Source organism: Entelurus aequoreus, linkage group LG22, assembly GCF_033978785.1.
Source record: "Entelurus aequoreus isolate RoL-2023_Sb linkage group LG22, RoL_Eaeq_v1.1, whole genome shotgun sequence".
Taxonomy (NCBI): domain Eukaryota; kingdom Metazoa; phylum Chordata; class Actinopteri; order Syngnathiformes; family Syngnathidae; genus Entelurus; species Entelurus aequoreus.
In genome coordinates this window covers 30,025,681-30,154,789 of record NC_084752.1, presented here as the reverse complement: position 1 = coordinate 30,154,789, position 129,109 = coordinate 30,025,681, and the positions used below count along the sequence as shown (strand labels likewise).

The window sequence follows — 129,109 nt, the reverse complement described above, 5'->3', positions numbered from 1 at the left end:
GTATGGGGCTTTGGGGAAGGCGGGGCAAAGTATGGGGCGTTGGGGCTTTGGTCCAGGCCCTCGGCTTGCTTCAACGCCTCCTCGCTGCTTCGGCACTCCCGACACTTCTTTCCACAGCTGCTGGAGTCCCGGTGGACCCATTGGCTGGCAACGTTAGTTGTTCTCGTCATCGCTGGCAAGGTGTTGTCTCTCCTCTCGGTTCCTTCCAGTCAGGTATCGGGTGTTGGTCCTGGATCGGCTTTGACCGTGCCCCTCTTAGCGAGTGCAAGGGAATCTGGAGTGGCTGCTTTCATCCTCAAATCTGCACAGAGGAACTGGCACACAAATTCTACATTTTGCAAACTTACCATTTTGGTCTCATGGTCTTTCCACCTTCCTAGGAAGCTGCTGGTCCTGAGAAGTGCTGATCTTGTGACTGAAGAAGATTAACCTGTTTTCTTAAAATAGGTGCCGTTGTTTGACCTAATCTTTTTGGGGAAACCATGTCGGGATATTAGATCATTCACAAAACATTTAATTACTGAATTGGCACCCTCCTTTGAGGTTGGGGTTGCTTTCGCCAACCACTGCAATTGTCAATCTAAATCATTACGTTCCTTTATCCTTGTACCGGATTGATCATATTGATTAAATAAAACCTCAACACGCTCAAACTTGACCCAATCCAAACTCACCTCCCCCCTCTGTCCCTCTCACAGGGACAGTGTTAGTCGTAGTAATAGTAATAGTAGTAGTAGTAGTAGTATTAGTAGTTTCAGAAACATTCAAGAAAAAGAAAAGGCAGCTGATAGTCAAGTGCAGCAAGAACAGAGGCGGAGGACAGGTCATGTTTGAGGTCACTGTTCGCTTTTGCAATAGTACTTTGATATTTTACAACACCTAGTGAATTATTGTGGCCTCAATAATTCACTAAATAGTTGTATTTAATTTAGTCTATCTATGATGGGACAGTGCACAGAAACATTAAGTTCAGAAACAGATATGTTCTGTACTAGATTATATCTAAATAGCTACTTTCCATCTGCAGTCCCTGGCTACCTAAATTAAAGGGATCCAAAAATCACGCACTAAAATTATGACACTAATTAATCATAATAAATATATAAATTCATAATAATCAATAATTAATCAAAAATAATCATACTGTAGCATGTATTCAATTATAAGAAAAGTCACCAAATGCCCCTTCATGGACACATACTTACCATACAATACAACCACACCTTATTTACATCATCACACAAAGACCATACATGCTCTTGTTCACATCTATTCATCATTCATAAAAACAACCAAGATTTTAACAGCCATACCTCACAATTTACAACAAAAATGCTCTCATAGATAAATATAATACTCATTAAATTGATGTGTCAACATAATGCCCATCTTAGTGACCGTCTGAGCAGCCTTGATTGCTCCAAAGCCACCTTCTAACTTCAAATGTTCTATTCCTTTTGTTATAACGTGGAGAAGGCTAATTGGTCTGTACATGTTCTGGTCTTCTTTATTTCCTGCTTTATGGATTTAATCATAGTAGCAGTTTCTTGACGTGGTAGGGAAAGTGTTTTCCGTTATTGATTTATTTATCAATCGTTGTTATACGAGCAATAATACAATCCTTATATGTTTTTAGGAAGATAGTGTCCAACCCATATATATATATCTAGATCGTGAGTCTGATAATGCAGCGAAGATTTTGTTTAACTTTGTTTCATTTGTTTATTCTAAAATTAGTCCATCCTGAATAAATGACAATTATTTGCACTGATTTTGAGGGATTTTTTATTCAGGGTTTGTACAGACTGGATGAAATGTTCATCAAAATTACCACTTATGTCCAGACTGTCTGCGATAGTAGCGCCATTGATATTTAATGTTATAGTGTCGTTTCTTGTTTGCTCTCTTTCCGTAAGTTTGTATCTGGTTTTCCATAACTCTCTATTGTTCCTTTTTGCAGCTTTAATTAATTCTAAGTGAAAGTCAGCCTTAGACTTCCGCATAAACATTGTAACCTTTGTTCCTCCAAACTTTTAAATCATACGATCTGTATTTAGACCTGTTTTTTAATTGCTCTTATGAGAGCTGAGTCCTCATGTCTTTATTAGAATCCAATGGTATTTTTATTTTAGCACTCTTCTTTCTGGTTTTGTATTCGTGTATTTACAGATGTTCTCTTTAATTTTTGTCATCCAATTGTAATTCTAGTAGGGCTGCTTTCATTTGTATCATATAGAAGCCGTTTGTAATATCCTTAAGTTTCTTTCTACGCGTCTTATTTAACCAGTCCAGATTAACGTCCCCCATGACGTTACTTCTGTCATACTATGCTGTTTGAGGATGTCTGAAAATGAATCAAGAAAAATGTCTTTAGCTGTGGTCGGTCGGTATACTACAATTACCTTGAAATACATTTCTGAGGAAAATGTGATTTTAATTTCAACATACTCAAATTGATCTACTTTTAATGTTTTCCCTTTCATAAATCATAATTCCTCCCCCCTTTGTCACTCGATCTGTCTTTTCTGTAATCTTGTCCCCCGGGACATTAATTAGAACGTAAAGGTGTTGTGGGTTTTAACCATGTCTCTGATAGACACGGTAATCCGGATTAGAGTCTGACAGTAACTGCTGTATTTGTTCAGTATGTTTCCTGTGGTAGAAAGTTTATTAATGCGGACACGTTTGTTACTGAATACTTTCTACAGACTTGTGTCTCTCTGCGACTTTGTGTATGTAATAAACAACTATAAATATTTGATATGCTTAAATTTTGTTTTAGCTCAGCTGTTGTGTAGCTGCTAGCTCTTTGTAGCCTACAGCAGAAATGTCCAAATTGCAACCAATAGCTTTGTTTTTAACAGACAACCGAAATAATTGATTTGCGTATCGGTTCAATCAGCGGCAGCTACGCCCTGTTTTATCATTTGACCTAATTTTTTTTTGTTTCGTAGGCAGGACAGAGAGCAAAGGAACAATGTGGGTCATTAGTTGTCCATTTTATACCATTCTAATTGTTGTAAGGATAGTTCACATGAGCGGCCATACCTTGAGTCCCACCATATATAAGAGTCAAAAGGCTCCTATTATGAGTCGTCTAATTGGTGATCATACACTTTGGCGGTTTGGGTGGCAGGACACACGGACACACCTCAGTCAGCAAGTGCTAGGACAGTTGGAGCAGTCCCCGTCTTCCACTCATTCCTGGGAGGCGTCCCTAGTAGTTGTCAGCTGATGTCGTGCTGTCAGGCAACATCAGGAAGTTCCTTCTGTGCAGTATTGAATGTCAGGGCACAGTTCGTAAGCAGGTCATTACAAGGTGTGTGCAGGTTGACCACAAAGGAATGCTTCAAAGATTGTGTTGAACATTGTCCGTTGACACTTATGTCCAGCAGGGGTCTGTTTGTATCCTGCTGTTTGTCCTGCTGTCACACCTGTATTTTTTGTGAGCATGTTCTGGCTACAACTTTGGAGCTTGTCTTGTTCAGAGAAGTTGGCAGTCCCCCGGCTGCATATCCTTTCCACCCTCGCTTGACCTAGCACAACCGTGGCTACCACCCAAGTCCGTCTGAATGGTTTTACGTTTTGTTGAGGTTTTTTCCTCCAGAATTTGGAACTCAAAACATGTACACCCATCGTTTTCATATCCTCTCGGTTAGTTCAATTTTGCATATCACGTTTTTTTTTTTTTTTAAATTACAGTCTTAACTATCCCATTAATTGCTAATCAATAACCTTAATTCAAAGATTATACGTACTACTTCATGTGTATTTAAGTACCCTTTTAATTCACTTAAAGATTATGTATAAGTTAATTTAACCTATCATTTGTCTATCAGTAGGCGCGAGCAAGCTGTCATGCTTGCACTCTGACCTCCTGCTGTGCGTGATACTCTCCAAAACAAAGGAATGTTTTTATTCACGTTTCTCCTTATCTTTCAGCTAAATCTTTTAATCTTTTAACTTTTAACGTCCGTACTGTGTTTATTTTTATTGTCTGCATTTTAAAATATTTAAAATCTCAGGTACCCCTTGGCATACCTTCAAGTACCTCCCTTTTTTGTCCGGGCGGAAACACCATACCCTCATTTGAGAACTACTGGTTTAGCCTATGAAAAATCCTTTGTCTCATACATCATTACACTGTACAACTCCTCTTTGGGGGGCTAGGACGACAGGGAATGCAAAACAATAACAGTGCAATACTTTTTTTATATCATGGTCGTTAATGCCTAGTTTCTCTTTTAATAGAATCTATTTTGTTTCCATTTATACCCTTATTAGTTACTGTTTACTTTTTAGTTCTTCTTCCAAAGGGAACTCTCCTGAAGGAATCAATAACGTTTTATCTGTCTATCTATCTATCTATTACTAACCCGAGCACAATTCATGACGTCATGCTCATCTTGCAGACAGTTATTTCCATTTAGTTTTATTCTCTATTTGTAATTCTACATGCACCAATGTCACATAGAAATTTGCTTTCTTTGTTATTTATTTACATTATTATTTCTGGTTTACTTGCTGTCTGTTTACTTAAGTTCTCATATTTTGGTCTGTCTTCCTTCTGATTAGAATTTGTTTAATGCTTCTTTACGTTTTGTTTTGACAATGGTGCTGAGTGGCTCTTATCTGTACTTCTTCAGACTCTATGTTTCACAGATGCCCTTAGATGTATTAGAATATAAATTTAACTTTTATTTTATTGTGTGTTTATTCCTAAAAAAAAATAAAATGTCAATGTATGATCAATTTATCTTTATCAAATTTAAATTCAATATTATTAATTTATTTGTTGTATAACTATTAATTCAAAGTTACAATGTGTCCTAATCTATGATGTTCGTGCGTGTGCGTTTGTCTCAACTTCCACACAGAAACTGGATGGATCAGATAAGCAACAAGGCTGTACCCAAAAAAAGTATACTAGACATATAAATGAATGATGAATTAAACAATGTTTCAATGTCCCACAATCCGTATTTATTTATTGATATTTAAACGTGTAATTTTCCATATATCTATTATTTTACTGGACTTAGCAAGCACCTACTACTAGCACACTCTACAGACTGAGAATAACTGTTCAACCACACTTAGTAATGCCAAGCTAGATGCTAACCTAGCCTTACTATGCCTCAGTAAGCAAACTTTTGCTAACCTAGCCCAATGCTATGCTAACACAATGCTAACCTAGCTCAATGCTATGCTAATACAATGCTAACCCAGCTCAATGCTATGCTAACACAATGCTAACCTAGCTCAATGCTATGTGTCACTCCTCTTCGAACTAATGCCTCACGCAGCTGTCATTCACACAGCCTCGTCACACGCACACACTCTTATCTCAAAATGTCTCCCAGCTCTTTTTTTTTATATGCGTCACACAGTCACTCACACACAGAGAATTTACCAGCGAGCAAGAGCCTTTTTTCCCGTATTCAAAATCTCAGTGTGTAAAACAACTGTAATATCGCACAGTCACAATCACCAGTATAGTTAAAAACAAATTCAAATGACTGGAATTCGCTCGCAGCTCCCAAGAGGGGGAGCCTCCCTGCTTAGGCTGCTGCCTCCGCGATCCAACCTCTTGATAAGCGAAAGAAAATAATTATATGGATCGATCATTCACTCATGTGTTTTCTGTACATAACTTTGTCTATTTTCTCACACGCACACACATAACCAACAATTTCCCAGGTCTTGCAGATCAGCGTGGGTGCGAAAAAAGCGTGAGGGAACTCTCACAAAAGCATGTGGGAGATTTAAAACAGATAAGAAACCAGGTGCTACACAAAAGTTATTAAAATACGCAGATATATATATATATAAATTTAAAAACACACATTTTTATCCCACAAAACACTCCCCCCTGGTCCGGACCAATATAAACAACTAATGCACGCGTGCTTTTGTGGAATCGGCCGTCTCATAACACACACACGCAGGTCATTCTTACTCATATAATGGCGATTAACCCATTCAGCGGAGCAAATCCTGCTTTTCCTTCCTGACCAACACGGATAACAGCCTAAGGCGCTGTAGAATTACCAGGAATCACCCTTCAATTTCTACAGTACATCGTGTCTGGTCAGTCCATATAGTTTCACCAAGGCTCTACCATATGGAGCCCTTACTCTATCCATCTATACTGCAGCAAATTTCCAAATTCGTGACAACTTGGCTCAGTTGATCTCCTTTACCGGAGTCACTGAACGATCACCTTATATCAGGCTTTTTACCCGGCTGCAGCTTCCACATAGACAGATACGTAGGACCTTCATAGACGTCATAAATTTGTGTGGGCCAAATGTCACATCAGTTTAGCCAACCTTGCCTTAAATTTCGCTGTGTCCAACTCCGGCGAACCATGTACTTGCAGAAAAAAGCATCCTCTGCCAACAACGACAGAGGATGAAGAGGTTAAAAGAAATTTTTCGTCTCACATCGTCTATGCTTCTACACTCCAAACCACCAAAATTCTATCAACAATCCCCATTTGTTAAAAACAAGAGATTACAAGTTTTCAACAAACACACAGACAAATGATCACATATAAAACAACTCAAGCCAACCAACACATGCCCCAGTCTAGGTTGTTTTTGGAGAACTATCTTTTATGAAAAAAATTTAAGTTTTCATCTTACCGATCCCGTTTCTCTTCAGACAGACAACTTTTACACAATAAGCAAAATAGCTGACCTTTTATTAGATGCGCGCGTGCAAGCGTTGTCTGCCTGAGAGAGAAGCCGGATCGGATGTTGACTTGCAGAGTTCTGGACCATCCTAGTTCGTGACGCCAATTTTGTAGTGGAAAGTCCAGGTTGTCAATGAGAACCAAAGTAGATTTAACACAAGAATTTTATTTTACTCATAATCAAATGGTACAATGGTTGGGTTGAGTTGTCTAGCACACAGAAAGTTTCCCCCCCGGGCGCGCCCGTCACCATGAAAAAGATGGTGCCCAAAACACTCTCTTCGTTTGGCTTTATCCCTTTCTTATCTCTCTTGTTAGTGCGTCAATGTCTTATTTTGTTTTCCCTATCTGTTCCATAGCAACTCGAATCTTTTAGACAGTCAACACATTCACTAGACAGGTTGGCATGACTTAAAGTTCACTTTTGTCCCACAGAAGAGGAAGAGAAATCAAAATGAGCATACATTTTTGACAGACATGAACTATAGGTCAAAGGTCAGAAATTCTACTACAGCTGCAAACTCACTGCTAACGTTATAACCATAGACATCTTATAAGGGTACACAGCATCGAGCGCTACTGCCTACTGGCGCAGACGAGACGCGGGGCCGCCATCTTGGAGTGGTGATCCGCTCCACTCAGTGCAATTCATTTGGCTGGAGCAATGAACTGTCAACGCATTTAATTAATTTTACCTCACTGAATACCACTCATTTTCACGCGCTTTTTTGTCATACATGTAGCTATGATAACGGACACATGTTTTATTATTCATAGTTTGCTTAACAGTAATAGAATATTCTTATACGCTATAAGTGACCAGACGTCCGAGATTAAAACTGGGAATATAATCCCAGAGAAGGGGGAAAAAAACAGTCAGCTATTTTTAAATTGAAGAAACAATATGATGACGTTATATATACATGCTACATAAACAATGTATGAATACATTAGATATCTATATATCTTTTAGACCGTATCTCTGTTGTTGCTGCAGCAGCAGAGAGTTTATTCTGTCGTGACACTTTGTATTGATATTTTGTATTACATTCTTCCCTTAAATGATCATGTTTACAGTGATTGTTTTATATGTATTTTTTATGTATGTCGCTTTGGATAAAAGCGTCTGCCAAATACTTAAACATATATAAACACCTGAAAGTCTTTATATCAGCTAAAACCACCAATCTGTTTCACTGGATTCAGAATAAAACCAAATTCTGTTTTACCCATCAATGTTAGTATTTGAATATTGTTACTTGAAGACTTATTCCTGGTTACAATTATACTGTTAAGAAAGTATTGTCTTATAGTTTGCCTAAAATGAGAATGCATCATAATCAGTGGCGGCTGGTGAATTTTGTTTTAGGTGGGGCTGAAAGTTTGTAAACCAAACCCCTGTAGGGGCGTCATCCTCCCCCAGAAGATTTATTTGTGATTTTCACATACAAATATTGAAGATCTTTGCTCCTTCTCAACTCTGTGGTAATGTTATTTTCATAAAATACAACCAATAGTACATTAATGTTAAATCTTACTTGTGAGAAACGCTGAACACCAGCCCGGCATCTTTGTTTTCTACCTGTCAACTGTCAGTTTTGGCTGCTCGCCGGCTCCTCATCACCACTTCAAGATGCAAATTGCTCGCGTCACAGCAACCAATATTGCGTCTACTTATAAGATGTTTATGGTTATAACGTCATTTCAAACACGGCAATATGTTGCGTCCACTGCAGTTTGCTACCTTATTCATACTTTTTGTCAAGTGATTTTTTAAGCAGGGTTGCATGAGGTACCTATACATAACGTTACGTTAGTCAATGTATCACACACAGTAACGTAACGTTAGACGGCGGTCAGCAGCACCGCGTATTTTAACCACCTACAAAAAGACAAATATAGTCAAATAAAGGTCAGTTAAAATATATACTATATTAAGAATATGTGTACATATTGCATAGGGCCCTGACATCTAAAAAGTACAACTCTGTTCATTGTTATGTTCATGTATTTGTTATGTTTTTCATGTATGCACACATCAACACACATACAGTATGAGATGAGATCAATGAGATAAGGTAAGAACAGAATAGAAACTGCTGTGGAACTAGTTACAATGCAATATGCCATGGAAATACAATGTTAACACTTTTGTACAAATAAGTACAGTTGCACTTGTTTTTGCAAATGTGTTTATTCTGTAAAGGAATGAGTTAAATGTTTAAAATTGTTTAAACTATTAAAATGACTGGTTAATAGTGCTATTATGAATTGCAATGTCAGTACTATTTTCTTTCCTGCTATTTCAAATGCACTTGTTTTAATAAATAAATACAGCGGTTTAAAAGCATGCACAATCTGTGTAAAAATATTAGTCTGTGGTCAAAAGGACTTGAAAGGACTCGAAACTCAAAATGCAGGACTTGTGACTTGACTTGAGACTTTCCAGTCTTGACTTTGGACTTGAATCGGGACTTGCCTGTCTTGACTCGGGACTTGACTCGAGACTTGAGGGCAAAGACTTGAGACTTACTTGTGACTTGCAAAGCAATGACTTGGTCCCACCTCTGGTGGGTATGCATATGTATCAATATTGATATATATATAAGTTGATGTGAGACAATTCTACTACCATACATTTTTAGTAACGCCTACGTGAGAAATTCGGCCGCCATCTTGAAGTGGTGATGATGGTGCCGGCGAGCAGCCTAAACTGACAGTTGACAGGTAGAAAACAAAGATGCCGGGCTGGTGTTCAGCGTTTTCCTGCTGAAATGAGCGGACTGTTGAAAATAGGAATCGGAGAATTACTTTTCACAAGTAAGATTTAACATTAACGTGCTATTGGTTGTATTTTGTGAAAATAATATTACCACAGAGTTGAGAAGGAGCAAAGATCTTCAATAGTACTGAAGTCGTAGCTGCTAGCAAACAAGAGTATGACCATAATAGAATTGCTTGTCAATGAAATTATTTAAATTTAAAAATGTCATACTTGAATAACATAAAGTTGAAATAAATTATGAAGATAAAGATTGTAAAAGCCAACATGGTTAAAAGTTGGGACCACAGTCCAGATTGTGTAGGGGGGATATATGTTAGCTAACTAGACAATCAGATGGACAGTGGCTATACAGTATTATAAAAGTCTAAATTTAGTCTAGCTTTCCAACCCAATTTTGTGTAGCCCACCTTCGTGAAATGTTTGGGGCAAAGTATGTGATAAACATATAAAGACTTTCAGGTGTTTATATATGTTTATGTTTAAGTATTTGGCAGACACTTGTATCCAAAGTGACATATATAAAACATACATATAAAACAATCATTGTAAACATTATCATTTAAGGGAAGAATGTAATACAAAATATCAATACAAAGTGTCAAGACAGAATAAACTCTCTGCTGCTGCAGCAACAGAGACACGTCTATAGATATATAGCTATCTAATGTATTCATACATTGTTTTTGATTGATTGATTGACATTTTTATTAGTAGATTGCACAGTGCAGTACATATTCCGTACAATTGACCACTAAATGGTAACACCCGAATACATTTTTCAACTTTTTTAAGTCGGGGTCCACGTAAATCAATTCATGGTAAATGTTTATGTAGGATATACGCATGTATGTATAACCTAATCATATTGTTTCTTGAACTTAAAAATAGCTGACCGTTTTTTTCCTCCTTCTCTGGGATTATATTCCCAGTTTTGATCTCGGACGTCTGGTCATTTATAGCATATAATAATATTCTATCACTGTTAAGCAAACTATGAATAATAAAACACGCCAAAACATGTGTCCTTTATCATATCAACACGTAGACAAAAAACCGCGTGAAAATCAGTGGTATTCAGTGAGGTAAAATGAATGAAATGCGCTGACAGTTCATCGCTCCTGCCAAATGAATTGCACTGAGTGGAGCGGATCACCACTCCAAGATGGCGGCCCCGCGTCTCGTCAGCGCCAGTAGGCAGGAGCGCTCCATGCTGCGTCTACTTATACGATGTCTATGTCGCGCCCACCCTTCGTGTGCTTCGGATGTTCAACCTTGCTGCGAGGTTTTTTCTAGTCTCGCGAGATCTCCGTCGTCCCCTTCTCGTCCAGCATGGCGGCGCTGTATGAAGCATACACGTTGTGTGGACTCGTTTTGTCCCCCAGTCTGTCAAATTCCGGCATTCAGGGCATTGAAGAGGAAAGGGATAGCGACCATGTAATTGTCACCGACTCCAACAGATGTGTGACTCTTTACAAGGTACATTGTAACGTGTTGAGGGGGTTTTTAGCAACTACTAGCTCGCTAGTTAGCAACAACAGGGCAGTACGTCACGCTCAACTCACGTTGGCAACTTCGCTTCTTTTTTTTGCAAAAATACAAACAAACAACCAGGAAAAACCTAACTTATTTCAGCAGCTGTGATAATATGTTTTAAGTGAGGCAATAAAGGGTGTTTAGAGTGTAAGGTCACATTTGCCATGCTACAGAAACGGCAAGCTATTTTTTTTTTTTAGATTTTCAAAACCTTTACTTATAATTAGAGATGTCCGATAATGGCTTTTTTTGCCGATATTCCAATATTGTCCAACTCTTAATTACCGATTCCGATATCAACCGATACCGATATATACAGTCGTGGAATTAACACATTATTATGCCTAATTTTGTTGTGATGCCCCGCTGGATGCATTAAACAATGTAACAAGGTTTTCCAAAATAAATCAACTCAAGTTATGGTAAAAAATGCCAACATGGCACTGCCATATTTATTATTGAAGTCACAAAGTTCATTATTTGTTTTAACATGCCTCAAAACAGCAGCTTGGAATTTGGGACATGCTCTCCCTGAGAGAGCATGAGGAGGTTGAGGTGGGCGGGGTTGGGGGGGAGTAGCTGGGGGTGTATATTGTAGAGTTTCGGAAGAGTTAGTGCTGCAAGGGGTTCTGGGTATTTGTTCTGTTGTGTTTATGTTGTGTTCTCCCGAAATGTGTTTGTCATTCTTGTTTGGTGTAGGTTCACAGTGTGGCGCATATTTGTAACAGTGTTAAAGCTGTTTATACGTCCACCCTCTCAGTGTGACCTGTATGGCTGTTGACCAATTATGCCTTGTGTGTGTGAAAAGCCGTAGATATCATGTGATTGGGCCGGCACGCAAAGGCAGTGCCTTTAAGGTTTATTGGCGCTCTGTACTTCTCCCTACGTCCGTGTACCACTCCGTACAGCGGCGTTTTAAAAAGTCATAAATTTTACTTTTAGAAACCGATACCGATAATTTTGAAACCGATACTGATCATTTCCAATATTACATTTTAAAGCATTTATCGGCCGATAATTTCGGCAGTCCAATATTATCGGACATCCCTGCTTATAATATTCAACATTTACATGCAATTAAATAATAATAATCAAAACAAGTACAGGAACAGTACAAAACAGCGCCAGAGGGTTGTAAACTCAATAAAGCAACTAAAGAATAATTCAAAATATATATATGTGTAAAGCCATATATCCATAAATAATCTAAATATGGAGCATAGCATCATAGTTTTCACAGCTTTTTAGTTGTTGGAGGTAGAAAACGTTTTCAAGTACACATCTAATAATTTTTTAAAGGCATTAACAAGTGAATTATATTTATATAGCGCTTTTCTCTAGTGACTCAAAGCACTTTTACATAGTGAAACCCAATATCTAAGTTACATTTAAACCAGTGTGGGTGGCACTGGGAGCAGGCGGGTGAAGTGTCTTGCCCAAGGTCACGACGACAGTGACTAGGATGGCGGAAGCGGGGATCGAACTGGAACCCTCAAGTTGCTGGCACAGCCACTTTACCAACCGAGCTATACCGCCCCAACAACAGGTCGGGTATTGAGAAACTTACATTTATGAATATAAAACTTAGCCAATAGTATAATCAGGTTGCAAAGGTAAAATTCCTTTTCAAAATGTTTCTCATTCTGTGTAAATCCAAATGGCACATTTTCAAAACAAAGCACAAATTTGTCATGAATATTGTCCAGAATGAAACGACAGATGCCCTGTCATAGTGATGGAGTGCTTTCACAAGTCCACAACAGGTGGTAAATAGTCTCTGGATGCATGTTACATAAGGTGCAGGTAACGGCTAGCTATTATTACGTCTGCTACATCTTGTCACTTAATTATGCAAATGGGATTGTCCGTTTTAAAATTCGTCCACACTTGCCGTTTTTCTTTCCGGCTGATACGGTTCTTTTAGTCACAATCTAATTTCCCTTCGGGGATTAATAAAGTACTTCTGAATCTGAATTAGTGCGCTGGACCAAGAAAGGGGACTGAGACCACCTTAGGTATGGGTCTCAGGCTTGGGAAAATGTTGACCAATGTTTGGAATCTAAGCATAGTAATTGTGCAAATGTATCAATAAGTGCAGTGTTGGCGCTAGGGTCCAAGGGACCCCATCAAGTCATAAAAGTACACAGTAAATTTTTGGGGTCGCACTTTTTTGTAACCGTTTTGGAAAACAAATGATAAATGTATGCATTATCCTGTTATATCTCACATTCTATATTGTGTTCTGGAAAAAGGTTGTCATAAACGTTACTTCATTCATTAAAAAAATAATACAAAATAAAACAAATGTTTATGCATATGTGTGTTCAGTTATAAACATTCATTCACTTTCTTCTGTCCTTCATGGATCTAAACTTTACCGCTGCCGGTATTTTTTAATTTAATAAGTTGTAGGTAGGGCTGGGCGATATATCGATATACTCGATATATCGCAGGTTTGTCTCTGTGCGATATAGAAAATGACTATATTGTGATATTCGAGTATACGTTCTCACGCAGTTGCTTTTAGCTGCGGGCATTACACTTCAGGCTTTTCTCACTCTTTCTTGTCTCTCCTTCTCACAGACAGCAAGCGCACCTTCTTACATACGTCACATACGTATACGCCCTCGCAGAGCAGAGAGGTAGCGGCATGGGTAACGTTAGCTGTGGTGTGAGTGGTAATACGAGAGAAAGAAGGTGCGAATCTGGTAACAAATGAAGGAAGAATTAATTTCCAAGAATCCATCGTCTGGCGGTGGTTTGGCTTCAAGTGGGAATATGTCGAACTAGGGCTGGGCGATATGGCCTCTTATTAATATCTCAATATTTTTGGGCCATGTCACGATACACAATATATATCTGGATATTTTGCCTTAGCCTTGAATGAACACTTGATGCATATAATCACAGCAGTATGATGATTCTATGTGTCTACATTAAAACATTCTTGTTCATACTGCATTAATATATGCTCATTTTAAACTTTCACGCAGAGAGGGAAATCACAACTAAGTCAATTTACCAAAAGTGTATTTACTAAACAGTTATAAAGCAGTGGCACAAACATTCATGTCATTTCCAAAACAAAAAGTGCAAGATTGTCAGAGACATTTTAAAACAAGCTATTAGTGCACTTTTGTGCATGATGTCACCAAGATGACATATCAAAACAACACTATGGGACTCCATTTTGAAAATTCCTAACGCCAACACTGGTCCAGCCCAAATGTGAACCATGCTGTTTTGGGTGTGCAAAATCGTTGGACAAGACGCGGCTTTATGTATACGCTTAAATGTGAGCATTATTTAATCAGCTTACAAAAATACAAGGGGGAGTGCTAACCAGACCACACTAAAATGGTTTTTCTGGACCAGAGTATGGGATTACATATAATGTGAACGCACCTATATTGTTGTGCTTGTGTCAGGTTTCAGACCAGAAGCCACTGGGGAGCTGGACTGTGAAACAAGGCAACTGTTTGACCTGTCCAGCAGTCTACAACACACAAGCTAAAGAATATGTGACTGTCACAGACAATACGGTGAGCACAACTTACCTGTACCTTTCACACGTTACATGTATTTAGATCCATCTAGATGTGATATCTATTATTGTGTCTATTATTATATGCTTTTCAGGTGATCAGGATATGGAAGGAAGAAGATGTTGCCCTGGATAAGACATTCAAAGCAACTGTAAGCGTCAACTTGATTTGTGCCTTCCTCAAAAATCTGTCTGTTACTACATAGGAAAGTTATAGATTTAAGCATTTAGTTTGAATCCGTTGTGTCCAGGTGTCATCTAACATTTGGAGGGTCCACTGTGTTGTCGGAGTAGATCCAGTGGTCTTGTTCCAGAGAGGAGCTGTGAGACTTCTTGATTCTCTCCTCTCCGCTCCTCAGCAAACCATTGAGGAAGTTTTGGCTCCAGATGAAACCATCAGGTTACATAATCTTTACATACCCCCCTCTTACAAAGATGATGCTCACTTTTGATTGACATTGTTTGATAGGTACTGTTTCCTTTTCACCTGGCAGTTCAATCACTGCGGTCTCAGTGTATCACATAATTTAGTACATTGAAATTTGAGTGTCTATTTAAGTTTTCTAGTTAAAGTACGGCATACAAAGATTTTCAATCCGGCCCTCCGGTTGTTTCCGAAAAAAAATTGTTATACCTTTAACGTCGAAACTGTAGCTGCCATTATGATGTGCAGTTCTGTTTTCAATTTACCTTGAGCTATAGAAAGTATTTCAATGGTTGGAATTGCGCTTTTGGGTTGTATACAGTAAGGGTGGGCGATATGGACTTAGACATTAGACAAACTTTAATGATCCACAAGGGAAAAAGTACATTTCGATTAGGGCTGCAACAACTAATCGATTAAAATCGATTATAAAAATAGTTGGCGATTAATTTAGTCATCGATTCGTTGGATCTATGCGCATGCGCAGAGGCAATTTTTTTTATTTATTTTTAATAAACCTTTATTTATAAACTGCAACATGTACAAACAGCTGAGAAACAATAATCAAAATAAGTATGGTGCCAGAATGCTGTTTTTTTTTCAATAAAATACTGGAAAGGATAGAAATGTAGTTTGTCTCTTTTATCCGATTATTAATCGATTAATCAAAGTAATAATCGACAGATTAATCGATTATCAAATTAATCGTTAGTTGCAGCCCTAATCTCAATATATGTTTACTTTAACTCGATATTCGATATACAGGTAAAAGCCAGTAAATTAGAATATTTTGAAAAACTTGATTTATTTCAGTAATTGCATTCAAAAGGTGTAACTTGTACATTATATTTATTCATTGCACACAGACTGATGCATTCAAATGTTTATTTCATTTAATTTTGATGATTTGAAGTGGCAACAAATGAAAATCCAAAATTCTGTGTGTCACAAAATTAGAATATTACTTAAGGCTAATACAAAAAAGGGATTTTTAGAAATGTTGGCCAACTGAAAAGTATGAAAATGAAAAATATGAGCATGTACAATACTCAATACTTGGTTGGAGCTCCTTTTGCCTCAATTACTGCGTTAATGCGGCGTGGCATGGAGTCGATGAGTTTCTGGCACTGCTCAGGTGTTATGAGAGCCCAGGTTGCTCTGATAGTGGCCTTCAACTCTTCTGCGTTTTTGGGTCTGGCATTCTGCATCTTCCTTTTCACAATACCCCACAGATTTTCTATGGGGCTAAGGTCAGGGGAGTTGGCGGGCCAATTTAGAACAGAAATACCATGGTCCGTAAACCAGGCACGGGTAGATTTTGCGCTGTGTGCAGGCGCCAAGTCCTGTATATCTCGTTATATTTTCCGGTGAAAGTATACATATAAAGATATTAATTTTTGAGCGAGATACACTGAAATTGAAGTAAATGACAACTGTACTGTAAACAGTCAGTGGCACTTTAATTAACGCAGTTAGTCACGATGGGTATTAACAGCACAGAAAATAAACTGTTTAAGTAGCACAGAATTACGTAACATAAATAAAATGGAAAAATATTCTTACCACGTAAAATAAATAACATAGCTGTGCATATAATACATTTTTGGCAGCATTGCTCATGCGAAATATGCATATTGACAACCCGAGAACAGTTTTGATTTGGGTCTAAATGGTAAACAACTCAAATGAATGTTTTATTCAGACGCATACATTTGTCCAAATGTGGCCAAGTAGACGCATTGTGGGTTTCCTGGATGTCGTCTACATCGCTAAAAAAAAATCTAAAGAAGAAAATCCCTCTGCCATCTTCCACTAGTTTTTAATATATAAATTGCTCTTCTCTTTTACGACTCTCATCATCATTTGGGATGTCTGTTGTGATTTCCCTTCCTGGTTTGATGACCCGCCCTATCTTGCCTCTAATTGGCCTAATCTCAACCAATCGTGACTCATCATAGTAAACAACCAACCAATCATGGATGTTCTTATACATTCAAGCAGGTCTTGGAAGAAGGAAGGGGAGGGGTTTAGTAGCCTATGAGAGGGAGTGAGGAGTGGGGGAGAACAAGGAACACAACAAATAAGCGGCGTTTGGTCATTTTAAACGTGAAATAAATTATATCCATATTACGATATTTTTTAAATTCATATCTTGTTTAAAAATATATCAATATATCTTACAAACTCGATATATCGCCCAGCCCTAATTTACGGGTTATTACGGTAATCTATGTCACAACAGCTCCAGGCAGATGAGGCACCAAGCAGTATGGGCGGGGTTTGTTTCCAGAGCAGCCAGCCTAAAACGCGGGTGTTGAGAACAGACGCTAGAGCTGGTTTTTACAACATAGTTCTGCAGAAAACTGATATATCAGATTGTGGGTGTTTTTAAACCTTTGCGTTCATATTTCGCGGTGTTTCTTGCATTTTTGTCGCTTTTTGCTTGATTGTAAAATGTCATTCGAGGAGGTAGTGTGAGAAGTAAAAGAGGAGCGATGTTCATATTCTGAGTGTTTTATCTGTTGCTCAAGCTATATTTTTGTCTTCAGGTGGAGTACCAACATAGTGGCAGAAACGCAGCAGTTTGTCATCTTCACCACAGAACAGGTGCAGATTTATTTTTTGGGTTGTTTTTTTTTTTATGACAAACATGTATTATAACAAAGGCCACATGCACATGCGTAGAGCTGCACAATAAATTGAATTTTAATCACAATCATGATTTTGACTGCCACAATTAAATGAGTGATTGTCTGCAATAATAAAATAAAATAAAAAAGCAGGCCTTGCTGCATTTCAAATCAAGCACTTTCACAGTCACGGAGGCAGAAGAGGAAGAGTAAGAGTCTTGAAGCCCTGTGAAGTAAAAAACGCCCACGTCAGAGGCCATTGTGTGTGGGCACAGAGATCCGTGAACATGCCAACCTGACTGACATTTAATTTTCCCGGGCTTCTGCAGCCTGTTTCCGTGAAGTCCCCGGCATGCATCAAAGACTGCACCGCTGTTGTTAAATGACAGGTGTGGACGCTAGCACAACACGCTGCTCCGCTTGTCTCCTTGTCACACTAGTAAGACTAAAGGCTAACCGTCTTTCTAAATAGTCTGGCGACACTTTTCCGCCTTTACATCTGTGCATTGCCTATTGAATGCAGAAATGAAATTGTACATTGAAAGACTCCACGTGAGTACAATTGTTACACTAAATGGCGCTTTATTTTGTCACCTAATATTAAGGTCTGACACTACAGGCAAATGTATGACTAGGTCCAGCGGGTGATGTCCAATTGATGACCCGTACCTCTTTTTTAATTGCCCCGAAAAATACATCAGAAATGGATAAATACAGCTGAAAGCATTATGTAAAAAGGAGTATTAAATGTTAATACTAACAATTAGAGATGTCCGATAATATCGGCCTGCCGATATTATCGGCCGATATATGCGTTAAAATGTAATATCGGAAATTATCTGTATCAGTTTTTTTATTATCGGTATCGGTTTTTTAAATTTTTTTTGTATTTATTTTATTTATTTTTTTTTAAATTAAATCAACATAAAAAACACAAGATACACTTACAATTAGTGCACCAACCCAAAAAACCTCCCTCCCCCATTTACACTCATTCACACAAAAGGGTTGTTTCTTTCTGTTATTAATATTCTGGTTCCTACATTATATATCAATATATATCAATACAGTCTGCAAGGGATACAGTCCGTAAGCACACATGATTGTGCATGCTGCTGGTCCACTAATAGTACTAACCTTTAACAGTTAATTTTACTAATTTTCATTCATTACTAGTTTCTAAGTAACTGTTTTTATATTGTTGTACTTTGTTTTTTATTCAAGAAAATGTTTTTAATTTATCTTATTTTACTAATTTTTAAAAAAAGTACCTTATCTTCACCATACCTGGTTGTCCAAATTAGGCATAATAATGTGTTAATTCCACGACTGCATATATCGGTTGATATTGGTATCAGTTGATATCGGTATCGGTAATTAAAGAGCTGGACAATATCGGATATCGGCAAAAAGCCATTATCGGACATCCCTACTAACAATAAACAAAACACAAAAATGTCTTAAATTTATGGATAATGTTTATTTACATTACAAAAGACATGCACCTGGGGATAGGTTGATTGGCAACACTAAATTGGCCCTAGTGTGTGAATGTGAGTGTGAATGTTGTCTGTCTATCTGTGTTGGCCCTGCGATGAGGTGGCGACTTGTCCAGGGTGTACCCCGCTTTCCGCCCGATTGTAGCTGAGATGGGCTCCAGCGCCCCCCGCGACCCCGAAGGGAATAAGCGGTAGGAAATGGATGGATGGATGGATTAAACAACGTCACCTTTTACGCTGAAAATACTTGTTCACATCTTCGGCAGTTCCTCTTAAGTTAGAACTGAGCTTTGAGTGCTGAAAACTACTGGCGTAAATTGTTATGCAAAATGTTGTACGCCTCGACAGTCGGAGGTACACCATTAGCTGTGTTAGCGTTCACATATTTTGCACACAGCATATGGCTTGTACAGGTGAAATAAAACACATTTAATACTGTACGAAGGTTTGTTTATTACAGCAAATTAGATTTACAAGGTGTAACTAATATATGACACATGGTCATAAAATGCAACTGAAGATATCTCAAGCCTTACTTTTGATATAATTTGGATGACTGGTTTACAGATCTTAAAACCTTGAATTGAGAATCTCAGAATTTTTTATTTTTTTTTTAAACCTGTTAGCCGTGATCATCCAAATTATAACAAAGGCTGGATATATTTTTTCTATGCATGTAAGGAATTTGTATCAAATATTTAGTTTCACATTTGAAGTTGTATTGCTGACATGAATAGACTTTTGCAGAATATTCCATTTTTTTGAGTTTCACTTGTATATTTGCTTCAAAGCTTTTCGAAGCAATGAAAAATCCTTATTGCTACAAGAAAATAAACAGCAGTCTAAAAGGACCCCGACCACCATCTGAAATTTGGAAGTGCCTCTAGTTCACATGGTTGCAACCAAGCAGGAGAATCATTTCTCAAGGCAAAACTAGGTGACCTCTCACTGGGAATCTCACAGTGATAGGTAATCCCTGCTGTATTAATTACAACTGGGTGGACAGTATTATTTTATTTTTGAGAGCAAACGCTGCTCTGTGACAGAACGCTGTTGCTGTGAGTATTGCCACTGATTTATGTGACTTGCATGACATGTATTCTTTCTTATACGACACATAGTGATAGTGTTAAACTAATTTTTTTATGATTTTCTGTCAGTTTGCAAATTTGACCGGTGGTGACAATTAAAAGCCCTTTGCGTAACCTCAATATCTCTGTCCAGAAGGGGGACCATTTCCTCTACCTGCAGAAACTCAATCCAAATACGCTGCAGAAGTATCGACTGGAGCGAGAAGATTCCGGCCTCTCCCCTCTCAGCTTCTCTGCATCTTGCAGAGATAAACTCATCTACCTGCTTTACTTATGTAAGCCTCCATTTTCACATGTTAACACATTTTTTTTGTTTCATGGACTGTGATGTTAAAATACCAACATCCTTCCTCACTATCACTATATTGATGACTAAATGCATTATAATTCCACAAGTTTTTCAGCGGCACACGCATGTTTGTGCGCTTTAGGGGCTTAAACATTCAAGAGGTTGCCTCGGCTCCTTGTTAAGGTGCACTGGAAATAATGTACACTTCTGTGCACATGTAATATATCACCATGTTGCTGATTAAACATGTTATTATTCCACGAGTGTTGGGTTTCAACAGCACAGGCACATATACGCGCTTTAAATACTAAAAAAAGATTCATAATGTTCTCAGGGCTCTATGTAAGTGCAGGCTGCTTTTAAAGATAATGTACATGATGTTGTACATCTCGTATATCAAAATTAACTGAGGTGTAATGCCACCAAGTCAGCTGTGGCTGCTTCTCTAGGCTTCTGATTGGACCAAAGTGCCTAACAAATAACATCTATTATTTCTTATTTCTGGTGGGCTTTGTGTCGTCGTCCTCTTCAGCAGTCCTTCAACGCACCGTGAAGACACTTGCATCTTTTTTCCCTCTGATTATAGAACAATCTCTTAAGAGAGCACAGTCTGTAGATTCAATGTGCACCATTGAATATCTTAGTTGCTCAGACAGCAATGTGTTTATATCAGGTTAGATTAGGGTATGTCGTTCCTGAATAGAGAAAGACGTTAATGTCTGTTTTCTTTTGAGCATTTAAGCTAACGAGCTAGCGCAAGTCAATATGTGAGTTTATCAAAGTGCAGTTATCAATTTCGGTTTTTCGATAATTTTAATTTAAAACAGTAATACTGGGTGGCATGGCTCAGATGGTAGTGCAGCTGCACAGAAAACTTTAGGGTTCCTGATAAAAATCTAGCTTTTGCCATCCTCGTCTCTGCTGTTTTGTCCTTGGGCAAGACCCTTTACCCACATTGCTCCCAGTACCGCTTACACTGGTATAGGAATGTTTGGTGGTGGTCGGAAAGGGCAAATTGGCAGCCACATTTAAGTCGGTCTACCCCGGGTAATCTTTGGCTACAAATGTGGCTTATATCACCATCAAGGTGAGATTGTGGAGTGAATGAATGGTGGGTTCTCTCTCAGTTCTTACTGTAAATTACTATCACCATTTATTGTTACATCCCTAATCTGATCTAATTGATTTTTGTAATTTGCATTGCGTTTCTTGATTCTTCTTTATTAGGACACATTGAATTGATTTGTTTCCCCATGTAAAGTCTCTTTCTGTCTCTGTAATTCCAGACCCTAATGGACATGTCTACCAGAGTGTTATCTCTCTGCGAGGCCTAGGGGCTGATCAGGGCGCCCAGACCCTTCCACTTCCCCGTAACCTGCTGCTGGCGCTTTCTGTTGAGGGCCGGCTGGATGCAGCTTCCGCCCTCCACTTGGATGAAGCCCACATTGCTGTAGTCGGAGTTCCTCACCCCTCGGCCGGAGCTGATAAAGGTACCGTATTTTCCGCACCATAAGGCGCCCCGTGTTATTAGCCGCACGTTTAATGAACGGCATATTTCAAAACTTTGTTTACCTATTAGCCGCCCCGTGCTATTAGCCGCACCTACGCTACGCTAAAGGGAATGTCAACAAAACAGTCAGATAGGTCAGTCAAACTTTAATAATATATTACAAACCAGCGTTCTAACAACTCTGTTCACTCCCAAAATGTAATGTGCAAATGTGCAATCACAAAAATAGTAACACTCAAAATAGTGCAGAGCAATAGCAACATCAATAACTCAACGTTGCTCATACGTTAGTGTCACGCAACACACAAAATAAACATTTAAAGCTCACTTTCTGAAGTTATTACTCATCTACAAATCCCTCGAATTATTCTTCTTCGGTGTGCTTCACTTGTTTTTTGACACCATCTGTGATGTGGACGCGCATGCAGTCGTAGATCAACAGGAACGGCGCTGCGTGAAAAAAGTCACCCGGTGTCTTCGCGTAAACGTCTATCAACCACTCGCTCATCTTTTCTTCATCCATCCATCCCTTCGAGTTAGCTTTTATGATGACGCCGGCTGGAAAGTTCTCTTTTGGCAAGGTCTTCCTTTTGAATATCACCGTGGGCGGAAGTTTCTGGCCGTTAGCATGGCAAGCTAGAACCACAGTAGGACGACTTCTCATTCCCTGTGGTGCGAATATTCACCGTACGTGCTCCCGTTGTATCCACAGTGCGGTTCACATGAATATCAAAAGTCAGTGGAACCTTGTACGCGTGTCTCTTAGTAGGAGACATTTTGTTGTCTTTACAGAAAAACAAATGAAATTAAATATCCGCGAGCTTCTTCTTCTACGGGGGCGGGTGCTCACCTTGGCGGTTGCTTACAGTAGAAGAAGAAGCGCTTCCTCTTCTATGGGGGCGGTTGCTTACCGTAGAAGAAGAAGCGCTTCCTCTTTTACGGGGAAAAAAGATGGCGACTGTTTACCGTAGTTGCGAGACCTAAACCTTATGAAAATAAATATGAATATTAATCCATATATAAGGCGCACCGGGTTATTAGCCACACTGTCTGCTTTTGACAAAAATTTTGGTTTTTAGGTGCAGCTTATGGTACGGAAAATACGGTATATGACTTTGTTTTTTGTAAAAATGTAAATGTCTGTGTTTGGTGTGAACATGTAACTGGTTGAAGGTTTCAGTTGTACCAAAATGTTGAACAATTTCACTGAGATAAACCCAATTAAGGTTTAGCCTATGACCCCTTTATAGCTCCTATCTCTGTACGCCTAATTATATTCTAGCCTTGTGGGAACAGTTCCATAAAGGCATGTTTGGGATAATTTGGAGTGTATTTGGGATGAGCTAGTACAAAGATTACCCTCTGCTAAAGTCAGAGACCTCACTTCTTGATCAACGGACAAAGATTCCTACAGACTGGACCCCGACTTAAACAAGTTGAAAAACTTATTCGGGTGTTACCATTTAGTGGTCAATTGTACGGAATATGTACTTCACTGTGCAACCTACTAATAAAAGTCTCAATCGATCAATCAAAGACATCTGAAAAAAGTTTGTAGAAAAACAACCAACTCCATATTTTCTTCCATTTTTACACAAATGTTTTAATACTTTGTCCGTAGTGAATTGTTAGCTGGACAGATCTGTTCTGACAGCATTTTGTACTTCTGAAAGTACTGATGAATATGTTGGAGTAAAGTATCTGCATTGCGCTTCAATGACTGTCTTTGCTGTTTTAGACTACCTCTGCATCTGGAATATCAGTTTCCAGACACTTCAGGCAGGAAAAGAAATGGCCGGTAAAATCTTTGGACAGGTAGGATTAAAAGTATTTTCATAACCTGCCAAACTAAATGTTGGATTTTAATTATCAAAATGTGGAGGGACATGGGGCTAACAAGAATATGTGCTAGCTGAAGTTGGTCTACAACAACACCCGCCCTCGCTGTCATTGTGCCAATGTTCCCTCTCCTCCCAGCTGCTGGGTGCTGATGGAGGACTGTATGACTTTGGTAGAGCATTACATCTGCTCTCCACTGTGACAGGGCTCCCAGTCCCTCCTCACAACTTAATAGCAATTTACAAGCTAAAAATTCACGTGCACTGATTATTTGTTAAGTTTATTTTTTTATTCTTGTAGCTATGGAGTTACTCCAGCAAGTTATTCATTCCACATGGCAAAACCTTGTCTGTTATTCCATACGGGTGTGCCAAATCTTCACTCGCATCTGCCTTGGGCAAACTGAAGCATGCTAAGACTGAAGGTGAGCTACAACCCTTTATAAACTATGTCTACTACTAACGTGCTGGATTTATTTGTGACCCATTCTCAAACTTTTCTTTTCAACTCCACAGAATCCAGACCTCCTGTTTGTGTACCATCTTGGAGCAACATCTTACATGGAGAGAGAGCTCAGCCTTCAAGAACGATGGAGACTAGAAAACTGGTACGTATGATAAATTATGAAAGTTAATTACATGAAGATCTACAGGTTTCCTTTTAAGTTCCAATCGATCCCAAATAATGTTAAATACTTGGTTAAATGAGTAATTATATATAATATAATGAATGGTAGTAAGCAGGCACCTCATGGGGATTAACAAGGACTGTCCAGCGAGGAAACTGTAATTAAATTGAGAATGTATAACAGTTTAACCGTAGCCGATTGACCTCCACCTTGTGGACATCATTAGAACTGCAAATCAGTGAACAGATTGCACAGCATTTACTGTAGGACCCAATCCAAACAACCTTTCCCACTCAAAGTGCAAAAATTAAAAAAATCAACAAACATGGTGACACACAACTCAACATGCTCTCTGAACTTTGTGGGTATTATTTAAAAAAATGTTAAAGTAACTTCAAAATTACACCCATTTAAATCCACTAAAATGCAAAACACACTCCACACTTACCATGTTTTGCACATTTTAGATATTTCCGAGTGACTACAAAACTTTAAAGGGGAACTGCACTTTTTGGGGAATTTTGCCGATCGTTCACAATCGTTATGAAAGACATGAGGACGGATGAATTTTTTTTAATGCATTCTAACTTGTAAAAAAAAAGTCAGCTCACAGCGGAGTCAATGGCAGCTCCTCTATTTCGCCTATAAAACCCAGTAAATAACCATTCAAAAACCGCCCACAATACTCCATTTATAAATAAATGATAAATGGGTTATACTTGTATAGCGCTTTTCTACATTCAAGGTACTCAAAGCGCTTTGACAGTATTTCCACATTTACCCATTCACACACTGATGGCGGTAGCTGCCAGTTTGTGATTTGAATATTAACCAAGTAGTAGTGATGTTATTATAAGCGCTAACGCAGACAAACTATTTATAGCGGCGCTATGTTTACAACATCAAGTGGTCTACTGCTTTCTTGCGTCCTTGCTCCCTGCAAGTTTATTGTAGATCATAAATCATGCATCTCACCTGGACATGAGATGTCTAAGTAAGTAATCCGACAAGTTTGTACACTTTGACAACCATTTAGAACACGAAACTGGCGAGGACAATATGAAAAGACACTTGTTCCCCCGTTTTTTAAATTATTGTGCCACGTATGCTTAAAATGATCAAAATACGTAAAAATGAAATGTTATTATAAATGTGCCTGATACGTAAAAATGAAATGTTATTATAAATGTGCCTGTTACACACACACACAATATATATAATGTTGTGTGTGTGTGTGTGTGTGTGTGTGTGTGTGTGTGTGTGTGTGTGTGTGTGTGTGTGTGTGTGTGTGTGTGTGTGTGTGTGTGTGTGTGTGTGTGTGTGTGTGTGTGTGTGTGTGTGTGTGTGTGTGTGTGTGTGTGTGTGTGTGTGTGTGTGTGTGTGTGTAAAATATACGTAAATATGTACACACATATGTATAGGCTATATATAAAATACATGCAGTTGGCTTTTTGCCCTAGGCCAAATTTTGTAGCCCCCCAAGTCAAAAAGTTTGTACAACCTAAGTCGAGTATCTGTTCAAATCAGATGTTTACATTGAGATGAATATCTTTCCAGAGAACGACACGAAGGACCCAGTCAACCCCCAATTTAACAGTTGAACAAGTTCTGGAGCTCATCACGGTAAGAATTTTATTTAATTCCACTCAGATTGGACTTGTAGTGTCGTTTGTTTGGACGTTTACTGTTCTTAACAGTACCAAAACTTGTATCTCCATCAAGGTTTGATAAAATACATATACTTTATTTTAGTAAGGTTCCGACAGTTGATGAACTACATATATTCCATACTTACATATTGGAATGAATAAGAAAATCCAGATGTTCAATTGGGTACATTGTTGTCTCTTATCAGTGAGTGGTACCTGTGGGAAGTTGGTTCCCCTTATGATTGCGAATATCAAAATAACATGTTTGTGCTGTAAAATGTTCAGGTTTTGCAGTTATTTAAAAATAAAAAAATTCACTAGCCCCCCCAACTTGTCAAAATATCCCCAAACTTGTCTTTCGTTTTTGCTGCAAATGTTTTTGTGTAATCATTATTTTTATGTTGTTTTATAATTCATTATTAGCTCCTCCACCTTGACAACATTTTCCAAACTTGTCCCTTTCGCTTATGCTGCAAAATTGGTTATTTAACTATTATAGTTTTTATGTTAATGTTTTATTCTTCATGACCAGCCCCCCCACACCTGTCAAAATGTTCCCAAACTTGTCCCAAACGTTTGTACTACAAACATTTCTTGTCCATCATACTTTTTATAAAATAATTTGTCCAACTACTATAGTTTTTGTTATTAACTATTATAATTCTTATGTTAAACATGTTGTTATTCATAACCAGCCGCCCCCAATTGTTTGTACTACAAACAATTGTTCAGGAAAATAGTCATTAGTCCAGAAATAACAACATATTAGAACAATAAATGCAACAATCTCAAACAATAAAACAATCTCTGGCAGAGTAGGAAGGCCGATGTACAAAGTGTACCTAAGTGAGCAGGGGACCGAGAGAGAGGGAAGGAAGGGATTGATAGAGAGGGGAGGAGTGGGAGAGAAAACAGAGAAGGAGGTGCGCTGTTTGCACAGAAACATTTTACGTCCAAAAATGTACAATGTGTCCAAAAAGTTATTTGACGTATTATGTTGAGAAACGACAAAAGTTTCAATCACAATAACATATTCATATTGTGTCTAACAATGCTTGTTCCCTACTGATTTTTGACAACTATCACACAGCATCTCAGTTTAAACGAGTGTCTGCTGCGCTTGCGCATTACGCTCTCACCCAGCCGGAAGAAAAAGTAGTTTTCACCAACCACATATAATTTAGACATGCTCTCAATTTTAGTTTATTTATAATTACTCATTTATCAAAGTGTCCATGTTTTGATTTAAGAATGGATTTTCCAGAATAAAGGTCAATCTGGTATCGGAGATATTGATAGATACAGCACAGGCCAAAAGTTTGGACATACCTCCTCAATGCGTTTTATTAATTTTCATGTTTATTTACATTGTAGATTGTCACTGAAGGCATCAAAACTATGAATGAACACATGTGGAGTTATGTACTTAACATAAAAAGGTGAAATAACTGAAAACATGTTTTATATTCTAGTTTCTTCAAAATAGCTACCCTTTCCTCTGATTACTTTTTTGCGCACTCTTGTTTTCAGTTATTTCACCTTTTTTTGTTAAGTACATAACTCAACTTTTGGCCTGTACTGTCAATCTGCACATCACTATGGATGTGAATAATTACACGTTAATAACATAAAATCTTTAATAGACAAAAACATTTGCAGCACTAAAAAAGCAGAACCAAATGGGACAGGTTTGGAGTAATTTTGACGAGGTGCGAGGGTCGGATGACGTCCCTAGTCAGTAAATGTATTTAAGTATAAAATAAAAACCTTAACGGCACAAACATAAAAGTAGCACAAACAAATCGCGGTGGTATTTTAATATTTGCAATTATAAGGATGAGGTTTGTGGTGGCCATATGGGTACATTTTGCAAAACAGTTAATTATGACATTGAATAGTTCTGAGATGAAACAAGTAATAATTGGTGGATTTACTATTTTTAGACAACATCAGCAGATAAAGTCCAGAAAGAAGTGGAGGACCTCTTTTGCAGGACAGACACCCAAGACTTGCATCAGTGGGTAGGGCAGCTGGCATCCGCGCTGGTGTGCCGCAGCATGGCGGATACAGCCTTCTACACGCCGACCACGTTGGCACAACTCGTGCAAACTCGGCATCTCTGCCACAGGTAAGCGCTAGCCACAGAAGTGTTGGTGCTTTTCACCTGGAAAAAGGTCCTAATTTTTAGCGGGGTGCACAGATAGTTGTCCCTTGTTTTATTGCAATAAATTGGACAAGACATGACCACAAAATAAGGATTTCTGCTAAGTAGGTATACTATTATTATTATATAGAATATTTTCATAGTTGGAGCATATAAACAGTTTATTACCTTCTAAATACATTTTTAAAATATTTTAGAGCCCTCTAAACATGAAATAACACCCATATAGTCAGCTTTACACTCATTTCGCCCAATATAATAGTCTTGAGTTTGTTCTCCTGTAAGTTACCGGTAGCTTGGCGGATCTTCCCAGCGTCATTGCTATGGTCATCACCCAGCCACTACAACCCGTTAAAGTATTCCCCCAAGACGTGGGAATACTTTGTCACATCTTGAGTAATTCCTCAAATGTTAGAACTGGGTAGTTTATTGTAATAACATTTCTCGCCGACAATTATATTTGTCGGCAATAGTCGTGACGTCCTCACTCCTGTTTTTCCGGGCGGAAGCGAGTCCACGCCGCCACTCGCAAAAACATTGCCAGTGAAAACATTTTAAGTGTGAGAACATTTCCTCCTATTCTTGTTAAAAACATGAATACCTTGCTCATTTTGCAAAGCAGACCTTGTTTTTTATGGGAGTACATCTGTGATACGCGAGCATTTAAAGCGCAGGCATGATGTCGGACGTCTGGAGAAAGGATGCGGACTCAACCTTGCAAAGAGCATTAGCTTGTACCTTGCTAGCTAGCTAACAAGTGTGAGATGATGATGTGTGAAAAATGACTTATAATTTTAGCCAAAGTCAGGCAGCTAAACTTTGTCTACATCAATTCAATTATGTTTTAAAGCAGCTTCAATTTGCTTACACACAAAGAAAGACAGATACTAGGCACCAATGCTGAAGTATCATAAGATTAAACATACAATCTATTCAATAGCTAACATGTTAAGAATTAACCATTGATACAATTCTATACATTGCTATTTTAACTGTTATTTTTGTATATAAACAAGGTTGTGGTTTTTTTCAGCACTTTGTCTTTTTCTTTTTAATTGGATATTTTAAGTCATTTTCATTTTTGTAACAGCTAAATGAGCAGCTCAGTTACAGTACAAATTAATATTTATGAATGAATTAGTCATTTGTTATTTGTAAGCACACCTCTAAAATAACTTAAGTTGGATTTAAAAGTCGATGGAAGAATTACATTAAAGAGGTGTGTGTACGCTTTATAATCCAACTAATCGTTAAGACAGTCGTTGACTAATCGACTATCAAAAAAATCGTTAGTTGCAGAACTGAAGAAGTGGCTTTGAGCACGAACATAAATTGTTCTGCACAAAGTGGGTCCACTTGACGATTACCTGTGATGTTAACATTCCCTGTTAGCTTTGCGTGTCTGCGTTGTCGTTCCACATTGCTCACGTCCAAGCTGTGTTATTGATGTTGAAGATGAAGCGCATCATGAGTTCATCTCCAGTTTGTCCGGACAGTTGCTTATAGTTTGTTGCAAAGAAATAAAGAAACATAGCAACCACCAGAAAAACAGGCATTAGTGAAGAAGACGTACAAGAGGAGGTAATGATGGTCCGGACATTTTTGAAGGAAAAATCCCAAATTAAAAAAATGAAAAGATTGTGGAAAACATTTTTTGAGATGTGAACACAGACTTTATAATCTACTGAGCGATGCTTTCTTTATCTTTTTGATTGACTATTTTCAGTACCAGGTCACAATTGATGGAGCGATGACTCTGCTTCCCCTACAGACAGGGAGTGGTATGGTCGTTCAATATTAGGAATGTAACGACAAAACAGTATTAATAACCGCGGGAAAACTCCCAAATTAAAAATGATCGAAAAACCGAGATTTATAACTGCACTTTGTCAAACTCAGGGACCGACTGGCACCAGCTCACTAGCATGAATGCTACCAGAAAAACAAGGGGCATTAACATATTTCCCCATTAAGAAATGACAGACCCCAATCTTAACTTTGATAAACACATTGTTGTCCAAGCAACTAAGATATTCAGTTTTGCAGATTGAACCTACTAGCTGTACTGCTAGTTGTAAAATATAAAAATTGCTAATGCTAATCACTAGGGCTGCACGATAAATCAAAATCGAATCGACATCAATGTTTTAATTAGTGCAGTAAATAACCGCAGGAGGCTGAGGTACCGGTATTTATTTTTCTCCGCTGTCACCAGCATTTGAGTGACAGCCATGTTCGCCAATCAGAATTGTTGAGCCTTGCGCTTGTTTGTCTCTCGCTTCAAACAGGAGAAAGACGTATTACTTTGTGCATCGCTCTCAGCACCTGAGCGTGTTTATTTAACAGTGGAATTAACTGAACAGAGTGATTCTTCTTTTCAGTCATTAACAATCTTTGTCTAAGCGGAGACTAGAGGCGGGCACCGCCGCCAACACACACAGTACAGAGAGCCTCGCGACTCAAGTGAGACGTACCTACCGCAAGTAACACAAATTAGGAGGAAAAAAATTTGATAATAAAGGTAAAAGTCCTGTTATAGGAATATTTCTGCTTTAAATGGGATAGGCGATATGAACTAGAGATATCCGATAATGGCTTTTTTGCCGATATTCCGATATTGTCTAACTCTTAATTACCGATTCCGATATCAACCAATATAATATATATACAGTCGTGGAATTAACACATTATTATGCCTAATTTTGTTGTGATGCCCCGCTGGATGCATTAAACAATGTAACAAGGTTTTCCAAAATAAATCAACTCAAGTTATGGGAAAAAAATGCCAACATGGCACTGCCATATTTATTATTGAAGTCACAAAGTGCATTATTTTTTTAACATGCCTCAAAACAGCAGCTTGGAATTTGGGACATGCTCTCCCTGGGACCCACTACAACTATGGGAAGTACTATACTTTGACTTTCACAAAGTGCATTTTTTATTTTTATTTTTTAAACATGCCTCAAAACAACAGCTACAAAAACAATTAAGGCACACAGCTTCAGTCCAGAGTATAAAGTCATAAAGTAAACAATAACATAGTCCTCTTTTGGTGCCTGGCATACTGTATAACAGGAAATTATAAACTGGGCTCAATCTGCCCTGCTCTAACGTATTTCTATGAGTAACACAAATGTACTGCAAGCTAGTGGTGAGTGCTTTAAGTGACCTAGCAGTCAGTCAGAGCTTCTGAAATGCTTCGTTGAGACAGGGCAGCTCCGTTCACTGCAAGCTGCAAAGTGTGCGCCATGCAGGGCAGATTAGCCACACCAAACTCCACCGTAGCTTTTGCCATATTGCGTGCGTTGCCCCTGACCACAACGTGGGCTTTCGGCTTGGGGTGGTTTTTGTTGTATTTTTGTTTTTTCTCGGCGGAGTCTTTAAGCGACAACTGTGTGGTACTACTTTTTTTCGCTGTTTGCTTTTCATCCATCTTCCGCTTGTATTCATCGTGCATCTCCTTATGATTCTTGAAGAGGTGGGAGATCAAATTGCTCGTATTAAAGGAAGACGTCTTGGTTCCTTCTCGCATAACCAACTTTTTGCAGTCATTGCAAATTGACAGTTTTTTATCCGTCAGAGACACTTTAATATAATCCCAAACCATGCAGTTAGTCAGTCACCGAGCGAGCTGGCTTTTTAGCCAGGCTACAGCACCGGCAACAACACACTCTTGTTGTTATGCTCCGCTCGCGGCGGTTTGATCAGGTCATCAAGCGTCGCCAGTAAACCTCTCATGCTGCAGTCGTGCTGCAACTCCTGTGTTGTGTGTGGGAGAGGGGGTGGGGGAGGGCTGCTGACTGGGAGACGCAACTGCTCTGTACTTGTCCCAACGTCCGTGTACAGCGGTGTTTTAAAAAGTCATACATTTTACTTTTTGAATCCGATACCCATAATTTCCGATATTACATTTTAAAGCATTTATCGGCAGTCCGATAATATCGGCAGTCCGATATTATCAGACATCTCTAATATGAACCCATCGACGAACAATGACGAACGAGCGAAAATGCTGTCGTGATCACGTGATAACAATAAACAAAAAGACAATGTCCGAACTAATTCTTCCAACTCAGAAAATAATGCACTTTAAGATGTTTGGGTTAAAGTTTTGCTTAAATAAAATTAGTCCATTTTATTTTTTGTTGATGTATTTACGGTAACAAAGTTATTTACCTTCCAATTACAGTACAATTGTAAACAATTCTACTGTAATGAGATAAAAGTTTATATCCTTTTAAATGGTTACTTGCAATATTATTATTATATATTATGATACATGCACTTTTATTATTTCATCAGTGAAAGAACACGCTATGTAGACGAGCTCTTGAGTCTGTCTGCATTAAGCCAAATATTTGTTAAAGGTAATTATTGCATATTATTCTAATGCGTGGCACCTTGAGACAAAAATATGTTGATTGACTGTCTAAAAGTAATGCGTCTTCTTTCACTTGTTATTTTTGCAGTTTTATGCATTTTCATGTATAAAATATAAACACTGCAAAGCAAATTGCAATTTTGGAGAAAAAAATTGCAATCAGTTCTTCTTTTTTTTCTTAAATCGGCAGCCCTACTAATCAGCAGCATGACAATAGCAAAGCCAATGTATACTAGCATCAACCTAGCACATTTTTGGAAAAGTGAACCCTCAATTAACTTATGCTGGAGTGTTTTTTGAGTAAATTTCTTTGTTTGCATTGAAAATTGCAACATTACTTAAAAGTAATTTGGCTGAGTTCGCTCTCAGTGCTGCTGGAGTGATCGCCATATGCCGAAGTGCGAAGAGTGAACCGGGCGTGATGTAACACGCAACCCAGGTACCGTAACATGGCACTGTTGGATTTTACTTTTAGTTGGTGCCAAAAAGTACAAGATTTGGTACCCATCCCTGGTTGTCTGCAGTTGCACAAATTTCCACCTAATTTAAATCATTTTTTCTAGTCACCTGTAACTCATTACAAAATTAAAAATAAACATTTTTAATGACCTTATGGAATTCTTATCATTGTGGCATTGTGTCAAAATTACAACTGTTTCGCATGGAGCCTGGCCAACAGCAGCATTGTTGCTTTTTGGCCTTTTTTTAGCTATTGCATCTTTGTTGCAGTGTGTGCCCTGACCTGGTGCAGCTGGCCCTGGAAAAGAAGGATTACTTCCTATGTCAGCTCTGCTTGCAGTTTTTCCCTGACATCCCAGAAGCTGTCACCTGCACCTGCCTGAAGGCTTTCACCAGGTAGGTATCACCGCTAGCCACTCACAGCACTTTTAATGTGTCATATGGTTAACGATCTGTACTCTTGCATTCTCACGCAGTATACTAGATACAGATGCAGAGAAAGTCAACCTGGAGCCGGACAGCGTCTCCTTCATGGAAACATTGACCTCCAGGGTGCATGGTCAGGTTGGCTTGCGGAATGGTTTTAGCTCCACTTCCTCGAAGGAAGACCACTCAGATGCCTCAATGACGAGAGCAGACGAGACAAATTCAACACCACCAGAACTGACCTGTCCAGTCGACTTGCACAAGGCGGTTTTACTGTATCCTTTAATTGCAGCCACGCACACAACTTAACTATCAGACATGGATTTCTGAGCTTAGTGACTAATCATGAAAATTATACATGTTGTGACATCTTAACTGGAGCTGTTCAGAAATGAAATCCTGCAGACAGCTTATAGTGATGACCTCCTCCTTCCACATTTAAAAGATCTCTCATCCCAACATGTTATTGTGAGTTGTCTGTTTTAGTTCTTTGTCATGACTTTATATGATGGGCACACAAAGTGACTACCAGGCTGTAGCCCTCTGCTTGGGGATGAGATTTGTTAAAGGGAAACCGCATTTTTTGGGGAATTTTGTCTGTCATTCACAAAAACATACATCTGTTTTTTTTAGGATTTAGAACTCTTGCCAGATGCGGCTAATGGCAGTCACAATTGTAGCATTCAAAGCCCTCTAAAGACTTTGACTTAGATTTAGACTTCCTTTTTATTGTCATTCAAATTTGAACTTTACAGTACAGATAAGAATTACATTTTGTTGCATTAGCTCGTTGTAGTGCAGGATAAAAGAGCAATAAGGTGCAGATATAAATAAATAAATTACCGGTACTGTACAGATAAATATATTGCACTTTTGCATATGCATCCACGTTTATGGATGTATGTTATATTGTCTTTATATTCCAGCGAGTTAATCCATTTTTGGGGGTAATTGAGGGGATTATTATGATGCGTTCAAGAGTCTTACGGCCTGAGGGAAGAAGCTGTTACAGAACCTGGAGGTTCTTCTACGGAGGCTGCGGAACCTTTTTCTAGAGTCCAGCAGTGAAAACAGTCCTTGGTGGGGGTGGGAGGAGTCTCTGCAGATTTTCTGAGCCCTGGTCAGGCAGCGGCTTTTTGTCCTCATGATCTTTTCCGCCGTCCTCACCACTTTCTGCAGCGACTTACAGTCTGAGGCACTGCCGGCTCCAGTCCAGACAGATAACTTAAAACTAAATAACTTATGTATAGACATTCCTAAGCACATTTATTTCAGTGTCCATAGCAGCGCACTTCGAGTTCTGGCAACAAATGTGTGTTCCTACTTATGGAAACAAATGTGTGTTCCTACTTACGGAAACAAACGTGTGTTCCTACTTTCGGAAACAAACGTGTGTGTTCAAATAATGGCACACTTGGTAATATATGACTATTTTTGGACAAAGGAGGATTCACAACCTTCTCTTGTTGAAGCTGAATATACAGAGGATGAGCTGCTGCTTATAGAAGTGAGCATGAAATAAGGCTGAAACGTTGGAGCAGACAAAAGCCGAGACAGTCAGTACTGTAATGATTTGACGGTGTAAATGTGACATTTGGAGCCACGCTATGTTGACAGGACTAGAGTGCTTACCCAAGATTAACTGGGGAAAAAACATCAATGGCCAGCTTGACCTAACAACCGTCCATCGAGTATGTCACTATAATATTGATCATGGTACAGGCAGTACATCATCAGGATTCAGGATGCTTTATTATTGTCCATTCTTAACATGTACAAGACATATAAGAACTAAAATTAAGTTAAAGTTAAAAAGGACCCCCTCAGGAGGGGGTCCAGACTGAGTCTAAGGGAAAAAAACTAATTTGCCATAGCACACATAAACATGTTACATATAATCGCATAAGGGGGGGGGGGTGGTTGGGCCGGTTGGGCCGGCCTGCTGATATAAAGTGCTACTCAGCTGTCCATCGCCCCAAAGGGGAATCAGCGGTGGTGAAGGCGGGGGGTGGGGGAGGGGTGTGTGTTTGTGTATATGCCCAATGTTTTTGGTAGTATTTCCTTTCTTTGATGGACTCACCACTTTGCAAGTATTGCAAGTTCCCTGTTGCCATCCTTCCTGGTGAACAACTCCCCAGATTTTGTGCCGACAGGAATTGATAAGGGAACCTTAAAAAAAATGGCAAACGATTCCCAGGAATCGAAACACTATCCAAACAAGAACCGGTTTACGATTTGTATCCCTACCTCTGCTCTCCCTTTGACATTTGATCCAAACAATTCTGCATTTTAATTGACTTCATTTTTCTCACTTCATCAGCTTTTTCTCCAGTACTTGCAGTTTCTCTACCAAAAGTATAATCAAGCTGCATTTCCTCAGGAGCATGGCTGTAGATCACCAAGTCTGACCCAGGTGTGTAACAATATGCAACGGAATGAGAAGTTATGTTTTTTTGAGAATGTTTTTTCTTCTCCCATAGATTATGAATTGGATGTGTTTGTTGTTGGATGCTCATTTCACCGTTCTGGTCATGAGTACAGAAGCCAAAAACCTGGTCCTGAACCTGTACCGCTACATTAATGCTCAGGTATTTCCTCTTTCTTCCTGTTTCATGTCTGAAAAATGTCTCAAAATAATACATTTTCCCGTATAAAAAACAACAAAACCAACATTGAGAAACTCACAAGACGTTCTGCAGCAAGGGATCGGTTATCAAATCTGGTACTTTTTTTGGCATCGGCCGTATCCTACCGGGCACCAATTCACGTAAAATCCAACGATGTCATGTTGCACTACCTGGGTTGCCTGTGACGTCACGTTTAGTTGCAGACTCCATCGGCTTCAACTAAATATGTAGCTATAAACTGTATCAGTGATAACGATGTGTATTACTGTTTTAAATCAAAATGATTGATAACTTCACTTAGATACACTCATGGACTGAATGCTAACATAAAACCAAGAGACATTATTGGTTTTCTGCATTGTGGTTTATGGTTTGTTTATTGCAAAGATGCATAAAGTTGCAATATATTAAATGTTTTCAGTTTTCATTAAGAAAAGACATGCCACAATCTAAATGTATATAAACGCCGCTTTCTGAGCAACTACGACATCCAGTTGTGCACTTTGAATCTACAAGCTGTGCTCTCTTAGCACAGAAGGATCGATCTAAGAAAAACAATTTGGGTTTTTTTACGTTGCGTTCAAGGACTGCTGAAAAGAATAGGACAACTAAAGAGTAGAATGCCTTCTACGAAGAATAATTATAAATGTAATTTTGCAATGCACTTTTCATTTAAATAAAGTGCTACAGTACAAACCAATATTTAAAACAATAAAAGCTTAGCCATTAAAACATATAAAATACTAAGAGTAAAAAAAACTATCAGTGAAGCATAAGAAGCATAAAACATGCTAAGTGTTTTATAACATTTAAAAACTAAAATGATTTGTTTTAGGGTTTTTTTTAATCCAAAGATTCAGTGTGTGTATAAGCAGTTTCTGAGCACGTTCATCAATATTACCATTGTAATAACAGTGATAATTTGGGCCAAAATAACCCTGATATCAATTTTTCATATGGTTACATCCCTAACTGTTAACACTTGGCCATCACTCCAGCAGCACTGAGAGCAGATTCAGCCAAAATTATCTTTAGGTAATGTTGCAATTTTCAATGCTAACAAAGCAATTGACTCAGAAATGTACCGTGGACAATAGGGTGCACCAGATGAGCGGGTCTATTCAGTTTTATTTTCATACAAAAAGGGTTCATGTTATGATTTTTTTTCCTACATTTAAAACACTTCCTTGTGGTCTACATTACATGTAATGGTGGTTCTTTGGTCAAAATGATGCATAGATTATGTTTTACAGACCATCTTCAAGCCACTTTCTGACCATCTCTCAGTATGCACCGTTTTGTGGGCGGTCTTATTTACGTGTCTCCACTTTGACTGTCTTTTCCACGTCATCATTGTTGTACCGGTGGTTTTCAACGCTTCCATAGCGAGTATACTGACAGATATAAAGTTGAACTGTACGCTATTTTGTATTAGACATGGCATCAGTTGAGAATGAATGCTCCACTACAAGAGGATAGAGAAAAAGGAGCTTATTGACTACAGTGCAGACTACAAAGGCGGATGTGGACAGATTTCAGGACTTAAAGGGAAACTTCGGTTTTTTTCAACCTGGGCCCTGTTTTCATAATTTTTTCTGTATATGTGAGTGCTGGATAAAACATTTTTTGAGGTCGCGCCAGTATTGAGCAGGGCAGGCAGCCTCCAGCCCAGCTAACGCTCGTACACAGGGCAACTGGCTCTCGTCAAAATTCGGCCTATAAACATGCATTTTTTTCACACTGACAGGCTCAGATAGTTACAATGAGTGTCCGACAACATACTAGAAAGGAGAAATTAACGTATGTCTCTACCTTTAGCTGGAGATCGCTGTTTTTTGCGAGCTGTGTCCAAATCTCACCACGCTACAAATCTCGTTCCGAAATCTCGCGATAACTCGCGACAAAACACCGGTGGAAAAACAGTTACCTGACTGAGGTGAAGAGAGCCATGACAGACAAACAAACAAACTTTTCTATAAAACTAAAATAACAGTCTTCGGTAATCCAACAGAAAATCACTTCAGTCATCTCTCTTCACCTCAGTCAGGTAACTGTTTTTCCACCGGTGTTTTGTCGCGAGTTATCGCGAGATTTCGGAACGAGATTTGTAGCGTGGTGAGATTTGGACACAGCTCGCAAAAAACAGCGATCTCCAGCTAAAGGTAGAGACATACGTTAATTTCTCCTTTCTAGTATGTTGTCGGACACTCATTGTAACTATCTGAGCCTGTCAGTGTGAAAAAAATGCATGTTTATAGGCCGAATTTTGACGAGAGCCAGTTGCCCTGTGTACGAGCGTTAGCTGGGCTGGAGGCTGCCTGCCCTGCTCAATACTGGCGCGACCTCAAAAAATGTTTTATCCAGCACTCACATATACAGAAAAAATTATGAAAACAGGGCCCAGGTTGAAAAAAACCGAAGTTTCCCTTTAAGCAGATCCCAAATACACATCAGCAGGTACCAACATGTAAGAAAAGTTGGTTTTGCGTAATGGGTCAAAACAAAACTCCAGATAATGTCTTTTAACAGGTGTCATTTTGGGGTCCTTATACACACACCATAAAAATACCCGTATGTTGACGTACAGTACATCCGACTACGGTAGTCGTAATGCGCCGACAATCCATCAAGTGATGCTGCTTCGTAGGTTATCAAAGTCGTACTGAAACATTTTGACAGATTTTTAAGCGCCTTGTGCGGGGCTCGAATTTAAGTTCGGCACTTGCCATAATGCCCTAAAAAATTTACCAAAATCGCCTTGACCGCCCTTGACTTTTTACTTGTTAATAGACTAGGGATGTAACGGTTAACGGTATAATAATAATTTGCGACAAAATTCCCGACGGTTAGTGATACAGTCTATTTTTTTTAATTACCGAAAACCCGTCATTTATTAATGCATTTTTGGCAACATTAATTCAGGCGCATGCGCACTAGCGTCGTTTGGCTTGATAATCATGGCAGGCCAACTACACAGACTTTGCTCCGGAGATTTCCCCTCGGAGTAAACGGAGCCAAGCGCTTGATTTAACGTCATTTTCCCTCGCTTCCCGCCATGCGTTTAAGAGCGCACTGCTGTGTTTAGATGGCGACAAGTGTAGACAATATTGGAGACAGACGCACTTGTCCCCACACTAAAAGTTTACAGCGAAGGAGAAAATGATTTGATGTTGCTTTTATATTCTCAATGCAGCGTCCATCAGCTACTGTGACTGAGAGTTAGCGTGAGGAAACATGCTGCAGGCGATGTGTCGAGAACGTGATCACAACTTGTTTATAAAGTCTTTGCTTTGTTTACTGGGATGCTTACTCGTCCTTTATTTAACTGCAAAATGCACCAGTGTTCAAATAACATCAATACTAGCTCAAATGTTTTGTCATCTCATCGAATTGAACGCTGGCTGTGAAGATTGTGTATTCGATGTAAGAGGTGTCACTCTTTATTTTTGTTGGCCAAACTGTTGCACTCAACCACTAGGATGCGTTGGAGAAAAACAAAGCTTGTTTATTAGACTTCATCTTCGTTAGCCAAACTGCTTTGAGTTTTATATTGATATCAAAAAGTAAACACCATGTTTTTTTTTACATTACTTGTGTTTTCATGTCACAAAGGTAGTACTTCAAAAACCATTCATGTGACACAGCATTTTGTTAATGTTTTATTGTGTATAGTTAATTCTTATACGACATATTTTTTATCTCAAACTCTTAATTGATTGGTCTTGATACAGCATCTTAAAAAAAAAACTTCCTCTATCAAAATGTAAAAATAGAGATAAAGGCATCATGTAATGACAAAAATGTGTGGGTTTTTACATATATATATATATATATATATATATATATATATATATATATATATATATATATATATATATATATATATATATATATATATATATATATATATATATATACACTACCGTTCAAAAGTTTGGGGTCACATTGAAATGTCCTTATTTTCAATGAAGATAACTTTAAACTAGTCTTAACTTTAAAGAAATACACTCTATACATTGCTAATGTGGTAAATGACTATTCTAGCTGCAAATGTCTGGTTTTTGGTGCAATATCTACATAGGTGTATAGAGGCCCATTTCCAGCAACTATCACTCCAGTGTTCTAATGGTACAATGTGTTTGCTCATGGGCTCAGAAGGCTAATTGGTGATTAGAAAACCCTTGTGCAATCATGTTCACACATCTGAAAACAGTTTAGCTCGTTACAGAAGCTACAAAACTGACCTTCCTTTGAGTTGATTGAGTTTTGGAGCATCACATTTGTGGGGTCAATTAAACGCTCAAAATGGCCAGAAAAAAAGAACTTTCATCTGAAACTCGACAGTCTATTCTTGTTCTTAGAAATGAAGGCTATTCCACAAAATTGTTTGGGTGACCCCAAACTTTTGAACGGTAGTGTATATATATATATATATATGTATATGTATAGGTATATATATATATATATATATATATATATATATATATATATATATATATATATATATATATATATATCTCTCTGTGTGTGTGTGTGTGTGTGTGTGTGTGTGTGTGTGTGTGTGTGTGTGTGTGTGTGTGTGTGTGTGTGTGTGTGTGTGTGTGTGTGTGTATATACATTGTATATATATATATATCTTCTTATTTTATTTTTTTTTCATTACATGATGCCTTTATCTCTATTTTTACATGTTGATAGATACACGTGTAAATAGATAGTACTTTATTGATTCCTTCAGGAGAGTTCCCTCAGGAAAATTAATGTGTGTTTGTAAATGTAAATATACATACCGTATTTTCCGGAGTATAAGTCGCTCCGGGGTGTAAGACGCACCGGCCGAAAATGCATAATAAAAAAGAAAAAAAACATATATATGTCGCACTGGAGTATAAGTCGCATTTTTGGGGGAAATTTATTTGATAAAACCCAACACCAAGAATAGACATTTGAAAGGCAATTTAAAATAAACAAAGAATAGTGAACAACAGGCTGAATAAGTGTACGTTATATGACGCATAAATAACCAACTGAGAACGTGCCTGGTATGTTAACGTAACATATTATGGTAAGAGTCATTCAAATAACTATAACATATAGAACATGCTATACGTTTACCAAACAATCTGTCACTCCTGATCGCTAAATCCCATGAAATCTTATACTTCTAGTCTCTTACGTGAATGAGCTAAATAATATTATTTGATATTTTACGGTAATGTGTTAATAATTTCACACATAAGTCGCTCCTGAGTATAAGTCGCACCCCCGGCCAAACTATGAAAAATACTGCGACTTATAGTCCGAAAAATACGGTATGTATATATAATGTTTTGTTAACATGTTAAAGGTGTTGAAAAAAAAATACAATCATGTTTTACACAAAAATTCCCTTATTTCATGAAGACAAGAATACAAGTTTGTGTATTACCTTATTCAGATAACTTGCATTGATTTTAATCAGACAGGATTCAATAACTTTGAATTTACAGTTCGGAGGAAAAAAGTTCTCTTTGCAACAACACATGAACGTGATTAGGTTTTTAGCTTTTTAATCTGTCCAGCTTCCATACTCGTTTTTATACACTTTATAAGAAATACATTGGAGTTAACTCCGTAGCGCGCTATTTTGTATGCACTATTTTTCTGAGACTTCTATTTTGTAAGCGCAGGCAGGATGTAGCAGCACTTTTATTGTAAAGAGAGGAACTATGCTGCCGGTCTTCACATTTTTGATGGATGGTACTGAGAGAGTGAGAGAAATAAAAAGAGCCTCTCTCATTCCTGTCGGTGGTTTTTTCCCCCCTTCATACCAAGCTGGCAGCAGCCAGAGTCATCTCACAAGACCCTTGGGCGCCTTGAATGTCAATCAAGTGACGTCATAGTGAAGATCGATGATAGGTTATTTTTAGGTCTATTTTTTTTTAATGCCTCACGATCGACTTACACACCCTCTGCCACCGACCGGGAGCTCACGATTGACCTAATGGGAACCCTGTTCTATTTTTGGCTTGCTTGCTAGCGTCCTCCTGCAGTCTTATGTCTGGCTGCCATCTACTGGTCACACATTTCATTACACCATGTACCAAATAAAATTGCTTCGAGGTCCGTAAGCACAACCAGAATGAATCTGAACATTAGGCGCACCGGGTTATAAGGCGCAGTGTCATTTTTTTAGAAAAGGAAAGGTGATTTAAGTCCGAATTATGGGCCAAAAAAAACAGTAATAATAAAGTAAGATAATAAGACTGGACAGCAGTTATAGTAAGTTCATTCTTAAATGTTGCAATAAAAATTATATTTTTATTATTAAAAACAATGTTGACACAGAAGTACTGAAATTTGGTACTGGTGGCCTAGTGGTTAGAGTGTCCGCCCTGAGATTGGTAGGTTGTGAGTTCAAACCCCGGCCAAGTCATAACAAAGACTATAAAAATGGGAGCCATTACCTCCCTGCTTGGCACTCAGCATCAAGGGTTGGAATTGGGGGTTAAATCACCAAAAATGCCCACTGCTCCCCTCACCCCCCCAGGGGTGATCAAGGGTGATGGGTCAAATGCAGAGAATAATTTCGCCACACCTAGTGTGTGTGAGACAATCATTGGTACTTTAACTTTAATGAGTACCGGTATCGATTCCCAGGTACCAGTAATTGGTGCCGTATCAGTTCAAATGTGAAAGGTAGCGCAGCAATTAAAGCTTCTGGATCGTTGCCTCAGTCTTGCAAAGAGTTTACGAGGACTACCACATTGGCACTTTTTGTTTCACAGGAATATTTTGAGCCATGATCTTTGTGTTTGCAGGTAAAACTGTTTTCTGAGCTTGGAAAGATTGAGGGCACCCTGCAAGAACTCCAACATGTGACGATGAACAAAGACGTGGGAAAGTACTCCATTGAAGTCATAGAGCTTTTTTAGGTTTCAATTGAATGCTTTTAAATAAATAGCATCATATCGACTTTCTGATGTTTGCCCTGAATTGGATTTAATGATATTTGTCCACTTGATTACCATTCAAACGATGTGTTGTCCAGACATTTGATTACAAATGTCAAATTATGACGGTGCAATTGAAAAGTTTTCATGTGTAAGATTTTATCCATTCAGTTTGTATAGGTTGTGTGGCTTTTTTACTTGCTAATATTTTTAATGCCTGTAAAACTGTCTGCATAAATACCTGTAGTTTTAAAGTATTCCTTGTATAGCTCGTATTATATTTGCAAATCTTTTATCTGACTTGAAACCATGTTTCCTTTGGGAATTAAACACTTTTGAAATGAGATTGTACAATGGTAAGCGTTTCATCATTAAATTGTTCATTCAACTTTTTATTGCAGCAAACCTTGTTTGAGTTGCCTGGTTGGAACTTGGAGTTTTCTTCTGTGTTGCACTTTTGGGGAAATAGACCAATCAGCTTCGCTTCTTCCAACGTTCCCTAACTTTCTCAACCAATCAGCTCTTCTGCCTGGCTGCTTCTGGCATTTTTAACAATTAACCAATCGCAGACTGCCGTGTGGTGTACAATTGTCACTTTAAATACACATTTCATTTCTATTAACCTGACTAATTATCTACCGCAGAGCTGGGCAAATATTTTGACTTGGGGGGGGGGGGGCACATTGAGAGAAGGTGTATGTGTGTATAAATGATATATACACATTTAGCTGTACAAATCTGCTGTACAGTATGTGTGTTTGGGTCCCTTTTTTTCCAGGAACACTAATACCAAAAGTCACAATGTCTGATAGAACGTTATGACAGACCGCCTCAAAAAAACAGAATGGAATTTTACAGTTTTTTACTGAATGGGACACCCAAAATGTACATGAAAATAAAGAAAGTGGGATTTACAATATTAACTATGAACAATAAAACACTGAATATTAACAACATATGAACGTCGCTCCTCTTTTACTAATTAGACCAGCTCCTCCATAGTTGTGTATCTTTTACAATCAAGCAAAACACAACAAAAATATTGAATGCAAAGTGTAATAAACACCTGCAATGTGATATATTATCACGTAAAAATGTGCTTCAACATGTTTCTGACGCGTTTCGGGCCGGCTGCTCTGAAATCAAACTCCGCCCACTCTGCTTTGTTCCTCGTCTGAGCTGCTGTGACCTACACTACCATAATAGCTCCTATAACACTCAAAAGTGCAGATTTCACTTATGGTCATTTAAAAACAGCACTACACGTAATAATGGCGGCTATAGTTTTGATGTTAAAGGCCCAAAAAAATTTATGAACGTCCGGCGGGCCGGATTGAAAATCTTAACGAGCGGCATGTTGCCCGCTTGCCGTATTTTGGCCAGATCTGATCTACCTGGTATATTTGGAACGTAACACAGGTTTTTCATTTGCCAAAGGGCGGGACTAATGTCAGTTTAAGACTTGTGATTGGCCAAGCAAAGTGTGTTCCTGCAATGGCCTCACTGTGAACCACAGCTAAGTTGACTAGCCAGGTGCTTGCTGGCATTGTTTAGTTATTTAGGGTCAAAATGAGCTAGTATTGTCACTACCGAAACATGACATCACATGATGTAGTGATCATCTGTGTCGTTCCTGTTTTTGTTCTTCTTTTCCTCTGATTTAAAGCACTGCATATTGTATATTTTTCTTCAACAATTTAAATACATTTGTGTTTTGGTTGATTGATTGATTGAAACTTTTATTAGTAGATTTTACTACTTTTATTAGTACATATTCCGTACAATTGACCACTAAATGGTAACACCCGAATAAGTTTTTCAACTTGTTTAAGTCGGGGTCCACGTTAATCAATTCACGGTAGTGTGTTTATTTGTTACACACCTTTCAATGATGCATCAATCAATCAATCAATTGGACCCCGACTTAAACAAGTTGAAAAACGTATTCGGGTGTTACCATTTAGTGGTCAATTGTACGGAATATGTACTTCACTGTGCAACCTACTAATAAAAGAATCAATCAATCAATCAAAAAAAAGTTTTCTTCTCTGAACCCATATGTGGGTAATTATTTTCAACTGACATTAACAGTTTTCTCCCCAAAATAAAGGATTTTATCGACCACAAACCCTATGTGTTTGTGACATTACTAACAAGCGTGTTAAGAGGTATTAAGCAATAAGGTTGAGGGAATGTGACACAACCTTGGGTGTTTTATACTTGTTTTGGTAACTAAAATATTAGGATACTGATTGGTTAAAAGGTCCGTGAACCTTCCGTTCATTCTATTTCCAATTCTGGAAATCAAATCCAAAAACAAAATTAGGGCCGTTTTTTCGATTTTTATTGTATATGGCAGATTTTAAATCAAACAAAAGTTTTTATTTTCCTTTAAAATATTGACATAAAATCGGGATTTTGCGCCGTTTTCTTTTTGTGGATTTTTATTTTTCCAGATAAACACAAAAATCAAAAATATGCTTCATCCAAAATGCAAAAACGCGTGTTTATCTGTGTGATGACAAATTGAACCGGAAGCAGTATTTTAAGGTCCGTTTAACTTCCGTTCATTCTATTTCCAAATCTTCAAATGCAAATCAAAAAAACAAATTTCGGGTCATTTTTTTCCATTTTAATTTCTGAAACAAAAGTTGGACAACTATTCAATGACACTTTTTTCAAACGACAATAGGACTAGCGTTTATGCTAAAAACATGCTAAATGCAAAGGAAAGGCTAAAATACTGCTTCCGGTTCAAGTTGTCATCACACAGATAAACACGAATTTTTGCATCTGTGAAAATTGTAATCCATAAAATGAAAACAGCACAACATCCTATTTTAATTTAAATCAACCCTTTTTTGTTTGTTTTCAAATCTACCATATATAATAAAAATCGAAAAACGGCCGTAATTTTATTTTTTTATTTGCCATTGGAGTTAGCTGAGTTCCACACAAGGGTCTGGTAGATGACGGACAAGTGGTTTATCCAATCACATACAAGCTTTTTTATTTTTTTTACAAGGCCCCGCCTTCTGGTAATGAACCAATCAGGATCGCCGGGCGGGATTTCATAGATGTGACGTAGCGCCGAAGTCCTCGCCGCGTCGTGTCCTGACATTGATTCTGCTATTGCGACTGTTTTGTCGAATCTATCGAATATGAATTATTTTAAAGATGAACAGAGAAGGGTTTTGAAGGCATTTAGTGGAGGCAAGGATGTTTTGGCTCTTCTTCCGACCGGGTTTGGATTTCCCAGCGTCGCTCTCATCAGCGTCACGGGTTTATTTGGATGTGAGTGGTTGAAGTAGAACGTCATTCAAGATAACGGACAAGTGGTTTATCCAATCACATACAATCTTTTTTTTTTTTTTACAAGGCCCCGCCTTCTGGTAATTAACCAATCAGGATCGCCGAGCGGGATTTCATAGATGTGACGTAGCGCCGAAGCCCTCGCCGTTATTGCAACTGTTTTGTCGAATATATCGAATATAATTCTTTAAAAGATTCAGAGAGAGTCAGGTTAAACCAGGGGTGTCCATTTGCCATTTTTTTTAACGGCCCCACGACACATTTTAAAAATACGATAAAAAACTAAACGAAACATAAAAAGTGGTATGAAAGAGCAAACAGGTGAAATGTAACAAGAAAATGTTGCATTGTAGACTCTAATAACACAAAGCTGCCATGCAGGCTGTTTCTTTCTTTAAAAAATAATAATGAATCCAAATCTATGTCATTATGAATTATTGACCTATTCAAGGCTCCAATTACGTCACATTAAATATTCCACTTTGAGATATTTTTGGGGAAAATGTTGCATATTTTGTGTTTGCCATATAAAAAAAACTAAGCTGTTTTTTTTTGTTTTTTTTAAAAGAAGGGCCTAAAACGAACAAACAAAAAACATGAACAACAATACAACTATAATTGACGGATAGATCTGAAGGTGATCTCGAGATTATTGTGTTAACAGTAAAAAAATATATATATATATATTTTTTAACACTTTAATAAGTGGGACTTTTTTTTTAAGTGTCATTGCTCAAAAACTAATAATGAATTAAAATAAATGTTGTTATGAGTTATTGACCTTTTTAAGGCTCAATTATTATATAATCTCAAATATGCACTTAAAACCTTTATTGGGTGAAAATATTGTATATTTTGTGTTTTTTCCACAAAAAACAGGATTTTCTTTGACAAAAAGGGCATACAACTTAAATCTTTAACAACTTTATATTACCTAATGTTGATCTAGAGATTTAAACCTTGAATAATAATAATAATATTAATAATAATAATAATAATAAATAATGACAAATTTTTTATATTTTTTTGACCAAAACCCTTTGGGGTCCCCGGGATCAAGCCTGAGTGGAGGCCTAAATGTATATTTTTTATACATACATTGTATTGGTTTTTGAAAAAAAATATATCAAAATGGCCCCCGCTTGCTTTGATTTGTCAGTGTGCGGCCCTCAGTGGAAAAAGTTTGGACACCCCTGGGTTAAACGGAAGGTACGCGGACCAAAGATGTTAGCGTTACGCTAAAAACATGCCAAACGCAAAGGAAAAGCTAAAATGGTCCGTGTTACTTCTGTTCATTCTAGTTCCAATTCTGGAATTTTTAAATCCATAAAAGGAAAAGAGCACAAAATCCAATTTTATGGCAATATTTGATTGGAAATCAACACTTTAAAAAAAAATCTGCCATATATAATAAAAATAAAAAAAACTGCCCTAATTTAGTTTTTTTTTTGTTTGTATTTGTGTTTGATGTGCTTTGTGGACTTGGAGAAGGCATTCGACCGTGTCCCTCGGGAAGTCCTGTGGGGAGTGCTCAGAGAGTATGGGACTGGCAGTAAGTCGGACACGTTTCCAGTGAGGGTTGGACTCCGCCAAGGCTGCCCTTTGTCACCCATTCTGTTCATAACTTTTATGGACAGAATTTCTAGGCGCAGTCAAGGCGTTGAGGGGATCCGGTTTGGTGACTGCAGGATTAGGTCTCTGCTATTTGCAGATGATGTGGTCCTGATGGCTTCATCTGGCCAGGATCTTCAGCTCTCACTGGATCGGTTCGCAGCCGAGTGTGAAGCGACTGGGATGAGAATCAGCACCTCCAAGTCCGAGTCCGTGGTTCTCGCCTGGAAAAGGGTGGAGTGCCATCTCAGGGTTGGGGAGGAGATCTTGCCCAAGTGGAGGAGTTCAAGTACCTCGGAGTCTTGTTCACGAGTGAGGGAAGAGTGGATCGTGAGATCGACAGGCGGATCGGTGCGGCGTCTTCAGTAATGCGGACGCTGTATCGGTCCGTTGTGGTGAAGAAGGAGCTGAGCCGGAAGGCAAAGCTCTCAATTTACCGGTCGATCTACGTTCCCATCCTCACCTATGGTCATGAGCTTTGGGTTATGACCGAAAGGACAAGATCACGGGTACAAGCGGCCGAAATGAGTTTCCTCCGCCGGGTGGCGGGTCTCTCCCTTAGAGATAGGGTGAGAAGCTCTGTCATCAGGGGGGAGCTCAAAGTAAAGCCGCTGCTCCTCCACATCAAGAGGAGCCAGATGAGGTGGTTCGGGCATCTGGTCAGGATGCCACCCGAGCGCCTCCCTAGGGCACGTCTGACGGGGAAGACCCAGGACACGTTGGGAAGACTATGTCTCCCGGCTGGCCTGGGAACGCCTCGGGATCCCCCGGGAGGAGCTGGATGAAGTGGCTGGGGAGAGGGAAGTCTGGGCTTCCCTGCTTAGGCTGCTGCCCCCGCGACCCGACCTCGGATAAGCGGAAGAAAATGGATGGATGAACTTGACTGGCCTGCACAGAGTCCTGACCTGAACCCGATAGAACACCTTTGGGATGAATTAGAACGGAGACTGAGAGCCAGACCTTCTCCACCAACATCAGTGTGTGACCTCACCAATGCGCTTTTGGGAATAATGGTGGAAAATTCCTATAAACACACTCCGCAACCTTGTGGACAGCCTTCCCAGAAGAGTTGAGGCTGTAATAGCTGCAAAAGGTGGACAGACATCATATTGAACCCTATGGGTTAGGAATGGGGTGGCACTTGAAGTTCATATGTGAGTCAAGGTAGGTGGCCAAATACTTTTGGCCATATAGTGTATTTCCGACTGGGATTCAAACTCACTACTACTGCCTTTTAAGAGAAGAGGACTTTTTCCACCGCAGGAACCTTTAACAGGGGTGCTAATTAGGTCGATCGCCAGGAAGGCATTAAAAAAAAAGACCTAATAATTAGCGATCATAAATCTTCACTGAGGCGTCACTTTCGTCACTTGATTGACATTCACGGCACCTGAGGGTCTTGTGAGATGACGCTGGCTGCTGCCAGCTAAGTATTAAGAAAAAAAAAGGCCAGCAGGAATGCGAAAAACACTTTTTATTTCAGCAGACTCTCCCGCTGTACCTGCTGTCAAGAGCCCGAAGACCGACTGCACAGTTCCTGTCTTCACAATAAAAGCGCTCCGCCATCCTGCCTGCACTAACAAAATAAAAGTCTCAGAAAGCTGGCGAGCACAAGCTAGCGAGACACGGAGTTTGCCGTCAACGTATTTCTTGTAAAGTGTACACAACGAGTATGGAAGATGGACAAATAAGATGCCAAAAACCAACCACTTTCATGTGTTATTGGACAGAAAGGAGGACTTTTTTTTCTCCTTCATTCGAAAATGTGAATCGTGTCTTCCTCCAAGTCATCAGAATCAGGTAATACACCAACTTATATTCTTGTCTTCATGAAATAAGGGAATATATATATGTGCTAAACATGCTTGTATTATCATTAAACACCTTTAACATGTTCACCAAAAATGTATTTCACAAATAAACACATACAAATGGTAAATATAGAAGAGGTAGATCACATTGACTTTGTCATTTGAAAAGTAGCTTGCCTGTTAAAGTGTGCTGTACAAGAACTTTCCCATTTCCCTGGTAAATGAAGTACCCATAGACATCTTATAAGGGTACGCAGCATGGAGCGCTACTGCCTACTGGCGCTGACGAGACGCGGGGCCGCCATCTTGGAGTGGTGATCCGCTCCACTCAGTGCAATTCATTTGGCAGGAGCAATGAACTGTCAGCGCATTTCATTCATCTTACCTCACTGAATATTAGGGGTGTGGGGCAAAAATCGATTCGAATTCGAATCGCGATTCTTACGTTGTGCGATTCAGAATCGATTCTCATTTTTAAAAAATCGATTTTTTTTAATTTATTTTTTATTTTTTTAATTAATCAATCCAACAAAACAATACACAGCAATACCATAACAATGCAATCCAATTCCAAAACCAAAGCCGACCCAGCAACACTCAGAACTGCAATAAACAGAGCAATTGAGAGGAGACACAAACACGACACAGAACAAACCAAAAGTAGTCAAACAAAAATGAATATTATCAACAACAGTATCAATATTAGTTACAATTTCAACATAGCAGTGATTAAAAATCCCTCATTGACATTATCATTAGACATTTATAAAAAAATAAATAAATAAAAGAACAATAGTGTCACAGTGGCTTACACTTGCATCGCATCTCATAAGCTTGACAACACACTGTGTCCAATATTTTCACAAAGACAAAATAAGTCATATTTTTGGTTCATTTAATAGTTAAAACAAATGTACATTATTGCAATCAGTTGATAAAACATTGTCCTTTACAATTATAAAAGCTTTTTACAAAAATCTACTACTCTGCTTGTATGTCAGCAGACTGGGGTAGATCCTGCTGAAATCTATGTATTGAATGAATAGTGAATCGTTTTGAATCGGGAAAATATCGTTTTTGAATCGAGAATCACGTTCAATCGAAAAAAATCGATATTGAATCGAATCGTGGGACACCCAAAGATTCGCAGCCCTACTGAATACCACTAATTTTTACGCAGTTTTTTGTCATATGTGTAGCTATGATAAAGGACACATGTTTTATTATTCATAGTTTGCTTAACAGTAATAGAATATTCTTATATGCTATAAGTGACCAGACGTCCGAGATCAAAACTGGGAATATAATCCCAGAGAAGGGGGAAAAAACGGTCAGCTATTTTTAAATTGAAGAAACAATATGATTAGGTTATATATACATGCTACATAAACAATGTATGAATACATTAGATACTATATATCTTATAGACTGTATCTCTGTTGTTGCTGCAGCAGAGAGTTTATTCTGTCTTGACACTTTGTATTGATATTTTGTATTACATTCTTCCCTTAAATGATAATGTTTACTGTGATTGTTTTATATGTATTTTTTATGTATGTCGCTTTGGATAAAAGCGTCTGCCAAATACTTCAACATATATAAACACCTGAAAGTCTTTATATCAGCTAAAACCACCAATCTGTTTCACTGGATTCAGAATAAAACTAAATTCTGTATTACTCAACAATATTAGTATTTGAATATTGTTACTTGAAGACTTATTCCTGGTTACAATTATACTGTTAAAGTATTGTCTTATACTTTGTATCTTATTACCGTATTTTTCGAACTATAAGTCGCACCGGAGTATAAGTCGCACCCGCCGGAAATGCATAATAAAGAAGGAAAAAAACATATATAAGTCGCACTGGAGTATAGGTCGCATTTTTTGGGGAAATTTATTTGATAAAATCCAACACCAAGAATAGACATTTGAAAGGCAATTTAAAATAAATAAAGAATAGTGAACAACAGGCTGAATAAGTGTACGTTATATGAGGCATAAATAACCAACTGAGAACGTGCCTGGTATGTTAACGTAACATATTATGGTTAGAGCATACTTGTCAACCTTGAGACGTCCAATATCGGGAAGGGGGGGGGGCATTTTTTTATTGTAAAGAATAATAAATAAATTTTAATATAATTCTTCATTTTAGCTTCTATTTTTCCGACGAAGAATATTCGTGAAATATTTCTTCAAACTTATTATGATTAAAATTCAAAAAAATTATTCTGGCAAATCCAGAAAATCTGTAGAATCAAATTTAAATCTTATTTCAAAGTCTTTTGAATTTTTTTTTTTAAATTTTTGTTCTGGAAAATCTAGAAAAATAGACATTTGTCTTTGTTAGAAATATAGCTTGGTCCAATTTGCTATATACTCTAACAAAGTGTAGATTGGATTTTAACCTATTTAAAACATGTCATCAAAATTCTAAAATTAATCTTAATCAGGAAAAATTACTAATGTTCCATAAATTATTTTTTAAAGTTTTTCTCTTCTTTTTTTGGTTGAATTTTGAATTTTAAAGAGTCGAAATTGAAGACAAACTATGTTTCAAAATTTAATTGTAATTTTTTTCGTATTTTCTCCTCTTTTAAACCGTTCAATTAAGTGTAAATATCATTAATTATTAATAATAACATAGAGTTAAAGGTAAATTGAGCAAATTGGTTATTTCTGGCAATTTATTTAAGTGTGTATCAAACTGGTAGCCCTTCGCATTAATCAGTACCCAAGAAGTAGCTCTTGCTTTCAAAAAGGTTGGTGACCCCTGCTGTACAGTATACTTACTTTTGAAAGTTCCTGCGGACCCTTTTGAGGGGCGGGCTGTGCCGTCGAACGCTGACTGGTTGAAGTAAGTTGAAACAAATGTGTTTGAAATTTCAGCCGCCATTACAGTGTGAGGGACGACTTGTTTATCTCTCGTGTATTTCTATAACCACATGCTCGACAACGCAGAGAAAGAAGAACCAAATGCACTTCTGTGTGGACCACAGCTGTGCTGAAGGACGCTGATTAGTGTTAAAGTTAAAGTGCCACTGATAGTCACACACACACTAGGTGTGGTGAAATCACCCTCTACATTTGAGCCATCCCCTTGTTCCACCGCCTGGGAGGTGAGGGGAGCAGTGAGTAGCAGCATGCGCCGCATTCGGGAATCATTTTGGTGATTTAACCCCCAATTCCAACTCTTGATGATAAGTGCCAAGCAGGGAGGTAATGGGTCCCATTTTTATAGTCTTTGGTATGACTCAACCTACCAGTCTGAGCTGGGAGTGGAACTATCTTACAGTGTTTATAAACTAGTTTGAAGCGGTTTATTCATAATTGCTATCTTAAGCGGTTCTCAACAATTGGACAGACTCTTTTCAAAGTATTTAGCGAGTTATATTCGGTATTCTGCGGGACTTCGCTGCGGCGACTCGACTTACTCTGTGATTTTTGAGGATAAATATGAACGAGGAAGCGGTAAACGAGCGGAATGAAGATAAATCCCGTTACATTTTCACTATTTACTTTGTTATATAACAGTAGTCATCGGCACGCCATTAGATATTAGCCTCAACCCGGATGCTAATGCTATCCAATCCACTTTATTTATATAGCACATGTAAACAAGAAAAATGTTTCCAAAGTGCTGTACAAAAATATTAAAAACAAGATTCAAATATTATCCTTAGCTCCACCAATGACTGAATAAAAACAAAATAAATAAATTTAAAAACATTATAAAAATAAATATGATTAAAAACGATTTTAAAGGGTCAAACCAATTAAAACAATAAATAGAAATTAAAATTTAAAAACACAGAGGACCACACAACTCACTTAGTGTTAAAAGCCAGAAATAAAAGTGGGTCTTAAGACTAGACTTAAAACACTCTACCGTGGGAGCAGTTTGAACATGGAGGGGCAAAGTGTTCAATCAATCAATGAATCAATCAAAGTTTACTTATATAGCCCTAAATCACGAGTGTCTCAAAGGGCTGCACAAGCCACAACAACATCCTCGGCTCAGATCCCACATCAGGGCAAGGAAAAACTCAACCCAATGGGATGACAGTGAGAAACCTTGGAGGGGACCACAGATGTGGGGTGTCCAAAGTGCGGCCCGGGGGCCATTTGCGCCCCGCAGGTAATTTTTTAACGGCCCCATGGCACATTCTAAAAATACGATGGAAAAAAAATTAAAAACATAAAAAGTGGTATAAAAGAGTAAACAGGTGAAATGTAACAAGAAAATGTTGCATTATTTACTCTAATAACACAAAGCTGCCATGCAGGCTGTTTCTTTCTTTAAAAAAAAAAAAAGAATCAAAATCAATGTCATTATGAATTATTGACCTATTCATTTACTTCACATGAAATATTACAGTTTGAGATATTTTGGGGGGAAAATGTTGCATAATTTTTGGTTGCCATTTAAAAAACAAAGTTTTTTAAAGAAGGGCCTAAAAAGAACAAACAAAAAACATAAACAACAATAAAACTTATAAGTGACGGATAGATCTGAAGTTGATCTTGAGACTATTGTGGTAAAAGTTTAAAAAAATGTTGGATTAATTTTTTTAAACTTTACTGAGCAGTACCCTTTTGGATCCCCAATAATTTTAGTGGGACTTTTTTTTTTTTTAAGTGTCATTGCTCAAAAAAATGTTATGAGTTATTGACCTTTTTAAGACTCCAATTATCATATAATCTCAAATATTCCACTTTAAAATTTTATTGGGGGAAAATATTGCATATTTTGTCTTTTTTTCCATAAAAAACACGGTTTTCCTTGACAAAAATGGCATACAACTTAAATCTTTAAAAGCGTTATATTGACAGATAGACCTAATGTTGATCTAGAGATTTAAACCTTGAATAATAATAATAATAATGATAATACTAAATAATGACACATTTGTAATATTTTTTTTGACCATAACCTTTTGGGGTCCCCCGGGATCAAGTCTGAGTGGAGGCCTAAATGTATCTTTTTTATACATATATTGTATTGGTTTTTAAAATCAAAAATATCAAAATGGCCCCCGCTTGCTTTGATTTTTCAGTGTGCGGCCCTCAGTGGAAAAAGTTTGGACACCCCTGCCATAGTGGATCTAACATAATAGTGTGTTCTAGACCTTAAGGCCGACCACAGAGAAGGCCCTTACTCCCCTGGTTTTAAGTCTGGTCTTGGGCACCACGAGCAGGAGCTGGCTCTCGGACCTCAGGGCGTGCGCAGGAGTTTAAATTTGGAAGAGGTCCGAGATATAATGAGCTGCCAGTCCATGCAAAGCTTTAAAACCAAACAGCAACATTTTAAAATCAATTCTAAAATGAACAGGGAGCCAGTGCAAAGTCTGAAGAATTGGGGTTATATGCTGGCGTCTCCTGGCCCCTGTTAAAAGTCGTGCTGCCGCGTTCTGGACTAACTGCAACTGGGAGAGAGTTTTTTGGCTAATGCCAGCATAAAGAGCATTGCAGTAGTCCAGGCCACTTGAAATAAAAGCATGCACGATTTGAGATTAAAAGATAAAAACGGTTTTACTTTTGCTAAAAGACGAAGATAAAAACACGATTTTAAAACGCCATTGACTTGTCAACTTTAAAATCACCGTCTATAGTGATCTTAATAGTGATAGTGATAAAGCTAAATGCATTGTGTTCATGTTGTCGCCGTCAGATAAACACAGACATTGGGTATTTATGTGTTGTTTTTTTTTTACAGCTGAAATGAATCATAAAGACTCACCTGACCCTCATGAGTTGAATCTTACCAGTCCTTCAGAACACCGACTCGTGCCATGTTGCGGTACCTGGGTTCACCCCTTGGAGATCACTCCAGCAGCACCGACTGGTATGTACTCTCTCAACTATGTCAACATTTTTGTTGTTTTGATTTGGCAAATGTATTACAAATAAAATATACAACGTGTACATAAGTAATCACAGCAATTGCTCAATACTTTGTTGATGCACTTCTGGCAGCAATTACAGCCTCAAGTCTTTTTGAATACGATGCCACAAGCTTGGCACACCTATCTTTGCAGCACCTCCCAAGCTCCGTCAGGTTGGATGGGAATGCGTTGGTTTTCATCCAGGATGTCTCTGTACATTGCTGCATTCATCTTAGTCTAGTCAGGGAGGTGACCAAGAACCCGATGGTCACTCTGTCAGAGCTACAGCATTCCTCTGTGGAGAGGAGAGAACCTTCCAGAAGGATAACCATCTCTGCAGCAATCCACCAATCAGGCCTGTATGGTAGAGTGGCCAGACGGAAGCCATTTCTTCGTAAAAAGTTTGCCAAAATGCCATCCTGACAGTGATGGCATCCCCCAGCAGCAGGAACTAGGGGATTAGTCAGGATAGAGGGAAAGATGAATGCAGTAATGTACAGAGACACACAGTACAGGCCAAAAGTTTGGACACACCTTCTCATTCAATGCATTTTCTTTATTTTCATGACTATTTACATTGTAGATTGTCACTGAAGGCATCAAAACTATGAATGAACACGTGGAGTTATTTACTTAACAAAAAAAAGGTGAAATTATTTAAAACATGTTTTATATTTTAGTTTCTTCAAAATAAGCCACACTTTGCTCTTATTACTTTTTGCACACTCTAAGGCATTCTTTCAATGAGCTTCAAGAGGTAGTCACCTGAAATGGTTTTCACTTCACAGGTGTACTTGAAGCTCATCAAGAGAATGCCAAGAGTGTGCAAAGCAGTAATCAGAGCAATGGGTGGCTATTTTGAAGAAACTAGAATATAAAACATGTTTTCAGTTATTTCACCTTTTGTTGTCAAGTACATAACTCCACATGTTTTGATGCCTTCAGTGACAATCCTCCTCATTCAATACATTTTCTTTATTTTCCTGACTATTTACATTGTAGAGGTATGTCCAAACTTTAAGCCTGCACTGTATATAAATAAAATAGGGAAAGGCAGAAACTGCCCAAAGATAGGTGTGCTTAAGCTTGTGACTTTGTATTCAAAAAGACTTGAGGCTGTTAATGCTGCCAAAGGTGCATCAACAAAGTATTGAGCAAAGGATATGAATAGTTTATATGATTTTTCATTTGCAACAAATTAGCAAAAAAAATAAAACATTTAATATTCTCTAAAGGGGTATTGTGTGTAGCATTTTGAGGACAAAAATGTATTCCATTTGGAATAAGGCTGTAACATAACAAAATGTGGAACAAGTGCTGTGAATATATACATATGCACTGTAAGTCACATTTACACTTTTAATCCAACATATTAATGCTGCCTGAGACCGAGCCAATCCGTGGTCTCCTCTGGTAGCTAAAACTATTGTAGTATTGATATTGTTCGTTTAGTAATTTCATATTTAAAATTGCTTAATTTTGCGACCCAAAAAATTGTGGAATATGCTTTAAAAAAATATTCCAGAAAAATCCCCAATGTGGTGTAGCTGCAATGTAGTGATAATGGTGAGGGATGACCGTATTCCAAACCGTGGTGCAAAGTAGCTTTGTCATGGTGTGCAACTTGAGGAAAAAGCAGCTGCAAAACATTTCAAAAGTTCCAAACTTTTATTTGTGTGCTTGAATCATCTTACTTTTGTATTAAAAGTATTATATGTATAAATAACATTTGAACAAATCACAATGAAGGATGCTATTTACAAGGCGACAAGAAAAGTAACTGCTATTTCATCAACAATAAATAATTCAAAGTCTAAGTTGATCTAGTTATGGAAACACAACTAATTAGGGTGCACCATTTGAAATTTCATCAAATTAAAAACAACAACACAACTTATCAACTGTTACACAATGCAAATAATGCAAACACAACAAAACACTGGGAGGGGAACGGGCTAATGTGCACTCCCAAACAGATAAATATTTGTATATAAAGGTGCCGAAATTGCACTGTGCAAAAGAGGTGCCTACTGTGTGTAGCCACCCACTGACTGGAAAAAAAGAGCTGCCATGACAAAAATGTCCAGCGTCATGCATGCAAGTTGAGCTACAGCGAACAAAAACAAACCTTTTACACAGCAATGAATTCAAGTCACCAGGTTTGAACGACGCAAACAAACATATGAGGTTAAAGTTAGCACACAAAAGGAGCCAGCAGACACTAAGAGTGAATGTGAGCAAACACCAGGTGGACCATGTCTGGCTCGCGTGACGCTCGGGCCACGTCTATCGCCGTCTGACCGCTGGCGTTGGCGTGCTTTAGGTCGGAGCGCGGCGCCAGGAATTCCACCACGTTTCGGTGGCCCTCTCGGATGGCGATGTGGATGGGCAGGGCGCCGCTCTGGTCTGCCACGTTGACGGAGGCACCGTGCTCCACCAAAACCTGAACAGTGTCCAGAAATCCCGTGCGAGCGGCGTCGTGGATCGGTGCGATCCCTTGCTTGTCCTGGACGTTGGGATCTGCTCCTTTTTCCAGGAGCACGTCGGCAACCTTGGAATTTCCCATCATCATTACCTGCAGGAGAGCAAACGCTTTGAGCATTTATATTATTAATAACTCTCCGATACATCACGTTATGACAGGGGTCACCAACGCGGCGCCCGCGGGCACCAGGTCGCCCGTAAGGACCCGATGAGTCGCCCGCTGGCCTGTTCTAAAAATAGCTCAAATAGCAGCACTCTCGTCAGGTGATGCGCGAGCGCGTAACTGCGGCTGCTTGGCAACCAGCCAAACCTCACTTAATAAAATTATATTTTATTTTAGAGCACATCCACATCCCTATTCACCTAGGCAACCCCAGGAAATGTATATAATTCGGCATTATTATCAGTTGACGTTCACGCGCAGGTATAACGCGGCACGCTCCCGTCTCGTCTGCTGGTGCGCTAGCCCGGTAATTAGACAGCTGTGTCAAATCAAGCAGTACAAAAGACGCCAGCGCAGAGTGGAGAAAGGTTTGGTTCATTACAGATAACACAGAGTTGTGCCAAAAGTGTACCTAAACCAAAAGCTGAACGGACAGCCGGTAAGATTGCACTTTATTTCTCTTTGTGGGTGTGGCGCACCTGTTGCGCTGGTGAGATGGGGGTCGGGGGGTGCGGGGAGTTGTGTACATGTAGCGTGCTTAGTCTGGAGGCTAAATACACACGGTGTTTTGTGTAACTGTTGTTTAGTAAGGAAGTGTTGTGATTCTTTGCTTAGTTTGATAAATGTTGGAGCAGTTTGCTTCATCAGGAGGGTGAAGTCGCTCAACTTAAAGTGTTGGATCATTGGCTGCTAGTGAGGGCATAGAAAAGGGGTATTTTTCTACCAGTAGACAGCGTTTAAGATTGAGTGTTTCACTGCTAAATTAATAATATATTTATATTGGATATGGATTTTAAATATGTATCTAAAATAGGTGGTTAATTGGTTAGGTATTTATGTGTTTGCATATTGGGTTTTCTGCTGCATTTATCTATTGTGTTTCTGGTGTTAAATGTATTTTATATGTATCTTGGTGCATTTATGTTGAGACAATTTATTTAAAATCTTAATTAACTTAAAGGGAAAATATGAATCCATTTTCTTGCACTTATTTGTTAAGTGTTTGATAGCCTAATTAATAATTGTAAATTATGGGATTGATAATTGATTGATTTTTTACAGCATGTTAATCTTGTGGTGTTTTGTCCTTAAAGGTTTTTCACCTACTAAAGAAGCTAAAGGCTACTAAAGACAGCTAAAGAAACTAAAGTCTACTAACACTGCTAAAGACTGCTAAAAAGACTAAAGAAGAAAAAAGAAGCTGTTTCTTCGTTGGAAAAACTGTTGCAAACTAAAGGAAAATAAAAGGAAAAAAATAACTACGGTCTGGTCTTTTGAGTGAAATCCAGAAGCCACATTCAGCATTGGTACATCCCTTCAAGTGTGGGATAAGCACAGTGAAAAAAGCAAAACACTTGACAAGCACTTACCAGTGAGCTGCCTCTATTTTTTAAATGTTATTTATTTACTCGCCAGCTGGTCTCGCTTTGCTCAACATTTTTAATTCTAAGAGAGACAAAACTCAAAAAAAATTTAAAAATCCAAGAAAGTATTTTAAAGACTTGGTCTTCACTAACTGACAACGAAACAGATAACAGATTTGGTGTCCAGTTCAAAGTGTGACATGATTTATTTAAAAATTTGAGAGTTGACTTTTGTATTTTACATGAGTTATTATTTGTACAAACATGGTGCAAAGTAATTCATGATTTGTTCAAAAATGTTAGTGGCTAGCTAGTTAAAATGGGATATTGTGATTTCACAAGACTGTCTTAGAAGTGATCATTTGAAAATGTTCAATTTGAAAAATGTGCACTCAGAGAAAATATAAAAATAAAGTGTTGCATATTGATATTTATCTGTTTCTATATATATTTATTGTGAGAAATCATTAAGATGATCAGTGTTTCCACAAAGATAAATATCATTAATTATTAATAATAACATAGAGTTAAAGGTAAATTGGCTATTTCTGGCAATTTATATAAGTGTGTATCAAACTGGTAGCCCTTCGCATTAATCGGTACCCAAGAAGTAGCTCTTGGTTTCAAAAAGGTTGGTGACCCCTGCGTTATGATATACTACTCACAAAATGTACTCGGTTTCTGGGTGAAATTTCAGGATGAGCCTGAAGATCAATCAATCAATCAGTTTACTTATATAGCCTTAAATCACAAGTGTCTCAAAGGGCTGCACAAGCCACAACGACATCCTTGGCTCAGATCCCACATCAGGGCAAGAAAAAACTCAACCCAATGGGATGACAATGAGAAACCTAAGATCCTTATCATTACAGGTGATCTGAAGTTGACCTGCTCTAAACTTTTGAATGCACCTGTCTGACTGTTCGCTGTTTTGCATAACTTGCTGTTCTCTAACAAGAAGCTGAACAGCCAAATTCACAACAGGTGTGTGATGCATGCAATGACAAATTAATGACCTGCTTCAATTTCCATCATTTTGCCATCACGAGACCAAGACTATGGAACAATTGGTCAACTGTACCTTGTCATTGCCAGGCTTCAACCAGGATGCTCCCGAAGAGGAAGTGGCCACTGAGTTTAGAGTGTCACCAGCAGGTTGCAGCAGAAATACGAGATTGGTGGCATACCGTATGCTTTTTCTGACCACCTGTTGTGAATTTTGCCATTCAGGTTCATCATTAAGAACAGCAAGTTGCAAACAAAAATACTTAAGCATTGACCAGATCAAGATGTGCCTTCAGTTTACATGGAAGTTTGTCATGTCAGGTTAATCTTGAAATTTCCCCCGAAAGCCAAACATCACTAACTTTTTGTGAGTAGTAGTTTATATTACCATTAGGTTTTTATATATCAGAGCAATGCTTCTCAAACCAAGTACCACCTTAAAAGGGCTCATATGTTGTTTGTTTACATTTAAAAACACTTCTCCTGTGGTCTACATAAGATGTAAGGGTGGTTCTCTGGTCAACATTTTGCATTGTTTATGTTTTACAATCTTCAAGCCTCTTTCTGACCGTCTCTTTAGGTTGTGCCCCTTTGTGGGTTTATTTATTATTATTATAGGTCTTATTTACATGCCTTCACTTCGACTGTCTTCTACCCGTCAGCCATCTTTTGTAGTTTTTAGCGCCTCTACTGTATTTTTCGAAGTATAAGTCGCTCCGCAGTATAAGTCGCACCGGCCGAAAATGCATAATAAAGAAGGAAAAAAACATATATAAGTCGCACTGGAGTATAAGTCGCATTTTTGGGAGGAATTTATTTGATAAAATCCAACACCAAGAATAGACATTTGAAAGGCAATTTAAAATAAATAAATAATAGTGAACAACAGGCTGAATAAGTGTACGTTATATGAGGCATAAATAACCAACTGAGAACGTGCCTGGTATGTTAACGTAACATATTATGGTAAGAGTCATTCAAATAACTATAACATATAGAACATGCTATACGTTTACCAAACAATATGTCACTCCTGATCGCTAAATCCCATGAAATCTTATACGTCTAGTCTCTTACGTGAATGAGCTAAATATTATTTGATATTTTACGGTAATGTGTTAATAATTTCACACATAAGTCGCTCATGAGTATAAGTCGCACCCCCGGCCAAACTATGAAAAAAACTGCGACTTATAGTCCGAAAAATACGGTATATGGCGTCTACTGAAAGATACATGTTTGAACTACACACTACTTTGAATTAGAAATGGCAACAGCGGAGGGTGCATGTGTGAGCCAGTCTGCCCCACAACAAGAGGACAGAGAAAAAGAAGGAGCTTATTGACTACAGCGTCAGACTACAATAGCGGACTCGTGCGTTACCATAAATGGATAATTCGCTGACGTCACCCTTGGAACAAAACTTTACAGATTGGGAGGAAGCATGAAGGAAGGCAAGATTGTTTTATAAATAGCTCAACCACGTATTAATGGTTTGATTTAAAATTTAAGTACTCAGCGCGTGTGCGTTGCCGAACATGCTCCTCTGGTCTTAAAACAAAAAATGTCATGACGTGACGATGGCGCGCCGTCTTGCCCTTAAAAAAACAGGGAACTGGTATTTTTCAGAAGCAGTATAGTACCGTTCTTAATTTATTAGTACCACAGTACTTTAATAGTACCGGTCGTAACTCACGCATTTAATGGTACCAGTTGTAACGCGCACGCACGCACGCACGCACGCACGCACGCACGCACGCACGCACACACACACACACACACACACACACACACACACACACACACACACACACACACACACACACACACACACACACACACACACACACAGAGAGAGAGAGAGAGAGAGAGAGAATGTACGTATAATATATAGTCGTGGTCAAAAGTTTACATACACTTGTGAAGGACATAATGTCATGGCTGTCTTGCGTTTCCAATAATTTCTACAACTCTTATTTTTTTGTCACAAAAAACATTCATGAAGTTTGGTTCTTTTCTGAATTTATTATGGGTCTACTGAAAATGTGACCAAATCTGCTGGGTCAAAAGTATACATACAGCAACATACATTATCAATTGGTGATGTAGAAAAGTTACAATCAAATTAGCTTCATGGCATGGCCTCTTAACTTCATGTGAGTGATTATGATAGACAACACCTGTTGACTTCTCTGAGTCCATTTAAATAGGGCTCATGTGATGCAGTCATTAGACTCGGTTACAAACGCGACAATGGGAAAGTCAAAAGAGCTCAGCACAGATCTGAAAAAACAAATCATTGACTTGAATGAGTCAGGAAAGTCACTTGGAGCCATTTCAAAGCAGCTTAAGGTACCAAGAGCAATTGTGCAGACAATTGTTCGTAGGTATAAAGTGCACGGCACAGTTTTGTCACTGCCACGATCAGGAAGAAAACGCAAGCTATCACCTGCTGCTGAGAGAATATTGGTCAGGATGATCAAGAGTCAACGGAGAACCACCAAAAAGCAGGTCTGCAATGAATTGGAAGCTGCTGGAACACAGGTGCTGCCAATGGAACTGGTGCTTTACAGAGAGTAAATGGGACAATGCAAAAGGAGGATTACCTCCAAATTCTTCAGGACAACCTAAAATCATCAGCCCGAAGGTTGGATCTTTGGCGCAGTTCGGTGTTCCAACAGGACAATGACCCCAAACACACGTCAAAAGTGGTAAAGGAATGGCTACATCAGGCTAGAATGAAGATTTTAGAATGGCCTTCCCAAAGTCCTGACTTAAACGTGTGGACAATGCTGAAGAAACAAGTCCATGTCAGAAAACCAACATATTTAGCTGAACTGCACCAATTTTGTCAAGAGGAGTGGTCAAAAATTCAACCAGAAGCTTGTGGATGGCTACCAAAAGCGCCTTATTGCAGTGAAACTTGCCAAGGGACATGTAAGCAAATATTAACATTGCTGTATGTATACTTTTGACCCAGCAGATTTGCTCAAATTTTCAGTAGACCCATAATAAATTCATAAAAGAAGCAAACTTCATGAATGTTTTTTGTGACCAACAAGTATGTGCTCCAATCACTCTATCACAAAAAGTAACAATTGTAGACATAATTGGAAACTCCATGACAGCCATGACACATGGGGACGGCGTGGCGCTGTAGGAAGAGTGGCTGTGCCAGCAACCTGAGGGTTCCTGGTTCGATCCCCAGCTTCTACCAACCTAGTCACATTTGTTAGGTTAGCGCCTTGCATGGCAGATCCCGCTATCAGTGTGTGAAGGTGTGTGTGAATGGGTCATCAGTAGCAAGTGAACTGCAGTCAAGTTCCCCTTTAGTGTTCGCATTAATCGCCCTTTAAAAAAAATGAGTGCCGTTATTGAAATTTATAGTTAACGTGTTATTATCGCGTTAACTTTGACAGCCCTAATTATATATATGTGTGTATATATATATATATATATATATATATATATATATATATATATATATATATATATATATATATATATATATATATATATATATATATACACAGTATGTATATATATATATATATATACACAGTATGTATATATATATATATATATACACAGTATATATATATATATATATATATATATATATATATATATATATATATATATATATATATATATATATAAATAATAGGGCTGGGCGATATATAGAGTTTGTAAGATATACCAATATATTTTTAAACAAGATATGAATTAAGAAAATATCGTTATCGGTATAATTGGCGACTTGTCCAGGGTGTACCCCGCCTTCCGCCCGAACGCAGCTGAGATAGGCTCCAGCACCCCCCGCGACCCCAAAAGGGACAAGCGGTAGAAGATGGATGGATGGATATAATTTATTTCACGTTAAAATTACCAAACGCCGCTTATTTGTTGTGTTCTTTGTTCTCCCCCTCCATGGGCTACTAAACCCCTCCCCTACCTCCTTCCAAGATGTGCTTGCATGTATAAGAACATCCATGATTGGTTAGGGACAGGCCAATCAGATGCAAGATAGGGCGGGTCATTGAACCAGGAAGGGAAATCACAAAGTGCCTGCCTGCAAATGTATTTTTTTATCTGAGTTTGATACATTTTGTATTATTTGCACAGCTATGTTATTTATTTTACATAGAAATAATATTTTTCCATGTTATTTGTTATGTAATTCTGTACTACTTAAACAGTTTATTTTCTGTGCTGTTAATACCCATCTTGAATAAGTGGGTTAATAAAAGTGCCACTGACCGTTTACAGCACAGTTGTCATTCCCTTCAATTTCAGTGAATATCGCTCAAAAATGAGTATCTTTATATGTATATTTTCGCCGAAAAATATAGAGATATACATCGAATATCGCGTTTAAGCAAAGATATATTGAGATATACTTTTTCGTCCATATTACCCAGCACTACCTCACATTTTCTTCGCCGCTGTAGTGGCTGCTGTTGGCAGGAGCTCTGAGCTCTTGTGTCATCCTTTTGTGTTTCCCTCTTGTTTTCATGTGTTATTATATATATCTTTTTTTGGCCTTTTGGTTCGGGACCCTTTGGGACTGTGTGACAAGGGGTGGCACTTTCATAACTTCTGCAGTACTTTTTTGTGGACTTCTGGATCTGCCTCCCGGGAGCCTTTTGGCCACGGAGACCGGCTGTTGGGTCTCTGCCACACCAGAGTCTGTTTGGAGAGACTGGAGGAGATTTGGATGAAGAGACAGGGCTGCGGAGCTAGCACTGAGCGCCAGGACGAACAGGCTTCACAGTGTCTTGGCTGAATGAGCAGGTATCAGACGCCTCGGTCTCCTTAGACGCATCCTTGCTCATCCATGCGGACTGGACACTGGCTGAGAGTTAGTGGGCGGCCGAGAGTGGAGTGGTTGCTTTGTTGGGTCTGCTCCTGTCTCTGGCCATGCTCCCCCCACCCCAGCAGACGATGGCGTGGAACACCGCAGAGGCCACCACAGTGTATATGTTTCTTTAACTTTTTATTCATAGTTTTATGTAGAAGTGGCTGTTTGCATCAGCTCTGCTCTTTTAATGTCCTTTGATGTTTCCCTATTCCCTCTGGCTATGAGTTGCTTTTTCCCTTGGCCTCAGTCTGGACCCCCTCTCCAGGGGCCCAGGCTTAGACCGATTTTTTTTTTCTCAACCCCCCCATTGTTTACCTGTATCTCACCTTTTTTGTTTTTAGTTGGCAGACCCGTCAGCGATCCTGTTCTGTCTCCCTGTAATGTTTGTCTGATCTTGAATGGGATTGTGCTGAAAAATTTTAATTTCCCCTCGGGGATTAATAAAGTATTTCTGATTCTGATTACCGTATTTTTCGGATTATAAATCGCTCCGGAGTATAAATCGCACCGGCCGAAAATGCATAATAAAGAAGGAAAAAAACATAAGTCGCACTAGAGTATAAGTCGCATTTTTTGAGGACATTTTTCGCAAGTCCCTTACAAGTTTCTCGCTTACTCCAAACTTTTTTCTGCTGCTCGATTGCCATTTTCTGCTGCATATGTCACTATTTTCAGCTTGTAACCTGCAGTATATGATTTCCTTTTCTGTGCCATCTTTGTTCAGCCCTTCTCAGTTTTTATAAGTAAATACATTTTCATAGGTACGGAAGTAGCAGGTAGCATCTTTTTTTTCACAATGCACTTCTGCCATGACCCATCCCCGCCCAATTTTTATTGGTTGACGTGTGTGTGTGACGATTGCTGATATACGCCTAGTCTCCTATGTGAATGAGATAAATAATATTTGATATTTTACGGTAATGTGTTAATTTCACACATAAGTCGCTCCAGAGTATAAATCACTCCCCCGGCCAAACTATGAAAAAAACTGCGATTTATGATCCGAAAAATACGGTAAGCTTTATGATAGCATAGCATGTTTTTCCTGTGCTACTAAAACATTTAGGGCACTGGTGCTCATAGTGAAAAAGCTATAAGCGCAAAACTGACATTTAGAATCATAAATAGTTTATTAATCCTGGAGGGCAAATTAAAATTTTCAGCACAATCCCATTCAAGATCAGACAAACATTACAGGGAGACAGAACAGGATCGCTGACGGGTCTGCCAACTTGCGGCGCCCCTTACAACAACAAAAAAAAAAAAAAGGGGGGGGGGGGGGTTTTGGGGGGTGAAAGAAAAAAAAAATCAGTTTAAGCCTGGGCCAAGGGAAAAAACAACTCATAGCTAGCGATGGGCCCGGCAACACCGATGCATCGGCGCATGCGTCGAGCTCAGAGAGCAAAACCCTGTCGGTGCGCGTACCGCTTTTAGAAAGTCACGTGACCGATCATGAGCTGTTTCGGTCACGTGACCGATACGCGAACTGTGTCGAACGGACGCCGGCGCGCCAAACTGTGTTCATAAGGAAGCACATCTGTCAACGAGATGCTGCTGCCAACAGAATCGCTGCACTTCTGTCGTTGGTCATTTGTAATTTATCGTCGTCGGAGATCATGGAGCAGCCTCAGGCAAAAAGAAAGATTTCCGCCGTGTGGGAATATTTTGATCATATATCGGAAAAAAAGGTATTTGTGTTCATTTCCTTGTCGTTTCATCCTGTTCTCTCAAAGTTTCCACTTGATCTATTAGAATTCAAAATCTCTTCAAAATGATTCTTAGTTTACTATTCATATTTTCTGCAGGTTAAATGTCGCATTTGTCTGACAGAATTGTCGTACATTAACAAATCCACCTCCTCAATGCTGTGAGCGGGTCTTTTCTACAGCCGGAGAAATAATAACTAAGAAGAGAAATTGTCTACAATTTAATACATTGGAAAAACTGGTTTTTAAAAAAAAATAAATGTGTAAAAAAATAAATAAAAATTCCCAGTCCACAAGCATCCTCATTCACAACACGTTCTCTTAGATTTGCATGTTATGATACATGTTCACATTATTTATTGACTGTATCTAAAAAAGATACAAATATATTTTTATTTAAATGAAGATATGAAATAATCCTAAATGAAATACATTGACTTGGTTTATATTATTGTATATACTAGGTCATAAAATCAGTGTCAGTTGATTCGGTCCATAGGTTGCCTGTAGGGATTTTTAATGTCCAGCAAATGTCAGTATTTAGTGTATCAATACAGTTTTGCAATGTGTCGAAACGCTTCATGACACCTCATCAACCCATCACTACTCATAGCCATAGCACACATCCCTCTTACATGTGTGTAAGAGGGACACATCAAAGAAAACAAAGGACATTAAAGGCCTACTGAAACCCACTACTACCGACCACGCAGCAACTTATAAAGTGCAATTTCAAATTTCCCGGGGAACTTCCGGTTGAAAACGTCTATGTATGATGACGTTTGTGCGTGACGTCAATGGTTGAAACGAAAGTATTCGGACACATTGTATCACAATACAAACAGCTGTTTTCATCGCAAAATTCCACAGTATTCTGGACATCTGTGTTGGTGAATCTTTTGCAATTTGTTTAATGAACAATGGAGACTGCAAAGAAGAAAGCTGTAGGTGGGATCGATGTATTAGCGACTGGTTGCAGCAACACAACCAGGAGGACTTTAGTCGGATAGCAGACGCGCTATACGACGCTAGCCGCCGCCGCATCGATGATCGGGTGAAGTCCTTCGTCGCGCCGTCGATTGCTGGAACGCAGGTGAGCACGGGTGTTGATGAGCAGATGAGGGCTGGCGTAGGTGGAGCGCTAATGTTTTTTTCATAGCTCTGACGAGGTCCCGTAGCTAAGTTAGCTTCAATGGCGTCATTAGCAACAGCATTGCTAGGCTTCGACAGGCGGCACAGCATTAACCGTGTAGATACAGGTCCAGTGTTTGGTTCGGTATCTCCTGATAGTAATATTGTTGATCTTATAAATAATGATAAATGGGTTATACTTGTATAGCGCTTTTCTACCTTCAAGGTACTCAAAGCGCTTTGACAGTATTTCCACATTCACCCATTCACACACACATTCACACACTGATGGAGGGAGCTGCCATGCAAGGCGCTACCAGCACCCATCAGGAGCAAGGGTGAAGTGTCTTGCCCAAGGACACAACGGACGTGACTAGGATGGTAGAAGGTGGGGATTGAAGCCCAGTAACCAGCAACCCTCCGATTGCTGGCACGGCCACTCTACCAACTTCGCCACGCCGTTTTCTGTCTATCCTTCCAGTCAGGGGCTTATTCATTTTATTTCTATCTGCATTTAAGCACGATGCTATCACGTTAGCTCCGTAGCTAAAGTGCTTCACCGATGTATTGTCGTGGAGATAAAAGTCACTGTGAATGTCCATTTTGCGTTCTCGACTCTCATTTTCAAGAGGATATAGTATCCGAGGTGGTTTAAAATACAAATCCGTGATCCACAATAGAAAAAGGAGAAAGTGTGGAATCCAATGAGCCCTTGTACCTAAGTTACGGTCAGAGCGAAAAAAATACGTCCTGCACTGCACTCTAGTCCTTCACTCTCACGTTCCTCATCCACAAATCTTTAATCTTCGCTCAAATTAATGGGGTAATCGTCGCTTTCTCGGTCCGAATCGCTCTCGCTGCTGGTGTAAACAATGGGGAAATGTGAGGAGCCTTTCAACCTGCGACGTCACGCTACTTCCGGTACAGGCAAGGCTTTTTTTATCAGTGACCAAAAGTTGCGAACTTTATCGTCAATGTTCTCTACTAAATCCTTTCAGCAAAAATATGGCAATATCGCGAAATGATCAAGTATGACACATAGAATGGATCTGCTATCCCCGTTTAAATAAGAAAATGTCATTTCAGTAGGCCTTTAAAAGAGCAGAGCTGATGCAACCAGCCACTTCTACATACAGCTATGAATAAAAAGTATTATACATTTCTTCAGTTCCTCGTTAAAAGTTTGAAAAGGAGTAGGAAGAAAAGGAGCGTATTTAATCCTACCCCTTTTCCATGTAATTACATTTCAATGCATATGAAGTCAGTGTGAAAAGTGCGTCGTGTTTACCTGCAGCGCGGTCCTGCCAAACTCATTGACAGTATCGGGATGCAGCCTGCATTCCTCCAGGATCCTCTGCACCTCGCCGAGGCTCCCTTTGGCCGCCGCAAACGTCAACGCTTTAGCGGCATCCATCTGACTGAAAACCATGTCAGACTGCGGTAATGTTCACCTTTCTTCTCTGGAGGGGAGAGGCGGACATTCAGACATACACTGGAGGCGCACGGCGGCGATCATCGGCGGAGAATTCAATTCTATCGCAGCTAGCTCTGTTTCCACGGTAACACCACAGCCTCTAACCGACTTGAACGACATTATTGGGCTACAATTGTCCGCCTCAGGCGGAGCGACGACATGTCAACTGAATCCTGACGGCGATTAGCATCAGTGCTAACGGCTAACATGAAAGAGTGAACCGTTAAAAAGGGGTTTAAACCTACCTCGGTCGCTTATTTTGGGGGGGGCGCTCCTGCCTTTCTCTGCTCTATTTCTTCAACGAGCGGTAATATTTAAAGAAAGATACGAACAAGGAATGTTTATCAACATTGGAAAAATACATTTGCGCGCAGAGCTCCGGTCCACTCAGCTGCGTCTCCAGTCTACAATTTACAAACTCCGAGAGGAACCCGCGTTGACCAATCACAGCTCGTCTAGAGGGTGGGGCTTTGCCATATTTGGCAAAAAGGCGGAGCTACAGCTCGGCTACTACACTATCACCGTGGCAACAGCAACGACCAGCCAATCAGAGCACGTAACGGAGAAAGCGGGCGATTCGTATACGTTGATGTTTGTGGAGGACCTTCATTCATGTATGTTGTGGATTCATACTGGCTCTTTTGTCGCAACGGGAACGATTTGTGCATGTTTTGCAACCATAAAAACATTACTCATAACAAATGGGTTAATTACAACAAACGTGCTTTATTTTCAGAAGCCTTGACAATGACAATAGGCAAGGCAAGGCAACTTTATTTGTATAGCACTTTTCATACAGAAGGCAGACTCAAAGTGCTTCACAGACAACAAAATAAAATGAAAGAAAATAAAAGCAAAATTAAAATGCAGACAATAAAAATAAAAACAGTGCAGACATTAAAAGTTAAAAGATCGAAAGATTTAGCTGAAAGCTAAGGTGAACATAAAAATGTTCAGTCTAGTTTTAAAAGTAGTCAGAGTTGGGGAAAGTCTGACATCTTTAGGAAGTTTATTCCAGCTATTTGTTGCATAGTGACTGAATGATGCTCTCCCTTGATTTGAGTTTACTCTGGGATTGGTCTCAGAAGATCTTAGTGATCTAGAGGGCTTATATAGTAGGAGCATATCGGTGATATACTTCGGCCCTAGACCATGTAGTGATTTATATGTGAGCAGGAGGATTTTGAAATCAATTCTCTGATGTACAAGGAGCCAATGTAAGGATTTAAGAATTGGTGTTATGTGCTCACAATTTTTGGTCTTTAGAACTCTAGCAGCAGCGTTCTGAACAAGCTGTAGCTGCCTGACAGTTTTTTTTGGGAAGACCTGCAAGGAGACCATTACAATAGTCTAGCCTACTGGTAAAAAAGGCATGTACAAGTTTTTCTAAGTCTTGAGCTGACATGAGCCCTCTAAGTCTTGTTACATTTTTGAGGTGATAGTAGGCCGATTTTGTTACTGATTTGATGTGACTGTCGACATGTAAATCAGAATCTAAAATAACCCCAAGATTTCTGGCTTTATTTGAGGTTTTCAGGGACAGTGATTGAAGGTGTTAGATGACTTTAAACCTTTCTTTTTTAGCACCAAAAACAATTATCTCAGTTTTTATCTACAGAAATAAAAACAACCTACAAACACCACAATCAACTAATCAGAGGCATTAAAAAGTTGAGGTGAAATTCAAAGACAATCTCTCAAGTCAGGTAGGTCAAAAGAACATTTCATTCTCTCCTGGAAGTCCTGGAAGAAAGGGATACAAAGCTTCCCCTCAAGCTTTACATATTGGTCCGCAATTGGTAATCTAAAAAAAAAAAAAGAATACATGTTTTAAATAAATAATATCTCACTTGCCTCATATCTCGACTCTTCTTATACTACTCAATTATTACAAATAATACTATTGATTACACCATGTAACACATAAAACAACAGGGTGATAATGGAAGTTAGTTTGTGTCTTTATTACGAAATATTGTTTGGGGCACTGAATTTTTTTTCACATCAAATTATCCGGACAATTTCATTGAATAAAAATGTGTGCGTTTTAAAATTCATCCCTCCATTTTCTACCGGTTGTCCCTGTCGGGGTCGAGAGGGGACTGGAGTTTAGCCCAGCTGTACTCGGGCAGAAGGCATGGTACCCTGGACCTATCATCGCCTCATCGCAGGGCCAACACAGATAGACAGACAACCATTCAGGGTGTAAAAATTCAGTGTAAAAATTTAAAAAAAAAATCAGTGTTTAAAAATGGAGTGTCAAGAAATTCAGTGCAGAAAAATTTACCTGCAAACTTGACACCTCATTGGCTTGTTCTGTGTAACTGCTCCTGTTTTTTGTTGTTGTTTTATATACATATATATGCATGTGTGTGCATGTGTGTATATATATATATATATATATATATATATATATATATATATATATATATATATATATATATATATATATATATATATATATATATATATATATATATGTGTATATATATATAGGTTTATTTACATAATAGATTGTTGAAAATATTTAGAATTGGGATAAATAAGAATCACGATTAACATTTTTTAGCACCTCTAATAGATAGGAGTCCCATCATTTCAATGCCTTTCTGTATTTTTATCGGAATTTGCACCAAATGACCCCGACTCAAAGAAAACTGAACTACAACGTTGCTTACAAAAGTTTGTAAATTTTTCACACTTCTTTGAACAAATGGAGCAGAGAGAACGTAGCCAGTCAAACATGTTGCATTTATATAATTTTGTCTACATAAGGTCACCCCTGCTTGAACAAAATACAAACAAAACAAAATAAATGATTTTTGAAAATCATGAATCGATTTAGAATCGGGATGAATAAGAATCGCGATTTGGATGTGAATCGATTTTTTGCAGCACCCCTAATATCTGTATTACGTTCATGCTAGCATGTCTTCATATATATATATATATATATATATATATATATATATATATATATATATATATATATATATATATATATATATATATATAAAACATAAAAAAAATCAACACCACTGCGTCCTACTTTTTTCACCTGACTGTATCTTATAAACAAATTAAATGCAAAACAATTGAAGTACCTCCACTTTGTGTAATGTAGCGCACCCACGGCAATGCTTGGTACCCACTTTTTTCAATGATCTTCATATATCGCACCTGGAAAAAGAATGCGAAAAACATTATACAATTGCACATGGACCTGGTCTACAGTAGTTAATATAATTCAAAGCATCTACAAGTTAACAACCTGTATTCCTGAGACTGTGAAGTATGGGATTTCAAATTTGACAGTAATGGGAGGCTTGCCCTCAAGTTCATTATTCTCCACACTGGGCAGACCAAAGTGAGCCCTCATTAGAAACTCTTTACCTCCCTGTAATGATAGAGGGGGTATTCTTTAGATCAGTTACTAAGAACATTGTTGATATATATTTTTTAAATGTGTAATGACTTTCTTACCGGGAAAGATTTGATGGTCCACACCACTACGTTCTTTTCTGGTACGTATTTGGCATGGCCTGTGCTGGTTTTGAACTTGGGTGAGTCGGCATCGCTGGGGACAGGGACACTCACTTCTACATTGTTTGCAACAGACTGTTTTTTAAACTGTCCCTTGGCCTTGAGGATTTAAAAAACACACACGTATAGGGCATGTGCATTTCATTTAAGACAGTTTTAGTAAACATTTCATGTTTGTGGAGCTGCTTACCTTTACCATGATTTCAACTCTGCTGTGAGAGAACTTTTCAATGATTGATTCAATCCATATCAGTGGTTTAACCTGTGAAACATGTTGGATAATAATTGTATACGTGTTCACTCTTCAAAGACTGTCACCATTGTTTTGCCTGGTTGTCACTTGTTATCAAAGCTGGAGCATTATGTTGTTTTACTAGTAAAAGTGATTAACTTGAGTAATGCTGTGACAGGTCAGGTTAAGGCTAATATCTTAAAAAAAAAAAAAGGTGAACAAATGTCGGATATTCTGTTATGGCTCTGAGGTAACAATTTTGCGCAATCTCTTTGTATCATGTGTCCAGTCCCGCACTATGCCTGGACTTCGAACACAGGTCCACAAATCTCCAATGGACGAGATTTAAGTCGAGCAGTGCTAGTCAATGACTAAAAGGGAAACTGGACTTTTTGGGGAATTTTGCTTATCGTTCTCAATCCTTAAGAGAGACAAGAGGACAAAAGGTTTTTGGGCTTTTTGAATTCTAATTTGTAAGAAAAACCTCTCGTTCTAGGTGGCTAGCAATGCAGCTAATAGGAGCAATCCATTTTACCTCTAAATCACTTTAAAATGCATCCAATACACTGTTGGACAAATGTAAATCGGACTTGTCCAGGTGGACTGCCCTCCCCCTATACCTGGTTGGCCGCATTAACCTCATAAAAATGATTTTACTTCCGAAATTTTTATATCTCTTTCAGCACATCCCTATATGTCTCAACAAATCATTTTTTGTTGGCCTCGATCAACAACTTCTTGCTTTCATTTGGCAAAACAGGCCAGCCCGCCTTAGGAAAGCCATTCCACAGCTCCCTAGGGCGGAGGGTGGTCTAGCACTTCCAAACTTTAGAAATTATTTCTGGGCCTGCAATATTAATACACTTCTGTACTGGGTCCGCTGCGACTCCCCAGCCGACTGTCCACCTTGGGCTCACATAGAGGTGGCATCATCTAATGGTTCCCTGCACGCGGTGATTTGCTCAAAGCTACCCTTATGTTCATTGGGGACCTCCCTAAACCCAATTGTTAAAAATACCATTAAAATTTGGACTCAATTTAGGAAACATCACGGCTTGCACAGGGCTTCCAGCGGTGCTCCGATTTTGAACAATCCCGCCTTTCTCCCTGCCTGCTCTGATTCTGCGTTTCACGTTTGGTCAACTAACGGCCTTAAAATTCTCAATGACCTGTACCACGATGGAGTGTTTTCTTCCTTCGCTTCTCTGTCAACAAGATACAATCTGCCTAATACTCATTTCTTTCGATACCTCCAAACAAGGCATTTTATTAAAAAACAATTTTCTCATTTTCCCAACCGCCCCCCAGAAGCAGAAATCGATCGGTTTCTCTCCTTTGACTCTGACCAACGACGTTTGATATCTGTCATATATAATGAAATCGGCCTTCTGAATCCACTTAACACTTCACCTGTCAGAGAATCCTGGGAGCATGACCTTGGGGCACCTATACCTGGCGGGAGGTGGAGAGAAGCTTTGAGGCTGGTACATTCATCATCTATATGCGCTAGGCATGGCCTAATACAATGTAAGGTACTACATAAAGCACATTTCACTAATGCTAGACTGGCTAAAATATACCCCAAACATAGTGACGCTTGTAACCGCTGTAGACAATCCCCAGCTGACCATTTGCATATGTTCTGGACGTGCCCAAAACTCTCAAGTTTTTGGTCGGCTATTATTGATACTGTCGGGCAGGCCCTTGATAGGACAATAACACCCAGCCCGCTGACTGCCCTTTTTGGCGTTCCGCAGGTGGACGATTTACCTGCAACCGCTCGTCATGTTATTGCGTTAACGACTCTGCTGGCTAGGCGTACAATTCTTTTTAAATGGAAGCTTGCGTCTCCGCCGAGCCATAACAGTTGGATACAAGATGTCTTGCGGTGTCTGTAATTAGAGAAGCTTCGGTTCTCGCAGAAAGGATCTGTGTCATCTTTCCATAAAACTTGGGGCCCCCTCCTAGACCTTATTAGGGACAAGCTCGACATCACCCCAAGCGATTCGAGTAACACAACTTAGACAGAGCTGACCGCTGAAGCCCCCCCCCCCCCCCCTCCGCGACCCTCATTCCCTGTGTTTATTTACTTTTACGTTATATTTTATTGTATATCTTATGTAGTATTTATTTATTTATTTATTTTATTTATCTTTAACATATTTTGTTAGTTTGAATCTAAGTTTGCATATATTCATGTGTGTCTATATTTGTTGTGGGCACCAGGTGACAATTACCTTGGAGTTAAGTGGGTGGGCATTGTAAGGGGTGGGGTTAGCTAACTACGGCAAGAGGTAAGCTAGCTTCTATGTCAGCACCCAATTTTTCTCAATGTTTGTAATGCACCACACAATGCGATTGGACACCAATCTGTACGTACTGAAAAACATGAACAATCATTTTACAGTATCTGCAAAGTATTAGCTCACATTTCATGTTTTGTTTGTACACAGTTTGCTCGACATCGTATGTATTGTAGTTGTAATAACAAGCATGACGTGCTGTGTGCATCGTGATCAATATCATAGTAACTCAATCGATGGACAGTTGTCCGTTTGGTCCAGCTGGCCGGGGTAGGCACTCGATTTATGTCAAAATAGCTTGGCTTCAAGTTCCACATCTACACCGTGACCAAGTCACGCCGACCTCACTCTCTCGGTTTCCGTCTGCTCCGTTTGACCCTTCCTTCGTGCTCACTCTTATATACATAGCAGTTCATTCTCTGTATTTTCAGCTTCAAAAATATAAGGGTGTGAATCCTCATTTTCCCAAAGATAGTCGTCTTCGTCTTCTATTACCAAGTCTGCCATGTTTAGAACACACACACGCATTTGTTTCCTGTGTAGCAGCACACTTGGATTAATGACACAAGATCCAGAGAGCTTCAACTGGTGCAACTTTAATTCTCTCCTCACAATTTTGACACCTCTTTCAACTTGAGAAGACCATTTATCCATTCCTCCCACCGTGGCTTAATATCGTCTGAGAGTGGGTCATCCCATCCGATGACTTGTGACAAAGCTTTTGAAGGATACGTTTTCTACTTAGTCTGAATGGCGCCATGAATCCAAGTGGATCATATAGAGAGGCGACGACAGAAAGACAACCATGACGGGTTGAAGGCTGATCCTTCAAGCTGATTTTAAAGCTGAAAGTGTCATTCTTTATCGACCATTGAATGCTGAGAGCATGTTCTGATGGGGTTGGATTAAAGCCTAGAGGCTCAATGTTTGTTGCTTTTTCAGAGGGGTCTAAGCAAGCGAGCGCTGCTTCTTCATTTGAGTTGAATTTGTGAAGGCGCAAGCCTCCACTTTTGCACAACTCTTTCGAAGCTCTCTGCATCTTGTGTCATTAATCCAAGTGTGCCGCTACAACCTGTAGCATGAAGTGCGCTGCTATGGGAACGGAAATAAAAAGCTCTTAAAGTAGCAGGCGAGTGGAAAAACAAGTTGACTTTATATGTGTTTCATTGTATCCATGTAAACCACATCCAATTGTATTTACAATCTGCAAAGTGTGTGAAAATACCATCTAAAAAGTCACAAAAGTCCGCTCCGAACGTGTTAAGTAATTTCCGGAGGCTGACGTCACTGGAGTAACGCTTCTGCACTCTGACCATAGTATCAGATCATACTGGAAATACGCAAATAATAGAAAGCGATGTGCTGTCTGTCATTTACAATCCCTTTTTTCAGACATGAACATATGTTTTTCTTTATTTTTATGCATTCTAAGTCGTAAATAAATACATACAGAAATAGTCCGTCAATTTCGCCCACAAACCCTCTAAATAACCATCCAAAACCCGCCAACAATACTCTATGTACATACCATGACCTGTATACCAAAATATTAGGGATGTTGTTATTATAAGCGCTAACGCAGACAGAGTATTTTTTAGCGGCGGATTGATACTCATAACATACTCATAACAAATTTGTCCTCTGCATTCGACCCATCCCCTTGTTCACCCCCTAGGAGGTGAGGGGAGCAGTGGGCAGCAGCGGTGCCATTCCCGGGTATCATTTTTGGTGATTTAACCCCCAATTCCAACCTTTGATGCTGAGTGCCAAGCAGGGAGGTAATGGGTCCCATTTTTATAGTCTTTGGTATGACTCTGGCGGGGTCTGAACTCACAACCTCCCGATCTCAGGGTGGACACTCTAACCACTAGGCCACTGAGTATCAATGTTATCATAACAAGTAGTAAGTAGCCCTCTGCTCCTTTACTGCTAGCTGGCCGCAATGTCCTGTTGCTCCCATATCATCGTGTCTCGGCTCGTCAAAGTTATTCTACATACGTCTCATCTGGATATTCAAAGGATTCAGCCATAAATTTAGAAGTTGTTCATCTGTGACATTTAATTTATACCCAGAGATGGAGACAAACACACACAACCAAAGACAGTGTCTGCAGGAAGACATTTCCTTTTTAACCCTTTGTGTGCATCATGATTAATTCTTCATATAAACGAGAAGAAATGGACATCCTATTGGTCGTCATCACAGTAAGAGCAGACATTGTACTGTAAGCTATCGTTCTATTATGTTGGTAGCTTGTCGTTCTTGTTCAGCACTTAGCAGTAATGCTACATGTTGCTTAGTGTTTCACTAAAGCGGGATCTGTTTCGCAGAGCTTCTAAAACTTGTAGCTCATCTTTTATATTCAGGATCAACAATATAAGGTCCTGGATCATAATTTTCCCGAAAGTAGTCTCTGTTGTCTCTCACAAAGTCTGCATGATTTGCATTGTTGTCGGTGATGAAGGGATCTGCGGTTCCTATTTTGACGTCACGCGATGATGTGATTTGCTTCCTCATTATCTCTCAAAATGGCTCGGGAATCTCAGTGAGATTGATACTATTTTGATCATATCTATTTACTCGCAAGTCTTTTGGTGTCATACATCAGATATACACTATATCACTTGGCCCGGTGTATAAAATCAAGCACTTAGGCATGGATACTGTTTCTACAAACGTGTGAAAGAATGGGCCGCTCTCAGTGATTTCCAGCGTGGAACTGTCATAGACTGCCACCTGTGCAACAAATCCAGTTGTGAAATGTCCTCGCTCCTAAATATTCCAAAGTCAACTTTATTATAGGAAAAGTGAAAAGTTTGGGAACAACAGCAACTCAGCCACCAAGTGGTAGGCCACATAAACTGACACAGAGGGGTCAGCGGATGCTGAAGCGCATAGTGCAAAGACTTTCTGCACAGTCAGGTGCTACAGAGCTCCAAACTTCATGTGACCTTCCAATTAGCCCACGTACAGTACGCAGAGAGCTTCATGGAATGGGTTTCCATGGCCGAGCAGCTGCATCTAAGCCATACATCACCAAGTCCAATGCAAAGCGTGGGTTGCAGTGGTGTAAAGCACGTCACCTATGGACTCTAGAGCAGTGGAAACGCCTTCTCTGGAGTGATGAATCACGCTTTTACATCTGGCAATCTGATGGACGAGTCTGGGTTTGGAGGTTGCCAGGAGAACGCTACATTTCGGACTGCATTTAGCCAAGTGTGAAATTTGGTGGAGGAGGAATTATGGTGTGGGGTTGTGTTTCAGGAGTTGGGCTTGGCCCCTTAGTTCCAGTGAAAGGAACTTTGAATGCTCCAGGATACCAAAACATTTGACAATTCCATGGGATGGCACTTCAAGTTCATATGTGACTCAAGGCAGGTGGCCAAATACTTTTGGAAATTTTGTGTATATGATAATAGCTTCAATATAGAGGCAACATGTTATTCCACTCTACTGGTACTTTAAGGCATTGGGAATTGAGGTTTTTGCAAAGTACTGTTGCTGACATCCGTCACATCTGTATAAAAGAAGCTTGAGTGTTCAGTTGTTTTTACATGTTAATATTGTATATAACATTTGTAACCATAGGGCCAGGGGCAATTGTTGGGCCTCTAGCGCCCCCTAGAGGGCCGCCAAAAAATATCTGCTTCTCAGCTGTGGTCCGTACGGACCGCTGTGTTACTCAGTTGTAATACACCTCTTCACCACTCGTGGCAGTAATGACTACATAAAACCGAAAAAGTCTCGAGCTAAAGTCATAGAGAAGTTTCTAAGTGCAAAAATTATGACTCAAGTAATAAAGCTGTATTTTCCATTTCCACTTTAATTATATTGACAGTTTTTTTTTACAAATATATTATTATTTGGATTTAATTTAGCTATAATGTATTTATTTTAGCACCGCATAGTTGTTTGTAGATTTATTGTCCATCAGTTTTTATGAGTCCCTTCTTTTGTAGTATATTTGATTAGTATTTACATTTGTAATCAGCCTGACTTAAGCCTTGATAATTTGTGATTAACACATGGTTTCATATCATTTGACAAGGTTAAACTGTAACTGGATTAGAGAGACACTTGTGATTTAGGGCTATATAAATAAACATTGATTGATTGATTGATTGATATCATTAAGGATTATTAAAGTATTTCTGATTCTGATTCTGATTCGGAATATGATTAAATCAAGAGTAAGATTACTAATTCAATGTTAATATTTGAGAGGCCCCCCGGCCCCTCAATACTGGAAAAGGTGGGCCCTCAGGTCAAAAGTGTTAAGAACCCCTGGTCTATTTTATACCATTTATATTATCATTTAAATCTTAAAATACTTTGACTATGTTTACGTGGTTGTTCAAAACTTTGCCTATAAAGTTTTACAATGGTGGCAGTTTGATCTTCTAACGGATTTAGATTATTTTTAATGGAAAACATTGTTTCTGAACCAGAATAAATCTAAGTTTGACCAGTCTGAAAGGTATTGTGTTGGACGATACAGTACATGTATTGTGTAGTACATGAAAGGTACTAACGTGAGTATTGATGCGGTATGACATGAGCTCAGACTCCCCGTCTGGAGGAATAAAGGAGATAGTGCGGTCGTTTTCAAAGCGTGACAGGCGCACACACTGGTGGAACTTCACATCCTCCATCACCACTGTCTTGCCCTTGTCACCTTAAAAAAATTAAAAATAAACACCGGGATCGAACTTCATCAAGATGGTAACAGCGTACATACGTCCAGAAAGAGCAAAGAGCACTCGATCGTTGAGGCCGAGTCGCAGTTCAGGCATTCCTGACAGCATGGTCTTTAGTTTGATACTGCCCACAATGTCGCTGCTCATCACACTGCCATTAGCGTTCACCTGAATAAATGAGTAAAACATGATTAAAAATGTACAGGAATGTTTAAATGCTGTCTAACTGATTATAGAAACTTGTCACCCTTCCATCAGTTTTCTATACAGTTCGTCTTTATTAGGGCCGCGATGTTGTTAAACAGAACTGCAACTAATGCAAAGGACAGGTTGACTCAATAAATGTTTAGCACAGAAAAAACATAATTTAATCCGTGAGGTAATTAAGAGCAAACACCCGCAGAGCACAACAACCACGGTGATGTTTAGCTCCTGAAGTGACCGACAAACAGCTCAATTTTTGTTTCATCTGACCATTGAACTTTCCTCCAGAAGGTCTTATCTTTGTCCATGTGATGTCAGATTAAACAAAAATTGAGCTGTTTGGCCACAATACCCAGCACCCAGCAATATGTTTGGAAGAGAAAAGGTGAGGCCTTTAATCCCAGGAGCACCATTCCTACTGTCAAGCATGGTGGTGGTAGTATTGTGCTCTGGGCCTGTTTTGCTGCCAATGGAAGTGGTGCTTTACAGAGAGTAAATGGGACGATGAAAAAGGAGGATTACCTCCAAATTCTTCAGGACAACCTAAAATCCTCAGCCCGGAGGTTGGATCTTGGGCGCAGTTTGGTGTTCCAACAGGACAATAACTCCAAACACACATCAAAAGTGGTAAAGGAATGGCTAAATCAGACTAGGATAAAGGTTTTAGAATGGCCCTCCCAAAGTCCTGACTTAAATGTGTGGACAATGCTGAAGAAACAAATCCATGTCAGAAAACCAACAAATTTAGCTGAACTGCACCGATTTTGTGAAGAGTGGTCAAAAATTCAAGCAGAAGCTTGTGGATGGCTACCAAAAGCGCCTTCTTGCAAACTTCATGAATATTTTTTGGGACCAACAAGTATGTGCTCCAATCACTCTATCACAAAAAAATAAGAGTTGTAGAAATTATTGGAACTCTGTATATATGGTCACATTTTCAGTAGACCCATAATAAATTCATAAAAGAACCAAACTTTATGAATACATATATACAACGTATATAATGGTATTATAAATGCCACAGTATTTCGGTTTCAAAGTATTCTCAATAATACCATGACGTGTGACGGTACCAAACGAAAACTTGGTAAGTGTAGTTTTTCCCCCAGTGAATAAACTACATCTCCCAGAATCCTCTGCGCAGGGCGAGACCGGCAAAGGTGGAGACAATGAACGCCGCAAGCAGGAAGTGAAGTGTGTTCGTAGTCATTTGAGAGGAATTGTTTTTTGGACATTAAATCTGTCCATAACTGGTTGAGTTATGCTGCTAACAAACAGATCAACAAACCCAGGCCAATACATAACCTCTTTGGCGGAGGTAAAAAAAAAAAATCTGCGTTCTGCAAAGCGAAGCACGCCACTTTAGTTTCGACTCGAGCGTTTCCAAGGCGACACAGACATAGCCAGCAGGTCTCCAACTGCACGGCAGGAAATTACAACCTTGATTTTTCTACTGCTTGTCTCTCGATGTCGTGGAGGGGCTGGAGCCTATTCCATATATATATATATATATATATATAGATATATATATCTATCTATATATATATATATATATCTATATATACAGGACTGTCTCAGAAAATTAGAATATTGTGATAAAGTCCTTTATTTTCTGTAATGCAACTAAAAACATGAACATGTCATACATTCTGGATGTACCAAGAGATTTTAGAGCACTACATGCTTCCATCTGTTGAAAAGCTCTATGGAGATGATGATTTCATTTTCCAGCATGATCTGGCACCTGCCCACAGTGCCAAAACCACCAGTAACTGGTGTACTGACCATGGCATTACTGTCCTCGATTGGCCTGCCACGCCCCTGACCTGAACCCCATAGAGAATTGGTGGGGTATTGTGAAGAAGAAGCTGAAAGACACCAGACCCAATAATGCAAATGAGCTAAAGGCAGCTATTGAAGCATCCTGGGCATCCATAACACCTCAGCAATGCCACAGGCTGATTGCCTCCATGCCACGCCGCATTGATGCAGTAATCCGTGCAGAAGGATTCCCAACCAAGTACTGAGTGCATTAATTGACATTTTCAAATGTTTGATTCTGTTTTGCTGTTATACATTTTTTTTTTTACTTGGTCTGAGGAAATATTCTAATTTTTTGAGATAGGAATTTAGAGTTTTCTTAAAGTGTATGCCATAATCAGCAATATTAAAATAATAAAAGGCTTGCAATATTTCAGTTGATGTGTAATGAATCCAGAATGTATGACATGTTCATGTATTTAGTTGCATTACAGAAAATAAAGGACTTTATCACAATATTGTAATTTTCTGAGACAGACCTGTGTGTGTATATATACACTACCGTTCAAAAGTTTGGGGTCACCCAAACAATTTTGTGGAATAGCCTTCATTTCTAAGAACAAGAATAGACTGTCGAGTTTCAGATGAAAGTTCTCTTTTTCTGGCCATTTTGAGCCTTTAATTTACCCCACAAATGTGATGCTCCAGAAACTCAATCTGCTCAAAGGAAGGTCAGTTTTGTAGCTTCTGTGACGAGCTACACTGTTTTCAGATGTGTGAACATGATTGCACAAGGGTTTTCTAATCATCAATTAGCCTTCTGAGCCAATGAGCAAACACGTTGTACCATTAGAACACTGGAGTGATAATTGCTGGAAATGGGCCTCTATACACCTATGCAGATATTGCACCAAAAACCAGACATTTGCAGCTAGAATAGTCATTTACCACATTAGCAATGTATAGAGTGTATTTCTTTAAAGTTAAGACTAGTTTAAAGTTATCTTCATTAAAAAGTACAGTGCTTTTCCTTCAAAAATAAGGACATTTCAATGTGACCCCAAACTTTTGAACGGTAGTGTATATATATATATATATATATATATATATATATATATATATATATATATATATATATATATATATATATATATATATATATACATATGTATATATATATATATATATACATATGTATATATAAGTTTATGCAATTTCACGCTTGCGCAAGACAGCTTTACAGCACAACACGTCACACTGTCGCGACTCCACAGCCCTACGTGCTTCGGCGCTGTCTTACGTGTTCTGGAAAACTGGTAAATTACACTTCACAACACTAGGTGGAGCCCTAATGCAACAGAGGAACACTGACTTGTTGAAAGAGAAACTTACCAGTACGTTGATTGACTCGATGACATCAATAAAGACTTCGTTCTTTTTGTACTTGATGCCCTCCGACCTCCAGGAGACGGCGTTGGTCACGGTGGTGGGCACTTTTGACTTGGCCACCTCCAGCTTGGCGCCCTCCTGAGTAATGTACCTGTAAGAAACAACAAACAACGCTTCAAGCTACTATGTCCCATAGACACGTCATTTGGATATCTGGGGCCGTATTTATCAAGCTTCTTAGAATTACTCCTAATAGTGCAGCTGGTAACCAGAACGATCGTGCATTTTGTGATAAAAGCATGAAATTTGGTACACTTATAGCCAAAGGCATTCTCAAAAGATTTGGATGTGGAGCCATCATGAATTTTCAAAATGGCGCCCATGGCAGCCATCTTTCAAAATGGCTGTCAGTAACAACTGTTCGCTTATGAATGATGGATATAATATGATGTTTCAGACTTATTTACCATACATAGTACTTGGTAAATGTCTTTTGGATAATCTAAATGTGTCATTAAATATTCAAGATGGCTGACCTATTCAAGATTGCAGCCATCACTTTTATGACTGTCTGATATGGGTGATCTCGGTGTCAAACCAGTATTATTTTTTATTTCCTTTTCTTTGTGCAGAATTCAAATTTGGAACTTTACAATTGGCCAGAAGCTTCCTTCTAACTCAGAAATGGTTAAAAATCTGACCAGAAAGTTTGAAACTGTGTCCAGGCTTGATCTGGTGTGGGACCACTACTTGTCTGTCTCTCTGAAAGCTGCGACGAGAGCAAAGCGTGGCACTGGAATTCAGAGACGTGTGGTAGGTGATGCAGCCATTCCCAGGAACTGGCAAAACTTTCTTGGAGTTGACAGCAATAAGACTGAGTTGTTTGCCTTTCTCTCGGAGGCTCTGCTCAGATGGTTTGTGCAGGAGGATAAACAGCTTGTCATCACAAGTGACATGGAAGTCCTTAGCAAACCACCTCTCCCAGATAGGACATCGATTGCTCCTTGCACGCATGAGGAAGCGGATAGTCGCATGTTATTGCACGTAGCCCATGCAGCAAGAAACGGCCACCACAAAATTATGATTCAAATAGTTGATACTGATGTTGTGGTGCTGGCTGTGGCAGTGGCTCAGACTCTACAACCAGAGGATGAGCTTTGGTTGGCTTTCGGTACTGGTAAGAATTTTCGATATTTGGCAGCCCATGAAATTGCAGCAGGGCTCGGGCCCGAGAAAGCATGTGCACTACCAGTGTTCCATGCATTGACGGGTTGTTACACTGTGTCAAGCTTTGTTGGCCATGGGAAAAAGACTGCATGGGCTGTATGGTCTGTGCTTCCAGAACTTACACATGCCCAGTTGAAAGTGTCTTCAGCCCCAGATGACATACCACAGGAGGTAATGGCCACAATTGAGAGGTTTGTTATCTTGGTCTATGACCGAACCAGCACATGTACAGAAATCAATACGGCAAGGAGGAAGTTATTTGCAAAGAGGCACAATGTGCAAACAATCCCCCCTACCAAGGCTGACCTAGAAGAGCATGTTAAGAGAGCTGTATACCAAGGAGGGCACGTGTGGGGTACAGTCCTGGTGTCAACACCAGAACTACCTTCACCGTGCGAATGGGGCTGGTCAAAGTCACCTGAGGGGGACTATGAACCCTTCTGGACATGCCTACCAGATGCAGGCCAGTCAAGTTATGAACTTGTCTCATGCAAATGCAAGAAGGGTTGTGTTGGGCAGTGTAAGTGCAAAAAATCCCGCTTACAGTGCACAGCCCTTTGTGTCTGTGAAGGCGACTGTGACTAGTCTTCCCTGGCATAGACCCTAGGTTTCCCTTGCTTAACATGAGTATTTTGAGATAGAGAGAAGATTCTTAGAAATTCCAAAGTTCCCAATTCAAATTCTGCATCAAGATAAAAATTTAATTAAACATAGAGATCATCCATATCTAACCAGTTGGCGGCCATTTTGAATTTTCAATGAACATGTTCCACTACCCAAAAGACATTTACCAAGTAGTATGAATGGTAAATAAGTCTGAAATATCATATTAAATCCATCATTCATAAGAAAACAGTTGTTGCTGGCGGACATTTTGAAAAATGGCTGCCATGGGCGCCATGTTGAAAATTCATGATGGCTCCACATCCAAATCTTTTGAGAATGCCTTTTGCTATAAGTGTACCAAATTTCATGCTTTTATCACAAAATGCACAATTCCTTTATATTTTGGAACTAACCTCTTATACTATAAGAAGTCTGCTAAGAGTTGACTTAAGTGTAAATAAATTCTTCGCTGAAAGCTGCACTTAAAAGTTAGTTATCAAGCGTCTTACTCACACTTTCAGCGAAGTGTAGGACTGAATCTTAAGTGTCACACTCAGAGCTGAATTACGACATTACTATGTGCCGTAAACGGAATTTTAGGTGACGTCATTTCTGTGTCCATAGAAATGACCAATCACGGAAGGGAATCCCTTGTCTAAGAATAAAGAAATATCTTAGAAATATTTAAGTGGACAATGGGAGTGTATATTTTGACAATAATCTACAAAATAATACAAAACAAACTAGTCCCTGCCCGCACTCACGCTACCGCTCCCTCTCTTCTCTCGCCCACACACTCACTGACATCACTCACCTCACATGCTGTCACCTATTAAAGGGCCACACACACACATACGCTACTCTCATAACATTTTCTTTCCAATTCATTAATTAGGCAACTAATTTGAAACTGGTGTGGGTGGCTCTATATATACTGGCCCACTGCAGCCACATGCAGAAATCAACAAGGAATAGAAAATTATTAAATATGTGACAAAAATAATACCCGCTCTGTCTAAACGATACCGTTTGCTCAGCTGCTCGTCATCAAACAAAGCCAGGACATCCTTCCGCTCCCTGAATGTTCGCGCACGTCTCTCTCGCCTCAGTGCCATCCCCTGCTGGCAACTCCTAACCACTTAAGACACCTCTGAAGGTCTCTTAAATATCGTGGAGAGTAGGAGTGATTCTTTGACATAAAAAAGTTGATAAATAGCTTTTATTCTTAAGTTTGAGAGTAGGAGTAAATTTCGCAAATTCTCAGGACTTAAGTGTAAAATGGCACTCTGAGACGCTTGATAAATACGGCCCCTGGCCTCTAGCCTTACTCCTGCAGGATCTTGCTGTCAGTCGTCTGAGGGAATCCAAAGTCCATCAACTCGTCGAGCAGCTCATAGACGACCACAAAGTTGTCCTGAATGCTCTCCTCCTCCAGTTCTTTGAAATACTCCGTGAACACCTACTCGACACCACAAAAATGTTTCTTCACAACTGTGCCGGATGCCTATTTTTAATTGGTTTTTAATAGGTTGTATGTCCAAAGAGAGTGGACGCTTACCTCAACAAGTTTGTAGAGGAATGAGTAGACAAGGGAGGCATTGCAGTTCTTGTTAGTAGTGGCCACCACTGTAGAGGTATCAGGTTAAAGACATTTTGTCCAAGGCTTTTTAGTTTGTAGCACAGCTGCTATACTGTCCCTAGAAAGGGGGTAAGGTGTCTGTTTAGGCATTGACTTGAATACATTTTTCAATGGCTGGGTCGATCATCTTTGGCTTGGGGGCATTTCATCGTGTTGTCTCCAAGTAGAGGGTGTTTGCATAACACGCTAAACGCGATTTTGGAGAGAGTCAGGCATGGTTTCGTTTGCAATCTGAGAATGATTTCACAAACAAACATCATACGGACTCAAAAAACGGGTTACAAAAGTGACTGTGCAGCAAAATTTAGGGCTGGGCGATAAAATGATGGGGTGCACACACTTTTTCTGCAGGCGAGCAACTTTTCAATTGATCAAGTCGAGGGGGATCTACCTCATTCATATATACCGTATTTTTCGGATTATAAATCGCTCCGGAGTATAAATCGCACCGGCCGAAAATGCATAATAAAGAAGGAAAAAAGCATATATAAGTCGCACTTTGGGGAAATTTATTTGATAAAATCCAACACCAAGAATAGACATTTGAAAGGCAATTTAAAATAAATAAAGAATAGTGAACAACAGGCTGAATAAGTGTACGTTATATGAGGCATAAATAACCAACTGAGAACGTGCCTGGTATGTTAACGTAACATATTATGGTAAGAGTCATTCAAATAACTATAACATATAGAACATGCTATACGTTTACCAAACAATCTGTCACTCCTGATCGCTAAATCCGATGCGATCTTCTTCCTCTGTGTCGCTTCTGAACAACTCTGCCAACTCCAAAGGTAGACAATGCACTTCTACCATGACCCGCCACCGCCAAATTTTTATTGGTTGACGTGTGGGTGTGACGATTGCTGATATACGCCTAGTCTCTTACGTGAATGAGATAAATAATATTATTTGATATTTTACGGGAATGTGTTAATAATTTCACACATAAATCACTCCAGAGTATAAATCGCACCAAACTATGAAAAAAAACTGCAATTTAAATCAGAAAAATACGGTATAATTTGTATTTATTTACGAAAGATACGTTTTTGTTAACAAGTTAAAGGTGTTTAATGATAATAGAAGCATGTTTAACACATAAAGGTTCCTTTCTTTCATGAAGACAAAAATATGAGTTGGTGTATTACCTGATTCTGATGACTTGCACTGATTGGAATCAGACAATACTGCTGATAACGTCCACATTTTCAAATGGAGGAGAAAAAAGTCCTTATTTCTGTCCAATACCACATGAAAGTGGTTGCTTTTAGCTTCCGTACATGTTTTATACACTTTACAAGAAATACATTGGCGGTAAACTCCGTAGCTTGCTAGCTTGTGCACGCCAGCTTTCTGAGACAGGCAGGATGAAGCAAGTCTTTTATTGTGAAGACAGGAACTGTGCAGTCGATCTTTGGAGTTTTGACGGCAGGTATGGCGCAAGAGTCTGTTGAAATAAAATGTGTTTCTTGCCTTCCTGTCGGTCATTTTTTCTTAATACTGAGCTCACAGCAGCCAGCGCCATCTCACAAGAGCCTTGGGTGCCATGAATGTCAATCAAGTGAAGAAAGTGACGTCATAGTGAAGATTGATGATCATTATTTTTTAGGGCTATTTGTTTAATGCCTGGCTGGCGATCAACTGACACACCCTCCGCCATCGACCGGTATCTCGCGATCGACGTAATGTGCACCCCTGTTATACATCATAATAGACACGTAATTGATATAAATAAAATATGCATTTGCTAAAACAATAAATAGATTGGTTGCATGAACAAAGGTACTCGTTTTCTGGTAACCGAGCAACGTAGGGAGTGATCACTGATCAGTGGGAGTGACACGCTAACAGCCAATCAGGTAACAGTATCAACTATCAAGATCATGGAGTGAGAAAAGACCTAACAAATTGTCGATAAAACCGGAAAAGTCACCTCGACAGTATGGTAGTTTTTTGTATTTTTAGTTAAAAAGACCGTAGTCAGACCAATGTGGACCACCTTAGCTGCACTCACACAGAGCACAGCTGTAGCTTCCTGGCACTAAACCTGCAAAAAATATTTATTCTCAGGTTTCTCTGGAGCCCTTTTCCACCTCAGGAAAATCAAGTCCACCCCTGTGTTTCCACCAAAAACTACCCGGGGTAGATTTAGTTCTTATGGACATTTTCGGAGTTCCTGCCAGCTAGGTGGAATTTTGGAAGGTTCTCGGAACCTTATCGGGGCGGGCTGTGCTGTCGAACGCTGATTGGTTGAACACTGATGAGTGCGATCTTAAAACTTATTGTGTATTATTTTTTTACAATCTTCATTTTGATAACCAAAGCTACGAGAAGTGGACGGACTCTTTTAAACGTATTTACAGAGGAGTATGAAGCCGCAACGACCTCAGCTGCTTACTACTCTGAGACTTCATTGGATACATGTGAAATAAAGGAGGCAGTACATGAGTAAATAAGGTAAATAACATCAAATAATAACTATTTACTTTATTACATGTTGTAAAAGTAGTCAGTGACACTCCATTTGTGTAGTTATTAGCCTCAACCCGATGGAACAGAATGCTAATGCTAACCAGCTAACTCCAAAGTAATAAATAAATAAAATCTGACATTTATTATTTATATATTGTTATTTACAGCTGAAATTGACCATAATGAATCACCTGACCATCATGAATTAATAATTTACTGAGAGCATGACTTTCTGACTGTTTGACATTGCGGACAAACGCCCGACTTTTTCTGAACAATTCAGTACACTTTATTTTATAAATCGTATCATTTTGTAGAATGTTGCTTTGTATTTAATTGACCTGCTCTTTGGTGAAGGAAATATGACCTATATTATTGTCCGTGTATTTACATGGTATCAGTGTAGAAATATACTAAACCACTCCTCCATACGTCATCAGCCTTATTTGTATAAACTACCCTGAACTGTGAAATGTGATGGAAACACAAACCACACACGTCTACAGCAGTGTTTTTCAAAAATTTTTGCGTTGAAAAAATCCGGAGGCACACCACCAGCAGAAATCATTAAAAAAAAACGAAACTCAGTTGACAGTAAAAAGTTGTCGCAATTGTTGGATATGACTTTAAACCATAACCAAGCATGCCTCACTAGCTTTTGTCTCAAAGTAGGTGTACTGTCACCACCTGTCACATCACGCCCTGACTTATTTGGAGTTTTTTGCTGTTTTCCTGTGTGTAGTGTTTTACTTCTTGTCTTGCGCTACTATTTTGGTGGGGTTTTTCTCTTTTTTTGGTATTTTCCTGTAGCAGTTTCATGTTTTCCTTAGAGCGATATTTCCCGCATCTACTTTGTTTTAGCGATCAAGAATATTTCAGTGGTTTTTATCCTTCTTTGTGTGGACATTGTTGATTGACATGTCATGTTCGGATATACATTGTGGACGCCCTCTTTGGTCCACAGTAAGTCTTTGCTGTCGTCCAGCATTCAGTTTTTGTTTACTTTGTAGCCGGTTTCGTTCTGCATAGCCTTCCCTAAGTTTCAATGCCTTTTCTTAGGGGCACTCACCTTTTGTTTACTTTTGGTTTAAGCATTAGACACCGTTTTACCTGCACGCTGCTTCCTGCTGTTTCCGACATCTACAAAGCAATTAGCTACCGGCTGATATGGAAGAGTATTACATGGTTACTCTGCCGAGCTCTAGACAGCACCGACACTCAACAACAACACATCATTTGCAGACTATAATTACTGGTTTGCAAAAAATATTTTTAACCCAAATAGGTGAAATTAGATAATCTCCCACGGCACACCAGACTGTATCTCACGGCACACTAGTGTCCCGCGGCACAATGGTTGAAAAACACTGATCTACATGAACCAAAATAGCCTTGTGTTTACATTTTCACACTTTGCACTATTTTATTACACTCTATGAAGAATTTCTTACATATTCTTTAGTTTTGCACCTTCAATTTAAGAGGTTATTGTTAAGTGCTCAATGTGATTTTAGAATGTTGTTGACATTGAGTGTTGTTCATGGTTGTGTTGACTGATCTGCATTTATTAAAAAAACAAATGAAGTTAAGCAATAAAAAAAAAACGTTTTCTTTAAACTATTTTCCCTAAAATACTCATTGAGGCTAGAAAATCTGTTTTATTTGAAGAATCGAACAAACTACTCAATAAAGTACTTGTATACTAAAACAACCAATAGCTGCAGCCCTAACTATATTAATGCTTAGTCTAGATTGATACAGATATTATTAATTATTTATCATGCTGCTTGCAGTATGCTGTGGTGTAGAAAAGCACTGCATCATAATAAGAGGCATGTACCTCCAAAAGCCAGTGAAGGATACAGTAGAGGTTGCTGTGTTTGATCCACATGAAGTGAACACGGCCGTGTGACATCACAGGACACAATTGTCCTTCCTCGTCGTGTTGCATAATCAAAGGCATGAAGTGGTCAATCTCCGCCATGTCCACGTCGCCTTTGTAGTTCCGACATATCAGCACCTAAACAGGGACAAAAAAAAGAGGATTGTGGGTGACAAATTCATAGATTACAGTGAGTCCCAAACTGCAAGCTTCCTCTAGTGCAGGGGTCGGCAACCCAAAATGTTGAAAGAGCCATATTGGACCAAAAAAACAAATCTGTCTGGAGCCGCAAAAAATGAAAAGCCGTATATAAGTCTTAAAATGAGTTAAAGGAAACGGCAGGCTGTCTTCTTTTAATAGATTTATTACAATCTTTGGCAAGCTAGGTAACGTTTGCTGTGGTCTGGGACAACGTGACACACAAACAACTATCTGAAATGCAGCCAATATTACATACAGACATGTCATGAGACATGCAAAACTAAATTATATACAAAGAGGATAAAAGTAAAGGAAATGAAATGAGCTCAAATATACCTACATCCATCCATTTTCTACTGCTTGTCTACAAATGAGGCATAATGATGCAATATGTACATGCAGCTAGCCTAAATAGCCTGGCTTGCACTCCAACAAGTCAATAACATCAACAAAGTGCGCCTTTGTGCATTCACACACAGCATAAAACGTTTGGTGGACAAAATGAGACAAAGAAGGAGTGGAAGATTTTACATGTAAACAAACTATGGTGAGTTCACGAACCGCCGAAATTAGTAGGACAAAACGATGTCCACCAAATACTCATATTAAACAGTGGGCTTTCTATTAATTGGGAAGGTTTGTGTCATGTTTGTCCTCAAACAACAACCATACTAAAACCAAAAAGATATTTTCCCCCCATCTTTTTGCACTTTCAATCATTTTTTAAAAATGCTCCAGGGAGCCACTAGGTCGGCACTTAAGAATAGAATAGTATAGAATAGAATAGAATGGACTTTATTGTCATTATATTTGCATATAACGAGATTAAAGACTCCAATTTAAGGTGCGGTAATGGGAACAAATATGGGATACAAATAAATTACACAAGAGGTAATAAAGATAAAACTAAGAATTGAAATAAACAAGACTACTATCCAATAAAATAATAAGCAATCCTGTACAATATACAAAACACTATACAAAATACTGTACAATATACAGAACAAGACAAGAGTACTGGAGTAATAAATAACAATCAGTGTTGGATGTATTGCACTCGAAGGGTAATATTGCACAGTAGGGTGTTAGGGTAGGATATTGTTTTGGGGTGAATTATTCATTATAAGTTATTATAAGAGCCGCATGGGGCTCGAGAGCCACGGGTTGCTGACCCCTGATCTAGTGGTACGCCAAAGAATCATTTGATTAAAATTACTGTGTTTTCTTTTCCTAACACAGTGTTACTGTTCAAACTTTGTGTAATGTTACCGTGGCCAAAAATATTAAATAAACTTGATAAATAAAAACCTCTGCCTTGTTTTTAAAGGATACTTAGGCCTACAGTATTTTAGTGTTGGTCATTATGATGGAACTTGGAGAATCACGTGTTTTCTGAAGTGGTACTTGGTAAAAAAAAAAAAAAAGTTTGAGAACCACTGGCTGAGCACATATTGGTCAACATTTACCTGTTCACTGTAACCCGGGTAACCAACCATGGTTAAGGTAAATGAGAATGTAAAGTAAAAAAAAAAAAAATTTTGTGAATAACCGGTGTGTGTATCAGGGTCTCTGCAGGTTTCAAAAAGCCAAATTTAAGACTTTTTTTAGGACCATAATGAATACAATTTAGGACCCATTTCACATCGATACAGTAAAAAAAAAACTACAAAAGACTAGAAGGAAAATTGGAGGCTTGGAATTACTTGCAAAGTATATGAATTTATTCACAGCTCTTTCACAATGGAATACAAAACGCTTAACCTAACTAAAAACACCACAAACCTCTCTGTTGTGAACCAAGATTTGTTCGGAAGTCAGAATTTTAAAAAAAATGGCAAACGTTATAGCGTCCTCAAAAATGGAAACATTTCAAAGCAAGACTGAAGTTTATCCATCCATTTTCTACCGCTTGTCCCTTTTGGGGTGGCGGGGGGTGCTGGAGCCTATCTCAGCTGCATTCGGGCGGAAGGCAGGGTACACCCTGGACAAGTCTCCACCTCATCACAGGGCCAACAGAGATAGACAGACAACATTCACACTCACATTCACACACTAGGGACCATTTAGTGTTGCCAATCAACCTATCCCCAGGTGCAAGTCTTTGGAGGTGGGAGGAAGCCGGATTACCCGGAGGGAACCCACGCAGTCACGGGGAGGACATGCAAACTCCACACAGAAAGATCCCGAGGCCGGGATTGAACTCACGACCTTCGTATTGTGAGGCACATGCACTAACCCCTGTTCCACCGTGCTGCAGACTGAAGTTTATGCATGTTTTAAATAAAAAGTTAAAGTACCACTGATAGTCTCACACACACTAAGTGTGGTGCTGCATTTGACATCAATAGTTTTAAGACCTTTCAAAATCATATTTAAGACCTTTTATGAGATTTTAGGAGCAATTTAGACACTTTAAAGCCTTAAATTCTAATTATTGGATTTAAGAGGAGGAGTTCAAGTACCTCGGAGTCTTGTTCACAAGTGAGGGAAGAGTGTATCGTGAGATCGACAGGCGGATCGGAGCGGCGTCTTCAGTAATGCGGACGCTGTATCGATCTGTGTGGTGAAGAAGGAGTTGAGCCGGAAGGCAAAGCTCTCAATTTACTGGTCCATTTCCGTTCCCATCCTCACCTATGGTCATGAACTTTGGGTTATGACCAAAAGGACAAGATCACGAGTACAAGCGGCCGAAGTGAGTTTCCTCCGCCGGGTGGCGGGGCTCTCCCTTAGAGATAGGGTGAGAAGCTCTGTCATCCGGGGGGAGCTCAAAGTAAAGCCGCTGCTCCTCCACATGGAGAGGAGCCAGATGAGGTGGTTCGGGCATCTGGTCAGGATGCCACCCGAACGCCTCCCTAGGGAGGGGTTTAGGGCACGTCCGACCGGTAGGAGGCCACGGGTAAGACTCAGGACACGTTGGGAAGACTATGTCTCCCGGCTGGCCTGGGAATGCTTTGGGATCCCCCGGGAGGAGCTGGACGAAGTGGCTGGGGAGAGGGAAGTCTGGGCTTCACTGCTTAGGCTGCTGCCCCCGCGACCCAACCTCGGATAAGCGGAAGAAGATGGATGGATGGATTTAAGACTTTTTAAGACCCCGGATACCCTGGTGTATATTATTCAATAATTATTTTTTGGTAAATCACATGAGTTGACTTGTTATTTTTGACAGCCCTAGTATATTTATATATACACTGCAAAAAGTCAGTGTTCAAAAACAAGAAAAGAAAATACAAAAATTAGGGGTATTTTATTTGAACTAAGCAAAATTATCTGCCAATAGAACAAGAAAATTTGGCTTGTCAAGACTTTCCAAAACAAGTAAAATTAGCTAACCTCAATGAACCCAAAAATACCTTAAGATAAGTATATTCTCACTAATAACAAGTGTACTACTATATGAGTACATATTTTCTATTGTTTCATTGAAAATAAAACAGCAAAAGTCCATTAGGCTGTTATCTGTTTTAATATGAGACACAATTGTGTCAACGTCAGGATTTTTTTTTTTTACATGCTTGAAATAAGAAATTGTTACTTTAAAAAAGTAGTTTTATACTTGTGAGTTTTGATGACACAGCTTTGCAACACTTGATATTCTAGTTTCAAGCATGTTTTACTCAATATAAAATCTCAGCAACAAGCTGCAATAACCTACTGAGAGGATTTAGGACCAAAACCCTTAAAACAAGTAAAACACTAACATAAAATCTGCTTAGTGAGAAGAATTATCTTATCAGACAGAAAATAAGCAAATATCACCCTTATTTGAGATATTTATTCTTACTTAGATTTCAGTTTTTGCAGTGTACTAGGGCTCGGGGAAAGGAGGCCTTAATGGGGGGGAAAAGCCTCAGGAATTGAACAAGAGGCAATAGTATTTTTTTTTTGCATTTCTTTACTTATTTTATTTTGCTCAAACATAATCATTGGATAAGGAAAGAATAAGGCAAACAATGTATTGTTTTACTTTTATTGTTGTATTCAACAAGGATTATTTTGAATTTCTTTGTAATAAATTGTTAACAGATAAGTGTTTTGATGAACATATCTTTTTTGTCCCGTGTTTAATTTTGATTATAATCATACTTGACAATTTAAGAATCAATGATGAAAAAGTCAAATATTTTACTTGGTATCAGGTCGACGCTCAAGTGTGCAGTATCGCTTCTTCCATGAACCCGGAAGCACACAAATGCACGCCCAACAGTGCAGCCAGCACGTCATTAATTTTTAACTATGCGACCGCCATTACAGTATTTTTGTAACACTTACCGCGTACATTTTAGAATGTTGTGTTTTTGTTGCGTCGTGTAAAACAGTCACGTAGAGGTAGATAAGTGTTCAATCACAACATGAAACTACTGGAACTTTACTGTCCTTCCGGCTTACCTTTCCCTTCAAGTCCAGCACAAACACCGCGGAAAGAGACATCTCGCATTTAAAACGCGCGTTATAAAACTTTGGAGTTGACAACTGCCGTTAAAATTGACACAAAACAAACATCCGCACCGAGGCGACTCATCAGCGGGGATCTTGGGCCTGTCCTCCGTGAACGCGTCGTGACGTCATCGTCTCCAGGTGAAACATTCACCAAAGCGGCTCACCTGGGCAAAAGAGGAAAGGGTGCACTGCAGGGTTTATCCACCAGAGGGCACTGTGTGCACACGCATAGACAAAACATGACTAATGCAGTCAGGGCTTTTCTATTCTAGTGGATGTTCTAAAAAGGTGTGTGAATGTTTGCTTTGTGAGGAGACAGATGGCCATTTTACCTTGCCCACTATCGCACTCCTTGTGTCCACACGAGTTGGGCTCTTCCTCATAAAACATGTCACAATCATCACAGGACCAAAGCACTGCGTCTTTAATAGCGTCCATGATGCAACAGTTGGACATTGTTGATAGCATTTTAAAAGTCCCATGGAGGACAAAGTGGTGTTGGGAAGAATTGCATTAGAAAGGGTCTTCAGCATGTAAACAAGTGTGGAAACAGCAAAATAAAATACTTTATTTTAATGTACTTCAGAAATTGTTCACTTTCATTTTACTTTATTTTTTTTATGCTTCTAATCCACTTCCATTTCCTCAAAAAAAAAAGAATGGAGCAGTTAAATAATGAATGCAGATTTAAAGATATTGAAATAGTGTATTTTAAAGTATTTTTTAGGCAAAAATGTAATTATTATAAATGTATCTTATTTTATTGTATTACTTTGTTTATTTCTAAATGTAATTACCGTATTTTTCGGAGTATAAGTCGCTCCGGAGTATAAGTCGCACCGGCCGAAAATGCATAATAAAGAAGGAAACAAACATATATAAGTCGCACTGGAGTATAAGTCGCATTTTTTGGGGAAATGTATTTGATAAAACCCAACACCAAGAATAGACATTTGAAAGGCAATTTGAAATAAATAAAAGAATAGTGAACAACAGGCTGAATAAGTGTACGTTATATGAGGCATAAATAACCAACTGAGAACGTGCCTGGTATGTTAACGTAACATATTATGGTAAGAGTCATTCAAATAACTATAACTTATAGAACATGCTATACGTTTACCAAACAATCTGTCACTCCTAATCGCTAAATTCCATGAAATCTTATACGTCTAGTCTCTTACGTGAATGAGCTAAATAATATTATTTGATATTTTACTGTAATGTGTTAGTAATTTCACACATAAGTCGCTCCTGAGTATAAGTCGCACCCCCGGCCAAACTATGAAAAAAACTGTGACTTATAGTCCGAAAAATATGGTATTTATTTTGTAAAGTGGTGTTGGGAGGAATTGTATTAGAAAGGGTCTTTAGCATATAATTAAGTATGGAAACACCTTCGTGGAAAAAGCCAAAGCCAAAACCAAAATAAAATACTTTATTTTAATGTACTTCAGAAATTGTTCACTTTCATTTTACTTTTTTTTTTTTTTTTGCTTCTGATCCACTTCCATTTCCTCAAAAATAAGAATGGAGCAGTTAAATAATGAATGCCGATTTAAGGGTAGTGATAAGTATTTTTTAGGCAAAAATGTAATTATTATACGTTTTTCTTATTTTATTGTATTACTTTATCTATTTTTAATTGTAATTATTTATTTTGTAAAGTGGTGTTGGGAGGAATTGCATTAAAAAGAGTCTTCAGCATATAAATATGTGTGGAAACACCTTAGTGGAAAAAGCCAAAACCAAAATAAAATACTTTATTTTAATGTACTTCAGAAATTGTTCACTTTCATTTTACTTTTTTTTTTTTTTTTGCTTCTGATCCACTTCCATTTCCTCAAAAAAAATAAAAATAAGAATGGAGCAGTTAAATAATGAATGCAGATTTAAGGATATTGAAATACTGATAAGTATTTTTTAGGCAAACATGTAATTATTTATAAATGTACCTTATTTTATTGTATTACTTTATTTATTTTTAATTGTAATTATTTATTTTGTAAAGTGGTGTTGGGAGGAATTGTATTAGAAAGGGTCTTCAGCATATAAATAAGTGTGGAAACACCTTAGTGGAAAAAGCCAAAACCATAATAAAATACTTTATTTGAATGTACTTCAGAAATTGTTTACTTTCATTTTACTTGATTTTCTTTATGGTGCTGATCCACTTCCATTTCCTCAAATAAGAAAAAAGAAAAAAAAATGGATCAGTTAAATAATGAATTCAGATTTAAGGATATTGAAATAGTGATATTTGTGTGTGTGGCAAAAATGTAATTATTATTCATTTATATTATTTTATTGTATTTTACATGTAATTATTTATTTTGTAAAGTGGTGTTGGGAGGAATTGCATTAGAAAGGGTCTTCAGCATATAAATAAGAGTGGAAACTACTTAGTTGAAAAAGCAAAAACCCAAAAATATTTTAATGTACTTCCAAAATTGTTTACCTCCTTTATTTTTTTTAATGCTTCTGATCCACTTCCATTTCCTCAAAAAAAAAAAGAAAAAAGAATGGACCAGTTAAATAATGAATGCAGATTTAAGGATATTGAAATAGTGATTTTTTTTTAAGGCAAAAATTGTATTATTATTAATTGATCTTATTTTATTTTAATTACTTTATTTATTTTTAAATGAAATTATTAATTTTTTAATCTATCCATTTATTCTTTATTTAATATTATTTATTTGAATTAAATTGTATTTAATTTTATTTATTTAATTTTATTTGTTTTTGTTATTATTTATCAAATGCATTTTTTATTCAATTTACTTTAATTAAATCACATTTGATTTATGTCTATGAATGTTCTCAGTCATCCAGGTCATTGTCATCTCAGGGCATTCAATCGTTGGCAACTGGACTGTTTGGTTTGTCTTGGAAATCGTTTCGCCGCTCATTCGAGGAGGCGGTCTGCGACACCACCTGTCTCCCACATACAACACTGTCCTTTCAACCATTCCTAAAAGACTCTGCAACTTAGCCTCCAACAAATAACAGGAGTTAGAAACATGCTGGTCACAGAAGGTGACCCGAATGCCATTTTTGCCATTTGTTTACAACTGAACGGACTATTTTGCTAATGCTAATGAGGGGAAATTACACTTCAATGCCTGTTTTTGGCTCTGACAGTAGGATTGCTCGTTGGCATTAGAACAGTTGTTTTTGTCACTACAATAGGGCGAAACCATCCTTGCATAGGCACACCCTCCTGGTTTTGGCACCTGCCACTAGACTAGATCTGATCAATCTAAGTCTAAGACTAGATCTGACCAATCTAAGACTAGATCTGACCAATCTAAGTCTATGAGCACGAGTTGTTGAAGTCTACTCTGATGAGCGGCAACACGTCTTCTAAGACAAACCAAACAGTCCATTTGTGATTAATTATATGCCCTGAGATTACATTTAATAACATTCAATTTGATTTAAATGGTCTGTATTTATATCGCATTTTACTCTACCTGGAATGGTACCCGAAGCGCTTTACGTGATACATCAAATTCACGCATTCACACACTGAAGGCGCTAACCATGACCCATCAGGAGCAAGGGTTAAGTGTCTTGCTCAGGGCCGTGACAAGGATGGCGGAAGCCGGAATCGAACTTGGAACCGTCAAGTTGCTCATTTAACTTAATTTTACTGTATTTATTTAATTTTTTTCGCTTATTTTAATTGAATTGTATTAATTCGACCCCGAAAGGGACTAGCGGTAGAAAATGGATGGATGGATGGAATTTGATTGATTTTTTTTTTTAGTTAATTAATTAATTTTTCATTTAGTTATGTTGTAAAAGTACCATCAGGAGCAATGGTGAAGTGTCTTGCTGAAGGCCGTGACTAGGATGGCGCAAGCCGGAATAGAACTTGTAACCGTCAAGTTGCTAATTTAATTCTACTGTATTTATTCAATTTTTTTTGCTTATTTTAATTGAATTGTGTTAATTGGATTAATTTTTTTTTAGTTAATTTATTTATTTTTCATTTATTTACTTATTTTGTGAAAGTGCCATCAGGAGCATGGGGTGAAGTGTCTTGCTCAAGGCTGTGACTAGGATGGCGGAAGCTGGAATCGAACCTGGAACTGTCAAGTTGCTAATTTGATTTAATTAAATTTTACTATATTTATTTTATAATTTTTCGCATATTTTAATTTAATTGTATTAATTTGATTGATTTTTTTTATTTATTTCATTTATTTTTCATTTATTTATTTATTTTGTGAAAGTGCCATCAGGAGCAATGGTGAAGTGTCTTGCTCAAGGCCGTGACTAGGATGGCGGAAGCTGGAATCGAACCTGGAACCGTCAAGTTGCTAATTTGATTTAATTAAATTTTACTATATTTATTTTATTATTTTTTGCATATTTTAATTTAATTGTATTAATTTGATTGATTTTTTTAGTTATTTCATTTATTTTTCATTTATTTAGTTATTTTGTGAAAGTGCCATCAGGAGCAATGGTGAAGTGTCTTGCTCAAGGCCGTGACTAGGATGGCGGAAGCCGGAGTCGAACCTGGAACCGTCAAGTTGCTATTTTAATTGAACTTAATTTTACTGTATTTTTTATTTATTTTTTCATTTCTTTCAATTGAATTGTATTCATTTGATTGATCTTTTTAGTTAATTCATTTAGTTAAAGTTAAAGTTAAAGTACCAATGATTGTCACACACACACTAGGTGTGGTGAATTTTGTCCTCTGCGTTTGACCCACCCCTTGTTCACCCCCTGGGAGGTGAGGGGAGCAGTGGGCAGCAGCGGTGGCCGCGCCTGGGAATCATTTTTGGTGATTTAACCCCCAATTCCAACCCTTGATGCTGAGTGCCAAGCAGGGAGGTAATGGGTCCCATTTTTATAGTCTTTGGTATGACTCGGCCGGGGTTTGAACTCACGACCTACCGATCTCAGGGCGAACACTCTAACCACTAGGCCACTGAGTAGGTCATTTCTTTTTAATGTATTTACTTATTTTGTGAAAGTGCCATCAGGAGCAAGGGGTGAAGTGTCTCGCTCAAGGCCGTGACTAGGATGGCGGAAGCCGGAATTGAACCTGGAACCGTCAAGTTGCTAATTTAATTTAATTAAATTTTGCTGTATTTTATTTTTTTCCGCTTATTTTAATTGAATATTATTAATTGGATTGCTTTTTTTAGTTAATTCATTTATTTTTCATTTATTTAGTTATTTTGTGAAAGTGCCATCAGGAGCGAGGGGTGAAGTGTCTCGCTCAAGGCCGTGACTAGGATGGCGGAAGCCGGAATTGAACCTGGAACCGTCAAGTTGCTCATTTAATTTCATTAAATTTTGCTGTATTTTATTTTTTTCCGCTTATTTTAATTGAATATTATTAATTGGATTGCTTTTTTTAGTTAATTCATTTATTTTTCATTTATTTACTTATTTTGTGAAAGTGCCATCAGGAGCAAGGGGTGAAGTGTCTCGCTCAAGGCCGTGACTAGGATGGCGGAAGCCGGAATTGAACCTGGAACCGTCAAGTTGCTAATTTAATTTCATTAAATTTTGCTGTATTTTATTTTTTTCCGCTTATTTTAATTGAATATTATTAATTGGATTGCTTTTTTTTAGTTAATTCATTTATTTTTCATTTATTTAGTTATTTTGTGAAAGTGCCATCAGGAGCGAGGGGTGAAGTGTCTCGCTCAAGGCCGTGACTAGGATGGCGGAAGCCGGAATTGAACCTGGAACCGTCAAGTTGCTAATTTAATTTCATTAAATTTTGCTGTATTTTATTTTTTTCCGCTTATTTTAATTGAATATTATTAATCGGATTGCTTTTTTTTAGTTAATTCATTTATTTTTCATTTATTTAGTTATTTTGTGAAAGTGCCATCAGGAGCGAGGGGTGAAGTGTCTCGCTCAAGGCCGTGACTAGGATGGCGGAAGCCGGAATTGAACCTGGAACCGTCAAGTTGCTAATTTAATTTCATTAAATTTTGCTGTATTTTATTTTTTTTCGCTTATTTTAATTGAATATTATTCATTGGATTGCTTTTTTTTAGTTAATTCATTTATTTTTCATTTATTTAGTTATTTTGTGAAAGTGCCATCAGGAGCGAGGGGTGAAGTGTCTCGCTCAAGGCCGTGACTAGGATGTCGGAGGCCGGAATCGAACCTGGAATCGTCAAGTTGCTAATTTAATTTCATTAAATTTTGCTGTATTTTATTTTTTTCCGCTTATTTTAATTGAATTGTATTCATTTGATAGATTTTTTGTTTAGTTATTTCATTTATTTACTTATTTTGTCCATCCATCCATCCATTTTCTACCGCTTGTCCCTTTTTTGTGGTCGTGGGGGCGGGGGGGTGCTTGTATTTAATTCCATTTAATTTAGCTTAGTTTAGTTGTGTTTAATTTTATGTTATTTTAACCGGTTGACTCGGCGGCTGAAAAAAAAGTCCGTGCAGAAGTTGATTCAGGCGACGAGACGGTGGATCATTGTGAAAGCGATACAGGTGCCTCAAAGGGCCCTTTGGGAATCGATACATCAACGTGAAAAAGCTCCTTTGTTTGCATATCTTCCAACAATGACGTGCTTTCTGTTTATTCCAAAATATAAGTCCCTGACCCTCCTGTGGCCTGAGCTTGGTTGGTTGCCAGGCGTTCGCCAAACACGCATCAAAGGAACACTTGGTGCCATTGTGAGTAACCTGGTACACCCCCGCCCGCCGCTTGCAATCTTTGCGGCTTCTCCGCCTAGTGGCGTGAGCTGTGGCTCCGCCCTTTTTTTGCAGCCGGCCCGCCAATGGGGACGCTGCGGTTCGATGCAAATGATGAGGCGAGGAGGCGGGCGTGTGTGACAGGTGTTTGTTGTCACCTGAAACTAAGGCGAATCTGCCTCTTGTCTCATGGGAACATGACTATGTGGCGCACAGGCAAAACACGGGCGTTCTGTCAAATGCAAACATGTTATTGAAGTAGTTATTCCAGTGATTAGAAGGAACGTAAAGCAGATGCATGCAAAGTGAATCTGATCTTGGAGACAAGCGATCTACTACGGAATGTGGTGGATCTACATTCCTGACAGACTGCATGCCAAGCATGCATCAGATTGTAGTTTCAACACGGGTGTTGTCTGCAGAGTGTGCTCAAACCAAGGTTCAGTAAAAGTACCGTAATTTCCGGACTATAAGCCGCTACTTTTTCCCCTCGTTCTGGTCCCTGCGGCTTATACAAGGGTGCGGCTTATATACGGCCTGTACTTCTCCGACACCGACGTAGAGGATTTCGGTGGTTTTAGTACGCAGGAGGAAGACGATGACACAATGATTAAAGACTGACTTTTCATATACCGGTAGGCTGGTTATTTTGATAACGTACAGGCGAGCACTTTGTATTACTTTGCAGCGTTGTATTATTTGTACTCTGCACGAATGCTGTTCGCCATGTCAAAGATGTGAAAGTTTGATTGAATGATTGAAAGATTTATAGTTAATAAATGGGACGCTTTGCCTTCCCAAACAGTCATCTCTGTCCCGACAATCCCCTCCGTGGTAGCAGGAACCCCTATATACTACGCTAATTACACATCAAAACCCTGCGGCTTATAGTCGGGTGCGGCTTATATATGGAGCAATCTGTATTTTCCCCTAAATTTAGCTGGTGCGGCTTATAGTCAGGTGCGGCTTATAGTCCGGAAATTACGGTAAACTATTTGATTTGAACTTCCAGCATTGCCGTGGCTACTGGTTGATCCACCGGTGACCTTTTTCTTAAGGATCCGCTCGTAAAAAAAGTCTTCTTGCCAAAGCCGTCCGTTCGTTTCTCTTTCTCTTTGTAAGGAACACGCGAGGATTTGTGTTGAGTTGGTGTAAATTGTCGCTCCATTGCAAGTCGGGGCCTTAACCTCTAAAGCAGGGGTGTCAAACGTACGGCCCGAGGGCCGGATCAGGCCCGCGAACAGGTTTTATCCGGCCCGCGGGATGAGTTTGCTAAGTACAAAAATATACCTGAAATTTTTGAATGAGAGAAACAGCTGTTCTAAATGTGTCCACTAGATGTCGCAATAGCAATTCTCTGTATCTTTGTAGATGATGCTACATATGTACAAAATAAACCACTTATGTTAGTACATCAGTCAAAGACAATGATCAAACTACATATATAACATACTGTCATTTGATTTTGATATAAGTTTTGTATCTTGATAGATTGAAAATTAACACCAATGAGTTGACTGATGGACATTATCACAATTTATTCAGAAAATAAAAATAACGACAAATAAAGTATATATACTATTAACCGCAATAGGTAATTGAAAAAAACAAAAAAAACAACATTATGATTTGTACAATATCAGAATGTGTTTGTACTATTTTCAAACAAAGAAAATAATCTGAAGTTGTCTTTATTTTTAAGTTATCGTGCCATGATTTTACCAGTCCGGCCCACTTGGGAGTACTTTTTTCTCCATGTGGCCCCCGATCTAAAATGAGTTTGACACCCCTGCTCTAAAGGCTTAGTGGCCACATGCGTGGACAGCACCTTTTAGCTCTTATTTCCAAAATTGTGTACACCAGTGGTCCCCAACCACCGGTCCGTAGATCGATTGGTACCGGGCCGCACAAGAAATAAAAAAATAAAAAAATAAAATATTTTTTTTTTATTTTTTAGAAAATTAAATCAACATAAAAAACACAAGATACACTTGCAATTAGTGCACCAACCCAAAAAACCTCCCTCCCCCATTCACACTCATTCACACAAAAGGGTTGTTTCTTTCTGTTATTAATATTCTGGTTCCTACATTATATATCAATATATATTAATACAGTCTGCAGGGATACAGTCCGTAAGCACACATGATTGTATTTTTTATGACAAAAAAAAAAAAAAAAAATAATAATAATACCATAAACCCCCCCCCCCCCCCCCCCCCCCCACCCACCCCCCCGGTCCGTGGGACACATTTTCAAGCGTTGACCGGTCCGTAGTTAAAAAAACGTTGGGGACCACTGGTGTACACTACTGAATTGGGGTCTTATGGCCACTTATGTGGACACTTATACTGCCATCTGGTGGTGTCAGAAGAGTATAAAATACAATGGAATTTGGAAAAAAAAGTAGTGTAAAAATAAAAATTAGCATGTCACTACACACGAAGTACACGTTTGTGTACTTATGGACTAAGTACATCATATCAAAAGATGATTTTTAGTTTTTATTCTAATTAGGGTCCAATAAGCCCAAATAGCAAAGAGAAATACAAAACAAAGCACTTTGAGACACTTGTGATTTAGGGCTATATAAATAAACATTGATTGATTGATTGATGTAAACAAACAGTTTGGGCCTTAAGAGGTTAAAGAGGAAGTGCACTCTTTGGGGGAATTTTGCCTATCGTTATGAAAGCCAAAAAGCCAAAAGGTTTACATTTTTTTGCATTCTAGCATGTGAAATCAGTTCGTTGTAGGTGGCTAGCAATGCAGCTCATTCTACCACTAAATGCATTCAAAAACCGCCAATAATACTTCATGTATGTTCTGTAACCTGTATAATAACTATATAGTTAGGACACCAATCTGTACTGAGTGAAAAAGATGAACAATAATATTACAGTATCTGTAAAGTATTAGCCCACATTTCATGTTTTGTTTGTACACATCTAGCTCAACTGCGTATATATCGTAGTTGTAATAACACGCATGATGTGCTGCAGGTATCATAATCGATATTAAAGTGACTCGCTCGATAGACAGTTGTCTGTTTGGTCCAGCTGGCTCGGTATGTTTTTTTGCGGTTTATTTGGGTAAGCGCTCCATTTATGTCAAAATAGCTTGGCTCCAAATTCCACATTGCCAGCTTTGAGTCTCACCGACCTCACTCTTTCGGCTTCCGTCTGCTCCAACGTCTCGCCCTTCCTCCGTGCTGGCTTCTATAAGCAGTAGTTCATCCTCCGTATATTCAGCTTCAAAAAGATAAGGTTGTGAATCCTCATTTGTCCAAAAATAGTTGTCTTTGTTGTTTGTTACCAAGTCTGCCATGATTAGAAGTGCACTTTTTGGGGGGGAATTTTGCCTATCGTTCACAATCGTTATGAAAGCCAAATAGCCAAAAGGTTTTTTATTTTTTTGCATTCTAGCATCAGTTCGTTGTAGGTGGCTAGCAATGCAGCTAATGGAAGCAACTAATTCTACCACTAAATGCTTTCAAAAACCGCCAATAATACTTCATGTATGTTCTGTAACCTGTATAATAATAGTAGCAACATTGTTATTGTAAGCGCGAACACTGAGGAACTATTTCTCTAGCGTATAGTAACACATCGGCGCCCTTCAAATTAGCCGTAAAAGCTAACTACGGAAAGAGATAAGCTAGCTTTTGCATCCGCTTGAAACGCATTTGAGTTTGTAATGCACAACACAATGCGATCGGACACCAATCTGTACTGAGTGAAAAACATGAACAATTATATTACAGTATCTGTAAAATATTAGCCCACATTTTATTGTTTCATTCCTAATCTTTAAGGTTAAGGAGTTCTGTGATGTCAAACTGAGGGCACCACAGGGCTAGTGACAGTGTGTGTGCGTGTCGGCAGGGTGGCTACATAGGAGGAGAGTTCAGCTCGTTGTTTTGACTTTATTAAATATAAAGTTGACCTATCACTGTTTGATATGCCATACTGCATATCACTTTATATTGTGTTCAAAGTATACAAACTTTTCACTAAAATATGGATCCATTATTCAGATATAATTTTTGTTATCGGGAAATTTGCTTCATTATACAAACTTTTCTTTTCGCGAACCCTGTTAAAAAAAACATTTAAGTGTGTAAATCGAGGTTCCACTTAATCAAGCCTCGTTTTTCCAGTGATATACATTCACAACTTTAACAAAAAAACACACATTTTGGGGACTTTTTTTTTTTTTATTATTCCAAAAAAACTAGCAAAGCAACCTGCTGTGCATCGAGTACACACATATTCTTCAACAACACTCCATTTTTATGTGCATTTTATTTCACAGTGGAAACAAAGTGATACTCAAGTAACAAACAAGATGCAGAATAAATTATGTGATTGTCATCACAAAAAAAAAAGACACGTAACAAACAAAACATCATGTACAATTATGACAAACAAAAATAAACATCAGCTGCACAGTGTGAAAGTTGGACTGAATTAACACCAGTATACGATTTATAATTATATCATTATTTCAAGTCTTTTGCGTTTAAGCCGTCTTGTCACTCGAAAAACATATATTTCATTATTTTTATATATTTGATTTTTTTTTAAATTCTGTATTATTCCTAGCCTTCCTCAATACAATTCAAAATGTTTACCTGTTTAGCGTGTTCTATATTGTGCTATTTCCCATTCTGGATACCCTTTAAAATGGAGCAGTGGCAATAAAAAGAAAAAGACTTTTAAAATGAAAAAAAAACAAAAAACAAAAACAATATTAATGTAGCTCAGATACAAATCACATTGGGTTTATTTAACTGCTTATATATTTTGAGCCACACCACAACAAATCAATAACTTCTCCGATATCCACTTCATGAATAAATAATAGCAAGATATACACAATATTTCCCGATTCACAACACATAGAGAAAAGGCAACAAAGTGAATGTTTACAAAACATTGACAGTCTATTTACAAAGACATCTTCATTTCAAACACGTTCTTCATATTTGTTGATAACAAGAAATTCAGCAGCTTTAACCGTTTGCAATAAAAACCACCTATTTGGTTTGTCTCACGGAAGCCAGCACACAACGGGCCTGATCTACTAAGTTCTTGGCAGAGGATTGCGTCTCTTAAGTGAGCAGAGTCTGTCTTCGTGAGTATGCAGAATATATGCTGCTCATCAGAAAGCCCACAAAAGTAGGATAACATGCAAATATAATTATTAAGTACGTGCAAAGTGATTTATCAAATCTAAAACCGTTCTGCGTGCGGCAGTTTGCATCTTTATTTAGTGTGTCTGATATCTAAAATAAATAGAAAATAAATGGCTGTGGAAAAGAAGAGGATCACGCTGCAAAGACACAGAACCTTTTGTGGGTCAACTGAAATTAAACAACATATCGTCTATTCAGCAATATTATTTTATCATTTTAAAGCTCCTGGATGACTTAAGGGGCTAATTAAAAATAGTTGGGATTCTATATTGCAGAGAAGTTGGTCCATATTATAGACATGTGCTTGTTGAAGAGCATGATAACATGACTGTGGGGGAAATGAGTGTTTCTATGGACACATAAAGCCAGTAGTACACATTTAAATAGGGCGGTCTGCACCAGTTATCAATTGTACATGCAGTCTTAGCAGATCACACCAAACACGCCCACTAATTGTACACACCATTTTATAGCGTGCACACGCTGTTTAGCATGTTATTTCGACTTTAGTAGATCGGCCCAGTGTGTGCGAGATACACTTGCAGTACTTGCAACCTTAACATTCATTAAAGCCATCAGTGCAGGGGTAAAGAGCTGGGGAATGGCTATTCAACAGGCGGCCCACGGGCCAGAGTGACACCAGACAAGTTTAGTTTAAAAAGCTTGGAATAGACTATAACATTTTTGCAGCCAAATCATAGAAAAAAAGTACAGCGCTTCTGTTATATGAGGAGGGTTATTCTTTGGAAATGTGGCCGCTAAAACAATTCAGCGGAATAGCCCTGAGCTAAGGGGGTGCCAACTACCACAGTTACTAGTCTGAGAGCACTACAAGAATGAATGAATGAATCTGGCTTTTTCAGTTGCTTTTGTGCAACACATCGGCTTCTTAAGTCACGTTTCATACAATCATTGGACGGTCTTAAGGCTTGTACACACATTTTCTAAATCTGAGATACTAATAATAATAATAATAATAATAATAAGATAATAACAAAACCACATACATAAGCATTCTGTCTCACCACCATCACTAGTCCTCCATGATCAGGGTTTCTGCAGGTATAAGCAAATCTAATTGAACACTTTTTAATGCCACTTCAAACCAATTGAATGTTGTCCTAATGCAGGTAGTTATTATACATGGTCAAAAGCTTACAATTGTCAGTAAAGATAAAATTGTTAGCATTTTGACGATGATAATCTTGAACAGTTGAAAAGTTCATATTAACTGTCACTCTCTGACGGATTAGAATTGGCTCACAAGACTGTTTATTCTGAAAATGTATTTGTATTTATTTATTTTCCTGCATTGGTAGCAGCAGTTACCAGTTGTGGTGGCGACAGCAGAAGTTGCTTTGTTGGTCACGCCAAAGAAATCTGTCACCGTTTTGCCTGCCTTTACTCGTCCACTTGTTTCATTTCACCACATTACATTTTTTTTAATGCCTCTGAACATCGAACTTATTGCTTTTTAATGCCATTCAAGGCCTTCATTTTTAATGACCCGCGGAAACCCTGATAACATACTGAGTGAGATAGAGGTGAGAACTTTCTCAAAGTATCCCTGATGCTTTTTTAGATTCCCGACAGGCTACTTTCTTACCACATCAGAATTTACGGAGTGATGACTCAAGTTTTGACTTTCCCTACAGACATGAAAAGTTATGGTCGTAAATATTAAACTTGTGCAACATTTTTGTTACAGATATTTTTGGCCCTACCCGTTTTGGAGCCAATTATTAGGACACTCTTAACAGACCTCAGACCATAGAACAATCTTAGAAGACGTAAGGTGTTTGCGGTCTTTGATTGAAACAGGAAAAATCGAGACAACAACGGCCTAATTTCCTTTACGCGTGTACCCCACTTCATGTGTCAGCACCACTAAGTTACATGTGGGCGCTAGATAATAATAAATACGTATGTAGCAAACGGTTTTGGTACATTCAGACAATATCAGTGCAAGTAAAAGCATCATCTTCTGAACCTTTTGATTCCGAAGACATGTTGAGGTTTGACATCATGGCATCCTGCAGGCATGCCCGACCCCTTCATTCATGTAAACTATGGCTTCTTTGGAAGATTGAATTAGAAAAAGAAAAATAGCCTTAGTTTTGTGTGTCACTTGTTCAGGGTCCATTAAGCCACATCAACGTCCTCCATTCTAAGGATTTGTCTCTGCAAAAAAAGGAAAAATGAATGGAATATTTTAGCTATGACATTCAGTATTGGCAGGGTGGATAGGCGTTAAGATTTACCTGAGGATACACGTAGCCTTCCGAGTCGTTTCTGCCAATGTGCTCCTCGTCCTCTATGGTCTTCTGATAAACAGGATTGAGAAAGTGGATGGTGTTGGTGTTCCTCCGTCGCCAGTGTCTCCATAGCAACGCTGCGCCAAACACCAGCAAGATCATGACCACTAGAAGGAAGATGGGACAAGAGGTTTGAATGCAAAGTCAGGATAAACAGTGTAGAATTGAGTGAGTTGTAGGATGTTGAAAATTACCGATTGGAATGGCAATGTAGAGGGCTGAAGGGTGAGACGACTCTACCTTCGCAGGCACGTTGGCATGTCTGTTGGCTGGAAAAGTATGCAGAACATGTTTTGTTATAATCTGAAGAGTTGGTCATAAAACATATACATGTACAGTGGAACCTCGATTTATGAACACCTCGAGTTGCGTTTTCTTTTCGGTTTACAAACCTTTACATACACTCGGTGGCCTAGTGGTTAGAGTGTCCGCCCTGAGATCGGTAGGTTGTAAGTTCAAACCCCGGCCGAGTCATACCAAAGACTATAAAAATGGGACCCATTACCTCCCTGCTTGGCACTCAGCATCAAGGGTTGGAATTGGGGGTTAAATCACCAAAAATGATTCCCGGGCGCGGCACTGCTGCTGCTCACTGCTCCCCTCACCTCCCAGGGGGTGAACAAGGTGATGGGTCAAATGCAGAGGACAAATTTCACCACACCTAGTGTGTGTGTGACAATCATTGGTACTTTAACTTTAACTTTAACATAGCGCCAAATATGCCTCTGTAGGCGGACTACGTCTCGCCTCTTTCATTCATCTTTTTCGCCCATCGCTTGAAGCCATCGGGGGCGGCCATTCCAAAGAGCTTCAACGGCGAGCGGCACTTCTGACTTGTTTATTTCCTTAATTGTTGTACCTTGCGCTGTGTCAGCCTGTCTTAGAAATCACTTTGTGTGATCAGAAACGCTTTAAAATGTGTACAAACTCTCACAGCCTCGCTGTACGGCTTCGGGTTCCTTGGCAACTACTCTGACGTAGCATTTTGGCCAGTTAGCTTCAGCTCGCAGCTTTTTCACGTCACTTCAAGTCACTTCAAGTCCACACTTGCAACTGTTATAATTACAGAAGGACGGCTATATGGTTGCAGACTTTGCGTAAGCAGTTAAAGGCCTACTGAAACCCACTACTACCGACCACGCAGTCTGATAGTTTATATATCAATGATGAAATCTTAACATTATAACACATGCCAATACGGCCGGGTTAACTTATAAAGTGACATTTTAAATTTGCCGCTAAACTTCCGGTTCGAAACGCCTCTGAGGATGACGTATGCGCGTGACGTAGACCGGCGAACACGGGTATGCCTTCCACATTGAAGCCAATACGAAAAAGCTCTGTTTTCATTTCATAATTCCACAGTATTCTGGACATCTGTGTTCGTGAATCTGTTTCAATCATGTTCATTGCATTATGGAGAAGGAAGCTGAGCAAGCAAAGAAGAAAGTTGTCGGTGCGAAATGAACGTATTTTTCGAACGTAGTCAGCCACAACAGTACACAGCCGGCGCTTCTTTGTTTACATTCCCGAAAGATGCAGTCAAGATGGAAGAACTCGGATAACAGAGACTCTAGCCAGGAGGACTTTTGACTTCGATACACAGATGCCTGTAGAGAACTGGGACAACACAAACTCTTACCAGGATTACTTTGATTTGGATGACAAAGACGCAGACGTGCTACTGTGAGTATGCAGCTTTGGCTTCTAAACATTTGATCGCTTGACCGTATGTGCGCAACTTTTTTTTGCGTATTTACGTAACTTTTTAAAAATATATAAGCTTTATGAACCTTGGGTTAGGTGAACGGTCTTTTGGGCTGAGTGATTGTGTGTGTTGATCAGGTGTTTGAATTGTATTGGCGTGTTCTATGGAGCTAGGAGCTAGCAGAGGAGCTAGGAGCTAGCATAACAAACACGCAGGTGTTTTTATGCAGGATTAATTTGTGGCATATTAAATATAAGCCTGGTTGTGTTGTGGCTAATAGAGTATATATATGTCTTGTGTTTATTTACTGTTGTAGTCATTCCCAGCTGAATATCAGGTCACCCCCGGCTCTCACAGCATCTTCCCTATCTGAATAGCTTCAACTCCCCACTAGTCCTTCACTTGCACTTTACTCATCCACAAATCTTTCATCCTCGCTCAAATTAATGGGGAAATTGTCGCTTTCTCGGTCCGAATCTCTCTCACTTCATGCGGCCATCATTGTAAACAATAGGGAACTTTGCGTATATGTTCAACTGACTACGTCACGCTACTTCCGGTAGGGGCAAGCCTTTTTTTTATCAGATACCAAAAGTTGCAATCTTTATCGTCGTTGTTCTATACTAAATCCTTTCAGCAAAAATATGGCAATATCGCGAAATGATCAAGTATGACACATAGAATAGATCTGCTATCCCCGTTTAAATAAAAAAAAATCATTTCAGTAGGCCTTTAAATACATACTTGAAAACCTTGAGACCTCCGAACTCGGGAGATGGATGGGTGTGTATATATATATATATATATATATATATATATATATATATATATATATCCCCCGATAATTTTTATTTAATACGGTAATACTAACCATCAAGAGATTTACAGCGGTTATCATTAATACCGTTTATCGTTACATCCCTACTTACATGAAGGTAAAAGTGATTTTCAAATGTTCATTTATCCATTTCATTCATCATTTATATGTATTTTACATTGTTTTCTGCACATAAAACTAAAAATATTTTTTAGAAAATGTGTTTTGTGTTAATATTTTAGGGTGTTTGGACAAAAAGAAATGGATTTGCATTATTCTTTTGAGAAAAATTGCTAACGTTTTTGTATGATTCTGTTTATGCCAAACCTTTAGGAAGGGATTACAAACCAACCGAGCTACTGTACCACTCTATTAATAGTACAATAATTAAAAGGCCAAAACTCAGCTGTCTACCTGCACCTCAAGGAGAAACAGCACTCTTTTGAGAACACACATATACCGATTCTGGAAAGGGAGGATGGATAATACGAAAAGGGAGTGAGGGAAGCCATCCACATCAAGGTTGAAAAACCATCCCTGAACAGAGGAGATGGTCTGCGACACCATCTTTCTCCGACTTACAACACTGTCCTTTCAACTAGGGCTGGGTGATTGTATTATCGTGATTAATGATCGCGATTCATTTCAGTTTAATCACGGTAATCAGCTGTAATTACCTCGATCAAACAGGGTGGAAATGTCTATCTGCAGTAGTAAACAGTAGGGCAGCAACAGTGCTTGGTACAACCCTGCACGGAACAATCTGCCTTTATTGACCGTTGTCCTATGCGTGTCTGTGAATGTGTGTGTTCGTGGAAATTCCACTTCAACAACTGTCGTTGGCTTTCACAGTAGGATTGCTTCATCCCAACAGTTGTTTTTGGCACTACGATAGGGCGGAACCATCCTCGCCCAGGCACACCTTCCTGGTGTTGGGAGCATAAATATTTGGGGTTTTGGCATGAGCCGCTAGACTAGATCTGACCAATCTAAGTCTAAGACTAGATCTGACCAATCTAAGTCTAAGACTAGATCTGACCAATCTAAGTCTGAGACTAGATCTGATCAATCTAAGTCTAAGACTAGATCTGACCAATCTAAGTCTGAGACTAGATCGGACCAATCTAAGTCTGAGACTAGATCGGACCAATCTAAGTCTAAGACTAGATCTGAACAATCTAAGTCTAAGACTAGATCTGACCAGTCTAAGACTAGATCTGACCAATCTAAGTCTAAGACTAGATCTGACCAATCTAAGTCTGAGACTAGATCTGACCAATCTGAGTCTAAGACTAGATCTGACCAATCTAAGTGTAAGACTAGATCTGACCAGTCTAAGACTAGATCTGACCAATCTAAGTCTAAGACTAGATCTGACCAATCTAAGTCTGAGACTAGATCTGACCAATCTAAGTCTGAGACTAGATCTGACCAATCTAAGTCTGAGACTAGATCTGACCAATCTAAGTCTAAGACTAGATCTGACCAATCTAAGTCTAAGACTAGATCTGACCAATCTAAGTCTGAGACTAGGTCGGACCAATCTAAGTCTGAGACTAGATCGGACCAATCTAAGTCTGAGACTAGATCGGACCAATCTAAGTCTAAGACTAGATCTGACCAATCTAAGTCTAAGACTAGATCTGACCAATCTAAGTGTAAGACTAGATCTGACCAGTCTAAGACTAGATCTGACCAATCTAAGTCTAAGACTAGATCTGACCAATCTAAGTCTGAGACTAGATCTGACCAATCTAAGTCTAAGACTAGATCTGACCAAGCTAAGTCTAAGACTAGATCTGACCAATCTAAGTCTGAGACTAGATCTGACCAATCTAAGTCTGAGACTAGATCTGACCAATCTAAGTCTGAGACTAGATCTGACCAGTCTAAGACTAGATCTGACCAATCTAAGTCTAAGACTAGATCTGACCAATCTAAGTCTGAGACTAGATCTGACCAATCTAAGTCTGAGACTAGATCTGACCAATCTAAGTCTGAGACTAGATCTGACCAATCTAAGTCTAAGACTAGATCTGACCAATCTAAGTCTAAGACTAGATCTGACCAATCTAAGTCTGAGACTAGGTCGGACCAATCTAAGTCTGAGACTAGATCGGACCAATCTAAGTCTGAGACTAGATCGGACCAATCTAAGTCTAAGACTAGATCTGACCAATCTAAGTCTAAGACTAGATCTGACCAATCTAAGTGTAAGACTAGATCTGACCAGTCTAAGACTAGATCTGACCAATCTAAGTCTAAGACTAGATCTGACCAATCTAAGTCTGAGACTAGATCTGACCAATATAAGTCTAAGACTAGATCTGACCAAGCTAAGTCTAAGACTAGATCTGACCAATCTAAGTCTGAGACTAGATCTGACCAATCTAAGTCTGAGACTAGATCGGACCAATCTAAGTCTGAGACTAGATCGGACCAATCTAAGTCTAAGACTAGATCTGACCAATCTAAGTTTAAGACTAGATCTGACCAATCTAAGTCTAAGACTAGATCTGACCAATCTAAGTCTAAGACTAGATCTGACCAATCTACACTACCGTTCAAAAGTTTGGGGTCACCCAAACAATTTTGTGGAATAGCCTTCATTTCTAAGAACAAGAATAGACTGTCGAGTTTCAGATGAAAGTTCTCTTTTTCTGGCCATTTTGAGCGTTTAATTGACCCCACAAATGTGATGCTCCAGAAACTCAATCTGCTCAAAGGAAGGTCAGTTTTGTAGCTTCTGTAACGAGCTAAACTGTTTTCAGATGTGTGAACATGATTGCACAAGGGTTTTCTAATCATCAATTAGCCTTCTGAGCCAATGAGCAAACACATTGTACCATTAGAACACTTGAGTGATAGTTGCTGGAAATGGGCCTCTATACACCTATGTAGATATTGCACCAAAAACCAGACATTTGCAGCTAGAATAGTCATTTACCACATTAGCAATGTATAGAGTGTATTTCTTTAAAGTTAAGACTAGTTTAAAGTTATCTTCATTGAAAAGTACAGTGCTTTTCCTTCAAAAATAAGGACATTTCAATGTGACCCCAAACTTTTGAATGGTAGTGTAAGTCTAAGACTAGATCTGACCAATCTAAGTCTAAGACCTAGATCTGACCAATCTAAGTCAATGAGCATGAACTGATTGATGAAGCCTACTTGGATGAGAGGCGAAACGTCTTCTAAGTCAAACCAAAATGTCCACTTGCAATGGATCAAATGCCCTGAGAATACAATGACTTGGATGAATGAGAACATGCATCGGCATATATTGACCTGATATAACGTGATTCACGTGTTGCTTGATTTGAGCTGTACCTGAAGGCTGTAGCGAGGAGGAGATGTTGGGCTTCTGAGGCTGCATGATTGAGGTAGTCGTGATTGCGGCTCTTGTCACAGCCTGGTTGTCTGGATCACTGTTGTCACTTACAGCAGGAGGCGCAACTGAACCGGAAAAATAAGAGTTAGTAGCTGTTTATCTTCAGCGGCACGTGCTGTGGGACTCTACCTGCCACACATTTCCTCATGTCAGGCGCCATGGTCATGTGGTCAGGGCAGGCACAGGTGTATTTAGGAGAGTTTTGGGTAATGACCGGGGCAGGAAGGCAGAAGAACTCACAGCCTCCGTTAATATTGTTGCTCTCTGTGCACCAGTTGCGACCTAAGACAGGGAACGGTAGAACAAATGTGATGCCTGTTGGCTAGAATCCAAATTGTGCCGACGTTCTTGTACCGCTCGGTTGCTTGAGGTTGTGGTAGAGCACAATGTCCTCTGGCTGCTCCAGGTCTCTTGCCAGCTCCGTAATGTCCCCTCCTGTCTTACGGCTAGCACTGAAAACAGCACTGTTGCTTGTGTCCGTCCAAAAGACTTTGTCCTGTTTCAAATAAAAACACATCTTCATCACCAGTTGCTTCTTTTAAAGCCAAAACAGGATCAAGACATGGGAGGAATTTACATCATTACATCAAACCGCTGTGTACTCTGAGCCTGTAACAACCTTAGTCATGCTAAACCAGATTAGCTCACAATGTCAAGGTTCAAGGTTTCTTTATTGGTACTCGTCGGGTAAAATAATTATGCCAACGGGAATTCAACTTCCAGGTAAAAGTGAGACACCACACACAAATACAGACGTCCGTCGCCACATCATACTTCACATATTGCGGTTTCACCACATCGCAGAGTTTTTAAATGCTTTTTTTAAGCATATTCGACAATATTTTGTCCTAAATTAAAGCATTTATAACAGGGGTGTCCAAAGTGCGGCACGGGGGCCATTTGCGGCCCGCAGCTAATTGTTTACCGGCCCGCCACACATTCTGGAAATGCTATTGCAAAAATAAAAGAAAACATTAAAAAAAGTAGAATGAGGTGAAATCTGACTACAAAAAGTTGCAATGTTGACACAAAGCTGCCATGCAGGCTGTTTTTTTTCTTTTGTCTATCTTTATTTTTCTTTTTTTGCCATTGCTCAAAAAAAAAAGAAAAAAAGTCAGTGTTATAATGAATTATTGACCTATTCAAGGCTCTAATTATTTCAAATATGTCACTTTAAAATGTTTTATGTGGAAAATATTGCATATATTGTGTGGTTGCCATACAAAAACATCAACGTTTTTGACAAAAGAGCATAAAACAAACAAAACAATAGTTCAAACGTAAAATTGACAGATATATCTGAAGTTGATCTCGTAACTTAAGTGTTGAAAGTAAAAAAAACCTAAAACAAATGTATCACTTTATGAGTGGGGCAACTTTTTTTATCCTAAATATATTTAACGGGATTTTATTTATCTTTTCACTGTGATTACTCAAAAATAACAATGAATTGATATCAATGGTGTCTTGCATTATTGATGTTTTTAAGGCTCTAATTACTTCACATCAAACATTGCTTTCTGAAGGTTTTGGGCAGTGGGGGAAATACTGCATATTTCAGTTTTATTATAAAAAACAAAGTTGTCTTGACAGAAAAGGCATAAAATCTTTTTGTTTTTTTAAATTTTGTATCAACCTGAAGTTGATATACAAAATGGCCCCCGCAGGCTTTAATTTTTCCGTGTGCGGCCCTCAGTGGAAAAAGTTTGGACACCCCTGATTTATAAGCATATAACCCACCATACCACTGCAAAAACTGAAATCTAAATAAGATTAAATATCTCAAATAAGGGTGATATTTGCTTATTTTCTGTCTGATAAGATAATTCTCCTCACTAAGCAGATTTTATGTTAGAGTGTTTTACTTGTTTTAAGTGTTTTGGTCCTAAATGATAAGATATATAGTAAGATATTACAGCTTGTTGCTGAGATTTGAGTAAAACATGCTTGAAACTAGAATATCAAGTGTTTCAAAGCTGTGTCATCAACACTCACAAGTATAAAACTGCTTTTTCAAAGTAAACATGTCTTATTTCAAGCATGAAATAAAAAAATCATGACTTTGACACAATTGTGTCTCATACAGTAATTAAAACAGATGACAGCCATGCACCTGGGGATAGGTTGATTGGCAAGTGTGTGAATGTGAGTGTGAATGTTGTCTGTCTATCTGTGTTGGCCCTGCGATGAGGTGGCGACTTGTCCAGGGTGTACCCTGCCTTCCGCCCGATTGTAGCTGAGATAGGCTCCAGTGCCCCCCGCGACCCCGAAGGGAATAAGCGGTAGAAAATGGATGGATGGACAGCCAAATGGACTTTGCTGTTTTATTTTCAATGAAACAATTGAAAATACGTACTCATATAGTAGTAGTACAGTTGGCACAGTACAGTAAACTGACAGTTAATATTTAAACATTTAACATGTGACATTTTTAACAATTTTGAACAGAAATAGTTCATGCACAAATATATATATACACACACACCGGTGTGTGTATGTATATATATATATATATATATATATATATATATATATATATATATATATATTCCTTGCGCACTAATGACTGAAAGAACACGCACTTGGCGCGATGATGTCATGTTATCGATGGGAAAATGCATTTTTAGACCATATGATTTGCCTGAGCGGCTAAGAGACCCCGAGAGTAACAAGCGGTTGCCTTGTTGCCTTCCATTAAGAACAATAAACTAGTTTTTAGTGTAAGTTTGCTGGTTTCAAGAAATGTAATGCCGAGCGCATATCATTATGTCAAGATAATGGCACTACCATTTACTTCATTTAAGAACATTTTTCAACATATTGAGAAAAAAGGTCTCATATTTGTTTTTTGTATCAAGAAAAGTGCACTTGTTATTAGTGAGAATATACTTATTTTAAGGTATTTTGGGGTTCATTGAGGTTAGCTAATTTTACTTGTTTTGGAAAGTCTTGACAAGCCAAATTTTCTTGTTCTATTGGCAGATAATTTTGCTTAGTTCAAGTAAAATACCCCTCATTTTTGTATTTATTTTTCTTGTTTTTGAACACCGACTTTTTGCAGTGCAGGCACAAGACATTGATACAACGTTGATTATACATATATGTCCTTTAAAAAGTACTTTGAAACAGTGTTGCAAAATAGTTATATTTGTAAATTGAGACAACGTTGATGTCTAACATTGGCTTCATGTCGTTGGTTGGGAAATGACCATATTTCAATTAACATTTTAACGTCATCTGACACTGAATAACTGTCATCAAAAAGCATGTGGTCAAATCAACGTCAGAAACCGACGTTGATTAAACGTCATCAAAAAGCATGTTGTTCCAACGTTAAATTTGAGTTGCCCAACGCCAAGGCCTAATTTAGCAACTTGTCAACGTTGTTTTAATGTCTTGTGCCTGCTGGGAAATGGCCAAAATGAACTAAACATATCATTAATACAGTAGTATTGGCCACCGGATGAGGCCAAGCCAATCAGATCACGCTGTTCAGTATTGTGGCCACTGATTGGTTCAGCCTCAGGAAACATAACTATTTTGGATTAAAAGGTGACTAAAGGGTGTTATTTCATGTATAGAAATGTTGAAAACATTTTTTTTTATGCTCTAACTAAAAATATAACATTTATAATTGATTCCTACTTTGCGGAAATTCATTTATTGAGGTAATTTCTGGAACCAATTAACAGTGATACATGAGTTATGACTGTATATAGGACTTCATAACCATAAAAATGTGGAGCCGCTCCACTAAACTAATAATAATCACCTTCATTACAGCAGATAAACGGCATTTCTTATTATCTTAAGTATTATTATTAAGTAACATTATCATTGGAATACAAGGTTAAACATGTTACACACCAAGAGCAAGCCAGGAGTAGCAATGCTAATAGCTGAGCTAACCGTTAAGCTACCTTGAAACAACACGAAGAAAAAAGTGCTTAGTTAAGTTTAAGAAGTGTAGATACTGTAACACCACCTTGCAGCAGCATCGGTATTGGTATGGGCCGATCTCACTCATGGGTAATCGGTAAAATTGGAACATTCCCAATTGAAATAGTTCATTGCGCACACAGGAACACCCATGTGGGATGTGTGGCTTTCTTTTGAAGCTGCCTCAAATTAAAACTAATTACATCAAACAAATAAAAGTCTACACTGTGCGGTCTATTAAATAGCCTCATTCACACTGACTACTATAACATTCTTTTAAACAAATTATTTTGTTGGCAAGAAGATAAGAAAATGAAAGTTAGTCATGAACACCACATTTGAATACAAAGGTAACAAAACCAAAAGTACTTTCAATCTACACACAAAATCAAAATGTTTCTATAAAGTTGGACACATAATTTGAGATTTAGCTCCCAGACACAAGAAGGGATCTCCCTCTGCATGTTAAGGATGAGTACATCATTTGTTGTTTTTCCATTTGACTTAATCATGTTTAACTTCTTTTTACACACTGCAAAAACTAAAATCAAAGTAAGATTAAATATCTCAAATAAGGGTGATATTTGCTTATTTTGTGTCTGATAAGATCATTCTTCTCACAAAGCAGATTCTATGTTAGAGTGTTTTACTTGTTTTAAGGGTTTTGGACCTAAATGATCCCAGTAAATATTACAGCTTGTTGCTGAGATGTTATGACCTATATTGAGTTAAACATGCCTGAAACTAGAATATCAACTGTTGCAAAGCTGTGTCATCAACACTCACAAGTATAAAACTACCTTTTTAAAGTAATAATTTCTTACTTCAAGCATGAAAAAAAAAATCATGATGCAGAGTGCATATCATTATGTCAAGATAATGGCACTAGCATTTACTTAATTTAAGAATATTTTTCAACATATTGAGCAAAAAGGTCTCTTTTTTTTTCTACCAAGAAAAGTGCACTTGTTTTTAGTGAGAATATACTTATTTTAAGGTATTTTTGGGTTCATTTAGGTTAGCTAATTTTACTTGTTTTGGAAAGTCTTGACAAGCCGAATTTTCTTGTTCTATTGGCAGATCATTTTGCTTAGTTCAAGTAAAATACCCCTAATTTTTGTATTTTTTTTTCTTGTTTTTGAACACTGACTTTTTGCAGTGCACTGTATGACCTTTAAGATATGGAATGTTTCCTGTTAGACCTTAGATCAGGGGTGCCGACACTTTTTCAGCAGGCGAGCTACTTTTCAAATGAACAAGTCGAGGTGATCTACCTCATCTTATACCAGTGGCGTGCAGTCACTAGAGGCAGGGGAGGCGGGGCCTCACCTGCCATCATGGAAAGAAAAAAAATGTAAAAAGAAAAAAAAATAAATTAAATTGTTATATGTATCCAGTGATTATACTAAAGTTATTTTCCATTTAACTTCACCAGTTTTAGATTATTTTTATTTTCACATTTGCCGTTCAAATACTGAGAAGAGACGGTGCGGTGATCAGCAGCCAGTTGAGGCACGTCACTGATTTGTGCCTCAACATGGATTGTGCACAATGACTCGCTAACTGCTGAGCTGCTGTGCAGTGAGACTGTATTGCTACATGAACTATATCAGCTAACTAAACCATAGTTTAGTTAGCTGAGGTATATAATGTACAGTGTATTTTGTCAACAACTGCATGTGTGTAACTATTTCTTGTGCTGAGCATTCATAAAACTGCTGCAAAAGACGTATTGGCTGAGGCTCGCAGTAATCCGGCCTCCTGGTGGTAGAGGGCGGTAGTGATCACAGAGATCATTCCTCGCCGCAGAAGAAAAAAAAAAAAAAAGTTAGCAATAAGTGCAGCGTTTTTTTATTTCCTCTCGCCTGAACTTTTATTAAAAACATGGAGGATTACATATGTAAAATAAAACCGTTTTCTAAACTGGACTTTCAATCGAAGCAGGAGGTAATAATTAAAGGTAGACCAACGCCGGAGCTAAAAGGTTTGCTTTTGACTTCGGGACAGAAGACCCGTTCTTTTCAAACGGCGTGGTACACACGCAAAGGCTGGCTGTGTGGATGTTCAGCAAGAAAGGTAAGACCATAATAATGTTTTTTTTTATTAAATGTGATTTTTTGTTTGCTAGTTTGTATGTGTAAAGAATGCTGGTATGAGCTTTTAAACATAACCCGTTAACTGCTGCCAATCACATGGTGAATTAGATACTATTTAGGGTTCATATGTTTGTAAATCTGACTGTGATGATGCAGTGCCTCACCAGACATTAACCTCACCGCACGCCACTTTCTTATACATATGTTGGAGGCTTATTTAGAGCCAAACTATTTGAGAAGTCGGACTAATTTAGTGCATGGACACGTACTGATTGTGGCCTTTAAGGGTATCACTCACCTCGAAGACAGTCAGAGAGAGCGGGTGTGAAAGTTTTTCTTTATTGAAGATGAGAGTGTGTCTAGTCCCTCCGTTTACATCTACACTGGAGAGCGTGTGCAACTTTGAGTCCACCCAGTAGAGTCGCTGGTTGACCATGTCTGTCCACACCAAGAAAGACATCAACATTCCACTGGTTATTCAAGTTATTTCATAGAACTAACTGATGGAGACGAGATGAGATTACCAAGGGTGATTCCGTTAGGCCACACAATGTTGTCCTTTACCAAGACGATGCGGTCGGCTCCATTTAAACCACTCCTCTCTATCCTTGCCTCCTCACCCCAGTCAGTCCAGTACATGAAGCTACCATGAAGACATGAAGGTTAGAAAGACAGTCAGCCCCTTAATGAAACTCATAAAAAGATATTTACTTGTTGATTGGATCCACTGTGATGGCTCTTGGCTTCTGCAGGTTTTCTGTGATCAGCGTCTTCCTCTTGCTGCCGTCTGTTGTTGCCACGGAGATGCAGTGCAAATAACTGTCAGTCCAGTAGATGTTGCCATGGATCCAGTCCACTGCAAGCCCTTCTGGGTCCTTGATTCCATCGCCGATCACTACGGTATGTTGGGAGGAGTTGGCGGCCATGTCTAACCTAGAGCTGTGAGGGTGAATAGCCTCATTAGCCCATGTCAACACAAACAAACACCAGTGGCGGCTGCTGGACTTCCAAGTAGGGAAGCTCATTTTCAGCTACTCTATAAACAGGAATCCAGTCTCCAATAACAGATATACAGATGCTAGTTTTTACAAAGAAAATATCACTTAGAGAATTGTAAAATTATCCATATCAACTACGAACAACGGAATTAAATAAAAATACTCAGGCAGTGGCTTATATTTTAAGATCGCTTATTCACCCATTTTCCTGCCAATGAAAAAGGAATTCAGTCTCGGACAAATCAACCAATCACCATGCGGAAGCTCAGCGTCCAGGCCAGCCGAGGCAAATCCCACTTTCCATAACACTTCCAGGGACGCTGAGCGTTCGTGGGCGGGACAAAGTCGAGCATTTATCCAATGACTGTCTAGTTTGGTTGCAGTAGAACAACCCACACTATGCTGCCCCATTGAAGTCAATGGACGCTCAGCTTCAACACTGTTTAATGCACTGTGATGCTACCACAATGAATGAGAAGAAAGTTGTCAGCAGTCGTGAAAGTAGTGTATTCTGAACGCATTCTAGATCATATTTAGTCATCGAATGGTAAAAACAAAAGTATATACTGTATATTTTACCTTTTTTTATCTGTGCTAACATTAAGTTGGCATCAGAAATACAAATAAAGTAATTTCCCGCAAAGACACAATGAAACAATAGTGCTATTATGCTAAAAGGAGTCCTGACAAAGTTAACAAAACAACCCAAAATGTTTTCATGGTTGTTACGGTGGTAAGAAAAAAAACAAGTGTTTTCCTGACACGAAACAATTGGAAAATGTGTTTTCCCTGAAAGACCAAAGAACGTTTTGCACGTGGACTTAAGACAAAAACTGCAAAAATGAAATGCAGACAAACTACAGTACATCCCCCAGCATCCGTCATTCATTTTGGATACTGTATATGTACTGTATATACTATTACAACTGTAATAGTATATACAGTAACAAACAATCTGGTTATAGTTATAAACTCAGGTCTACTATCATTTTAATGGCATTGAATGCATGATAAAAAATTCTTGAAAATGAAGAAAAATAACATTCTTCGGTTTTAATGTGATCCTAATAAAAGCGTGACCTGTGTTCTACACATAAAACATGAACGAATGACTGTAAACCCAATGCCGTAATGGGATACAAACGATATATTTTTAAAAGATAGATACCTACTGCATGTGGAGACATGCTCTTTACTTGTAACACTACTTTTTTTCTAATCAAAACCTGCAAAGAGGACCTCATCTTTAATGTCTTATTAACATCTCTTTAACAAATGATTTACTTATTCTACAGCTTATCTTTTTCAGAGTAATGAGTAAACTGGAGCCTACTCAAAATTACTTTGAATGAGAGGCGGGTTATGCCCTGGACTGGTCACTATAGTCAATACAGGGCACATATAGACCACAGGTGGGATAAAGCAGGAGGTTTTTAACCTGTAGATTTTCTTGTGGGCAAGGTCCGCCCAGAAGATAATCTCTCTGGGCATGTCCATGTCCAGAGCTACAGCGTTCTTCAGCCCGCCCACCAGACGCACGTACTCGCTACGATCCACCGTCATCTTCCTCACCTCATGTCTGTTTGTGAAATAGAGGGTGGGCATGGTGCCTGGAGGAAGAGACAGAACGGGAAAAGAAGACTGAGTGGTGTCCAGGATAAAACGGTGTGTTTGCATGTTGTTTAAAGTGCCCACCTGACTCAGCCTTGCAGGTCTTGGTAACAGGGTCCATGGCAAAGCCTTCTTTACAATCACACTTGTAGCTGCCAGGCTCATTGATGCAAATCTGACTGCAGATGTCCGGATCTGCACATTCGTTAATGTCTGCGAGGTGCCCAAACAGATGAAGCATTTTTGCATTGTTATTTTAAAGAAACATGCAAACACTCACCATACTATTTTGTACCCTTCTCACCTTCACAGTTTTTTTTGTCCGCCTGAAGTGTGTATCCTGCAGGGCAGGAACAACTGTAGCCAATCTTTAGATCTATACAACCATGGGAGCAGCCGCCATTTCCACTCAAGCACTCGTTGTTGTCTGAGGATATCCACACAAGCACAATAATGAACATGTTGTCAAGTGACCAGTCATATTTACTTTCTTAAAGTTACTTCAAACTAGCAGTAGATGTTTTAGCTGAAAGTATACAAATAACAGTCACAATTTCCAGCCCATTAGCAGTAATGGCACTAATAGAGCGGGGGAAAAAAACACTTACTGCACTCGGTGACTGGCTCATCCGACCAATCCTGGCAGTCTTTCTGTTTGTCGCACAACTTCGCCGTGCTGATGCACTCCCCGCTGCCGCACTTGAATTGAGTGGGGCCGTCGCAGGCATTTTCTGAGGAGAAAAGGATTAGACAAAGTTTTAAAGGAGTTGTACTTTAATGTAACTGAGTAGTTAATAGAAATATTTCCTTATTCCATGATATAAAACACATTTGCAATTTTTCAGGAAGAGGAGTTGCTACAAGCTGTAATTGGAACGCCATATATGCCAATTAAACATTAGATTAAAGTCATCTCTGCATGCAAAAGGCATAAGACGGGAGTGGAGTAATTTGCTACCCCTGAACAAACCAAACTAAAACACAGTTTAAATGTAAGCAACAGACAAAAACATTGTAAATAAATACAATATATCTATAAAAACGTGATTGTAAATGGCTCAAATGTATCCGATTGCTTTACTTGTTTATGATTGCTTATAAGGGTGCAAAATTATGAATACATCTGAATTTACAGGAATTCATAGGAATGAACTAGAAATTATATACATTTTAGTGTGGTCTATATTTTCTAATATATATATATATATATATATATATATATATATATATATATATATATATATATATATATATATATATATATATATATATATATATATATATATATATATATATATATATATATATATATATATATATATATATATAGTAATTTCCGGACTATAAGCCGCACCTGACTATAAGCCGCACCAGCTAAATTTAGGGGAAAATACAGATTGCTCCATATATAAGCCGCACCCGACTATAACCCGCAGGGTTTTGATGTGTAATTACCGTAGTATATAGGGGTTCCTGCTACCCGGAGGGGATTGTCGGGACAGAGATGACTGTTTGGGAACGCAAAGCGTCCCATTTATTAACAATAAATATTTAAATCATTCAATCAAACTTTCACATCTTTGACATGGCGAACAGCATTCGTGCAGAGTACAAATAATACAACGGTGCAAAGTAATACAAAGTGCTCGCCTGTACGTTATCAAAATAACCAGCCTACCGGTATATGAAAAGTCAGTCTTTAATCATTGTGTCATCGTCTTCCTCCTGCGTACTAAAACCACCGAAATCCTCTTCGTCGGTGTCAGAGAAGAACAGGCCGTAAATAAGCCGCACCCTTGTATAAGCCGCAGGGACCAGAACGAGGGGAAAAAGTAGCGGCTTATAGTCCGGAAATTACGGTATATATAAAGTTAAAGTACCACTGATAGTCACACACACACTAGGTGTGGTGAATTTACCCTCTGCATTTGACCCATCCACTTGTTGCACCCCCTTGGAGGTGAGGGGAGCAGTGAGCAGCAGCGGTGGCCGCGCTCGATAGTATCCCTTAGTGCAGGGGTCGGGAACCTTTTTGTCTGAGAGAGCCATGAAAGCCAAATATTTTAAAATGTATTTCCGTGAGAGCCATATCATATTTTTTAACACTGAATACAACTTTTTTAAGTAAGACCAACATTTTTAGAGTATAATAAGTCTCTTATTCTTTTTATTAACATTGTTATTCTGAAGCTAACCAATAATAAATAAAATATTTCTTACCATTAATGCCACTTCTCGGTAGAAAACGGATGGATGAATTAAAATGCATGAGAATGTTTTATATTTTGAACGTTATTTTTAACACTGTGATTACCAGCAGAATTATTCATTACTTATCGTGTTAAGCAATGTCAGCTGAGATTTATCTGAGAGCCAGACGCAGTCATCAAAAGAGCCACATCTGGCTCGAGAGCCATAGGTTCCCTACCCCTGCCTTAGTGGCTAAATACATTTCAAATAAAAAACATTAAAAAAGGATGATTGTACAATAGATAAATTGTTTCGATGATGCAAATTAATCAGCCATTATTTTTCTATACCGTTTATCGTCTTTACAGTTGCTGGTAAGCTGGAGCCTAACCCAGCTGAGTTCAATTATGTCAGCTCTTAGGGTCATCATCACTTTTTTTACTTCAAAAACTTCCCCATTAAACTGTGAAGTTTCTGGAAATGAGCTTCCCCTTTCACAACCGTAAAAGTACCTGAATGTACGCTGTATTTAATGAATAAAGTCACCTGCTTGGCAGTCGAGCTCATCGCTACCGTCTGAACAGTGGCGCAGGTTGTCGCACTGACGGCTGCCATGTATACACATGCCGTCACCGCATTGGAACTCATCGAGCTGACAAGTAGGGCGAGCTGGAAATAATGAACAAATGGATTAAATGAGAGAGGCTGAAAATGTAACTCTATGTAATGGGGAAAAAAAAGTGAACTCACTGCAGTTGACTTCATCCGAGTGATCCAGGCAGTCCGTGCTGCCATCACAGTGCCAGCTGCTGTGTGTGCACAAGCCATCAGCGCACTGGAACTCATGCACTGCACAAGTTTTATTCTCTGGCTGCTTGCCCACACAGTTCTGGGGCCACTCGTCGGACCCGTCGGCACAGTCTTTGTCGCCGTCGCAGAGCCAGGTAGCGGGCAAGCATACAGAGTTGTTACACTGGAAGGTCTGCGGGCTGCATGTCGGCTTCTGGCAGGAAGCCTCGTCTGAGCCGTCGGGACAGTCGTCGTCGTGGTCACACACGAAGCTGTGAGATATACACTGTCCTGTGGTGCAGCGGAACTGCTGAGCCGTGCACTGCTTTGCCGCTGTGGTGATGAGGAAGGGGGTAATTAGTAGAGGAGCCCATACAGTGTATTTTGCAACTGTTATTCTTCTACGCATATTACATATACACATAACAGGGCCTGGATTTCAGAAGTGGAGAGGAGACAATTGGTTTGAATACAATGGGCCTGGCTTGAAAGGGCATGCTTTAAATAATTAGATGCATGTTTTGGGATTATTAAAGGCCTACTGAAAATATTTTTTTTATTTAAACGGGGATAGCAGATCCATTCTATGTGTCATACTTGATAATTTCGCGATATTGCCATATTTTTGCTGAAAGGATTTAGTAGAGAACAATGACGATAAAGGTCGCAACTTTTGGTCGCTGATAAAAAAAAAGCCTTGCCTTTACCGGAAGTAGCGTGACGTCACCGGAGGAAGGACTCCTCACATTTCCCCATTGTTTACAATGCAGCGAGAGAGATTCGGACCGAGAAAGCGACGATTACCCCATTAATTTGAGCGAGGATGAAAGATTCGTGGATGAGG

The 129,109-nt window shown here is 38.7% G+C and overlaps 4 protein-coding genes across 5 annotated transcripts in view; 1 reads left to right on the top strand and 3 right to left on the bottom strand.

The window, feature by feature from the left end:
- The first annotated feature begins 10,747 nt into the window (after nt 1–10,747).
- nol11 (nucleolar protein 11) lies at nt 10,748–43,132 on the top strand. The gene is made up of 18 exons (XM_062032859.1): nt 10,748–10,958; nt 14,444–14,557; nt 14,655–14,711; nt 14,811–14,959; nt 17,533–17,590; nt 20,337–20,478; nt 21,779–21,982; nt 23,741–23,817; nt 24,142–24,265; nt 24,357–24,448; nt 26,027–26,092; nt 28,062–28,246; nt 33,396–33,521; nt 33,602–33,826; nt 33,941–34,019; nt 35,872–35,964; nt 36,032–36,139; nt 42,979–43,132. The coding sequence occupies exons 1-18, from the start codon at nt 10,812–10,814 to the stop codon at nt 43,090–43,092; spliced, it is 2,160 nt and encodes a 719-aa protein (XP_061888843.1). The 5' UTR covers nt 10,748–10,811; the 3' UTR covers nt 43,093–43,132.
- A 14,255-nt stretch (nt 43,133–57,387) lies between these two features.
- On the bottom strand, nt 57,388–70,328 carry LOC133639215 (cyclin-dependent kinase 4 inhibitor D-like). The gene is made up of 3 exons (XM_062032366.1): nt 70,167–70,328; nt 69,736–69,907; nt 57,388–58,308 (listed from the first exon to the last, which is right to left on the bottom strand). The coding sequence occupies exons 2-3, from the start codon at nt 69,874–69,876 to the stop codon at nt 57,955–57,957; spliced, it is 495 nt and encodes a 164-aa protein (XP_061888350.1). The 5' UTR covers nt 69,877–69,907; nt 70,167–70,328; the 3' UTR covers nt 57,388–57,954.
- Nucleotides 70,329–70,734: 406 nt separating this feature from the next.
- Nucleotides 70,735–96,902, bottom strand: ap1m2 (adaptor related protein complex 1 subunit mu 2). Of its 2 annotated transcripts, XM_062032357.1 has the most exons (13): nt 96,854–96,902; nt 96,471–96,685; nt 91,865–92,021; nt 87,443–87,510; nt 87,213–87,343; nt 84,055–84,202; nt 80,739–80,865; nt 80,533–80,675; nt 73,655–73,726; nt 73,405–73,563; nt 73,193–73,318; nt 73,026–73,101; nt 70,735–71,725 (listed from the first exon to the last, which is right to left on the bottom strand). In XM_062032357.1, exons 2-13 carry the CDS (start codon nt 96,510–96,512, stop codon nt 71,700–71,702), a joined length of 1,275 nt encoding a protein of 424 aa, XP_061888341.1. In that variant the 5' UTR covers nt 96,513–96,685; nt 96,854–96,902; the 3' UTR covers nt 70,735–71,699. The 2 variants fall into 2 exon arrangements, with proteins under 2 accessions (XP_061888341.1, XP_061888342.1); XM_062032358.1 differs by lacking the exon at nt 96,854–96,902 and having other exon boundaries at nt 96,591–96,685.
- Nucleotides 96,903–107,406: 10,504 nt separating this feature from the next.
- LOC133639500 (low-density lipoprotein receptor-like) overlaps nt 107,407–129,109 on the bottom strand; it is a 32,957-nt gene continuing 11,254 nt past the window's right edge. The window contains exons 4-18 of the mRNA XM_062032845.1: nt 128,227–128,598; nt 128,023–128,145; nt 125,895–126,017; nt 125,591–125,713; nt 125,371–125,499; nt 125,114–125,285; nt 123,389–123,616; nt 123,202–123,320; nt 122,976–123,115; nt 116,997–117,138; nt 116,772–116,924; nt 116,582–116,707; nt 110,921–110,995; nt 110,673–110,833; nt 107,407–110,592 (exon numbers count right to left, since the gene is read on the bottom strand). Of these exons, the coding sequence (XP_061888829.1) occupies nt 110,554–110,592; nt 110,673–110,833; nt 110,921–110,995; nt 116,582–116,707; nt 116,772–116,924; nt 116,997–117,138; nt 122,976–123,115; nt 123,202–123,320; nt 123,389–123,616; nt 125,114–125,285; nt 125,371–125,499; nt 125,591–125,713; nt 125,895–126,017; nt 128,023–128,145; nt 128,227–128,598 (2,225 nt within the window). The 3' untranslated portion in view covers nt 107,407–110,553. The remainder of the gene's footprint in view (nt 110,593–110,672; nt 110,834–110,920; nt 110,996–116,581; nt 116,708–116,771; nt 116,925–116,996; nt 117,139–122,975; nt 123,116–123,201; nt 123,321–123,388; nt 123,617–125,113; nt 125,286–125,370; nt 125,500–125,590; nt 125,714–125,894; nt 126,018–128,022; nt 128,146–128,226; nt 128,599–129,109) is intronic.

Coding starts and splice junctions, on each gene's coding strand:
- nol11 (XM_062032859.1), top strand. CDS start 10,812: ATGGCGGCGCTGTATGAAGCATACACGTTGTGTGGACTCGTTTTGTCC. Junction 14,558..14,654: donor TGACTGTCACAGACAATACG/GTGAGCACAACT, acceptor TATGCTTTTCAG/GTGATCAGGATATGGAAGGA. Junction 23,818..24,141: donor CCGGTAAAATCTTTGGACAG/GTAGGATTAAAA, acceptor TTATTCTTGTAG/CTATGGAGTTACTCCAGCAA.
- LOC133639215 (XM_062032366.1), bottom strand. CDS start 69,876: ATGGTTTTCAGTCAGATGGATGCCGCTAAAGCGTTGACGTTTGCGGCG. Junction 58,309..69,735: donor TTGGCAGGACCGCGCTGCAG/GTAAACACGACG, acceptor GCTCTCCTGCAG/GTAATGATGATGGGAAATTC.
- ap1m2 (XM_062032357.1), bottom strand. CDS start 96,512: ATGTCTCTTTCCGCGGTGTTTGTGCTGGACTTGAAGGGAAAG. Junction 73,564..73,654: donor GAGTTGAAATCATGGTAAAG/GTAAGCAGCTCC, acceptor TAAATCCTCAAG/GCCAAGGGACAGTTTAAAAA. Junction 71,726..73,025: donor CTACATTACACAAAGTGGAG/GTACTTCAATTG, acceptor TTTTTTTTTTAG/ATTACCAATTGCGGACCAAT.